This window comes from Corylus avellana, chromosome 3, assembly GCF_965113065.1.
Source record: "Corylus avellana chromosome 3, dhCorAvel1.hap1.2, whole genome shotgun sequence".
In the NCBI taxonomy this organism is placed as follows: Eukaryota; Viridiplantae; Streptophyta; class Magnoliopsida; order Fagales; family Betulaceae; genus Corylus; species Corylus avellana.
Genome location: NC_142492.1, coordinates 18,495,154 through 18,613,343, shown reverse-complemented (window position 1 = coordinate 18,613,343; position 118,190 = coordinate 18,495,154). Strand labels below are relative to the sequence as shown.

At 40.2% G+C, this 118,190-nt stretch overlaps 2 protein-coding genes across 2 annotated transcripts; one reads left to right on the top strand and one right to left on the bottom strand.

Annotated features, from left to right (window-relative positions):
• Window positions 1-2,836: 2,836 nt before the first annotated feature.
• On the bottom strand, window positions 2,837-70,912 carry LOC132176669 (GTP-binding protein-like protein). Its single transcript, XM_059588938.2, has 11 exons — window positions 70,576-70,912; window positions 56,897-57,085; window positions 56,500-56,553; window positions 46,959-47,069; window positions 25,011-25,073; window positions 18,694-18,948; window positions 18,341-18,487; window positions 18,227-18,254; window positions 17,802-17,872; window positions 7,363-7,422; window positions 2,837-3,255 (listed from the first exon to the last, which is right to left on the bottom strand). The coding sequence occupies exons 1-11, from the start codon at window positions 70,795-70,797 to the stop codon at window positions 3,187-3,189; spliced, it is 1,269 nt and encodes a 422-aa protein (XP_059444921.2). The 5' UTR covers window positions 70,798-70,912; the 3' UTR covers window positions 2,837-3,186.
• On the top strand, window positions 63,995-68,242 carry LOC148586875 (plasma membrane ATPase 4-like). The gene is made up of 6 exons (XM_088514095.1): window positions 63,995-64,066; window positions 66,424-66,543; window positions 66,637-66,735; window positions 66,851-66,988; window positions 67,097-67,328; window positions 68,148-68,242. The coding sequence occupies exons 1-6, from the start codon at window positions 63,995-63,997 to the stop codon at window positions 68,240-68,242; spliced, it is 756 nt and encodes a 251-aa protein (XP_088370221.1).
• Window positions 70,913-118,190: the final 47,278 nt, after the last annotated feature.

The following is a 118,190-nucleotide window of genomic DNA, read 5'->3' as shown; positions in this document are numbered from 1 at the left end:
ACCCCCAACCAGCCAAGCCACCCCTTTCCAATTTGTTTTTTTTTTTTTTTTTTTTTAATTTAATTTTTTAATGTTTTAATCATTTTAGTTTTTAATTTTTCATTTTTTGGACAGATGTCAATTTTTTAGGAGTGTTGACGTGGATTTCTGTCAATTTTTCAACGGAATTTAGATGAAGGTACCCATCTTTATTTTTAACCATTATTGAGGTACCGTTTGTGATACAAAATAAAACCGAATGGGAAAAAAAATAAAGTTTAACTACAGGGGCCAAAAAAGTATTTAACCCAAAATAAAAAGATAACAACAAAACTAAAAAAATACACATAAATAGCAACATGGGTGGACGGTGGGGCAGGGAAAAGCAACAGGGGCGTAGGAGAAGACCGGCGCATGTAAGCCACGTGCCGCAGTGAATGCTGGGAGCCATAAGGTGGCATTAGGAGACCTGCTACAAGGGTGGAAGATTGCAGAGCGAAAGAGATCTGCCCTCATGCATTGAGAGTAGCTACACATGCGTTGGCGCGCGTGGGCTATGCGCCCTCGAGTAAGATCTACTTGTAAGCGCGTGTTGTACACACTTCGGCGCGTGGTGGTAGGATAATGACGTTGGCGGCAACAGGTAGCAGAGAAGTCCAGGAGTGTGGTGGGGTGGCGCATGTAAGCCTATGGCTTCTTGAAATGAGTAGATCTAATTTTGAAAAAATTAAATCTAAGAATTTCAAGAAGGTAACGAAAGCAAGGTTTCAAAAGGCTGGAGGAGGCAGTGACCAGATCATTTGTTGAAGAGGAGGAGACGACGGAGCTGTTGATGCAGGGTAGGGCCTCCAATGAGGCAAGTAATGCCTCCAAAAAGGCAATTTTGACCTCAAAAGCGGCAGGAAAGGGAGGGAGGAGAAGGAAGTAGGGATCCGAGGGGAAGGGGAGGGAGGAGGAATCAAAACTCCCTCCTCCCATGGTTGCCGAAGAGAAAGGGAAGGAGTTACTTGAGGAGAGAGAAGAGATCTTTATCTAAGCTACTGAGGAAGAATGCGATCATTGACAAGCTATGATAATACCAAGACCCCATGGTGAAAACCTTTGTCTAACCCCTATCGACAAAGATCCCTGAAAACCTAAGTCTTAGGGGATAACGTATCTTGGAAAGACCACAAGGTGAAACCTTTGGGGTTAACCTCATACTGATGAAGGTCCGTAATAATGAAAGTCTTCAGATAACCTATCTCAGGAAGACCCAAAGTTAAAACCTTCGAGGCCAACCACGATGATAGTTTCTGAAAACGAAAGTCTTAGGGGATAATCTTATCGACAAAAAGGTCTTTAAATTGTAAGCGTTAGGGGACAACCTTATATCGAGAGGACCCGAGGGTGAAAACCTTCAGACTAACCTCATACCAACGAAGGCTCTTAAGACGAAAGTCTTAGGAGATAACTTTATATTGGAAGGAACCTCAAGGTGAAAACTTTTGTGGCTAACCTCATACCAACAAAGACCCCCTAAGACAAAAATCTTAGTAGATAACCTTGTCGACAAAGACCCTCAAGTCCAAAAGTCTTTAGGGACAACCTTATCTCAAGAGGACCCCAAGGTGAAAACTTTCAGGGGCAAACCTTATACCAACGAAGGCCCCTAAGATGAAAGTCTTAGCGGATAAGATTATACTGGGAGGACCTCAAGGTGAAAACCTCCAGGGCTAACCTCATATCAACCAAGGCCCTTAAGGCTTCGTCTTCATGGAAAACCTTATATTTGAAGCACTAAGGTGAAAACCTTCAGGGCTAAACTCATATCAACAAAGACACTTAAGACTTCGTCTTAAGGGACAACCTTATATTGAGAGAACCCTAGTGTAAAAACCTTTAGGGCTAACCTTACTAACAAAGACACTTAAGACTTCATCTTAAGGGACAACCTTATATTGAGAGAACCCTAGTGTAAAAACCTTTAGGGCTAACCTTATACTGACGAAGGCCTTTGAAATGGGGATAACCTCATATCAAAAGAGGGTCCCGGGGTGAAAACCTTAAGGGCTAACCTCATATCGACAAAGGCCTTGAAGAAGAGACTCTTAAGGGAGAGCTTTATATCAGAAGATTCAGAAGGACCCAGGGTGAAAACATTTGAGCCTAACATCATACCGACAAAGGTCCCTAAGACGAAAGTCATAGGAGATAACTTTATTTCTAAGGTCCGTAAGACAAAAGTCTTAGGGGCTAACCCCATGTCAACGAAGGTCCTTAAAACAAAAGTCTTGAGGCATAACCTCATCTCAAAAAGACTCCAGGGTGAAAACCTTGAGAGGTGAAGTTAGATCAACGAGGGACATTGTTGAAGAACAATGGGAAAGAAAAGCATCAACAGCCAAGGATTGAGTGAAGTTTGAGTCCAGCTTCGCTTCCAAATGAAAATAGCCAGGGATTTTCACTTGCTTAGAAGCAACAGCTAACATCTATCACATCAATTAAGATTAAAGCAGAGCCAATGGAAAGATGCCACCGAATAAGGACTATCCTATCATCATAGAAAATGACATCCGATCTTCAACACGATCCAAATCACAATCCTTTCCTTTTAAAATCACCATTTTTTTTTTGGCAATTTACACTCACCAATCATTGATTGGCTACAATCATTTGTTTTTGGAAACTTTTCACGTTTCTGACACCCTTTCCCACCACCAAAGAGCTACATAACTGTATTACTGGTAGCGTCCGAATGGAACTTGTGTAATTATAGGGGGGCAAATAATACACCATAAATCAAAGGACAATCTTGTGAAAAGCATATAGTAATTTCCAATTTATTCTTAAAAAAAAAAAAAAAAAGGGTCAGAAATAATAAATAATAATACCCTTAAAGGATGATCAAACTAGAAGATGCACTTAAATTCACTTTTTCTTTATTCTTTTTCTAATTTTCATCCTTTGCCTCTCTAATGTGATCAGTTTCCTAAGAGTGTAACCATGGAATAAAATCAATTCAACTATTTACTCTACAAGAAATAGTTATGAGTTTCTTGGATACAAATGAAGGAATAATACTTCACCATATCACCCAGCACTTCTATCATCGCATAAATTCTCAGGCCACTAAAATTTGAAGGGAGCTATAATCCGAATGGCTTTCCAGCTTGATTGGGTTGAGGAATTATGAAATAATTTCAGCCACATGAAAATTAGCCATTATTATACATTGAAACGAAACAGCATTACATCTCCTTCTTGTACAAGGTAATCTTTACCCTCAGATCGCAACTGCAAATATCACATCAAAATAGTTGATCAGTTCAACAATGCCAAGAAACTTTATTGGCTAAGCTAGCTAGCTCCTTGTAAAATATTGAGGTTTTACAATAGCGTGCTTCATGACAGGGAGAGCTAATAGACAACACAAATACATAGAGGTAAATAATCAAGAAAATCTACAAAAGAAGAAAATAGATGCATAAATCTCAAAGAGCCTTCAATATGGTTGAGTCTCCCCATCTTTTGTTATGCTCTCAAGTCCCTAAACCTATGAAGTATCCTTTTCGTAGCATATCAACTCATTAACATACCACACACAGACCCGTTAAACCTAACGACAACAAGCCCTAGTTGCTGCCCATGGTACTGAATCAGCTGCTTAAGTTCTGGGGGCAACGATTCCGAATTGTTTTCCACTAGTTGCTACATCAAAAAATAAATCACAAGCTTCTGATAAAAAACAGTTCTAATAAGATTTAGGGGTAATTACCTTTTCCATATTAGGGTTTGAGTCATTAGGGTTTCAATGATAGTTTGGTCTTTGTGTCAGTAGGGTTTAGCCTATATATTTGGTTGTTTGTATTAAGTTTAATAAACCGAATAATATAATGGCCTCCACCTTTTGTGTGTAAACTGTTCATACAAATTTTAACATGGTAGCAGAGCCTCAGGGTTTGAATCCTTCGTAGTAGTGCTTTTCCGCTATATTTGTATTGTATTGTTTTTTTTTTTTGGTTGGCAGCACCGCCCGTGTGCATTAACTTTGTCGAGCTCTATAGAGCACTTTTTTTTTTTTTTTTTTGGTGATTGGAACTCTTTAGGTGAGAAAAAAAAAAAAAAAATGTATTTAGTTTGTTTTTGGTGTTTTGTAATGTTGACCGGCCTGTTTTGTGGTTGCCAGCGTCATCTGTAGTGGTTGGTGTAAGGTGGCTGGCGTCTTCTATAGTTGCTGCTGAGGTGCGAGTTCTTGTTCCTGGGTATGATGGCGGGCATGTTCTGTAGTGGCTAGAGTTTTCTGTCTTCTTCGACGATACTCCGACAAAGGTCCGGTTTGCTTCTAGTGACTGCTTCTGTTCTGTTTTCAGTGTTTTTCTTCTGTTTTTAGGTACTGCCGGCCTGTCTTGTGTGTTTCCGGCCAGTTTTGAAGCTCCGACGAAGTTCCAGCATGTTTCCAGCGAAACTCCAGTGAGCCTCCGGCAAAGTTTTTTTTGTTTTTCTAGTATCTGTTTTTCGGCGAAACTTGTTGGTTAATCATATGAAATATAATTGTTGTTAGTTGTTGGTGGTTGTTTGTGATCGATGTATCCGACCGGCCTTCGTGTTTTGCGGCGAGAACCGATCCATTGTTGTGATAGATGTATCCGACCGGCCTTAGTGTTTTGCGGCGAGAACTAATCCCAAGTTGTTATTGATCTATGTATCCGACCGGCCTTGGTGTTTTGCGGTGAGAACTGATCCCAAGTTGTTACTGATTGATGTATCCGACCGACTTTGGTGTTTTGCGGCGAGATCCGATCAAATCATGGTTGTTCAAGTTTCCGATGTGTTTTCAACCAGTGTGGAAGTTTTATTTAATTATCTTATTTGTATTGTGTACTCCGAGCTGTTCCAGCTTGAGGGGGAGTGTTAGAATATGTTTTTCTAGTCGTTTTTTCATTTGCTTGTTTCTTCCAAGCTAGATTCATGTGATATATATGCTCCAGCTTGAGGGGGAGTGTTAGAAGAGATATTAAGATTTGAGTCATTAGGGTTTCAAAGGTAGCTTGATCTTTGTGTCAGTAAGGTTTAGCCTATACATTTGGTTGTTTGTATTAAGTTTAATAAGCCGAATAATATAATAGGCTCCCCCTTTTATGTCTAAACCGTTCATACAAACTATAACATCCCCCATAAACTATAACGCATTGTCAATTTCTCTACATAAATTGCCAACCTTATTGCCCGACCCTATCAGACTACCATTTTCTTCCAAAACCCCCTCTTTCGTAAGTCAACCATGTTAAATTGGACGGAATACCTTTTAGACATTAAATCTCCTTAAAAGACAAAAATACCCTAAAATAAAAAATTAAAACAAAAAATCTAAATATATAAATTAATTTTGAAAAAAAAAAAAAAAAGAATATGGGGCAGCCACTCCCCTTGGGGGAGGGGGTGGCCAACGAGCCACCGCCAAAGGGGTGGCCCAACGGCCACCCCTAGGCGATGGGGGTGGCGCGCGGCCAATCCCCAACCAGGTCAAAGGTGGCCCGAAGGCCAACCCCTCCTTAGGGGTGGCCCGCGAGCCACCCCAGAGGCAGCTGGGGTTGCCGCGTGCCATCCCATTGGGCCGGGGTTGGCAGCGAGCCACTCCTAGCCACCTTCCAGGGTGGCTTGCTGGCCACACCCTCCCCCAAGGGCAGCCGGCAGCCAATCCTCAAAAATTCTTTTTACACTATTGGAATCCGTCAAGTATTTTGACAGAATTTGATTACAGAGACTAAATTGTTATTTTGACATATCTCCGATAATCTTTGAATTATTATTATTATTATTATTTTATATCACACAGATGGATTTTTCACTATTGGAATCCGTCAAGTATTAGGACAACCACATGGTCTGATTTTTCATTTATATTTTTTTAATTCAAGTGTTTTTTAATATATTTATATTTTTTGAAACTAATACTCATATATATATATATATATATATATATATATATATATATTTGTTTAATTTTAAGGGTATTATATATAATTTTTGTATATAAAATTAGGGTATTTGAGTCATTTTAAGTTTTTTAATGTGGTTGACTGACGGAAGAGGGGTTTTTTTGAAGAAAATGGTAGTTTGATAGGGTCGGGCAATAAGGTTGGCAATTTATGGAAGAAATTGACAATGCGTTATAGTTAATGTGGAAAAAAGGTAATTACCCCTAGGATTTATTAAATGAATACTTCCATATTATGCTTGAAGAGATATAAAAAGTCATTCTACCATTCCATTTACAAGTACAGTGAACAAAACAAACTCCTGTTTCCATCATCTATTCCAAATTGATGTTCCAATATCTTCTTATCATTTCTCTTCATACTTCTCCTTTTTCAGAAATATAAGAACGGGAGGGAAGAAAAACAAAAGAAGGGAAATGAGGTACCCTGAAATAGAAATAAATAATAGTTCCATTGGCAACTTGCTTTCTACCTCTATCAGATATTGGTCATTAATACATGATTCAAGCATCTTCAAGTCAGGAAGGTGCATTTTTCTCCTTTCAAGTTCTACCACCTAATTCTCGGGCTTTCCATTTCAACTATGACTTCTTTTTCATCTATTAATGTGCACATCTAGTACTAGCAATGGGTTGATGACACATAAAAAGAATCAATTCATCAAGAACTCAATCAATTAAAGTGAACTACATAGCCTAGAGCAAACCAGATGACTCTCACGGGAAAAAGTTCACCGTTAGGTTGGTACTGAGAAGTCACAGAAACAACTCTGGAGAAATTAATCACCCCCCTCCCCAATGTTTTTCACATTTTAAAGATGTGTTTAACATGTTTGACTCTAGGGGACATAAAATTCACATGGCTATTTGTTTCATCACAAAAATTTAGCTTCAGCTTACTGCAATTAGTCAAATGTATAAAAATGTCAATACAAAATGTTTTCAACAACCTGCTCGAATTTAGCTTATCCCATATGTTGGAAAATTATAAAACATTCTCTCAAACTCAATCAAACAGAGCATATATCTATCCCTAAGTATACTCTCAGCCAACAAAATATACAGATCCTTAATTGGCCTCATTCTCACATGTGAGCATCCGGAAGTATATCAAGGGAATAGACTTGTGATTTTGTATGCCTCACTTAAGCTACTGCAGTATTTTCAAGTGACTTTGGGATCTTGTCAATCAACGGCAAGGGGCAGCTTCATCAGCTAGTTGTTTAGTTTGAATTGGTGAATTGACAATTTTTCAGACTCCAAAAACCCATCATTGACATATAAACATCTAGTCTTTTCAATGGTAGGCACAATGAGTATTAGAACCTCAGAAAGAAGTTTTCTTTTCATCCTATCTATGAATTTCAAGAAAATAAATGCTAATAGTAAAGCAAACAACTCACAAGTCCTTTCTCCCTTGCAGCAGCAAGTGAACCAGCAGCAACAAAATCATCATAAGCCACCTGATAAATAAATCAGGTCGTCATTATACATCTTACCGGGTATTTGGCAGAAATAAAAGGGCAGAAACGGATAATGGTTTTTGTACCTAGAACATTCTTAGATACTCCATAAAAACTATTGAATCCGATATTATTCCTTATAGAGGATAAAAAAAATTAGAGTGCCTACCAATTATCTGAAAATTTTCTCATACTAACCAACATTTGTTTATCATAGCTATTGTACGATAAGTAAGGAATGAGGATACCTGCAGTTAGAAGCATACTTTTTTTCCTTTTTGATTAGTTAGTTACAGATGCACAAAACAAGTCTTGGACACATGACCTCACCCTCCACCCTTTTCTTATGGGGGCTGAGAGTTCCATTAGCCATTGGAAGCATACTTTTCAGACATCTATAAATCAATTAATTGTTCAGTTACATTGAATAGCTATTAGAATCAGTATGAAAGAGAGAATTTTTTCCCAAGCTGATTATCAATTGATGACCAAGAAGTCCCATGGCCCAGGCTAGTGACTTCTATTGCACTTGGGAGAGGTGCTTGCCTACAGTCTTCCAGAGTGGCAGACCCTCAGCCCACGTTGGAATTTATGGTAGGGAGGGCCTGTGCTTGTGCAGCCTCTAAAAAAATATTCTACTTGCAAAAGAAGAAAAGAAAAGGGTTATCAAACTACACCATCGCCAAAGACCTAGTATTCATAATTTCATTTCAGGAAGATATTTTCATGGATTGGGACAACTGAGTCTGAGGGAAAAAAATGATGCAGATCTTTAAACCAGCAACAAAACATAAAGAAAATAAGTATCTCTGAGACTGGTGTAAAGAACAAGGTTCAGATTCTATGACAAATGAGAAAAGGCTAAGGTTTTTATCTTGAATTTGGGCCTCATCGCATGAAAATAAAAAAAGTTTTCCTTTTTTTAAGACACAGCAAGTATTAAGTAACTAACTCAAACGACAACAAGAAGAAGATAGAAAGAAACTAAAATCATTCATGATAGGATCTTGGCATCCCACCTCATTAAAGCACTACGAGAAACCACAATAATTTTTGTTCATTCCGCTTAAATACAGGAATGTACTGTAAGTAAAGAAAATGAACTTAGGCAGCATGGAAATCTGCAAGCAAGCAAAGCTAAGACTAGGACCAGTCAAGACCCACCGAATTTAACTAAGACTAGTAAGCACACCCCCTAAACAAATGACCAAAGCTAGCAACCAAGCCGTTGGGCCAAAAGGGAAAAGATAAATGTCCTTTACAGCAAATTACAAAAATACCCCTTTTGGCTAGAAACCTGCAGTTTTACCATCTTCTAAGTACACTCAGAATCTTGATACTGTGGGGTAGAAAATCCAGCCTGAAATTAAACCAGTAGTCATCTGCAAGCCTGCATTGGTTAAACTCACTAGAGCAGTGGCAACCAAGCAACTAACAGCGAGTCCCATACAAAGGACTCGTCGACGAGAGCCAAGAAGAAGGCTCTGAAACCCAATGTGAATGGTGTCATTTTCCCATAGGACTTGAAGAAGTCAACCGGTGACAAAAAGAAGCTCTTCCAAAGGCTGTGGAATGAGGCTGAACTGTAAGTTTTAGGTGCTTGTATGTAGTGGCCAATTTCCAATGCCAGTTCTATGGATAGGGATGTAGGTTTTTGTGGTCCTTTTAGGCGGATGGGTAGTGGTGGTAGTGTAATGAGGCTGAAACAATTGTTGTGGTTCAGAGGGCGAGGGTGAACAGCTATGTGGAGGTGACCCTCTTAGCGGTGGTGCTTTTAGAGGCTATAATGTGAAAATGATTTTTGGTACAACCAAATAACAGAAAGAAAATAATAATAATAATAATAATAATTATCATTTTTTCTGGGTCTTACCCAAACAATTGAAAACCAATGATTTTCCCTTGAAAAGCATTTTACATCAAAACAAATGCAACTTAAATTCCAATCCTTTCCAAGTATATTCTTTTCACAGCCCTCTACAATCTGTCACTATGAACCAAAAGTTCTGCAGCTTATTGTAATTGACCTAAAAAGATAATTCTACAACCCTAGTGACGTAGTAGAACACTAAGGTAACTAATCAAAGAGCAGCGTCTTTGATTCTGTAAGGAGAAGCGTCTTCGTCTTTTGCCTAAAAAGACAAAAACAAGCCCGCAAGCTAAAAGAAAGATAAAACTCCGCAAAATATTTGAGAGAGAATTCTCTGATTTTATAATAATTCAATGAGTTAGTTTTACATAATAAACTAACATATTTAAATAAGAAAAATACTTGTAGAGAAAGTAAACCTAATCCTAGTAGTAATAGTAAACCTAATCTTAATAAGGAAATGAAAATAATTAAAACAAATCTAACCCTATTAACGAAATGAATTAAAGTTCTAATAAAATAAAATCCTAATATAAAATGGACAATTAGTAAGAATCGTGACAATCTTTCATTTTGTACTTCTATTGTCTGAGAACGGATAAAATTCTGATCAAGCGGCGCTCTTCCAATATTGTTATTCATATTTTCCTTATTTTTGTTTTCATCGAAAATATAGGTAAATATCGTCCTAAATCAGACACCCCCACTTATAAAAACTCGTCCTCAAGTTTTCTTTGGGACATGACATGCGCAGCTCCTCCGAAGAAAGGTATTTGAAGAAATCTACATAGATAACACCAAGACACGATTTTTCCTTTTCGTCTACTTCCAAAAAAATTCCTTCAACGATTTCTTTATGGATCTCATCTTCAACTTTACCGTTTGCTTCAAAAGAATCGTCAGTTTTTGTGGTGATCGTGGTGAGTTGTACTTGCGATGGAAGAGGCGATAGCTGTTCTTCCATTGATGTAGTCGTTGGAACCAATGATTGTGGTTGCACATATTTTTTCTCTGATGACAACTCCACTTTTTTAACCAAATTAAAAGCTTCCACATCGCTTCCACCATAATTAATATATATTCTCTTCATAGGCAGAGTGCCTATTTGGAGAATTATGAATATGGTTACGAACATGTCGAATGTGGCTTACGTCATCATCATGGAATCTATCGACATAAGGATAGTGAACAGGTTTCCTTCGGATCCCATAGTCATTTTGGGCATCCCTGTGATTCCAATGGGCACGCATCTGCATGCGTTCAAACGTCTCCCTCCTGTTGCATCATCTGCGCCGTCTATCGGAGCTCTTGGAATTCGGCTCTCAAAGGAGCCTCTGATCGCTTGATGTATCGCTGGTAGTTGGATCTCGAAACAACATCTCTCTCACGAACGGCGTCATTATAGAAGTTGTTGTTGTAGTATAAGTTGGCCATCGAATCTAGATAATGCCGGCTCGGATACCCCATGAATTTGGCTCTTTAAAGAGCCCCTCCCCTACAAGGGGAGTTGTTGGAGAAGTTTGTCACCATTGCGCTAATTGGCCATGATCAGGATAAAACTTGCTCTGATACCAACTGATGTAGCGGAACACTAAGGTAACTAATCAAAGAGTAGCATCTTTGATTCTGTAAGGAGAAACGTCTTCGTCTTCTACCCAAAAAGATAAAAATATGCCCGCAGGCTAAAAGAAAGATAAAATTCCGCAGAGTAATTGAGAGAGAATTCTTTGATTTAATAATAATTTAATAAGCTAGTTTTACATAATAAACTAGCATACTTATATAAGAGAAATACTTGTAGAAAAAGTAAACTTAATCCTAGTAGTAATAGTAAACCTAATCCTAGTAACAATAATAAACCTAATCTTAATAAGGAAAGGAGAATAATTAAAACAAATCTAACCCTATTAAGGAAAGGAATTAAAGTCCTAATAAAATAAAATCCTAATATAGTATTGACAATCAGCGAGAATCGTGACTATCTTTTCTTTTGTACTTCCATTGTCTGAGAACGGATAAAATTCTGATCAAGCGGCGCTCTTCCAATATTATTATTGATATTTTCCTTATTTTCGTTTTTACCAAAAATATAGGTAAATATCGTCCTAAATCACCTAGAACATAAATGATCTGATTTCTGTCAGAATCAAGATTCCATGTCCACTAACTCTCCATTTCACTTTTTCACTGGACAATTACCTGATATACTTTAACAAACATTTTTTAAGTTCTAAAAAGTTAAAAAAGACACCAAAGAATGTTGGGGTTTATTTGAGTTGCATCACATAAGAACATACATTCTTATTCCATACATAAAAAAAAGTCTCTCGTCTCTCTCTCACCCTCATCCACCTCCGCCTAAGTGCAGGCGAGTGGGTGGCGCATGAGAATTGATTTAGTGTCTAGTATTTAGATTGATTTGTTCATGGCTGGTCCGAGAAGGTGGTCTGTGGAGTCCAAAGTGTTTGAGGTGCTGATTAAGGGAGGAGCATCAGGGGTAAGGATCTTGGAAAAAAGCAAAAGGAGGCATAAATCCATTTTCTTGCAAAAGGCCGAGCTGCTGTGGCTGGTGCATATAGTGGAGGACTTAGTGGTAGTGGAAACTTCGGAGGTCTTTTGAGATCAATCCAGAGCAGGGTATCCACGGATCATTGCACAAAAATGCTCCAATAGACATGGGCGTTTTCTGACAGTAGAAGAATTCGATGGAAGGCATAGGAGTGGCTCGATCATCATTCCAGAAGGAAGATATGGTCAAGGCTGGGAACGATTCACCAGGGAGGTGTGTTTCGCAAAATCATCTCTCTGTGCGGGTACGGAGGATAGGGAGGGGAAGAAAGAGGAGGGGGCGAGAAGAAGGAGATTCACGGAGGTGTGGAGGCAGTCGATGCAACCGGCAGAGGAGTGTTTTAACTCATTTCCTGGACCAATAGCTAGGGTGCCTAGTTGGTTGAAAGAGGCTTCTGCCGAGAGGGACAAGCAAGAACGAGTTTCTGTCAACCAAGGGACGGATTTGCATCAGTTCAAAGCCCCGGTGAGGGCTGTCGGTGGCGGAGGGGAGGGCTCAAAGAGGTCCTTTTCTGCTTTTGTGGCGGGAACGATTAACCCAAAGGAAGGGGAGATTTCGGGGAAGGCCAATAGGGCTTCGGCGAGTTGCATACCACCTTCGTTGAGCGATTTGTGTCCCGTGGAGAGGAAGACAGCTTCGAAATCTGGAGCAGATCACGTGAAGGGAGGGGAGGGGGATGGCTGCCACGATGCACAGTCCCTCTTTCGTGTGAAAATGGAACTAATAAATGTGAGGGAGTCATTGAACAGGCTACAAGGAGAGGTAGTGCTGGGTTTGGAAAAGCTAGATATTGTTTTTAAATATCTAGAAAGTCAGATCTCTCCTTCCAAGGCGGGAGGAGTTGGTGAATGTGGACTGGTATTAGGGGTCAAACTCACCCAAGGCATGGCCCAATACAAGATTAAGGAGCGGCCCAATTTGATTCAAGGAGAGTCCAAGCAAGTGTTTAAGACCTACTATAGGAGGAAGAAGTCTTGGCCCAAATTGGGTTTCGGTCTCGACAAGGGCCCGGTATTTGCAAGATAGGGTGGACAAGGAGTCTAGGGCGAGGACTTTGGAGAGAGGGGAGGGGTCGCGAACAGGGAAGGAGCCGGTAAGTACGCCGGACTCCACACCGGACTCCATGGTGGGCGGTTCCATAGCTCCGGCGGGCGTCACCGGCATTGCTGAATTGCCCGTTTTCAGGCTGCTTCACACTGATAAGGAGATCTATGCTGCTTCCCGCACGTCGATCGTCCCCGCGGCAACAGCAGAGGTGCCAACGAGAGCGGATTTGCCTAAAAAGGGGTTGGCGAGGATGAATCAGGAGAGGGGGGAAGGTTTGGGTGATGGTGCGATGGTGGGTACTTCTGTTCAAGCTAAGCTGACAATGGGTTCCGCCTCGGGTCCTCGGGGTAAGTCGCAGGTTGTCTTACTTTCTGACGATTCTTCTCCGATTCTCGGCCTCGATGATCAATGCTTTTCAAAGGGTGGATCGAGTGTCTCTGGCTGGGGGATTTTGGAGGAGAAGCCTGAAAATGGGAAGCCATCGGAGCGCTCTGGGGTTGCTGTCGGATCAATCTCAGGTGTGGAACTATTGGGGTATGGCTTTGTGGAACAGTCTTCGGGTGGTTCTGAGATGGGCATTCTGGGCACAGCGTCGGGGGTAAATTTGGGCGGAGATTCCCTTGCAGTTGAGGTATCCTCGTCCCAGGTGTCCTGTGTTCCAAATTCTTTGGATGAGGATCTGTTGGCGGGTCAGGAGAAGGTTTTCACTATCCAGGTTTGTAAAGAGGTTGGCTTATCGTGTGATGGAGACGAAAGGAAGCTCGAAGCCACCATTGGGATGCTTATGGCTGACAACAAGGATAATGAAATGGAAAGGGAGGAGGCTACATCTGCAGTCAAAAAAGGTAAGAGAGAGCTTACTAATTTGCAGTCTTCGGTTAATTTCTTGGAATCTGCTGGGAAGGAGAGGAGTAAGGGGAGGGTCAATCGAGTTAACTCATGAAACTCAAGATTATTTCATGGAATGTGAGAGGCCTGAATGAGAGGGTGAAGAAGTTGAGGGTTAGAAATCTGCTTAGAAGCTGTAAGGCAAATTTAATTTGTTTTCAAGAGACGAAGTTGGATTGTATTTCATTCAGCTTAGTGAGAAGTGTTTGGGGCTGCCCGTATGTGGAGTGGTGCTATGTTCCTTCTCGCGGGGCGTCGGGTGGCATTTTGCTCATGTGGGATAAGAGGGTAGTAGAGAAGATAGATGCTGTTTTGGGTAGTTATGTGGCGGCCTGTTCTTTCAAAAATGTTGCGGATGGTCTTGTTTGGGCGTTCGCGGGGGTGTATGTGCCTAATAGAGTCAACTCCAGACGTCTTCTTTGGGAGGAGCTGGTAGGGGTAATGAGCTGCTGGGATATGCCGTGGTGTATTGGTGGGGACTTCAATGTTACTCTTTACCCAAGTGAAAGATCGAGGGGAGTTTCTTCTCTGGCTGCCATGAGGGATTTTGGTGAATTCATATCGGAGCAGGGCCTCATGGACCTTCCCTTAGTTGGGGGGATCTCCACTTGGTCCAATAGTCGCTCTTGGTCTAGGCTTGATCGATTTCTAGTTTCTACGGATTGGGAAGTTCGTCATCCAGATTTGCGACAAAAGAGGATGCTTCGGGTTTGCTCTGACCATGCTCCTATTATGCTGGATTGCAATCCGTTCTAAGGAGGTAAAAGACCCTTCAAATTTGAGAATATGTGGCTAAAAGCGGAGGGTTTTGTGAAAGAAGTCCGTAGCTGGTGGGCCTCGTATAATTTTCATGGCACCCCGAGTTACATCCTTTCCAAGAAGCTGCAAGCTCTCAAATGGGACATTAAGAGATGGAATGACCAAGATTTTGGCAACGTGGGGGTGAGTATTAAGGCTCGCATGGCTGATCTTAAAGCACTTGAAAGGGCGGAAGAAGAGAGGGGCTTATCTACCGAGGAGATCGAGAAGAAAAGGGTGCTTGCCAGAGAGCTAGAATCCTCCCTCCTTCAAGAAGAAATCAGTTCGAGGCAAAAATCTAGGATCCGTTGGTTGAAAGAGGGTGACAAGTGCACGAAATTCTTCCATCGGATTGCTAACGCCAACCGCAGACAGAATTATATTGAGTCATTGAATATTAATGGCACTATATCTACGGATCAAGAGGCTATTAGTAATCATATCATCCACTATTATGAGTCGCTTTTCACGGAGACTCTCAGTTGGAGACCGAGGTTGGATAATCTACACTTCGACAGATTGGATGTTGATGAATCCTCTAGTTTGGAAGTTCCTTTTGAGGAAAGGGAGGTGTAGGAGGTGGTAAAAAAAATAGATAGGGACAAGGCTCCAGGCCCGGATGGTTTTTCTATGGCTTTCTTCCAGAATTGTTGGGATGTGATCAAAAGGGACATTAAGGCTGTTTTTGCGGAGTTCCATGATAGAGGCAAATTTGAAAAAAGCTTTGATGCTACTTTTCTGGCTCTTATTCCGAAGTCACATGGGGCCTCCGATCTGAAGAACTTCCATCCAATTAGCCTTGTGGGGGGGATCTACAAGATTATAGCTAAGGTCTTAGCCAATAGAATGAGGAGTGTTATGGATCGAGTCATCTCCAATTCACAGAATGCTTTCGTCAAAGGTAGACATATTTTGGATTCGGTTCTTATAGCCAATGAATGCCTTGATAGCCGAATCAGAGCAAGGGATCCCGGCCTCTTGTGTAAGTTGGATATGGAAAAGGCTTATGACCATATGAACTGGAAGTTTTTACTCTACGTGTTAAGAAGGTGCGGCTTTGGCAAGAAATGGTGCTTATGGATTGAACATTGTATATCGTCTGTGCGGTTTTCAGTTTTGATCAATGGCTCTCCTTTCGACTTCTTTGAGAGTTCGCGTGGGGTGAGACAAGGCGATCCCCTCTCGCCGTTTTTGTTCATCTTGGTTATGGAGGCGTTCAGCAGGATGATTAATGCTTCCATCAACAGGGGTTTCATCAATGGCTTTTATGTGGGTGCTGGAGAGTCGGAACAGGTTGTTGTTTCTCACCTTCTTTTTGCAGATGATACGTTGGTTTTTTGTGGGGCTGCTCCTGACCAAATCAGATTCATTTTTTTGATAAGTAAACTTCATCATAAACCAAATCAGATTCATTAAAGCCCTTCTCATTGGCTTTGAGGCTGTTTCTGGGTTAAAAGTAAATCAGGCCAAATCGGTTTTGGCCCTTGTCGGAGGTGCAGGTGAGGTTTTTTGTGGGGCTGCTCCTGACCAAATCAGATTCATTAAAGCCCTTCTCATTGGCTTTGAGGCTGTTTCTGGGTTAAAAGTAAATCGGGCCAAATCGGTTTTGGCCCCTGTTGGAGGTGTGGGTGAGGCGGGTGAGTTGGCTGGCATTTTGGGTTGTGCCACCAGTTATTTGCCTTTGAAGTATCAGGGTCTTCCTCTAGGGGCTTCGTTCAAGCTTCTGGCTATTTGGGAAGACATGATAGAGAAGATTGCTAGAAGGTTGGCCCCCTGGAAACGTTCGCATCACTTTATCCAACCTTCCTACTTACTTTTTGTCCCTCTTTCCTATTCCTATCTCTGTGGCGAATCGCATTGAGAAGATTCAACGGGATTTTTTATGGGGGAGGCTCAATGATGAGCTCAAGATCCACTTGGTCAGCTAGCACGAGGTTTGTAGTCCAATTTTGGAGGGCGGTTTAGGGATCCGGAGTCTGCGGTTTTTTAATCAAGCTCTTTTGGGGAAATGGTTGTGGAGATTTGCTATCGAAGAAGATGCTTGGTGGAGAAGGATTTTAGTGGCAAAGTATGGGGTGTTTCGGGGTGGTTGGCGCTCTAAAGTTCCTCGTGGTTCACATGGGGTGGGGCTATGGAAACACATTTGCAGGGGGTGGAGTTCGTTTCAATGTCATTTCAGATTAGATCCTGGCTTAGGGCTGAAAGTCAATTTTTGGGAGGATATTTGGTGCGGCGATACGTCCCTCAAGGAAGCTTTTCCCGGCCTTTTCAATATAGCTAGCAACAAGGCTGCCTGCATTGCGGACATCAGGGCGAGTATAAATGGTATGGTTCATTGGAATGTTACCGTTATTCGAAGAATTCATGATTGGGAGGAGGCGGCCTTAGCCTCCCTTCTCTCACTCTTGTATGCGCTCTCATTGTGGGGGGAAGGGGAGGATCGAATGTGGTGGATTCCCTCTAGTAAAGGGAAGTTTGAGGTTCGCTCTTTTATAGGAAGCTCGTCCTTGAAGAGCCCAACCATTTCCCCTGGAAAAGTATTTGGCGCACTAAGGTTCCTTCGAGAGTGGCTTTTTTTGCTTGGTCAGCCACCATTGGGAAATCCCTTACCTTGGATAATGTTAGAAAGAGGGGCATCGTTGTGATTAATCGATATTGTATGTGTGAATCGGAAGGGGAGTCTGTGGATCATCTCTTTCTTCACTGTGGGGTTGCACGTTTTTTGTAGGATGCTATCTTCTCTCGGTTCAACATGTGTTGGGTTATGCCTAGAAGCGTCAAGGAGATGTTAGCTAGTTGGTGGCCGGGTGGTAAATCCCGAAGCGCGGTGGTGTGGAAGATGGCTCCCCTGTATCTCATGTGGTGCTTATGGAAGGAAAGGAATGCTAGATGCTTTGAGGATTTGTCGAGAAACCTTGAGGACATTCTTCATTTCTTTATGTATACACTCTTTATGTGGACTGCAGGATGGCTTGCTCCCATAGAGATCAATTTCCCTGATTTTCTTTTTATGTTCTCTTCTTCTTTCTCCTCTACTTAGTCGCTCTCTTGTATACTCCCTGTGTACTTGGGTTGTACCCCTCTACGCTCTTTAATGCATTATTACTTATCAAAAAATAAATAAATAAATAAATTAAAAAAAAAAAGAAGCAACATTCAGAACTTTATTCAAAATAGGAAGTTGAATCTTATACTCTTGATGCTTACTGTCTCAGCTCGAATGAAACCTTTCTCAAAGTCTGAGTGGATAACTCCAGCAGCTTGAGGCGCAGTCATTCCTAAAAAAATAAAGAATGACAGTCAGACAGCCATCTGATCACAACAGTGTTAATATCGAATAAGTAGTCAATGATGAATAGACATGTTTTAAACTAGCCAGGTTTATTCAGCGGCAATAGAGGACATTGTATCCCATCTGAAGACAGAAAGAGCTCACCAAAAAGTAAAAACTAAAATCTTTTTCTCCCATACAATGATCAGTCATACTAATGCTTTTTTGATAAGTTGTCCATTCTATCTGACAAACTCAGAGCACAAGAGGTTGTTACTGGCTTGGAACAAGTCAAGGCCCACGAAATAGAATTTATCATGATGGTATGAAATCTTTGACATCCAGCAGAACAGAATCTAACCTGCAAGTATGGTCCATGCTTTTGTTTCCTGCACAAAACAATGGACAACAATCTTTTTAATAAATGAAATGAATATAACATTCAAAAATCTCATTTCAAACTTATCTTCACCACCTTCTCGCCAGAGGTGAAGTATGTACGCAGCCCTAAGAGGCTATATGTTGCTCTAATTAGGTTTCCAAGACCACTTTCACTGACACCAAGAGATTTTAAGTACTCCATCCTTTCTTCATATGGAAGTTCAGTAAGCTCGGACTCAACCTGCAAGTAGAAAGGTCGCTCTTTTACTTGCCTGATGTAATAGTAACATCTGGAAGACCAATATCACCAAAAGATTTATCAAAACAAATAAAATGCATCCCCAGCTCACACTCATACTCGAGCACACGCATGCTTAGAGGCACAAGCTGAAAGAAGTTTTACGAGTTAAAACTGTAAGTGTTTCTGTTCAGAAGTGGTCACCAAACCTGAGCTGAGATCGTCACCAGTCCAGATTGCAACTCAGATGCAAGTTTCATCACTTCGTTGACATAAGGATTATTTTCAGGCTCAGCTAGATCTGTCTCTGCAACATTGGCAACATAGGTGACTGGTTTCATTGTTAGCAAGCAAAGATGCTTTATAGCATCTTTTTCAAACTCCGTCAAAGTTACAGATCGTGCCGGTTTCCCATCCAAAAGTGCCTGCAGAATTTTGTCCAAGGCAGACTTCTCTGCTTCCTCCTGGAACAAGGAAGATTGCATCAATGAGATCATAGCCACCTTAAATACCTTAAATACTTCACAGTAACATGTATCAAACTGAAAAAGAAGAGACAAAAAAAAACAAAAAAAAAAAAAAAATGAAAAAAAAAAGAGAGAGAATTTGGTAGGGGAGAGATGCAGGCAGCAAGAAGCTGGTTTTGTTTTAGTTCAGTTATATTCAATTTTAGGAGTCGGATATTTCTGTAATGTTAATATTTTTACAACAGGTTGGATATGGCTACTATGTTTCCACATCATTGGAGATCCTACACGCCTATAATAATGCATTTGAAAGAGTTGCATATGCATCTTACAGAAAAAGTGCTTCAAGATAGATTTCAACAGACTTTATATGGTAAGATTAAGGAAAATTTATGCTAGAAAGTTTTATGAGCTAACTATCAGGTGCAGAATAGATGTAAACATATGACAATTGCTCGATTGAATGGCAAGCCGAGATCTAAAATTCGAAAGGAAATGTCTATTGTGCAATTTTCTATTCTGCAAGAAGCAGTTGACATGGCAATCAATAGCAAAAAAATCATAAGTCCCTGACACTGGACAATAAACAAAAAGAAGCCACAATTGGAAAGCCTAAACAGAGAGATGAAATTCCAAAGCAATAAGCCAAAAAGGCATAACAGCCTTTTTAAGATTCAAGTGAATTTATCTAATTAACTTAAATAATAAAATCTTGATAATAATTAATTAACTAATAATTAGTATGGATTTACGAACAAAAAATTAAACAATCACGACATTTATTATATATATACAATAAATAAGTTTTTTTTTTTTTTTTTGATAAGTAATGTATATACAATAAATAAGTTAACTGAAAAGCTCATGAATAAGCTCAAGTTCATTCAAAAAATAAATGAACATAATTTGAACAAATTATCTAACTTGGTGAAAAGCTCGAGCTTGGCTCGTATTCGAAAAAAAATTAAACGAATTCAGCTTGAACATTCAATACTCAACTTGATTACAGCCCAAATTGTACTGCTTCATATTCTTACAAGAACTTAAATGGAAAAAACCTACACGCTATTATGGAAATACAGTCATTACATATAGGTAATAATAGGAAATAAACCTTATCATAAGTTTCCTTTTTTAACACTGCCCCTCGAGTTGCTTCTTGCATGCAATTTTCTTTGATAAAATGTCTATTAATTTCAATGTGTTTATTTCGATCATGTTGAATGGGATTATAAGCAATAGAAAAATGCTAGGCTTACAAACAAATTTTACAAAAGAACTTTTACAACATAATGTGGCACAATATGATTGGGTTTCTCAAAAGTTGAATTTATCTCATTTCCAATCATATTGTAAAAGCTTTTTTGTAAAATTTGTTTGTTGGCCTAGCATTCCTCTAAGCAATATTAAAGGTAGCCTTATTGTCGCAATATAACCTCATCGAATCCTTATAATCATGTCCGAGTTCTTTCAGTGAAATCTTTAACAACAATAATTCACATGGTCCTTTGGCCCATGGCTCAAAATTCAGCTTTGCATTAGATTTAGCAAAAACTGATTGTTTCTTACTATGCTAGATAACTAGATTTTCCTCCCACAAAAGTGCAATATCCCGAAGATTTCAATCTGTGACTGACCCAGCCCAATTAGCATATATATAAACTTCTATTTTTTGGTGATCATGTTTGAAAAACAACTCTTTACCAAATGAAGATTTCAAATATCGAAGTATTTTGTAAACCACTTCCATATGAGACTCCTAAGTTAAGTGAATAAACTGGCTCACAACACTAACCACAAAGGCAATATCTGGACGAGTTTGCGACAAATAAATTAATTTTCCAACTAATCATTGACACATGCCCTTACCTACAAGAGAACTCTAATCACTCTCCCATAACACTTGTTTTGCTCTATTGGGTTGTCAACTGCCTTGCATCCAAGCATTCCTCTTTCCTTGAGCAAATCAAGAACATATTTTCGTAGAGACGAATATCACCATGTCTCGATCTGGCTACCTCAATGCCAAGAAAATATTTCAAACTCATTGGTGAGATATGTTAGAAAGGTGTAGTAGGGTTAATAGGTTATGGGTATTTGTATTCTATGTTGGACTTCGATATATATATATATATATGTTGTTTGAGAGGAGAGTAGGGATCGGGATCCTCAGCAGTAGCTGGGGAATTTCCCATGAATTTTTTTGTTAATCTCAACCGTCCAATGTTATGCAACGGCTACCAACATGCCACATGTCCCACTAAAAAGAAAATAATAAAATATTATTTAAATTTAAAAAATAAATATAAACTAAAATAATAAACAAATAAAAAAAGAAAATAAACTATTACAAAAAATGGGGTGGCCGGCCACCCCGAACCACCCCATCTTTTTTAAAAATTTATTTTCTTTTTTTATTTGTTTATTAATTTAGTTTATATTTATTTTTTAAATTTAAATAATATTTTATTATTTTCTTTTTAGTGGGACACGTGGCATGTTGGTAGCCGTTGCATAACATTGGACGATTGAGATTAACAAAAAAATTCATGGAAAATTCCCCAGCTATTGCTGGGGATCCCAATCCGGAGAGTAGCTGCAGGGAGAATACGCAGCCTCCCTTATTCTTCTTCTACTCTTCTTCTATTCTTTTGCTCTCATACAAACTAACAAGATATTTCCTCAACTTTTGTAATGTTTCATCATCATTCCCAATTAGTATTATGTCATCCACATAAACAATTAAACTAGTTACCCTCCTTTGTAAAGATTGTTTGATTAACAATGTGTGATCAACCTGGCTCTACTTATAGTTACACTTTACATAGCTTGAGCAAATCTCTCAAACCACGCCATAGGAGATTGTTCTAACTCATATGGTGCCTTCTTTAGCTTACACAGTTTACCATTGACCAAAGAATCTTCAAGTCTAGGAGGAGTCTCCATGCATACCTATTCCTCTAGGTCTCCATGAAGAAATGTCTTTTTTACATCAATCTGCTGAAGTTGCCAATCTAAGTTTGTTGGCAAAGAAAGTAAGACCCTAATAAAGTTCATCTTCTCAACTGGAACAAATGTCTCCTCGTAGTCTATCATATAAGTTTGTGTGAAGCCTTTCGCAACCAATCTAGACTTATATCTCTTTATCAAACCATCAGTTTTATGTTTCACTGTAAACACCCATTTGCATCCTACTGCCTTTGTTTATTCAGGTAATTCAACTAGGTCCCGTGTGCTATTTTTTTAAAAGGCTTTCATCTCTTCTTGGATTGCTTCCCTCCACTTTGGATTCCCAAGTGCCTTATGGACACTTTGGGGAATAGACACAAAGGACAATTTGGAGAGAAAAGTACAATAGGATGAAAGATTGTTATAAATAACAAAATTAGATATGGAATGCTGAGTACAAGATTTGATTACTTTACATTGGGTAATTGGAAGACCAATATCATTAACTGTAGGTATTGATGTGTCTAAAGTGGCCATAGGGATTACCTGAGTTGGGAGTCGATGTTTGTCTAAGAGGCTCAAGAATAGTCTTATTGTTTGGACATCTGGAATAAACTCGTAACCCCTCTACTAGTAGCTCAACTTGCTCACCTTGGTTGCGGTTGCTGACTATCACATTCTGGAACATCATGTTTTAGCGAGTAGGTACATATAAGGAATCTGTCATTATAGGTAAAGGATCTATTAAGGATTTCTCTTCTCCACCTGTCTCTCATACATCAGAACGAACAATAGCAAATGGTTCAGTACTTTTATTACCATGAGTACGAAAAGACACACAGTGGTGTTTAGCCAGTTCACAAGTATCACATTGAAATTGGAAAACATTATTGTGTGAAAACAAAGAGGGAAAAAAATGTTGCGACAAAGTTAAAGTATGATGCCCCAGTAACATTTTCCCAGCCTGAACAAAGATGATAAGAACAGAAAAGAGATAATAAACCAATCATATGGTCAGATGCCCCTGAATCAATTATCCAAATATCATCAGATTTGTCTACATTCCCAGTGGAAGTTACATTCAGAGATGAAGCTAAATTACTTAAATGTGCGAAGGAGAATGCAGTAGTAGACGGTTCCCATCGTGACATCAACTGATAGAGGGTATCCAATTTTTGCTTGCTACGAGTCACACTTTCAAGAGTAGAAGAACTTGGAGCAGGATTTTGATCAATGGTTGAAGAGTGATTAGCCCAAAGCCGAGTAACACCACTATAATGACCTCCTCTACCCAGAGTAGGGCAACCACGAAGGCGTCAACAAGTCTCTCCAGTATGTCGTGATTTATGATAGTGATCACAAAACAATTTATCCTTCTCATCCATTGCTTTCCCGCTATCATGACTCTAAGAATCCCCCTTTCCATTGTGATGAGATGCAGTAACCAAGGTTGACCAATCTTGGGAAGAAGAGTGGAGCACGGCACCTCTGCAACTCTCCTCATTCTTAATATAGGCAAATGCCTCTAGAAGAGATGAAAAAGGCTCCTTTCCAAAATCTTAACTCTAATCTTATCATATTCAGCATTCAATCCAGCTAGGAATTCATAGATACGACCTTCTTCAACTATTTTCTGAATTTTCATAGCATCAATAGCACACACAATCTAGAAGTTATGGTAGTGATCCAGTTCTTGCCACAATGCATGAAGCCGATGAAATGTTTTTCCAATGGACCACTTTCCTTGAGTCGTTCCATGAATCCAACTCTGTTAAATTCCCCATTTTGGAATAGGTTTGAATCACTGCATCCCAAATTTCTTCAGTCGTACGAACAAACAAATATCCCTGACTAATCTCTGGTTGCATTGAATGCAATAACCAAGACATAATGGTAAAATTTTATGCTTCCCATTTGTCTTAAGCAAGGTCGTCTAATCATGGTACTTGAATATGACCATCCAGGTATTCAATTTTTCCTCCTACTTTTTAATATACAAAAGAGTATAGTGTAACCAAGCAAAATAGTTGAGCCAGCCCTGTGAATTCATGAGGTCTAATTTATCTCCGACATTTTTAAATCAAACATCCAAAAAAAATTGCTCCACTACGCAACTGGGCTCAACAAAATATTTAAAATAAACTACACAACACGCATCATATAGTATGTAATCAACAAAAAATTAGAGCAGCATTTTTTTTTTGCCTACTCTAAACGGCCTATCGTTTAGGGAGACTTACTTGTCGTTTGCCTTTGCCTCCATCTAAACAATCTGTTGTTTGTGTCTGAACTAGACAAAATGTCATTTTCTCGATGCCTATACAACTTATTTGGTCTTCTTATAAAACAACTTGTTGTTTTGTCTTTCTCCACCACCGTCGCATAGAGTCGCCAGAAAACTCAATGCTACATCAGAACTTCACAATTTCTTCAGAAATTAACTCACATTAGGCCATTGAGCTTCCTCACCCACATACAATCCTCCTTCACGCAACCATCGCCAGTCGATAATGAGAAGTTTTGATCGGCATAGGTGCACCAGTTACTCCGATGGCACAGACTACCCAAAACATTTCAGGCTTTCCCAAAAAATCTCGAACGTGGGTCTTCAACGGCAATCAGTTGAGACTGAATGTGATTCTACCAATATGACACAAGCACGAAACCAAAAACAAACCACACCCGCTATAATACCAAGTTGAAACAAGAAGAAGAAAAGTTTGGAGTTAGAAGGAAAAGAGAATATTGTCTTATTCCCCTGCACTGCTTCGTAGGCTTACAAGAATTTAAATAGAAACAACCTACACCATAATATGGAAATACACGGATTGCATATTACAATAATGGGAATGAGATCAAGTGTAATCAAATCAGGTAATAATGGGAAATAAAGCATATCATAAGTTTCCTCCTTCAACAAAGTCAACCCACAATACATAGGAACCAAAACCACCCAAAAACAGCCTGCTACTATAATGGAAGTACTGTTCAAGATGCTATAAAAAAATCCCCGTGTTGTTGTCCTACGCCAAGGGGAGGATGAGTCGAAGATGATAATGAGTTACTTTCTACTTGTATGGGGGACTTTGAAGCATGGGGAATGATATTACCTTAAGTTTAGATTGTGAATCCTTTGGCTTGCCCTTCTTGAGCTTCTCCATTCTTTTTTGAATCTGCAGTTATTGTAAAAGGTACAATTTAGTTCTATCACTTCATCTCACCCTACTGAGCTATTAACATAAGTTTCATGACAAATTAGAGCCTGTAAAGATTATCATTAGTACTTTAAGCACACAAATCTTATGAGTTGTTGCACCAAGCAATGCAGTAGAAAATGGAGCTTCTTTATATCAGACAATAGTCGTGTGTGTGAGGTACATATGTCTACAAATATCTAAGCAGAACACCCATCCAAATGGGAGTATATATGGTTACTGAAAGTGGTAATAGCCACTAAAAATGAACTATTTAAGTAGACAGAAATTTCTCCGACTATTTCATCCATGATTTGCAACAAAGTGGTAAAAGAGGATTTGTGGGATGAGCCCCAAGCACTTACTAAAAAACTTTCTTCAGTAATTTTAGTTGAACTGCAAAAGATAACGTTCTAAATAAACAGCACAACAATTTAGTATGCATACAAATAGGCACTGATCCAACTAGAACACCAGGTGGTAACAAATGGCAACCTAAAGGCCTAGTAGGGAATTTCTACAATTTGGGAAAGTCCAATTCAAAACCATTTTGTAACATTTATTACAATGAATCCACAGAATGTTACATCCTCTAAAGAGATTAATCAAAAATTCAGAAGGGAAACAAACCCTAAGAAATATTCAGAAGCATACTGATTTTTTTTATAAGTAATAATGATATATATTAAAAGCGCAGAGGGGCGCAACCCAAATACACGGGAAGTATAAATAGAGAGCGCCTAAGAGGGAGAGAAATGAAAGAGGAAGTCAGAAAAAGTAATTACTAAAGGAGCTAGCCTAGTAGCCGTCCAAGAGTAAAGAGTAAAGAAGAAAAGATGAGTCAATTCCTCCATAGTCCTAGTAGAGTCCTCAAAACATCTAGCATTTCTTTCAATCCATATACACCACATAAGACATAGAGGGATCATCTTCCATACTACCGCGCTTCGAGCACGTCCTCCCGACCACCAGCAATTGAACAAATCCCTCACTCTGCAAGGCATAACCCAATGCAATCCAAACCGACTAAAAATAGTATGCCAAAGAGTTCTTGCGGTTTCGCAGTGGAGAAGATGATGATCTACTGACTCTCCTGTCTTCTTGCACATACAACACCACTCTACCACCACAAGGTTTCCTCTTACACAGATTATCATGAGTCAAAATTTTGCCTAGGGCCACGGTCCACCCGAAAAAAGCCACTCGCAAAGGCACCTTTGTGCGCCAAATACTCTTCCAAGGAAACACCTCATGGTCAAAATTAGACAAGGCCTTGAAGAGCGACTTAACCTCGAACTTGCCTTTCTTAGACGAGGCCCAGCAAATACGATCCACTGTACCTATAGAGATCTTGCAAGAGTACAGCCGATCAAAAAAAGGAGCAACCAAATCCATCTCCCAGTCCTGAACGGGCCGCACAAAAATAACATTCCATTCCACAACCCCATTCCTCCAAGTAAAATTATCCTTCACCCAAGCTTCTTTGTGTCTAGCGATGCTGAACAAAGACGGGAAATCCTGCTTCAAAGAATTTTCCCCACACCAAATATCATGCCAGAAACGAACTTTCGAACCCACCCCCACCTCAAACCGAATACCTTTGGCAAAGGAACTCAAACCTATGCTTCCATAAGCCCATACCATGAGAACCCGAAACCTTCTTCGTGCACCACCCACCTTCCTGGTCTTCATACTTAGCTTTGATAACCATGCACCAAAGAGCCTCACTCTCATTCGCATATCCTATCCCCAAAGCCATTTCCCCAAGAGAGCTTGATTAAACTGATGCAACTTTCGAATGCCAAGACCACCGTAGTGCAGGGGACGACAAACTTGGTTCCAATTTACAAGATGCAACTTAGGCTCATCTCCCATCCCTTCCCACAAGAAATCTCTTTGGACTTTCTCAAGCCTTTTAGCTACACTTATAGGAATCGGAAACAGAGACAAAAAGTAAGTCGGGAGATTCGTCAACGTACTCTTGATGAGAGTTAAACGGCCGCCTTTAGCGAGGTACATCCTCTTCCAACCTGCTATTTGACGCTCCATCTTCTCAATCACATCATTCCACATAACCGTATCCTTATACAGCACCCTAAGAGGGAGACCCAAATACGTCATAGGCAAATCGGCAACACTACATCCAAGGATATTAGCTAATACCCCAATGTTCTCCACCTCTCCAATAGCCACAATTTTAGACTTTCCAAGATTAACTCTCAAACCCAAAACAGCTTCAAAACATAAAAGAATGAGATGCACATACCAGATTTGCTCGAGAGAAGCTTCACAAAAAATCAAAGTATCTTCAGCAAATAAAGAGTAAGAAACCACTCCGAGAAGAGCCTATCTCTCACCGAGAAACCTGTCAAAAATCCTTGGTCAACCGTCACATTCACCATCTTACTCAAGGCCTCCATAACAAGCACAAAAAGTAACGGAGAGAGGGGATCCCCTTGCCGAATTCCCCTCGAACTGTTAAATAACCCTTCCGGAGAGCCATTCACTAGAATGGAAAATCTTACCGACGTAATACACCACTCTATCCAAGCCTTCCACCTCTCCCCAAAACCACACCTATGTAGCAAATACAAAACAAAGTCCCAATTTACATGGTCATACACCCTTTCTAGGTCCAACTTACAAATAACACCTGGCACCCCTGACTTCATGCGACTATCCACACATTCGTTTGCATTTAGAACCAAATCTAGGATTTGGCGGCCCCCGATGAAAGCATTTTGAGAGTAGGAAATAACCTTACCCAAAACAATTCTCATCCAATTGGCGAGAACCTTAGAAACAATTTTGTACACCCCTCCCACCAAGCTTATGGGCCGAAAGTCCTCCATCTCCACCGCATCCGCCCTTTTCGGAATCAAGGAAATGAAAGTTGCATTCAAGCTCTTCACCAACTGACGTCTACGATGGAACTCATCAAAAACCGCCATAACGTCTTGTTTAACTACACCCCAACAAGCTTGAAAAAAAGCCATGGAAAAACCGTCTGGACCCGGTGCCTTATCACCATCCATACCTTTTATCACCTCCCAAACCTCCTTTTCCTCAAAATCTCTTTCTAACCGCCTACAATCCTCCTCATCAATAGACAAAAAAGGCTGGTTATCCATTCTAGGCCGCCATGAACTTTGCAACGAGTATAAGTTTTGATAATACTGCACAATGTGATCTTTTACCTCAACTGGATCATCGGATAAGACACCATTAATACAAAGCACTTCCACATGATTGTACCTGCGATAAGAATTCGCCATCTTGTGAAAGAAATGAGTATTTCGGTCCCCCTCCTTGAGCCACAAAGTTCTCGATTTCTAGGGCCAGTGAATTTCTTCACACAACAAGGTATTCTCCAAAACTTTCAACATATCCGCCTTTCGAATCTTTTCCTCCTGATCTAACCCTCTCGACTCTGCCAACTCATCCAGCTCCTGAATACCTCCCATCAACTCCTTTTTCCTCCCAATATCGCCAAACACCTCTTCATTCCATTTTTTGAAATCCATTTTGAGGGATTTCAATTTATTAGCCAACACAAAACTAGGTAAGCCCTCGAACGAATAAGATCCCCACCAAGAGCTAACCTTGTCGATAAAACCTTCGGCTCTGAGCCACATGTTTTCAAATTTAAAATACTTATTACCTCCGCAAAGAGCCCCATAGTCCAGAAAAATAGGGAAATGATCGGAGAACATGCGTTGAAGTCTTCTTTGTGACACTGCTGGGAAATGATCTTCCCAATCCGAGGATAGCAAGAACCGGTCAATTGTAGACCAGGTCGCATTTTCTTGATTATTGGACCAAGTAAATTGTCCCCGCATCATCGGAATGTCCACCAAATTGTTCTCCGAAATGAAGTCCGAGAAATCCATCATGCCCGAGGAGTAATAAGAAGCACTAGAGCACTCACTAGGGAAACAGACAATATTAAAATCCCCACCAAGAGACCACGGGACCTCCCACACATTCATCAAACCAGCCAGCTCTTCCCAAAGGACCCTCCTCTCCACATCCTCATTCGGGCCATATACCCCCCCAAACGCCCAAACCCAGTTATCCTCCACATTTTGAAAAGAGCACGCCAGGGTGAACTGCCCCACACACTCCTCCTTACTCTCCACCACCCTCCTATCCCACATCATTAACATCCCCCCCGACAAACCATTAGACCCTTTATACTTCCACCCCACATGCTGACCACCCCAAAGACTGTGAACCACCTCATGGGAAATAATCTCCATTTTAGTCTCAATCAAACATACTATATCTGCTTTCCACTCCTTCAATAGACCCCTAATACGCAGCCTTTTTTTGAGGGCATTCAAACCTCTCATATTCCATGCTACGATGTTAAGCTTCATGATCCACCAATTCGACCCCTCCCACGCCCCTACCTTGCACAGATATCGTCTGGCACCTGTCAAAAAGAAGAGCACTATCTGACTCCTTAAATCTTGTGGGGGCAAGACCATAGGTAGAAAAGTCCCCCAGATCAGAGTCAAACTGCCTCCTGGAAGTTTCCATAGAATTGAACAAAGCTGCCAACTCCTCCTTCTTCCCCTCATCAGAAACACCAATTTTTGGGCAAAAATTGTGGCAGCTTTCAACTACCCAGCTGGAAGAAATCTTTTTTGATCCTAATTCCTCCAACCCGATTGATGCTGAGACATTGTCCTCGTCCCTACGTGACCCAGGCCCAATTCCAATTTCTTTCTGTCCACTTTGAAACGACTGAACCAGGTCCATTGCCTCCCCCCTACAGACCCCTGCAACCGTCCCAGAATTCCGACGAGATGAAAAGACCACCGGAACCTAATCTGAGGCAGAGCCCGTGTCCTCGCTAGCATCGCCCATCTCCACAGAGCACTCCGGCGAACCTCACCAACATCTCCAGTCTCCATTCGGCGCTCCGGCAAGCTCTGTGTGTTCTCCGGCAAAGAAAGCGTCTCCAGCACCCTATAGTTAGTTTCCGGCAACGACCCTAGTATCCCTTTCACCTGCCCAGAAGCCGAAGAAGAGACTTCTAACAAGCCCACCATTGCGGCGTTCCACCTCTGCGGCCCAAACTTCCTCCTCCTATAAGTCACCATAACTTTGCCCTTTTCGGTGGGCTGTGCCTCGATCGCCAGACTTAGAGGATCCTTGCCATCAGTGCTGACAGCCGCCTTGGAAGCTTCTTCAGCCGATGACCCAACCCCCCTGTCCACTGATAAGACCTTTGCGACCACCAGCGATGGACTTGCCGACCTAGCCAAGTCAGATCGCAAGCCATACGTGACGTTCTCATGCTTCTTCGACGAAACCACCTCTTCTGAACATATTGCTTCTAAAGGTCCAGCATGCCCTAGGCTATTAAAACTCAGGCCCGAGCCCATCGTTCCTTTAGGCTTAAAACCCGATCTCTTCTTCACCCTCAACCATTTATTGGGCTTAGTAACTTTCCTTTTCAGCCCAGACCCCTTTATCCCCTTCGATGTTGACTTCCTCTGACCAGCTGAATTTTTATCTCCCTGCCCAAGCCCAAGCCCGCTACCCTCCATAATCTTAAACGCCATGTCAATCTGCGACAGCCCCACGTCACACTCCCGTTGCAGACGCTTCAACATCTCCCTAACTTTGAGGAGATCGAGACTTACCTTAGAGTAGGTCTGCCCAGCATGGTGCCCCTTCCCCCCCTGTCCCGTCATGCGATCAAAAGCAGTCATCGAGTCTTGTGACATCGCCGGTGTTTGGGAGCTACTCGTCGGAGCTCTAAACGAACACCATCCTTCGAGCCTTGTCTTCCAACCTCTATAGATGCTTGGACATGCCTCGCCGGACATAAAATCTTCGTCGGAACCACCCCGGGATCGCCGTGAGCCCTCTCTGATGCGTGGGTCTTTGTTGAAACCAATGCTTTCCTGTCAAACTCATGGGTTTGCTGTTCCATATGACCAGAAGCAGTTTTTGGCCACCTTCGCACCCTTGCGAACTGTTCTTGGCCGGAGTTACAACCCTCCACGGTTTGCTTCGACGGCAGTCTCACCGCCTCCGCGTAACTCCTATGTCCCTAGACCTCCTTATCACTCTTTTCTTCCCTGAACACGCGATGCTCACTAACCACTCGATGCTCACGTAGGGAAGAGTTTGCCACTCACATTTCCTCACTGAAACGATCCCACCCTATCCCCCACCGACCTTCTGGAATGATGATCGAGCCACACCTTCCATCAAATTCCTCCACCGTCAGAAAACAACCATGCCTAATAGCACACTTCTGAGCTATTATTCTAGGATACCCAGCTCTAGACTGATCCCAAAAGACTTATGAGTTATCCACTGCTGCCAAATCCTCCACAATTCGCACCATCCAAGCTAGCTCATCCTTCTTCATGAAAATGGACCTATTAAGTCTTTTGCTCCTCTCAAAAATCCTCACCCCTGATGTCCCTACCTTAATCAGCACCTCAAACTCCTTGGATTCCACCGACCATCTTCTCGAACCAACCATGACACAGCCTAAAACTAACACCAAACAGCTCTCACGCGCCACCCACGCGCCGACACAAGCCGAGGCTAGGCCAAAGCAATAAATGGTCGGTGTTAATATTAGCCTAAAACTAACACCAAACAACATACTGTTGGAGAAATGTATCCTAAACTCCAATCGAATTGCATAGCACTTTAGTTGTGTGGAAGAAAATTGTTTATTCACTGTATTATTAATGAAGCAATAGGCATAGATAAATGTTCACATGTTACTTATCAAAAAAAAAAAAATGTTTACATGTATACTTCTAATTGCTTTTATTCTATCACGTAAATGTAAGGTCCTTAAGTTACATTGAATAAAAGAAGAAGCAGCAGGAGAGGATAGGGAGGAAGAGGAGAGTAGGTGATAGAGATGGGGAATATGCAATGATAGAGAGGGTCGGGACAGTAGATGAGATGGGGGGGGGGGGGGAGGGGGGGGGAGAGACAGATGCTGGATATTCAACTGTTGGCCATTATGGGAGCAAATGGAGGAGCTCAATCAGTGTCTCCAGATTGGGTGCTAGAGAGGGTATTAGAATTATGTCATGCATTGGGCTTAACATGTGACATAAGGAGGATTTGCTGGCTCTGTTTACTGCCATCGAGGCAGTAGATCTAACAGGGGAGTGGGCAATGGTCAACAGGTGAGTGACAAATTGGGGAATTGAGGAAATCACGAATTAAAGCAGTTGGAATGCACGATGAAATATGACTTTTTTTTTTTTTTTTGATAGGTAATATCAATTCAAAAAAAGCGCAAAGGGGCACAACCTATGTAAGGAAAGGAATAATTATTTGACAATGGAAAATATAGGGTTCTTAACATTCCCCCACCCTTAAAGACAACCTAGCCCTCAAGGTTGATGATTAATAAATTCGGGAAAACGGGCCTTCAGAGCCTCATATGGCTCCCAGGTAGCATCTTCTTTGGGTAAATGGGCCCATTGGACAAGAACTTCGCGTCGCAGCCGTATTATTCCACTTGACCATCCTTCGATCCAAAATCACAGCAGGCTGAATACGAACCCCCTGTAGAAGTAATATCAAGTAATTGTTGATGACAAAAGACTCGCTCTCCTAACTTCTTCTTGAGGCAAGAAACATGAAAAACAGGATGAATGTTGAATTTTGGAGGCAGATCAAGGTGGTAGGCAACATAACCGATTCGTTCCAACACCTTGTAAGGCCCATAGAATCGAGGCGAAAGCTTCTTGGAGGGATGTACATTAACAGAGATTTGTCGATAGGGTTGCAATCTAAGAAACACCCTATCCCCTACCTCAAATTCACGCTCACTTCGATGCTTGTCAGCTTGTTGCTTCATTCGAGCTTGGGCAGCATGGAGATTGTCCTTGAGGATTCGCAAGACTTTAGTGCAATCTTGAAGGGTGTGGTCCAATTCATCAATCGATGAAGATCTTGTATTATAAGTAGGGATGATCGGTGGGGCTCGTCCATATAGAGCTTCAAACGGAGTCATCTTAATTGATGAATGATAAGTAGTATTATACCACCATTCGGCCCATCAAAGCCAACGAGTCCACTCCTTAGGTTTATCTCCCACAAAACATCGCAAGTAATTCTCTAAGCATCGATTCACTACTTCAGTTTGTCCGTCTGTCTATGGATGATAGGCCGTACTCATCCTTAGTTGAGTTCCTTGTAATCGAAATAGCTCCTTCCAAAAATTTAAAGTAAACACCTTGTCACGATCACTTACAATAGAATGGGGAATCTCGTGCAACTTTACAATATTATCCACAAATACTTGGGCAACAATGATTGCTGTATAAGGGTGTGCTAATGGGCAGAAATGAGCATATTTTGTGAGCCGGTCGACAACCACAAGACTAGTAGGCTTACCTTGTGATGGTGGTAATCCATCTATGAAATCCATGGATATGTCTGTCCATACCTCCTCCGGTATTGCGAGTGGCTGTAATAGTCCAGGACTTGCTACTGTTTCTCCTTTTTGACGCTGACATGTCTCACATTTGGCGACAAATTGCTTGATGTCCGCTTTCATACCCTTCCAATAAAAAACACGAGTAATTCGTCTATAAGTACGAAGGAATCCGGAATGCCCAGCACTAGGTGAGTCATGACATTCTTGTAAAACAATTGATTTGTGGGAAGAATGAGAAGCCAAAACTATTCGTCCCTTATACCGCAAGTGATCTGTGTTCCATGAGAAATGGGGAACAGTGGAAGGATCTTGCTCTAGCTTCTGAATAACTTTCTGTAATTCAGGGTCTTCTTGTTGTTCTTTTTTAATCTGATCAAGAGTAGCACATGCTGGAATGGAAATGGCAAAAACCTCTGAATGCTCCGGAATCCGTGACAAGGCATTTGCTACTAAGTTCTCCGCTCCCTTTTTCTAAACAATCTCATAATCATACCCCAATAATTTAGTAACCCATTTATGTTGTTCCACGGATGAAATTCGTTGCTCAAGAATGTACTTCAAGCTTCGATGATCAGTACGTATCTGGAAATGCCGCCCGATCAAATAAGGCCTCCATTTAGTTACTGCATGGATGATAGCCAACATCTCTTTGTCGTACACAGTCAAGCTTAAGTGCTGAGGAGACAATGCCTTACTGGTAAAACAAGTAGGTCGACCTTCTTGCATTAACACTACCCCAATACCTAATCCCGACGCATCACATTCAAGAACGAACATTTTGTTGAAATATGGTAATGCAAGAACAGGAGTGGTTGTCATGGCTTGTTTGAGTCTTGCAAAAGCCTCACCTGCAACATCATGCCATCGAAATGCATCATTCTTCAATAAGGCCATTAAAGGTGCACTAATCTTACCATAGTCCTTTACAAACTTACGATAGTACCCAGTCAACCCTAAAAACCCTCGTAAGGCTCTGATTGTTTTTGGTACCGGCCAATTGACAATTGCCTGAATTTTGGATCGATCTGCTGCCACACCATTGCGTGATACAATATGACCTAAATACTCCACTTCCGCTCTCGCAAAGCTACACTTGGACTTCTTAACAAATAATGAGTGCTCTCATAAAAGTAAAAACAAGTCGCAAGTGGTCCAAATGATCTTCCATAGTTGAGCTGTAAATAAGGATGTCATCAAAAAAGATTAATACAAACTTACGGAGATATGGTCGAAAAATGTCATTCATCAAACTCTGGAAAGTAGACGGCGCATTGGTTAATCCAAAAGGCATCACCAAAAACTCATAATGGCCGTCATGAGTTCTAAAAGCTGTCTTGGGAATGTCATCCTCATGAACTCTAATCTCATGGTATCCAGAAAGCAAATCCAGCTTAGAAAAATGTTGGGCACCTCCTAACTCATCAAGCAGCTCATCAATGACAGGAATCGGATATTTATCTTTGACAGTGATGTGATTCAATGCTCTATAGTCAACACACATTCTCCACGACCCATCCTTTTTCTTGACCAACAAAACAGGAGAAGAGTAAGGACTAACACTGTGTTGGATAATACCTGAATCTCGCATTTCCTTCACAATCTTCTCAATCTCAGATTTTTGAACATATGGATAACGATATGGTTGAACATTGGCTGGTGCACTTCCAGGAAAGAGAGGAATATGATGATCATGGGCTCGCTTTGGAGGCAACGTCTTGGGCTCTAAAAATATATCTCCGAACTCCTTCAAAAGTGATTCTATCTCTGGCTTCTCTTGTTCACTGACCTTTGCCTCCTCGTGCCTTAATTGAAATAAATACCTCTGACGTTCCTTTTTGAGAATTCGCTCCATTCGGTGGCTACCAATAGTAGTAACATTTCCTCCTCGCTTGCCACGGAAAGTCACATTCAGCCCATTTAACATGAACATCATAATTAACTTTGAGAAATTCCAGAGTACATCTCCCAGAGTTCGTAGCCACTCAATTCCCAACACTACTTCATAATCACCCAGTGGTAACAGATAAAAATCGTCTCGCAACTCTTGATTTCGCACTAAAAGTTTTACTCTCGAGCATTTTCCCTCACAAGTCAAGGTTCTTCCGTCTGCCAACTTTACCTCAAACTTATGACAGGTCTCCACCGGAAGTGAAAGTCTTTTGGCAACATCCTCATCCAAAAAATTGTTGGTGCTTCCTGTGTCAATTAAAATTGTGACAGGTTGGCGTTTGATATATCCGCTAACCCTCATTGTTTGAGGGTTGGAGTAGCCGGCTAATGCATGAACGGTAACTGCTAGGAGATCATCATTAGTTTCAGATTCTTCATTGTCGGACTCAAACTCCCCACTATTAATGTCCAAGTGTGTCGGTACTTCCACGAGTTCAATCATTAACAATTTTCCTTGCTTGCATTGGTGTCCTCTGTGACACTTCTCATCACAATGCCAACAAAGCCCCTTAGCTGACCGTTGCTTCAGCTCTTCTTGTGTCAATCGAGTAACGGAAGGTTTTTGAGATAAATTTGGAGCACCAGTACTTCCACCAGCCATCCTGCTCACTGCTCTGGTTGTTTTGCGATTTTCCTCGCTCAGCCTTTCCTCTTGTACTCTTGCAATTGAAAATGCAGCTGTGATTGTCCTTGGTCGTTGGGCCTTGACTTCTCGTCGTATCTCTGACCGAAGTCCCTCAATGAAAGTCCCTACCAACTGCTTTTCGGACCATCCTCGAGTTCAGTTGTAGAGGCGCTCGAAGCGACTTTGATATTCGCTCACAGTAAACGTTTGTTGAATCTTTGCCAGCTCCATCTACATTATCATATGCTGAAGGACCGAATCGAAGACGAAGTCCACCCACAAATTCATCCCATGTTGGTTCTCCACGACAAGCCACGCTTTCTTGGGCGATTTTGCTGTGCCGTGTGGGTGCTGATTGTGCTGTAGTGGGCTATTGCTCTATCGTACTGAGTGTGTGAGGATCGCCGTCAACGTGGGTGGTAGACGTTCATCTCTGTTCGGTGGTACGGTGGTTGTTGATTCCTGGGTGTTCTGGTGAGCGGCTGTGGGAGTTACAAAATTTTCTGCAACTTTTGTTCTGAAATTTTGCTTCCTACGTGTTTATCTGGGGAAGAAGGTGGCTGTTTGGTTGTGGCAATTGGTGGAAATCCCTATTCCAGTGGACGGGTAAGCTTATTTCAGTGTGAGGATTATCTTATTTTGGTTTAGTGTTGGTAGTTTTGACTATTTGGTAATAGAGTTAAGTTAGCACTTTCTAGCTTATTGTATTCTGAGGATATCTTATCTAGCCTAAGGGTAAAAAATGAAAGTTCTTACCATTTAAAATCAAAGAAAAAACCAAAGAAAAACAAAGAAAGATATGACCTCTTCGAGGGGGTCTAGCCTCCACAATTTGCTTATAGCAATTGATTGAAATTGTTATTGGATGGTTGGCCTAAAGGCACTTGCATTGCTTTTTATAGAGTAGAAAATAATCCTAATCTCAATAGGAATAGGATTAATAACCCTAATCCTAGTAGGAGAAGAAATCCTAACCTAGTAAGGAAAGGAATAATTATTTAACAATGGAAAATATACGGTTCTTAACAACATCATTATTCTGTGCCCCATTTTGTTTATCGGCTGCATCTGTATCACCCAAGAGTTGCTCCATTGATTCGGTCAGAACCTCCTCTCCGGCATGTTTTGTGCATATCGCATCACTACTGGTCATCTCCACAATTGCCAGCCTGGTCAGAACCACCTCTCCGGCCTGTGTGACTTCTTCTGGCTCTATTTCGACCCTTTCTGTGCCGAACCCACCCAAATTTGTTGCCAAAGCCACCTTCAGTTTGCCTACTGGAATCTCTATGCTCATCGGAACTTCACTGTCTTCTTTTCCCATGGCATGTGCATCATCGTCTGGCTCAGTCGCTCTATCTGCGCCTAGGATTAGCTCCTATGCACTACTTCGACTGGTCTCCGGTGACTTCTCACTCACCAACAGGAAGAGACGCACCCGTTGCTTTACCCGCCAGCTTACCCCTGTCCTGGGCTTCCTTCGGTAGTATGTTTCCATGTCATATTTGATGGGCTGCCTGTAAGAAGGCCCATTGTCACTAGACCCCTCCTGGACCCGAAATTTATCAAGCGTTTTTTCTAGGTCCACTTGATTTGTAGCCCCACCCTTCCTAGTTATAAAATCCACATGAGTTGTTCCCTCCTCCACGTAACCCATTTCACATTTCTGCACATATCTTTCAATTGTGCACTCGAAATATTCCAAAAGATCTCTCATAAATCTCATATTAACTACCCTTTCGTCCATGAGATCCACCAGCTCATTCCATTTTGAAACTGCATGATTCTCAGCCTCCTTGATCTTCTCCTTGCCTTTCTTGACATTTTCATCAATTTCCTTTATGAGCACATCTTCTGAATTTCCCACATTGCCCTCACCCCTAACCTCTGTTTCCGAATCTATCTTCCCCTCCACCACATACGCAAAAGTCCACCCAGGATCCACCGCTCGTGCCTGTATTGGCGTAACAATCTTCTTCACATATGCATCCCTCAATTGATCCAAATGCTTCACGAGCCTCCCCATTTGAGAGATACAATGCCTCCAACCCTGACCTTCACACTTCTCTGGTGTTACAACGAAACTGCGTCTCCCTCCACAACCATATTCAATTATCTCCATGAATTTCCCATACTTGTTCATCCTTTTCTACAGAAAGATGACCGAGTCGCCCATTCAATGATCTCTGCATGCACCCATCTCCATCAATTTCGACACCAACTCATTCATCATCTTGAGTAACCATACCAATCTCGTGACTCCCATGACAATCGTTCTTATATTTCCCCTTCCCATTCCGTCAACTTGACATTTTGACTCCCATCGCCTGAATGTAACTCATACGATTTTGATTCCACGTAAAAATAACCCACGTAACCCATCGTAAAATAAAGAATCAGAGGAGAGGCCTCCGATTACCTCATGCGCCACCCACTCCCTCAGGCGCTGCCCATGCGAGAGAGAAAGAGAGAGAGAGTACTTTGGTTGTGAAGGGATCATCTAAATCGACAGGAAAGGGGAGGCTGGTAAATATTTTTAATGAAGCCAAAACTAATTTCATGGATGTGCAAGGTATGAATGAGCTTGAGAAAAGAATGACGACTACGAGGAGGTTACGAGAGTGGAAGGCTGATATTGTGTTTGCACGAGACTGTTAAGATTTGAAGGAGGAGTTTAGAGGGAGAAGAGGAGGAGGCTGTTGTAATCTCCTGTCATTCAACTTATGTTAACCTAATACAAGCATCATATTATATAGGATTAGAGGAAATACCATAAAGACTAAACTACCCTCAAAACTCTAATGACTCAAACCCTAACACTTCTAACACTCCCCTTCAAGCTGGAGCATATACATCATATGAATCCTGCTTGGAAGATACAAGCAAATGAAAAACATACTCTAACACTCCCCCTCAAGCTAGAACAGCTTGGAGCACACAATACAAAGACGTATACAAATAACAAGTTAATTTAATAAAACTTTTAACGCAGGTCAAAAACTCGTCAAAAATTGCAACAACCAAGATTTGATTGGATCTCGCCGCAAAACACCAAGGCCAATCGGATATAACGATCACTAACACCAGATGTGATCGGGTCTCGCCGCAAAACCCCAAGACCGGTCAAATACATCAATCACTAACAACAACAATCACATTTCACGTGATCAACCAACGAGTTTCACCTCAAAACAACTACTGAAAAAATCAAATTGAACAGTCGTTGGAGCTTCGCCGGAGCTTCAAAACTGGCCGAAGACAAGCAGAACACACCGACAGTACCAAAAACAGAAGCAAAACAATGAGAACATAACAAAAACCTTCGCCGGAGGCTCATCGAACCTTCGCCAGAGATCGCCGGAACTTGCCGGATAAGGCATAACATTCTGGCCACTCAAAAACCAGGTTGTCTCTTTACATAACGAATAATCCGAGTAACAACTTCCCAATGTTAAACCCGAGGAGCCTCCAAGAACTGACTGACAACACTAACGGCATATGAAATATCTGGCCTGGTGATAGTAAGATAGTTCAACTTCCCAACTAGACGACGGTATCTGCCGGGATCTTCAAATAATTCACCTTCATCCTTTAGTAATTTCTTATTTGGATCCATTGGAACATCAACTGGTCGAGAACCCAAAAGACCTGCCTCTTCTAATAAGTCAAGTGCATACTTTCTCTGGGACAAGTTGATACCTGTTCGAGATCTAGCAACTTCAATGCCTAGAAAATATCGAAGTTTGCCCAAATCCTTTGTATGAAATTGATCCTGTAGGAATTGTTTTAATCGGGCAATGCCTCCTGAATCATCTCCAGTAATGACAATGTCATCTACATATACCACAAGGAGAATATAACCAGCACTAGTATGTAAGTGGAATACTGAATGATCTGTCTGACATCTTTGAAGACCAAACTTCAGTACCGCTTTAGAGAACTTTCCAAACCATGCCCGCGGTGATTGCTTGAGACCATACAATGCCTTTCTTAATTTACAGACATAGCCCTGAGACTCCCCCTGAGCGACAAACCCAGGTGGTTGCTCCATATAAACTTCCTCACTCAAATCCCCATGTAGAAAGGCATTTTTGACATCCAATTGGAACAATGGCCAATCAAGATTAGTAGCCATGGAAATAAGAACACGAATAGATGAAATTTTGGCTACAGGAGAAAAAGTGTCATCATAATCAATACCATACGTTTGCGTATAGCCCTTAGCAACCAACCGAGCTTTCAATCTTTCAACCAAACCATCAGGATGAAACTTAACTGTGTAGACCCATTTGCAACCCACAGTTTTCTTATTAGGTGGTAAGGGAACAAGCTCCCATGTCCCATTGTGATGCAAGGCCTTCATTTCCAATTCCATAGCTTGCCTCCAACCAGAGTCAGATATTGCAGCCTGCACTGTCTTAGGAATAGAAACACTAGAGAGATGGGAAATAAAGCAAGAAAGTGTAGGAGAGAAAGAACTAGTGGAGACAAACTGACTAAAAGGATGCTGGGTACTGCAAGAACGTGTACCTTTCCGTAGGGCAATAGGCAAGTGGTCGGATGGATGTGGAGGCAGCGGATCTGGAGACGATAAGGATGATGATGGCGGTGCAGGAGCTGATGGTCGAAGTCGGCGTTGATAAACTTGGAGTGGAGCAGGTTGGCGGCGAGGCAGCGAGACCGGAGGAGAAGGAGAGACCGGCACAGAGAGAAGAGGAACAGGCAGCGAAAGAGACTCGACATCAGGCTCAAGGGAAGAGTCACCCAAAGAGGTAGTAGCAGGAAAATAGGGGAGAGACTCAACAAATGTGACATCGGCACTAGTGAAGTAGCGTCGAAGAACCGGACTATAGCAACGGTATCCCTTTTGGGTTGTGGAATACCCAAGGAAGACACATTTAGTAGCACGAGGGTCAAGCTTATCAAATCCGGGACCCAAATTATGAACATAGCAAACACACCCAAAAACCTTCAATGGCAAGGAGAACGGGGATGAAGAAGGATATAATGAGGAGAGGTACCATCTAAGACCGAGGAGGACATCCTATTAATTAAATAACAAGCAGTGAGGACAGCATCACTCCAAAATTGTTTGGGAACATGCATATGAATTAAGAGACAACGTGCGATATCTAATAAATGACGATTTTTGCGTTCAGCCACACCATTTTGTTGTGGAGAGTGAGCACAGGATGTTTGATGGATAATGCATTTATCAGACAAATAAGAGGCAAACGAATGAGATGTATAATCTTTAGCATTATCCGAACGCAAAATACTGATTTTCTGACCAAATTGAGTCTTAATCATATTGCGGAAAAGTTGGAAAATAGAAAATAACTCTGAACGATTTTTCATTAAAAATAACCATGTCATACGGGAAAAATCATCCACAAAGGTCACAAAATTGTGGAATTTCTTGGCTGCAATATTAATTGGACCCCATACATCAGAATGAACTAACTCAAAAGCACTAGAAACCCTACTAACAACACGGGATGGAAACGAGACACGATGATGCTTACTAAGCTGACAAGCTTCGCAAGGCACAGACTCCTCATGACGAAGACTGGGGACTTGATGCTTCAATGTAGAAAGGGAAGGATAACCAAGACGACAATGCCACTGAAGAGCGGAGGCCGACGACTGCAACGCATGAGAGGAAATTGTAGGTGCTAGATCGAGATAATCTAGGCCATCAACTTCATGCCCCATACCAATCATCCTCCTCGTCTTGAGATCCTGAAAAATGCACAGAGAAGGATAAAAACTAACTGAACAATTAAGGGATTTTGTGATTTGACTAATAGATAACAAATTAAAAGGAAAGCCAGGAACATGTAAAACAGATAACAACTCAATGTCAGGACTCAGATGGGTAGTGCCTGAGCCGACCACTTTGGATAGGGAACCATTAGCTAGGGTGACACTTCTAGGTGATGCGACAGGATGATAATTAGAGAGGAAAGTAGACGAACCAGTCATATGTTCATTGGCGCCAGAATCGATAACCCACGGGTTGCTAGTGGAAGATAAAGGACAGTGAGATGCAGTACCTGACTGAGCAAGAGTAGCAGTGGAAGAGGAAGAAGCCTACTTATGGGCTAAGAACTGAGCATACTCATCTTTCGGAATGGAGATGAGATCATTCTCAAGAGGTGAGCTTGAAGTACCAAGTGGTCCAGTCGGGGCTAGAGAACCCTCATGAGAAGTAACCTGATTGGCAAACCCAGATGGTGTGCCATGTAAGTCCCAACAAAACTCCACATAATGATTGGTACGGCCACAATGAGTGCATTTGCGAGGCCCACGACCTCTAATGCGACCACCTGCCCGGAAATCACGTCCACCACGACCACCTCGACTGCCACGTCCTCCACGGGAACCACCATAACTACCACGGGCAGCAATAAATGCAGCATGATCACCAGTACGTTCCATGCTCAACAAAGAACCATGATCAGAAATAGTAGCACGCTGAACCCGAGAAAAAACCTCAGAAAGCAATGGGAGATCAGAACCACCCAAAATCTGCGCACGAACAGACTCATACTCAGGTTTCAAGCCGAGAAGAAATCGAACCACATCCACATCTTGACGTTGCTTCTCCATTTTCTTCAAGTCAGTGGAGAGCGGCTGATACATGTCTCTTTCCCGACAGACGGCCACAACCTAATTGTAGTACTCATCTAAAGATTGAGTACCTTGCTCAAGTCCAAAATATCGTTGACACACCTCATAAACTCGAGTGATATTCCCAGTGCCAGAATACATATGCCGGAGATGATCCCAAATTGCTTTAGCAGTAGGAAGATAGAGACATGAGGATCCAATGTGAGGTTCAATACTATTCAACATAAGAGATATAATCTGATTGTCGGCCTGGTCCCAAAGGCTTTTGGAGTCATCTTCCAGAGATTGCTCAGATTCCAAGTGAGAATACAGACCTTTCCCTCTCAAGTATACTTCTACAGATCGTGACCAATAACCATAATTTTTGCCATTAAGTTTCACAAGTGTCATAGTAGCCGGAACCATAGAAGCAGAATCGAAAGGAGGAGCCATTATAATGCACTAACCAGATGCAAACAACTACACAAGTCCACCAACCAACGAACTACCAAGGAGAATAAAAAAAAAAACTCACACAAAACAGCCCCAACTCGAAGCAAAGCTTGCTGACAATGATGAATGCCAACTAAAAACAACTCAAACCATGGTAGAATCGATAAAATTCGTCAAAAACTGACCTGAACTGGACTGAAGTTGAGCAAAAACAGGTCTAAACCATAGTGAACCGGAAGAAACCGAGAGAAATTGTCAAAAAACTGACCTGAACTGGCTTGAACCTGGCCTGAACTGATGGAAAATGGCCTGAACCGGACTGAACTGGCCGGAAAATGGACTGAACCGGCCGGAAAATGGGCTGGACCGGTCTGGACAGGGGAAAACCAGAAACCGGATAGCCTTATCCCGGTTTAAGGTTGGGATATCCTTATCCCGAATACGCGACAGCAAGCACCCGGAGCCAAACACCCAATCTTCGTCTGTGAAAACCGCTGGAACCGCGCCGGAGACTGCCAGACCTCGCCGGAACCGCGCCGGAGACAGCCAGACCTCGCCGACGACAACCAACCCGTGCCGGTGACACCCAGATCGTGCCAAAAAAAACCAACGACAACAAACAAACCTCCGGAGACTGCCAAACGCCGGCGACAACCAACCCCTGCCCAAATCGTGCCGGAAAACAACCAACTACAATCTCCGGCCACCGCAGAGTGTTAATCACCACAGACAGCACCGACCGACGACTCCAACCAATCATTGACGACTTAAGACCCATGGAGATGACGGCGGTTCATACCATCGGCGATGGGGAACCTGGCGCCATCTTCCACCACGAGCTTGAAGCCCAGCACTTCAACTGCCTTCGATCAGTAGCAATATAAATGAGAGAGGAGAAAAGAATAGAACCGGGGGAAAAAAAAAAACGATTAAAATAAAAGAAAGAAAAAGATTTGGGAGAGAAAAACAAGATATCAGGAAAAGGTATAAACCCTAGGCTCTGATACCATGTTGAGAGGTTTGCATGAAGAAAGTTTAGAGAAAAGAGGAGGCTGTTCAAAGATACGTAGCCTACCTCAAACATATTATTATATAAGCTTAGAGAATACATAAATGACCAAATTGCCCTCAAACCCTAATACATTCTTCTAACAAGCTCCATTGATGAAGGGGAGAGACTTTGGATGGAGTGAGAATTTGAGGAAGATGAAGTATGGGAGGTGGTGAGGAAGTTGAATGGCAACAAAGCACCTGGCCCTGATGAATTTACTATGGTTTTCTTTCAGAAATGTTGGGGGTTGGTAAAGGAGGACCTAATGGCGGTTTTCAAGGAATTTCATGAGAGTGGAAAATTTGGGAAGAGCATCAACACTACATTTGTTGCGCTAATTCCAAAAAAAGCTAGAGCGGTGGAGATTAAGGATTTTGCCCTATAAGTCTTGTAAGTGGAGTGTATAAAATAATCTCGAAGGTACTGGTTAGTCGGTTGAACTCAGTGTTGGGGAATCTTGTGTCACATACACAAAATGCGTTTCTTCCAGGTAGGCAAATACTGGACTCTATTTTAATGGCAAATGTATGTGTGGATAGTCGGATTCGATCTAAGGAACCAGGTCTCATTTGCAAGCTGGATTTGGAGAAGGCTTATGATCATGTAAGCTGAGACTTTCTACTATATATGTTAAAGAGGTGTGGTTTTGGGGAAAGATGGGGAGGTTGGATTCATCATTGTGCCTCTACGGTATATTTTCCGTTCTCATTAATGTAACGCTTGCAAGTTTTTTCAGTAGCTCTCAAAGAGTGAGACAAGGGGACCCTTTGTCTCCTCTATTATTTGTGTTGGTGATGGAGGCGTTTAGCAAGATGATGAATGCAACAATGGAGAGAGATCTTATGTTTGGATTTTCGGTAGGTTCGCGACATTCGAGGTAATGGTAGTATCACGCTTATTATTCGCCGATGACACACTTATCTTCTGCAAGCCAAAGGTGGAACAACTTCGTAATTTGAGATGCTCGCTACTATGTTTTGAAGCGGTTTTGGGGTTGAAAATAAATCTGTCAAAGTTTGATATTGTCCCTATAGGTGAGGTGAGAGATGTGGAAGGTTTGTCAAGAATACTTGGGTGTGGAGTGGATTCGATGTCGTTTACGTACTTGGGTTTACCATTGGTTGCTCATTATAAGGATCCATCAATATGCAATAATGTCATTGGGAAGATGGAGACTAAGTTGGCAGGGTGGAAGCGGATGTATTTATCCAAGGGTGGTAAGCTAACGATGATTAAAAGCATTCTTTCTAACCTACCCACGTATTATTTATCTCTGTTCCAGATTCCAATGGGAGTGGCAAAGTGTATAGAAAAAATACAAAGAGACTTCTTGTGGGCAGGTGTAGTTGACGAATTCAAATTTCATTTGGTAAACTAGTCCAAGATTTGCATGCCAATGGAGGTGGGGGGATTAGGGGTAAGGAATTTGATTCAGTTCAATCGAGCTTTGTTAGGTAAATGGTTGTGGAGGTTTGCCAATGATGGAGATGCTTGGTGGAGGAAATTAGTGGAGGATAAATATATATGATGAGGGGTGGTTGGTGCTCCAAGGAAGTAGGGGGACCCTATGGGGTGGGAGTGTGGAAATGTATTCGGAAGGGGTGGGATAATTTTAAGCAGAATGTTCAATTTGAGATAGGAGATGATTCTAGAGTGTTGTTTTGGCAAGATGTGTGATGTGGGGAGTTACCATTGAAGATTCTTTTTCCAGCATTGTTCAATATAGCATGTGCAAAGGAGGCATGGGTGGAGGAGAATATGGATAGAGCACATGGTGTTATTCATTGGAATGTTATGTTTATTTGACATGTTCATGATTGGGGAATGAAAGTGGTTTCGCGATTTTTCGAGTTATTGTATTCCCAACAGATTAGGCATGGTGGTGTGGATAAAATTTGTTGGATCCCCTCGAAGAGGAAGAATTTTGAAGTGAAGTCATACTATCAAGTAATGGTTAATCTGGCACCGGTGGTTGGTCCTTGGAAGAGTATCTGGAAGAATAAATCTCCTCCGAGAGTAGCTTTTTTTGTGTGGACGGCGATGCTGGGGAAAGTATTAATATTGGACAATTTACGTAAGAAGAGCATTATAGTGACGGAGTGGTGTTGTATGTGTAAGCATAAGTGGAGAATCAATTGATCATTTATTATTGCATTGTGAGGTTGCTATAGAGGTATGGAGCATGGTTCTTCAGATGTTTGGTGTTACATGGGTGATGCCGGGTAGCATGAAGGAATGTTTGGGAAGTTGGAGGGGACAAAGAGGTAATCGTACAGTTCTGCAAATTTGGAGAATGGTTCATTTGTGTGTAATGTGGTGTCTATGGAGAGAAAGGAATGCACAAAGTTTTGAGGACCGCTAGTAAGAGATACAAAATGAAGGCAGGAGCCCTCATAGATGAGTTCGAGCTCCACAAATAATAAGGAACTAGGTCTCCTGTAGAAAATTGTACAACAATAACAGTAAAGTCATTCAAACTAGTCCTATATATAAGGAAAAAAGATGAGAAGAATCCAAAACCAATTATACGTAACGAAAGGAAATCAAATCATACAATCAAGTCATATATGCCAAAGATACATTTTAGGTGAAATCAGTCAAATTGTCATAATACCAGGAAACAAGAAATTGTAACCAAATTCAACATGATGCCGCGCTCATTATTTAAATTTTGACGAGGTAGCGCCTATTTTAAGTTAATAAGGTGTGTATAGAGCAGGTTATAATTAGAAATACCTGGTCCAAATCTGAGAAAACAAGTTCAAGATTGATAACATCAATATCCGATGTTGGGTTGACTTTACCATTCACATGAACAATGTCATTATCTTCAAAACAGCGTACGACCTGGGAAAAAAATATTAGGCCTCTTATAACATTAAAATAAATAAATAATTGATAAGTAATGGAAATTTTATTAAAAAGTGTAAGCCGCTCCTAAATACACGGGCAATATACACCAAAGTGTATAAACCAATAGCACCACCTTACTCTTAACATTAGACACGTGGTACTCTCCAAAAATATAAGTTTAATGTCATAGAAGAAAATAAAAAACATGAAATGCATTGAACCTATCAAGCAATAGATTTAATAGAATTCAAATTGCAAAAGGACTAAGCACCTCTACAATAAAGCATTTTTTTCTTCTAGTAGTCTCACTTTGCACAATTTGATGCAAGTAACATGCATAAATAAAATTTCATCAAAATTGAAAAGAAACAGCACTTGGGAGGAAGTATAGCAGTTGAACAAACTAACATTGTTTGTTGCCAAGAATCCAAGCTTGATGTCATGTCTAGTAGTATAGTTCATAATTTGTGGGGTTGTCATCATGTCAATCGGTGTTGTTTGGAGTCCAAAGGGCCTTAGGTGGCGTCTTGATTATGTGGGATAGGAGGGTGGTGGAGAAAATTGACCGAGTGTGTCGGGGAATTCTCCTTGACTTTCACCTTTAGAATTGTTGAGGATCACTTCACTAGGGCTTTTGTGGGCGCCTATGGCCCTAATTTAGATAGGGATAGAACACTCCTTTGGGATGAGTTGGCAAGTTTACTTAGCTAGTGGAACTTGCCTTGGTGCATTGGGGGTGATTTCAATGTTACCAGATTCCTAGTGAGAGATCAAGTAAAGCCCGTTTATGCCCAGCTATGGCGGAATTTTCCAATTTCATTTTTGATCAAGGCTTGATGGACCTCCCTTTTGTGAGTGGAACTTTTACCTAGTCAAATGATCGAGAATCTCCTTCTTCGTCAAAAATTAATAGATTCCTCGTTTCTCTGGAGTGGGAAGCCAAGCTCCTAACCTATCACAGAGAAGTCTTCCTAAAATTTATTCAGATCACTTCCCGATCCTCCTCAACTATGGTGATTTTCATGGGGGTAGTAGGCCCTGCAAATTTGAAAATATGAGGCTAAAGTTTGAGGGTTTTGTGGACAGGGTGAAACAGTGGTGGGACTCTTATCTTTTCCGAGGCTCTCCTAGCTTCATTTTAGCTAGCAAGTTCATGGCTTTGAAAGTTGACCTAACGAGATGGAATGAGACGGTGTTTGGCAATGTAGAAAGGAAGAAGGTCCTTTTGGAGGATCTTTGTGTTCTCAGCATCATTGAAGAGGGGAGGGTTTAAGAGAGGGTGGGGAGTTTTCTCAAGATCTTTTAGATTTGATGTAGGGGATAGTTCTCAAATAAGATTCAGACATAATATTTAGTGTGGGGATCAATCTCTGAAGGAAGTCTTCTCAGAGTTATTTCGTAAGGAGGCGTGGGTCAAGGATAACATGAAGATTTCTAATGGTGTTATTCAATGGAATGTACCTTTTTTACAAGCGGCCCAGGACTAGGAGGTAGAGGTGGTGATGGCTTTTTTTGGGATGTTGTTTGCTCTCAAACGACAGATAGAGGGGGAGGATTGTATTTGGTGGACTCCTCCAAAGCAAAAGAAATTTGAAGTGCGGTCATTTTTTAACGTGCTTTCTACTTCAGGGGCGTCTACATTGGGGGTTTCTTCCATTCCTTAGAGGAGTATATGGAAAGCTAAAGTACCATTGAGGGTGAGCTGAGCTTCTTTGTGTGGACAGCAATTCTCAGCAAGATTCTAACTTTGGATAATTTGCGCACGAGAAGAATTATTATAGTAGAATGGTCTTGCATGCATAAGCGAAGCAGCAAATAAATTGATCATCTCCTTCTTTATTGCGAAGTAGCATGAGCCTTATGGAGTGTGATATTTACTCTCTTTGATGTCCCATGGGTTATGCCTGGAAGGGTATTAGTGTTGGTGAGATCAGAGAGGTAATCGTTCAATTATGGATAGTGGAGAATAGCCCCATTGTGTTTAATGTGGACTGTTTGGAGAGAGCGGAATGCACGATGTTTTGAAGATCATGAGAAGACACATGACAAGCTCAAAAACATGTTGGTCAAGACCCTACTCAATTGGGCGGGGGCTTTTAATGTTTTCCAATTTCCTACTTTGTCTCAATTTGTGGATTTTTGTTCTTTTTTTGGCCTTTAGTGAGACCTTTCTTTATATATATCCTGTGTACTAAGGCTTTTCAATGAATTAATTGTTTATCAAAAATAAAAGGCGCAACTTTTGGATTTTTTGGATCCAATCATCTAGCTACATGTCGCTCTCTTCTCTCTCTTCCAACCTCGCCTGAGAATAGGCGCGTGGGTGGCGCGTGGTTACTGGTTGGGGGTCTAGTTTTTTGCTGGTGATCTAGGGAGCGGTATGGCTACTTCGAGAAAGTGGATTGTGGAGTCCAAAACTTTCGAGTTTCTGATTAAGAGTGGGGTTTCAGGGGTAAGAATTTTCGAAAGAGGCAATAGGAAACAAAAAACCATCTTCTTGCACAAGGATGAGGTGGTGTGGTTGGCACGCATTATAGAAGACCTGGTGGCAGTGGATTCTTCAGAGGTTTTTTGGGACCAATCCAGAGCAAGGTATCCACGGATAATTGCACAGAAATGTGCTAACAGACATGGGAGGTTCCTGACAATTGAAGAATTTGATGGTAGGCATAGGAGTGGCTCGGTCATTATACCAGAAGGACGTCATGGTCAAGGATGGAAACGTCTCATTACGGAGGTGCACTTCGCCAAGCTTTCCCTGTGTGAGCCTAGGGAGGTTAGGGAAGTTATTAAGAAAAATGATGAAGGGGGGAGAAGAAATAGCTACGTGGAAGTTATGGGGTCATCGCTGCAGACGACAGAGGACTGTTTCGATACTTTCACTGAGCCAATTGCCAGGGTCCCAAGGTGGTTGAAGGAGGTTTCTGTAGTGAAGAATAAGCAAGACCAGCTTTCGGATACACAGGAGGAGGGTCTACATGAGTCCCTAGCCGCAGTGAGGTCGGACAGGGGCGGTATAGAGGGTCCGAAGAAGAATCAGCGTTTTGATGGGGAGGGAACGAGCAACCCAAAGGTAGGGGAGTTACTGGGTCTTCACGGCGGAGCTTCGGCGAGCAGGTTTCCAGTTCAGGCGAGCAGGTTGATCACCACGACGAGTCTGCCAGTCTCAGTAAGCGGAGCTGATCATGTGAAGGGACGGGAGGGGGCAGGTAGTCCTGTCGTGCAAGCCTGGTTTCGTGTTAAAGAGGACTTAATTAATGCAAAGGAGACGCTGGTAAGATTGAGAGGCGAGGTGGACGTGGGGCTCGACAGAATTGCGAGGGCTATCAGTTTTGTGGAAGGCCTGAGTGCTCTACCTAGGCCTGGGGGATCGTGTGATTATGGGCTAGTAGGAGGGGAAAATCATATGAAGGAAGTAGCCCAGCCCAGGAAGGTTTATTGGGGTAGGCCCAAGCATGGTAAGAGATACCATCCGGTCAAGACTTATTTTAGGAGGAAAGCTGTTCGGCCCGTCGAGAAAGGGGAGGCATCGGATGGAGGTTCGAAGCTGGTGGATGTGCCGGAGAGCTCGTCAGGAGGCCCTGTCGCTCCGGTGGGCCTCGCCGGTAGTCCCGAGGTTAGGCCGATGTCCTGCGACAGGGTGTCCCATGCCGGGTCTGTCTCGCAAACTGTCCCTTCGTCTCCGGCAGAGGTGCCGACAGAGGTCGTCCAGTCCAGTGAGGGGGAGGAGAGAAATAATCCGGCAAGTGAGGGTGGTCTGGGAGATGTTCCGACGGTGGGTCCTAGTTTCAAGGCTACGGTGGTGGCGAATTTAAGTGATCAAGCATCGGCTCCTCCGGTCGGTGAGCTGGACTGCTTGAAGGGAGGCCCAAAGTCTCTGGTGGGAGTCGCCGGTATCTATTCCAGTTCCGAGGAGAGGTTGTTGTCTTGGGACAGGGAGGTCGTTTCGGCCCTGGAGTTAGCAACCACATCTCCGTCAGAGGTGCCGACTAAGGAAGACATGCTCAGTGAGGGGGCGGCGAGTCCGGCAAGGGTTGACACTTTGGGAGATATATTGACGGCGGACTCCTTGGTCGAGGTTACGGAGACGATGGGTTCCTCGATGAAGACGCAGGGGCCTCTACCCAGTCTGGTGAAGGGGCTGGTCGACCAAGGTGATCTCAAGGGGGTCTTGGGTGTCTCTGTTTCTGGGATTCTGGGTAAGCAGCCTGGCAGTGGGGTGTCTCCGGAATTCTCTGGGTCTGCTACCAGCGTCGGTGAGGAGGTCAAGATGGGAGGTTCTCAGGGTGCTTCTGTGAAGGGTTTTCTGGGTAAGGAGACGGGCGTTGCATATCACAGACTGATAACCTGTATGGAGCTTCTACAGAAGTGGTGGGTTCTAGCTACCAGGATTCTTTTGTCCCAGATTCTGTTCAGGAGACACAGTTGGAGGTGCAGGAGAGAAATTTTATCATTCAGGCTTGCAAGGAAGTTGGCCTAACTTGTGATGGTGAGGAAGGTAAGCTTGAGGAGACCATTGGGGGGCTTCTGGCCGACAACAGAGGCAAAGAAGTGGAGAGGGCAGTGTGCACTCCTATTATCAAAAAAGGTAAGAGGGAGCTTATTAATTTGCAGTCCTCTGTTAATTTTCTGGAGCATTCATCAAGGGAAAGAAATAAGGGGAGGGTCAGTCGAGTTAAATCATGAAGCTGAAAATTCTTTCATGGAATGTGAGAGGTTTGAATGAGAGGGATAAAAGGTTGAGGGTTAGAAATTTGCTTAGAAATTGGAAGGCTGATGTTGTTTGTTTCCAAGAGACTAAGATGGATTTCATTTCGTACAATTTGGTGAGGAGCTTATGGGGATGTCCGTATGTGGAGTGGTGCTTTGTTCCTTCCATTGGGGCTTCGGGGGGTATATTGCTCATGTGGGACAAGAGGGCTGTGGAGAAGGTAGATATAGCGTTGGGAAGTTATGTGGAGGCTTGTTCCTTCAAGAATATTGAGCATGGTTTCGAGTGGGCGTTTGCGGGGGTATATGGTCCTAACAGAGCTATTACTAGGCGTTTACTTTGGGAGGAATTGGCAGGGATCATGAGTTGCTGGGACGTCCCGTGGTGTACTGGTGGGGACTTCAATGTCACTCTTTATTCTAGTGAAAGGTCAAGGGGAGCTCATTCTCGGTCGGCAATGAGGAATTTTGGTGAGTTCATTTCGGAACAGGGCCTCATGGACCTTCCCTTAGTGGGGGGAATTTCTACTTGGTCAAACAATAATTCTTGGTCTAGGCTTGATCGGTTTCTTGTTACCCCGGATTGGGAAGCCCGCCACCCGGACTTGCGCCAAAAGAGGTTGCTTCGGGTTTGTTCTGATCATGCTCCTATTATTTTGGATTGTAGCTCTCATGAGGGAGGTAAAAGGCCTTTCAAGTTTGAGAATATGTGGCTTAAAGTGGAGGGTTTTGTGGACAAAGTGCGCAGCTGGTGGGACTCGTATCATTTTCAGGGTACTCCGAGTTTCATCCTTTCCAAGAAGTTGCAAGCTCTAAAGTGGGATTTAAGGAGATGGAATGCTCAAGATTTTGGCAACGTGGGGGTTCGGATTAAGGATCGTATGGAAGATCTCAAAGCTCTGGATAGGGTGGAGGAAGAAAGAGGGTTATCCGCGGAAGAGATCGAGAAGAAAAAGGTGCTCGCTAGGGAGTTAGAAACCTCTCTCCTTCAAGAAGAAATTAGTTGGAGGCAAAAATCAAGAATCCGTTGGTTGAAAGAGGGTGACAAGTGTACTAAATTCTTCCATCGGATCGCTAATGCCAACCGTAGACAGAACTATATTGAGTCTTTGAACATTCATGGAACTACTACCTCTGATCAAGAGGCTATTAGTAATCATATTACTCGCTTTTATGAGACTCTATTCACAGAGCCCCTTAGTTGGAGACCGAGGTTGGACAATCTTCAATTCGATATGTTGGAGGATGAAGAGTCTTCTAGCCTAGAAGTTTCTTTTGAGGAAAGGGAGGTGTGGGAGGTGGTCAAAAAAATGGATAGGGACAAGGCTCCAGGCCCGGATGGTTTTTCTATGGCTTTCTTTCAGGATTGTTGGGAGGCGATCAAAAAGGATGTCATGGCTGTTTTTGTGGAGTTCTATGATCGAGGTAAATTCGAAAAAAGTCTCAATGCTACATTCATTGCTCTCATTCCGAAGTCGCATGGGGCTTCCGATCTGAAGGACTTCCGTCCTATTAGTCTTGTGGGAGGGATTTATAAGATCATTGCGAAGGTCTTAGCCAACAGAATGAGGGGAGTCATGAACCGGGTCATATCCAATCCGCAAAACGCTTTTGTCAAAGGTAGACATATTTTGGATTCGGTGCTTATTGCCAATGAATGCCTGGACAGCCGTCTCAGATCCGGGGATCCCGGCCTCTTGTGTAAGTTGGATATGGAGAAGGCTTATGATCACATGAACTGGAAGTTTCTACTCTATTTATTAAGAAGGTGCGGATTCGGCGACAAATGGTGCTCTTGGATTGAGCATTGTATCTCGTCCGTGCGGTTCTCGGTGTTGATCAATGGTTCGCCCTCCGGTTTCTTTGTGAGCTCGCGTGGGGTTAGACAAGGTGATCCTCTATCGCCTTTTTTGTTCATTTTGGTCATGGAGGCTTTTAGCAGGATGATTAATGCCTCCATTAGTAGGGGCTTCATCAACGGGTTCTATGTGGGTGCCAGGGAGCATAAGCGGGTTTCGATCTCCCATCTTCTTTTTGCTGATGATACTTTGGTGTTTTGTGAGGCAGAACCGAAACATGTTAGATTTATTAAAGCCCTCAGTATAGGCTTCGAGGCGGTTTCCGGGCTAAAAATTAATCGGGCCAAGTCTGTTTTGGTCCCAGTCGGAGATTCAGTTGAGACAGATGAGTTGGCCGGCGTTTTGGGTTGTAGCACTAGCTCTCTTCCCTTGAAGTATCTGGGTCTTCCGCTAGGGGCTTCCTTCAAGCAGTTGGCTGTTTGGGATGATATGGTGGAGAAAATTGCTAGAAGGTTGGCCTCTTGGAAGCGTTCTTATTTGTCCAAGGGGGCGAGGCTCACCCTCATCAAGAGCACCTTATCCAATCTTCCCACCTATCTTCTATCTCTGTTTCCCATCCCTATCTCCGTGGCGAATCGTATTGAGAAGATTCAACGGGATTTTTTATGGGGAGGTTTTAAGGATGAGCCCAAGTTCCATTTGGTCAGTTGGCACGAGGTTTGTTCTCCGATTGCTGAGGGAGGTCTAGGGATTCGGAGCTTGCGCCTTTTCAATCAAGCCCTCTTGGGGAAATGGTTATGGAGATTTGCAAATGAAGAAGAAGCTTGGTGGAGAAGTATCTTGGTGGCTAAGTATGGGGTGGTTTGGGGTGGTTGGCGTTCAAATGTTCCTCATGGAACGCATGGGGTAGGGTTATGGAAACACATTTGTGGGGTTTGGAGGTCGTTTCGGTGCCACTTCAGATTAGTTCCCGGTTTGGGGGGGAAGGTCAAATTTTGGGAGGATTGTTGGTGCGGCGAGACGCCTCTCAAAGATGTTTTTCCGGGCCTTTTTAATATAGCCCGCAACAAGGATGCCTCCATTGCGGATATCCGGGAGTGTGTAAATGGGATGGTGCACTGGAACGTTATTTTTACCCGTAGTATCCATGATTGGGAGGAGATGGCCTTAGCCTCTTTCTTCTCTCTCTTGTATTCGTCTCCGATCCGGGGGGAAGGGGATGACCGAATGTGGTGGATTCCTTCAAGTAAAGGGAAGTTCGAGGTCCGCACTTTCCACAGGAGGCTTGCCCTTAAGGAGCCTAACCATTTCCCGTGAAGAAGGATTTGGCGTACTAAGGCTCCTTTGCGAGTGGCGTTTTTTGCATGGTCGGCCGCTCTTGGGAAATCTCTCACACTGGATAATGTTCAGAAGAGAGGTATTGTTGTGATTAATCGTTGTTGTATGTGTGAGGCGGATGGGGAGTCTGTGGATCATCTCTTCCTTCATTGTGGGGTCGCGCGCAAGTTGTGGGAGGTCATCTTCTCTCGCTTTAACTTGAGTTGGGTTATGCCTAGAAGCGTCATGGAGATGTTTGCCAGTTGGTGGGCGGGAGGTAGAACTAGTAGTGCTGTGGTTTGGAAGATGGCTCCCTTGTGTCTCCTATGGTGTCTTTGGAAGGAAAGGAATGCGAGATGTTTCGAGGATTTGTCGAGGAACCTAGAGGATCTTATTCACTTCTTTTTGTACACCTTATTCACATGGACAGCAGGATGGCTTGCTCCTTTAGTGATCGATTTTTCTGATTTTCTCTTTATGTTCTCTTCTTCTTTCTCCCCTACTTAGTCGCTCTCTTGTATACTTCCTGTGTACTAGGGTTGCGCCCCTCTGCGCTCTTAATGCATTATTACTTATAAAAATAAATAAATTGTTTATCAAAAAAAATAAATCAAATGAGAATCAAGGTCTAAAGCATATATGGCCTAAGCATTCAGCCCAGCATGCACCAATATGATAATACTAGTAAAGAAACTTTTCATTTTTTTATTGAGTACATATAATTTCCAAGTCCAGCATGCATCAATATTATTAGTAATGGAATTTTGCATCCCAACCCAAGAAGGATAACTTGAGGAAGAAGAGACGTCATAATGACGAATTGATATTGTATGTGTAAGAAGAGTGGGGAAACCATTGATCATATTTTGCTCCATTGCGAAGTGGCCAGAGACTTATGAGTGATTCAATCTTCCGTATTTTTGGGATAGAGTGGGTCATGCCCTAACAGCCGGTGGAGTTATTGACTTGTTGGAGAGGTCAATTTCGAAGTCATTGCAATATTGAAATTTGGAAGATGATTCTTATGTACTTAATGTGGTGTATTTAGAGATAACACAATGCTAGAATTTCTTTATCTGTGTTCTCCTCCTCCATCTTAATTGGGTTCTTCTCTTGTATTCTTCACGTGTACTTAGGTTACACCCTTATGGACTTTTTATGAGATTTAATTACTTATAAAAAAAAGTCAAGGCTTAGATTAAGAGGGGCTTGTCATACTCCCTTCTTGGCTCTGATGCCTCCTTTAAGCTTCATTGGAGATTTTATGGTCCCCAATTTAAGAAAAAATTAAGTAAAATGACTTCATCAGCAAAGATGAATGAGGATAGACTTTCTAGTATCCATGGAGCAATAAAATGACTTTAAAAACAAAACAAAAAGAAGAAGCATGAGCATAGGAAAAAGATTATGTGGTAAATTATGCTAAAAAGTTTTACAGAAGAATTGATGTTATCCTGTACTTTTTAAACCTTCTTGCATCCAGTCATTGCAAATACTAAGCAACATGACAAATTCACGAATATACAAACAATTTGTTGAGGAAAACAAAGATAAAAAAGGCCATACAAGAACATGAATTTGATATAATAGGCAAAAACCTGAAGTATGGAGTCCACCTCGCGAATGTGTGATAAAAATTTATTACCCAACCCCTGCAATAAGAGAATTAAAAAAAAATTGAGTTGATGCCTACCAACCTATTTGCAGTCTAATCTATAAGACAGGCATGGTGAAACAAAACAAAACAAATAAATATATATCAATGAGAAATGTTATACACACTCCCATTCTCGCACTCCAAAGTGCACACTCCCTAACGTGACAATCAAAATCATCATTGAATTTTAGATGAATCACTATTGGATCTAATGGTAATTTTGACTACCACGTTAGGGAATGTGGGAGTGAGAGTGTATATAGCATTTCTCTATATCAATATAGAGATTCAATGATAGCAAAAGCAAACTAGAACTAGTGAAAGACAAAGAATGTCACCTCCCCTTGACTGGCACCCTTGACAAGCCCAGCAATATCTACAAGCTCTATGGATGCTGGGACCGCTCTTTGAGATTTGCTGAGATCAGAAAGTACTTGGAGACGAGGATCTGGTACTGCAACAATCCCTATGTTTGGCTCTATCGTGCAAAAAGGAAAATTAGCAGCTTGAGCCTTTCCATTCTCAACCTACACATATAAACTTACCATACATCAATATTATGTATACCTAAAAAACACTTCATAGAACATAAAAACATAAATCCGGAACTACGAAGTAAGAATCATCAAGCAACATGATCAATAAAGTGGCAAAAAGAAGAAAAAACAAGTAGCTACATTGCACAATGTCAAAGTAAGAAACCGTATATGTGACCATAATAACTAACTCATTAGTATGACAGTTGCCAAAGCCAAGCTCTACTTTCTTGCATCAAAACATAATTTTAGTACCCGCATTAAAATATCTCTAGTGTTACTCCATCTCAATCTAAGATTCCTTCAATAAATCAAAAATATGCACAAATTGAAATGTACACAAGTAAGCGTATATCCATGAGGTATATTCAACACAACGTAACATACCAAATGGTCAATGGATGGAGTAGCATTTTACTATATTAAGTTATGCATCTTATGAATAGTCACCGGAAGTAGGTCGTCATCGGAATTATTCGAGGTTTTTCCGTTTTTATGATTTTGAATTAGCGATGGGTTATTTGGGTTTCTTTTGCATGGAATCTAAATTGTTTGAGATTCATTCTGATGTGAAAGGGGGTTTTCACATCAGAATGAATCTGGAAGGGCTGTCTAGAATTCTTGGTGGGTGGCTTTGTTGCTGTTAGAAGAGTTAGGGTTTGAGTCATTAGGGTTTTGGGGGCAATTTAGTCTTCAAGGTATTTCCCTAATCCTATATAATAGGATGCTTGTATTAGGTTAACATAAGTTGAATAATACAATAGCTTCCACCTTTGGTGTCTAAACCGTTCATACAAACTTTAACATGGTATCAGAGCCTTAGGGTTTGAATCCTTGGGCGCCCTTTGTTTGTAGTAGTATTTTTCCGCTATATTTGTGTTGTTTTGTTTAGTGCTTTTCTGGTGGCAGCACCGCCCATGTGGGCATAATGCCCACACGGGCAGTGCCTTGGTAGCAGAATTTTTTTTGTTTTACAGTGATCGGAGGAACACCTCCGGTGAAAAAAAAAAAAAAAAAACATTATTGTCATTGCTGCTGGGGTGCGAGTTCTTGTTGCTCGGTGTGATGGCTAGCATGTTCTGTGGTGGCCAAAGTCTTTTGTGGTGGCCGGTGAAGTTGCGGCGACCATCGGAAAAAAAATAATAATAATCGGTTGTTTGATGTTTTTGTTGTTGAAACGTTGATATGTGGTCATCGTTTGATATTGTAGTTGCTGTTTTTGAACTAGCCGGAATATTCTATCTTCTCCGGCGAGTCCCAGGGATACTTCGGTGAAGGTCCGGCAAAGCTCTGGTGACTGTTCAGTTTGACTTTTCTGCTGTTTTTTCTTCTATTTTTGGTTTTGCCGATGTGGTCTGCCCATCTCTGGCCAGTTTTGAAGCTCCAGAGAAGTTTTTTTTCCTAGTAGCTGTTTTCCGGCGTAACTTGTTGGTTAATCACGCAAAAAAAAAAAAAAAAAATTTGTTGTTGGTTGTTGGTGATCGATGTATCCGACCAGCCTTGGTGTTTTGTGGCAAGAACCGATCCCAAGTTGTTATTAATCGATGTATCCGACCGGCCGTGGTGTTTTACGGCTAGAACCGATCCCAAGATCGTTGTATCCGACCAGGCTTGGATTCTCCAGCGAGAATCGATCCAATGTTGTTAGTGATCGATATATCCGACCGGCCTTGGTGTTTTGTGGCGAGATCCGATCAAATCTTGGTTGTTCAAGTTTCTGATGAGTTTTCGACCGGCGTTGAAGTTTTATTTAATTATCTTGTTATTTGTATTATGTGCTCCAAGCTGTTCCAGCTTGAGGGGGAGTGTTAGAGTATGCTTTTCTAGTTGTTTTTCGTTTGCTTGTATCTTCCAAGCTGGAGTTATATGATGTATATGCTCTAGCTTGAGGGGGAGTGTTAGAAGAGTTAGGGTTTGAGTCATTAGGGTTTGAGTCATTAGGGTTTTGGGGGTAGTTTAGTCTTTATGGTATTTCCCTAATCCTATATAATAGGATGCTTGTATTAGGTTAACATAAGTTGCATAAGTTGAATAATACAATAGCCTCCACCTTTTGTGTATAAACCGTTCATACAAGCTTTAACAATTGCCAATTAAGTACTTGGGTTTTCCTTTGGGTGAACTGTATAAGGCTTCCAACATTTGGTGTAACATTATAGAGAAAACGGATAATAAATTGGTAGGGTGGAAGAGGTTGTATTTATCTAAGGGAGGCAGGTTAACATTGATTAAAAGCACTCACTCAAACTTACCCACATATGTTCTCTCACTCTTCCCTATTTAGTGGGAGTGGCAAATCGAATAGAAAAAATCCAAAGAGATTTCCTGTGGGGAGGAATTGGTGATGAATTGAAGTTTCATTTGGTGAATTGGTCGAAGGTTTGGACTCTGATGAAGTTAGGGGGGTTAGGGGTGCAAAACTTGATTCAGTTTAATAGTGCATAGTCGGGCAAGTGGTTGTGGAGGTATGCGACGGAACGGGATGCTTTGTGGAGGAAATTAGTGGAAGTTAAATATGAGAATCAAATGGGTGATTGGTGTTCTAAGGAGGTAGGGGGAACTTATGGAGTGGGAGTGTGGAAATGTATTCAAAGGAGGCGGGAAGGTTTTGCGCGTCATGTGCAGTATGATATATGAGATGGTTCTAAAGTGTTATTTTGGCATGATGTGTGGTGTAGGGAACTTCCATTGAAGATAGTATTTCCAGAATTGTACAATATTGCATGTAACAAGGATGCGTGGTGGAGGAGAATATGGAGATCCTGAATGGTCTCATTCATTGGAATGTTCTGTTTATTCGCCCTGTGCATGATTGGGAACTTGATGTGGTCTCGGGATTTTTCGAATGGTTCTATTCCCAAAAAATTAGAGATGGAGGTGAGGATAAAATTTGTTGGATTCCTTCAAAAATGAATGTATTTGAAGTAAAGTCTTACTATCAGGCTTTATCTACTCCGGCACAGGCGTTTGGTCCTTGGAAGAGTATTTGGAAGGTGATGGCACCCCCAAGAGTGGCGTTTTTTGTGTGGACAGCGGCTCAAGGAAAAATCCTAACTTTAGACAATCTACGAAAGACAAATATTATGGCGATGAAGTGGTGCTATATGTGTAAACAATGTGGAGAGTCCATTGACCATTCATTTCTGCATTGTGAGGTTGCAACTAAGATGTGGAACGTGTTTCTTCAACTCTTAGGTGTTGTTTGGGTTATGCCGCGAAAGGTGATTGATTGCTTGCGGAGTAGGAGGGGACAGTTAGGTAATCGGCTTGCTTTGCGCATATGGAGGATAACTCTATTGTGTGTGATGTGTCTAAGGCGAGAATGGAATGCATGAAGCTTTGAGGATCGTGAGAGTGGCTTGCTTGAGTTGAAGAAGTTGGCACTACATACTATGCTTTCATGGACAGTGAATTGGTCTCATTCGCATGTGTATACGTAATCTGATTTTTTTTTTTTTTTTTGTGATAAATAAGTAATTTATTGAAAAGTGCAGAGAAGCGCAACCCTAGTATACAGGATGTATAGAAACAAAGGCCCCACTAAAGGCAAAAAGAGGAACATAAAGACAAAATTTGAGGCATAGTAGAAAATTGAGACACATTCAAAGTGTCAGCCCAATGAAATAGAGTTTGGATAAACAACTTTTTGAGCTCTTCTAGCGACCTTTCTTGATCTTCAAAACATCTTGCATTCTGCTCTCTCCAAATAGTCCACATTAGACACAGTGGGGCTATCCACCACACCTCCTTTGCTGAACTATTACCTCTTACCGTGCCAACAAGCTAACAAATCTACCACCCCTCCAAACATGACCCATGTGACATCAAAAAGAGTAAATAACACACTCCATAGAGCTCGTGCCACTTCACGATGAAGGAGAAGATGGTTGACAAACTCACCACTCTGCTTACACATACAAACACCATTCCACCACAATGATACCTCTCTTACGCAAATTACCCAAAGTCAAAATCTTTCCACGAGTCGCCGTCCACACAAAGAAACTGACTCTCAATGGAACTTTTGCTTTTCATATACTCCTCCGCGGGAAAGAGGAAGCTACCACATCTGTCCCCGAAGAAGAAGAAAGCATGCGAAAAAAAGAACTCATCTCAAAAATATTTCGTTTGGAAGGAGTCCACCGCATGCAGTCCATCCCCCCTATTCGACTATGGAAGGCATATAACTTTCCAAAAAAAGCCATCACCACCTCTACCTCCCAATCCTGGACCGCTTGTAAGAAAGCAACATTCCACTGTATAACACCATTGGACAGTTGCATATGATCCCTAACCCATGCCTCCTTATTACTCGCAATTCAAAATAATTCAGGAAAAACTTCCTTCAAAGACTGATCCCCGCACCAAGTATCATGCCAAAACCTAATGTGGGAACCATCTCCTGTTCCAAATGTAATAAATCTCGAGAAAACTCTCCACCCTCTCCGAATATGTTTCCACACGCCAACTCCATAAGGGCCCTCTACCACCATGGTACACCAACCGCCATTCATGCACCAATACAACAACCAATCTCCAATACGCTTTTCTTTCCGTAGCATATCGCCATAACCATTTACCCAATAAAGCGAGATTGAAATTGCGCAAGTTCTAAAGTCCCAAACCACCATCTTGCATGGGAAAGCAAATTTGAGAGCATTTCACTAAGTGGAACTTAGGCTCCTCATTCAGACCACCCCATAGGAAATCTCATTGTAGCTTCTCCAATCTATTCACCACACTCACAGGAATAGGGAATAGAGACAAAATACGTAGGAAGGTTGGACAAAGTGATTTTGATCAGTGTGATCCTCCCACCTTTTGATAGATACAGTCTCTTCCAACCCGCCAACTTCCTTCCCATCGTCTCGACAATACCATTCCAAATGGTGGTAGACTTGTAAGGCGCCCCCAAAGGAAGACCCAAATATTTCATAAGTAATCCTGCCACCCTGCAACCAAAAATACTCACCAGCCTATCAACATCCTCCACCTCACCAATTGGAACAATCTCAGACTTTGGCAAATTAATTTTTAACCCCGAAACAACTTCAAAGCATAGAAAAAGACAGCGCAGATTTTGGAGTTGGGTCCTCGTTGGCCCCACAAAATATCAATGCATTATCAGCAAACAACAAATGTGAGACAATGAGTCCAGGATTGTTTCTTGTTCCCACTGAAAAACCAACCACAAGACCACTATCTTTTGTAGCCGCCATCATTCTACTTAGCGCCTCCATAATAATAACAAATAGAAAAGGAAATAGCAGATACCCTTGTCTTATACCCCGAGTACTACTAAAAAAACCTAACGGTTCTCCATTAATCAAAACTGAATATCAAACTGTAAAAATACAGAAAGCTATCCATTTTCTCCATTTCTCCCAAAACCCACTTCGATGCAATATGAATAGTAAAAAATCCCAATTCACATGATCATACGCCTTTTCTAGGTCCAACTTACATAACAAACCGGGTTCCCCAGATCTAAGACATCTATCAATGCATTCATTAGCTATTAGAACCAAATCTAGAATCTGTCTCCCCTTAATGTACGCATTTTTGTGACTTTGCTATTATATTCTCTAACACATTTTTCAATTGATTCACTAACACTTTAGAAATCAATTTGTACACAACCCCCACCAAACTTATAGGTCGAAAGTCCTTTAGCTCCTCCGCCTCTACTTTCTTAGGAATTAGCGCTATAAATGTTGCATTCAGACTTTTCTGAAACGTCCCCTTGCAATGGAAATCTCCAAAAACAGCCATTAAATCTGTTTTAATCACTTCCCAACATGTCTGCACAAAACCCAAGGAAAAGCCATCAGGGTCCAGTGACATGTCTCCTTGTAACTCCTTAACCACTTGAACATCTCACTCTCTTCAAAATCCCTTTCTAACCACAAGCCCTCCACTCTTCCAATAGACTGAAAGGATAAATCATTAGGTATAGGCCTCTAACTACAACTCTCAATGAACAAGTGTGTATAGAACTGAACAATATGCGCCTTGATATCTGTGGCTTCTAAGGACAAGGAGCCATTGACAATTAAAGACCCAATGGCATTGTTCCTTCCATTTGAGTTTGCCACCCTGTGAAAAAAATTTGTGTTCTTATCCCCCTCCCAAACCCATAGAGCCCGAGATTTTTGAAGCTAGCTAGCTTCCTCACACAACAGTAGTCTCTCCAACTCCGAAGACAACTCATCTTTGCTCCTCCTATCCTCCTCGTTCAACCCTCGACCTTCCCCAAGGATATCAAGCTCCCTAATACCATCCAATAACACCTTCTTCCTTTTCCCGACATTCCCAAAAACTTCATCATTCCAACGTTGCAGGTCACCTTTCAAAGCTTTCAATTTGGGTGCTAGCACACGGCTGGGATTCCCATGAAACTGATATGATTGCCACCAAATTTTCACCTGATCCACAAACCCCTTAGATTTCAACCACATATTCTCAAACTTGGAGTATCCTCCACTTCTGTTCCTCACTCCACAGTCAAGTAAAATAGGAAAGTGATCAAACAATTGACAAGGAAGTCTCCTCTGAACCACATCAGGAAACTTCTCCTCCCATCTAGGAGAGAACAGAAATCGGTCAATTCTAGACCAACAATGGTTATTTGACCAAGTGTATTGCTTAGAGTTATGTGCTTCATTTTCTACTTAGTGGGGGTTTCGTTTACATACTTCCTATATACTTGAGTTGCGCCCCTCTACGCATTTTCAATGTAAATTACTTATCAAAAAAAAAATATACCAAATTTTTTTTTTTTTTATTTGGCACTAGGAATCCGGAGCTTCGCTCTAATTAATCCCGAGAGTGCACTAGCCCTCGGCAAGGAGTTTCCCGAAAGTGCACCTCGATTAATTCAAGGGGCGAACCCCCAGTCCGATGGCCCCAGGAAGCAGTTTGCATTCAATGGGTTTTGAACATAAGACCTTGAGGAGCATACTCAAAGTCTCAGTCTGTCCAACCACTGAGCCAACCCCTTGGGGTTTCCCAAATATAATAACATTGAAAAAAAAAAAAAAAAAAAAAGGAAAGGGAACCCAAAAATAGAACGCATAAGCATCTTCTTGTAAAAGATATGCATAAAACAAGTTGGAATAAATTATTTCTCTTTAATTTTTAACAGGTTCATGAACAAGATGGATTTAGATATAAATTTTTTATTTTCTACAAAGACACCAATCTATGTAGGTATAAATCTATGAATTGATCTAGACTCTCCTCTATTTGGATAAAAATGTCCCTAGAATACATATCTAGAAAACATGAAAACTGTGTATAAGATTGTCCTTTGGAGAGAAAATCATTGGTTCAAAAATGTAGGATAATTTCACTACTCTCAGTCTCCTCGATTGGACCACTAGGATGTGCTCAAAATGAAAGAGAAATAGCTAGTTTTCTTGCTCCATCTTGCAACTTAATGAAAATAAACCTCAACCTCATATACAATTTTCTTTATTCTGCCTTTAGGAGAAGCGCTAGGAGCACAAATTCTGCGAAGAACCAAAGTTACTAGTTTGATCTAGGGCAACTTAGTGAAGGAAAAGGAATTTCATTATTTTCTGGCCAAGACCTGAAGGCACTTCCTTTGTCGATGTCAGTGTCCAGCTTCCCTCAGCTCCACCCTATTCTCCTTCCAAAATGAACAACATTAGGGTGGGGCTGCCTCTTTAATCATCCATGATCAGGGCAGTCCTGTAATTTAATACCTCATTTGGTGGATAGGACTCTCTAATTTGGCTAAATTATTTAATTTAAACCAACCAAATATAACCACAAGAGAGGTAAGTGTCACTGAAGAGGGAGGGGGGGAGAGCCAAAAGTGGATATCTTTTTACACCCAACGACAAGACTATGGAACTAAGTTTTCCTTAGTTTATTCTTACATTCAGAATTGAAGGACAATCATTTCACACTCAAATAGATTTCAAGAACTGTTACTAAGACACAGCCTGAACCCTAAAATTGGATTCCAATGAATTTTATGTTCATTGAGCCTTCTACGACCCTACATTCAAAACAGTTATACAACGCAATTCAAAGACATTATGAATGATATGAGTAACAAATTCCTAAGTTGCACTAGTAATATAAAAGACTTGAAGAGGTCTCCCTACAAAAAAAAAAAAAACTATGTTTACTAACGCTTGAAATAGAGGCATTTTAATAAAACGTCCCCATATGGGGACGTTTTACTGTGCAAAATGACCCCAAAACAAATTAGAAACGCTTGTACAGTGGAGAAGGGGGCGTTCCAATGGGGCATGCCCCAGTTAAGTACATTAGGGCGCCTACCCGAAAGGTGCCCTTAATTCGGGGCGCCTTCCCGGAAGGCGCCCTTAATTCGGGGCGCCTACCCGGAAGGCGCCCTTAACTCGGGGCGCCTGGCTGGCAAGCGCCCCTAATACCCTCGGCACACGAGCGAGACATTGAACCCAGTGCCCCCCTGATCTCCCCCGGCCAGTCCCCACCCCCCCCCCCCCCCCCTCCCTTCTCCATCTCCCCCATTCTGGCTACAAAATCCCAATCTCTCTCTAGCGCCCAGTGCCCACTCCCCTCTCCCTCTCCCCCAATATTCCGGCAAAACCAGCCAGTTACACCCCCCCCCCCCAATTCTCCCTCTCCGGCGCCATCTCTCCCCCAGCCTTCTCCCTCTCCGACTATTCCTGTCTCTCTCTCTCTACATTCCGTAGGCGAAATCCCCTTCCCCTCTCTCACCTTCCCCTCTCCCTTTCTGCTCTCTCACTCTCTCCAACCGGCGACCTGTAACGCAACCAGTGGAGCTCCTCCGCCAGCCTCCTCCTCCTCCTCCATCTGCCAGCAATCCGGTAAGCCTCCTCCCCTGGTTTTTTTTTTTTTTTTTTCCATTTGGGTTTTGGTTATGCTCTATTTTTGTTTGGTTGGTGGAAAACTGGAGGAAAACACAGGAAAGTTGGGATTTTAAAATTCTAGTGGATAGATTGTTGATGAGAAAAATGCAGGAAAAGACAGAGAAATTAAGATTTTGAGTTTGTAGTGATATGGAAAATCCAAATATTCGAAGTCAACCAAGTCGAGATTTTTAAGTTTCTAGAATTAGACCAAATACTTCTATTAGGTTTTAGCTTATATTTGTAGTGTAGACTCTGTAGTTCTTCTTTCTATCTGCTGTGAAGTTGATTATTCTTTTATTTGGGTTCTTAGATAGTGGAATTTATGTTTGTATGTTTAGGGTTTAGCACTCTTTTAGGGTGATAAGTTTATGCTAAGTTGTTGAATTATTATTGAGATATATTTCTTAAAAACTTTGCAATGATGTATCACGTATATAGGAGCGCATACCAGTAGAGGAAGTATTTGAACAATTGCAATGCTTAAGAGAAGGTTTGTCAACTGAGGCGGGGCAGAAGAGGCTCCATATCTTTGGCCCAAACAAGCTAGAAGAAAACGAGGCAATATTCACATTACTTTTGTCTCTATTTTCTTCTATTTATTATTGGTTTTAAAATAAATAAACTGATCAATTAAAAGCAATCCTGAAACAGGAAAATAAGTTTCTGAAATTCCTGGGTTTTATGTGGAATCCTCTATCTTGGGTGAGGGAAGCTGCAGCTATCATGGCCATAGCTTTGGCCAATGGAGGGGTAAAATCTCTCTCTCTCTCTCTCTCTACACACACCCACATAACTTGATAATTTGATGAAGAATTCTTCATCTCACACTGGCATGAATTTTTTTTTTTTCAATGAACAAATGCAGGGCAAGCCACCAGACTGGCACGATTTTGTGGGAATAGTGGCATTGCTTGTAATTAACTCCACCATAAGCTTTGTAGAAGAAAACAATGCAGGCAATGCTGCAGCAGCACTTATGGCAGGTCTTGCACCAAAAACCAAGGTAATTCTGCATGATAACATGGCTACAACAACGTTGGTAAGTTATACACTTTCCATGAATAGAGTAGTCAATTCACTGAATTCAGTATGCTTGCTTGGTTGATTGTAGGTTCTAAGAGATGGAAGATGGACAGAGCAAGAAGCTGAAATCTTGGTACCAGGAGATGTTATTAGTGACAAGTTAGGGGATATTGTCCCAGTTGATGCTCGTCTCTTAGAGGGAGACCCACTCAAGATTGACCAGTCTGCTCTAACTGGTGAGTCTTTGCCTGTTACAAGGAGCTCGGGTGATGAAGTCTTCTCTGGATCCACTGTCAAACAAGAGGATTTGTATTTTGAATGTAATTATAAGAGGATTTGTATTTTGAATGTAATTATAAGAGGATTTGTATTTTGTAAGGAATTGTAATTTATTGGGAGCAATTGAGATTGTATGTGAGATTGTATTATGAGATTTTATTGAATAAAATTTTGATTCAAATATATATTATGAGATTGAATGGGGTTGTATAGTATTGAATTTGGATTTGTTATTCGGTTTTTCAAACAAGAAAAAAAAAAATTAAAACACAATTAAAAGATATATGGGGGAAACAGGCGCTTGCAACTGTGCAGGCGCCATCATTTGGAAAAGGGGGCACCCACATGGGCAAGCGCCCTCTTTTCCAAAAGGGGGTGCTTGCACAGTGCCAAGTGCCCCCTTCTCAATTTAGAAACGCTTTGCTTAAAATGCCCCCTTTTGGAGATGTTTTACACTGAAAAAGCGTATCTAAATTGAATTCCAGTCAATATCATTTGAGACACGCGCCAAGTGCCCCTATTCAAGCGTTTTTAACTCAATTGGGCCTTTTTTTGGCCAAAAACGCTCCAAATAACCATGTCATTAAACCTTTTTTTTTTTGTAGCGTCTCTATTTATCTCTATGCTCCTATATCCAGTCACATGGAATTCTCTTCCAAATTCTTTTGCTAGTCAGTTTCACTTCATCTGGAGCAGATAATCAGCTTTATCCAACCCTAGTCTAAAGACCTAAATTGTGAATCAGACCTTCAGTCGCAACCCCATTCCATTATACCTATCTATTGATCTCTAGGTAGTAATCTCCAGACCGTACTCCACAGCCACTCCCATAACTTCCGTTTGTTTTGCCTAAATTACAGCTTTGACAATTCCCATACATATACTTACTGGTAACACACCCATGATACCTATGGACAAAACCAGCAAGGAAGTGGGAATGGAGATAACAAAGTGAAGGGATAGTGGTAATCCTTCAGTTGGGAGATGAACAATGAAGGAAAGGAGGGGAGGGGATGAATCCACCCATCTTGGCTCACTCTTTTTTCCACCCAAGATAAAGCAGATTTGGGCAGAGTTGAAAGGTTTCAATTCAAATTATCTGTAACTCTTGCAGTACCCCAAGAAAATACCATTAGCCAGTAAAAAAAAATGGATATGATGGTAAAACAGATCAGTTTTGTTGCTTTACCCTTCTCAACATCCATTCAAGAAAAGAGAAACTTCCTATTCTATTTCCTCCCTAAGAATAGATCTGATCATTTCTTCTCATTTTCCCCTATAAACCCCAAAGATAGAGTTGTTCACTTTATGCCCACTCAGTAGTAACTCTTTTCACTCTCTCAACACTTAAAAATTTTAGTGCGTTTAAGAGCACATTCTAAGTCAACTCTCAAATGCAAAAGGAAAATTTAAAAGATTTAGCCATTAACAAGTTATTTAATGCTAAATTTGAACCGCTGAATATGTCAGCTAAAGATTTTCTCTATGAAATGATTCTCATTCCCATGAATATTATTTTTTAACTCTAATAAAAAATTCAGCCCAGCATTTTCAGCACTAATAGTTTCAGATAAAGTTCAACCCTTAAAGTTTTAGTTCCAAAATTTCACTTTAATGAAATAGCACCTAAGTGAATAAATATATCACTTCTATTTAGTTCAAAAACAGTAATAGACAATGCTCTCAGATTTAAAATACAAACAATCAATTTATGAGCCATGTCAGACATTCTAAACCAAGCATAAATAACTCATTGAAACTATTAGAGTATCCAGAATATGTTAAAAGTAATTTTCTCTCTAATTCCCTTATACTTAATTTTTCGTCAAAATCTTTACCAAAATAACTTTCATTTATACAGCCCTAAACACCTGTGCACAACAAAAAACTGAAAAAGATGGTAGCAAATATCAAGATAATTCTTCCCTCAGTAATCAATCACGGCAACATATATTTTAATTATTCCTAAAACTCTCGGCATTATCCAAAAGAATCACTGGATGAACTGAACTAATGCTTACTCTGGATTTTCGTTAAATTGACAAACTTTCCCCAAATAATGGTTGCACATCATTCCTAGGAATACCTATTCCCATGGGAATAGTGATTCCCCTACGAAGAGGATACTTATTCCTCTAAAAAATTAGAGGAATAGCAATTCCTTGAGGAATTGAATGAGTTTTCCAAAAATCCCATTAACTTTTTTTTTTCTACAAACTAAGAAAGAAAACACAAAAACTACATCTGCAAACTCTCTCCGTCTCATCAGCCAAATCCCCAACCATAGCTGCCTCCTCAGCCAACCTCATCTTCTGCATCACATTTGTCATCTCCTACTCAACCCTACTCCTAAGCGTCTCCTTTAACCTATCTGCACATTTCTAACACCATTGGAAATCATATTTCTGATTTTCCCATAACAATTCTAGAAGCATTGGCTTCACTCCCAAAAGACTTCGGTATAAGGCTCACAATAATTCGAATAACATGGAAAGGCCACATCATATGAGGAACCCTAATTATCACAACCGAGGAAAAATTAAACCAAAACATTCATAGATGTACACAAAAACGCTTAAAGATGAAAGGGGAAAAGAAATTTAAATAAAATAAATAAAATAAAATAAAAAGGAATTAGCCGTATCCCTAAAAATCTATCACATGAAAGAAAGCACAAACGCTTGAACAATTCCAGGTTTTTTTTTTAAATATTATTTTATTTGTTTATATATATATATATATATATATATATATATATATATCATGGCTATATTAGTAATTTTGGTGTAATTACAGTGAAAGCATATGTGTTGCCACCAAAATAGAATAACTATTCTATTCCACCTACTTTTATTCCCAATAATAACTATTCCTTTTTCTAACAGAATAGTCCTTCCGCGTATCAAACGAAGCCTCGTTTCCTTTTGCTTTTGCCACTAATAATGAAAACTCAAAAACCAAAACCCTACCCCTTCTCAGGGAAAAAGAGAGAGCACTACACGTTTTCTATTGTTCTAATATCCAATGTTAAAGGCAGTCAACAATCGAATCCAATTTTTCCCATTATTATCGAAGTTGAGAAAAAATAAATGAAAATATATAATAACTCAAATACCCCCACTTCTCTTCAACGTTCCAAATTCTGCTAAACCAAATATTCGAATCAGAACTTCATTGTTTTCCTAAAATGTCCCAGCAACCGAATAGATACATACAGATAAAAATATACATTCATACATGCATCCTTCTATATGAAGAGCGAGAGAGAGACAAAGGGAGATGGCTTACGACGGCGTTGAAGAGAGTGGACTTGCCGACATTAGGGAGGCCAACGATGCCGGCTCTAAGGCTCATGCTTACTTTGGAGGATGAGGAAGAGAAGCGCTGCGTGAATCCCAAAAAGCCTATGAAGTGAGACTTCTCTGTGAGAAGAAGAGACTGATTTCTGGAGAGCGATGACTTCAATGGATGAACCAATGTCGGGATTAGGTGACCGCACGCCATTCTCATTGTTGCAAACACGCACAAGCAGAGCGAGAGACACAGAGCGCTTTAACTTTGTTTTCTCTCTTGAAAAATAGAGGGAAAGCAGGGCCACGCGTTTAGGGATTGAAATTCTTTTATGAAGTGCTCCATTGTTGAAAATTAAAGTTTTTTTTGTAAGGATCATATTTAAGAAAAAAAGAATAATGCTACACTTATGCTGATTGTTTCGCCTTAAAATGTTTTTTTTTTTTGTATTTTCTGATGTTTGGTGCTACATAAAATAATAATTAACAAAAAATATTTTTCTTTCGACCGAAATTTTTTTTTTAATTTTCATAAAATGGATTACATTTTTCAAAACCATAAACCATTTTTTGAATTTTAACATCTCATTCTAAAACCGATGAACCCCGCTAAGACCCGCCCAGGACCTACCGAGACCCGCCCCCGACTTGATTGGGACCCGACCGGACCTACCCAAGACCTGTCCAAGACCCTGCCGAGTCTTGATCAAGACCCCGTCAGGACCCGACATCGGAAAATATTTTCGGCAAAAAACATTTTTCTGAAAAATGATTTCTTAGAAAATATTTTCAGTATTTGGCATTTACGGAAAATCAAGCAAGTCCCGGTTGAGTCCTCGATGTCAAAAAATGAAAAAAATTTCCTGTAAAACATTTTCCGGTATTTGGTATGTACAAAAAATCATATTAAACTCTAAATTACAAAAATATCCATGTCGAGTCCTAGGTGTATCTTGGCGGGTCCCGGGCTGATCTCAGCGGGTGTTGTGTCAAATACTATCTAAATTAATAGATAATATTTAGTATGTTTTAACTCGCAAGTGTATAAGATTAAAACAATAGTATAGTGCAGCAAGTACAAGGTCAATCCCACGAGGATTGTGATTTTATTTAGATTTAATTAAAAATATCAATTTGTCACTGAATTGATATTATGAAAAAGAAATAAAAAGATAAATGAAAAAGGTAAAGGCAGGGCTTTGATATCCACCATTAATCATACTTAGATAATATAACAATATGCTAATGCTTTGATCATGTTATATCCATCTAATGTTTGTCAACCTAAGGGGATTGGTGTATACTCCTTAAGCTATAGATTTCCCTAAGCAACAAGTTAGGCATGGGTGTATACTCTTAACTTTTTTCTTTCCTAAAGGATTTAGTATGGGTGTATACTAAGTTGTTTTTTAGGAAAGCATATATTATATGGAAATCGACAAACACATGAGGCCTAAGGCATGGATGTATACTCCCGGTTCCTCATGTTGATTAACCCAAGAATCCAGTGTGGATTACTTTTGTTACTTATGTTAAACCCAGGACTCGGTCATCCAAATTGATTTAACTAACTAGTTCATACCACATGCATATAATGGTCAGTCACATACATATGAGGAATTCATGAAAACATGAATTAATCAAGTTAAATATCACAACATGATCATCACAAATGCGCCAATATTGAAATATTAAATAAGCATAATTAGGGCTTCAATCTAGTTCTCTTAAAGAGTTAGTCACACATATTAAAATAAAAGACAAAAGAAAAGGTAAAGAAAGAACCAAAAACTGCTCCTAGAAGTAGCCACCAAGTTCCTCTCCTTACTAGCCTCTTCCAAGGATGATTATTCTTGAGGTTTAGAGGTCTATTTATAGGCTTTAGAAGTCCTTGACAAACTAGTAAACTTAGGAATTTCGTAGGGTTTTAATCTTATTACAATTGGGAGTTGAAAAACCCTAATATGGAAGCAAAGGGAGTCTGTCTGCAGCTTTTAGAATTCTCCAGCGCACAGGTGCGATCGATCGCACACCAGAAACTTCAACTTTTCCAAAATTCTCTCTTTGAGCCCAGATCTTCCAGATTTACTTCATTTTCTTCCAAAAGCCTACAAAAGTATGGAAAACACATAAAAGAACTAAAATAGTATAAATTAACCAAAACTAAATGATTAAAACATGTAAGTTAAGGGCAAAAAATATGAATATTTTGGCACTTAACAGCGGGGCCCGGGCGAGTCACAGTGGGGTCCTTAAGGGACTCAATTAAGACACCTCTAAGACTTGGTCGGGACATTTTCGTAATTTAGAATTTAATATGATTTAATGAATATATATATATATATTGTGATTTTCCGTACGCATCAAACAATGTAAAATGTTTTCCACAAAATTATTTTTCAAGAAAATATTTTCCGGCGGAATGCATTTTACATCGAAACAAACTGAGCCTTACTCTCATTTCAGGGTAAAAAAAACTGTTATAGTTAGTGATTATTTGCTAAAATCACTAAACACAATAGCCTAGCGGTTAGTAAAATCGGCTAATCGAGTCCGCTAAGCGGTTAACGATTATTTAATAACCACTTTTTAAAAGAAAAAAATAAAAATTTTTAAAACCAAAACAACGTCATTTCTATGGTAATAGCCTACTAAATATGACGTCATTTCTAAAGTTTTATACATTTTTTTTATATTTGTAAACATCAAAACAATGTTCTATCCTGGGTGTTTGCCCAAATGTGATTCTTTGTATAGCGTCCTCTCGGACGTCGAGTACCAGATCGAGTTCGGATGTAATGCTTTTGATGTAGTTGGGTTTGTATGTGATGATTGCAGCTGACTGTTCTTGTAATGGTTGTGGCTAGATCTTTTGTAACTGTTGTAGCTGAATCTTCTTGTAATGAAAAACCTTTAAGGAAATGTTTACCTTTGATTCCATTGATGTGTTGCATGCTGCTTTTTTTGTGCGATTTTTACTATAGTTGTGTGGGGTATTCCCTTCTTAACTTTTCAACGTTGTTTATTCGCTTTGCTGTGCTTGATATAGAGTTTCCTCAGATTGCCTAGTTGTGTTTAGGTCTTGAGGGATTTTTTTTAGTCCTTTTCTTTTAAGGGCGAGGTATTTTTTTTGTTTAAGGGTTTACTCCCTTGTTTCTGAGGACGAGGGATTTTTTTTTGTTTAAGGGTTTACTCCCTTGTTTCCAATGAAGAGGGATTTTTTTTGTTAAGGGTTTACTCCATTGTTTCCGATGAAGATGGATTTTTTTTTGTTAAGGGTTTATTCCCTTGTTTCCGATGAAGTGAGATTTTTTTTGTTAAAGGTTTACTCCCTTGCGCCCTGCAAGACAAGGAACTTGTCGGGCCCAATGGTCGTTTTGACCAAGGGTCCTCCGACGCTCAAGTAAGTTTTTATTCATGAATAAATACTATACTGAAATGTTCAAGAATTACAAGAATCAAAAATGAAAATTCAACAATTACTGATAGTATTTCTTTAGATGATCGGCATTCTAAGGTTTCGGTAGTGGCTTTCCTTCCACATCTTGTATGTAGTATGCTCCTTGTCGATGGCTCTGAACAACTTTGTATGGTCCTTCCCATGTAGGCCTGAGCTTGCCTTCTGTTGGGTCCTGGGTGGCTATGCTAACCTTTCGAAGAACTTAGTCTCGTATCTTGAACTTAGTCTCGTATCTTGAACTATCTTGGCTTGACCCTCTTGTTGAAATATCTAGTTGTTCTTTGCTAGTAAGCTGCCATTGTCACTTGAGCATCGTTCCTCTTTTCTTGGAGTAGGTCCAGGCTTAACTTCATTCATTCTTCGTTCATCTTAGGATTGTAATGTTTTATTCGAAAACTACCCGAACCGACTTCTACTGGAATGACCACCTCAGATCCGAATGCGGAGAGAATGGGGTTTCCCCTGTTGGTGTTCAGATTATGGTTCTGTATGACCATAATACTTCCCGAAGGAATTCTACCCATGCTCCCTTCTTATCCTTGAGCTTTTTCTTCAATGTCTTCATCAAGGTTTTGTTTGTTGCTTCTACCTGACCATTTGCTTGAGGTTGTTTGGGAGATGTGAAGTAGTTTATGATACGCAGCTTCTGACACCAACTTCAAAATGGTTCATAGTCAAACTCCTTACCGTTGTCGGTTATGAAAGCGTGAGGGATACCGTATCGACAAACAATTGCCTTCCAAAGGAAATTCCTTATGTTCTCGATAGTAATTGTGGCCAATGCTTCAGCTTCCGCCCATTTTGTGAAGTAGTCGATTTGCGACTACAACGAATCGACATCCTCCTTTTCCTGTTGGAAATGGCCCTACTAGGTCGACCCCCCATTGTGCAAAAGGCCATGGTGCCAAAACCGAGCTTAATTCTTCGAGGGGTTTGGTCACTACTTTGTCAAATCGTTGGCATTTGTCACAGTGTTTGACCATTTCAAGGGAATCTCGGTTCATCCCTAGCCAGTAATATCCTGCTCGGACGGCCTTGTGGGCTAGCATTCTTCCTCCTGAGTGGCTGCCACATATACCTTCATGGATTTCTTTGAGTATGTAGGTAGCCTCCTCCTTTGACTAACAGTTGAGTAGAGGGAGAGTGCAACCACTTCAATACAAAACCCCGTCGACCAGCGTGTAGCGGGCAGCCTAGATGCGGATTTTCTAAGCTAACTTGTTGTTGGATGGCAATTTTTAAGAATTGTAGTATATCATGACCCCATTCCGGTCATTTTTGTTCTCCCTCAATGCACACTACTTGATCTGTTCGGATGATTGAAGGTTCGGTCAACTCTTGAACTAGTAGGCCAATCACTGTAATCTCTTCCTCAGTGGTAGAGCCTATGCAAGCTAGGGCATCTACCTATGAGTTTTCTTCTCTTAGCACCTTCGTGAAATCTATTTTGTCAAAGAATTCCATGGCTTCCTTTACTTTTGCCAGGTACCTTTTCATTTTGTCTCCCTGGGCTTCGTATTCCCCTTTGATGTGTCTGACCACAACCGGGGAATCACTTTTGACCTCCAGGTGGTACTTTACTCCCATCTCTCGGGCCATATTCATTCTGGGAAAGGATATTCGGTCAACACTTTGATGGTATGCGCTTGGAAATATGGACTCAATCTCCGAGTGGAGGTGACCAAAGCGAAGGCTTGCTTTTCGATCTAAGGCTATCGCTCCTCTGCTACGTGCAAAGCTTTGCTGGTGAAGTAAACAGGCCTTTGCACCCCCTATTCTTCCTGGATTAAAGTTGAGCTTCTGGCTGACGGGGACACAACCAAGTACAGATACAGTGCTTCTCCTTCCACCGGTTGGCTTAATAGTGGTGGGCTTATCAAATATTTCTTCACTTCATTGAAGGCTTTGTCACATTCTAGGCCCCAAGAGAAAGCCTTCTTCAATATTTTGAAGAAAGAAAGGCATTTGTCAATTGAACGGGAGATGAACCGATTTAGTGTTGCTATTCTTCCAGTTAGTTGTTGAAGCTGCTTCGTACTTTGGGGGCTTGCATGTCTAGAATCACCTTGATCTTTTAGAGATTGGCCTCGATTCCTCTCTGTGAGACAATGAATCCGAGGAACTTCCCCGAAGATATTCCGAATGTGCATTTGGAAGGATTGAGCTTCATTTCGTCGCGCCTTAGCATGTCGAAAGCCTTTGCCAGATCTGTAATGTGGACGGCTGCCTGTCTGCTCTTCACCAGCATATCATCCACATACACCTCCATATTCCACCCAATCTGCTCTCGAAACATTTTGTTGACCAATCACTTATACGTGGGCCCCGCATTCTTCAAGCTGAATCGCATCACTCAATAGCAGTACAGACCTTTGTCTGTCATGAAGGCTATCTTCTCCTGGCCGAATTCGTGCACGAATATCTGGTTATATCCCAAAAATGCATCCGTGAAACTCAAAAGTTCAATCCTTAAAGTTGAATCTACCAATAAATCTATTCGTGGCAGTGGATAGTTATCTTTTAGACATGCTTTTTTGAGATCGGTGAAGTTGACACACATCCTTCATTTCCTGTAAGATTTCTTCACCAATACTATGTTTGCCAACTAGGTAGTGTATTGTACTTCTTTGATGAATCCCGCCTCTGATAATTTCTGGATTTTCTCTGCAGTGGCCTTGCTTTTCTCGGCCGAGTATCCCCTACTTCTCTGTTGTACTAATTTGAAACTGGGATCAAGGTTCAACTTGTGCACTATTCTCGAGGGTGATATACCCGACATATCCTCATGAGTCCAAGCGAACACGTCGCGATTCTCGTAAAGGAAAGATATAAGTTTTTTCCTTACAACCGGGTCCAGTTGGGATCCTATTCTAACAACCCTGCTCAGCTCGCCAACCGAGAATTCTTCCAAATTCTTGACCGGTTCGCAACCTTTTAATTGCTATCTGTCCCCCTTAAAGCCGCCTTCTTGGGTAGAGGTCTTAGGGCACTCCTTCATGGAGATGTTGTAACATTGTCGGGCAGCTCGTTGATCGCCCCTTACCTCTTCGACTCCGTGGTCCATTGGGAACTTCATCTTGAGATGCGGGGTTGATGTAATGGCCCTTAGTACATTGAGAGCCATTCTTCCAATAATGGCGTTGAAAGCTGATAGTCAGTCGACCAACAGAAAATGTACCATTACTATCGCCTGCCTTGGATATGATCCAGCCGTGACTGGTAGTTCGATAGATCCAATTGGTTGTACTTGTTCCCCTGTGAATCCCATCAAGGGACAGCTGGTTGGGACGACCTTCTCCTGCCCCAAGTTCAATTTCTTAAACACAGACCAATACAAGATGTATGCTGAGCTTCCGTTATCCACTAGGATGCGATGGACATTATGGTTCGCCATTGTCAATGTGACAATCATGGCATCCATGTGCGGAGATGATATGCCTACATAGTCATCGTCAAAGAAATTGATGACCATTACGTTCCTCCGGGATTGCTTCGTTGGCCTCTCTATCGTATAAACTTCATGGGAGTTCCCCAACTATCAGGTATACGCCTTTCTCGCCCTTCATAACTCACCTTCTCTAGAAAATCCACCTATTATTGTATGGATTTCTAGAATATTTGCTTGATTCTGAAGGTCTCAAGTTGGGCGAACATGCTCTCCTCTAGGCTCCCCTCGTCTTCTTCTATTCTCCTGAAAATATTTGCCCCTATTTCGGCGATTGAGACTTCTACTTTGATAATGTTCCAGCTGTCAGTGATCCTGTGGGTCACGGTAATTCACTTCTCAGATGTAGTTTTCCCTGAGAGGATCTACTCTTCTCTATTCTCCTAAGAATCAGACAAGCTTACCATTCTTAATGAACTTTTTGATGAGGTGCCTCAAAGCTATGCACCCTTCTGTGTAGTGGCCATTGACTTCATGGAACTCGTAGTAGCAATCCAAGTTCTGATTCTGTGGAACCCCTGGCATTCTTGGGGGTTTTCGATATTCTGGGTCCTTCTTGACTTCCATCAAAACCTCATAAATGTTGGCATTGAGCGGAGTAAAGTTGTAATCACCGAACTTCTTCTTGAAGGGCTACGGAGCATCCGACCCTTGATGATCCTTCTTCTTTTTCTTTTTTAACCTTTTGGGCAACTTCAGAGCTGACCTTATTGCCTTCAAGGTTTCTTCTTTGTTGATGAATTCCTACACCTTATCTAATAGCTCCTGGAGGTTGCTCGGTTGTGTCCGTGCAATTTTCCCCGCCACTGGCTCCTCAGCTTCAAACTCTCCCCCTCTCACTGATGGAGCGTTAAGAGATATCCGGAAAGCTTATTCCTTTCTCTGGATCCTAAGAAGTGGGTGAGGAAAATTCAAGCAAGATCTTCTAAGGTGCCCATAGAGTTTGGCACCAAACTTCGGAACCACTCCCGAGAGTGTGCTAGGGAAGGCTCTGCACATAATTTCATCTGGTATGGCATGCACCGCCAGGTGCATCGGGTAATTTTCTAAGTGCTCAGTTGGGTCCCCAATTCCGGTATAACTCAGAATCTGAGGCACTTTGAACTTGTTAGGGAGTGGATGGTCGATCACCTGCTTAGTGAAGGGTGTCTCCGTCCCTAAGAAGAGTTTGCTTACCACCGCAGCTTTGTATTTTTCCTTTTTCTCCATCACCTCGAATTTCATTTTTAACTCAGCTAAGGCTTTGTCCACCTCACTTCGCGAGGCGACTATTGATTGATTATGGTCTCCGGTTGCAGGTTGATTTCTTCCAGATTCTGTCATTTTTCAGGAGTTTTCGCCTCTACGAGCGTTTTCCTGAGCATTGCATTCCATGTGACCATTTTCACCTTGGTCGTTGTTACACTAGTGGTGACGATTCTGACCTTGGCGACTGTGACCAACAAAATAGTGGCTATAGTTTCTTTGGTCTTCCGAATGTCCATTCCGATTGATTTTGGACTGTGATTGCGTGCGGAAGTGGAGGCACAACTCCTCAGTTTGCCGGACTAGGAGCTCTACTTGGGCTTCGAGGGATGAGATACGCTCCCTGTCTCTTGCATTTGGAGGTGCTAGCAGTGGCCATTGATTAACCTGGGCTGCTAGTTCCTCCTAACGAGCTTGGCTTCTACATCTTGTGTTCACCATAACTACGGATTTTTACTTTCGCAAGAATGAATTGTCGTTCCTACAGATGGGGCCAAACTGTTGGTACAGTTTTCGGTATGGGGGACCCAAAGGTAGATTGGTAATATTGAGCTGGTATTTTCCTGATAAGTGCCAAATATTACATATTTGGACCCCTTTATTTACATTAATTAATTCTTTAGCTGTGTTGTTATTTAATATTTTGTGTTAGTTTTGTGCTTTTAGTATTTTGTAGGTCATTGAAGAAAAACTACAGCTTTAAAGGGAAAAATGCAAAGTTTGGAAGAAAGCATACTTTGAGAAGACCTAGATGAAGTGGTTAAGTCTAACCAAATCCAAGAAAAATGTTAAATCATATTAAATTGGATAAAAGATTAGATTGGATAAGATTTCGGATCGGATTCAAATTCAGATTCTGCACATGTCTTAGTATTTTGACCGTAACTTTCTTCTCAAATATCGGATTGAAGTGATTCAAACGGCATTGGAAAGCTAACTCAAAATACTACAATTTCTTATGAAATAGGATTTTCCTTGGACTGTTTCTATGCCAAAATCACCCCACAATTAAAGGACACAAATCTGGATGAATCCTATTCCGATTTCAGACTTCTATTTTGACTGGGAGGCAGACCTTCAAATTATCTAGGTTTACTTGGGCTTCTAGGACTTCCCTAAGCTTATAAATAGACTTCTCTGCATTCAAGAAAAGAGACAATCCCAGAGAGCAAAATTCTTTTGTTTAGTTTTTCTTTAGGTTTAGGTTTAGGTTTAGATTTTATTTTTATGTGGAGCTAAATTCCCAACTAAGGTTGGGGATAAAGTCTCACCGATGAAGAACAACATCACTTTTATGTAAGTTTTTAGTATTATGATTTTATTGGGTTTTATATTTCAATTGTTTTACTTCTAATCAATTGTATGGAGTGATTCTTGGATATTTCTTGTGATTCAAGGATACATGTGATGATTTGAGATAATTTCATATGATTGATTGCTTGGCTTTTAACTCATAAAAATTGGATATCCCTTGTGATTTGTTCTACGGATACATCTGGTGTTTCAATTGAATTTGGATTCCTTTTGTGATTTGGTCAATGAATGGATATATGTGATGGTTTTGATTAATTCTTTGAAGCATAGTAAAACATATCTATGATTTAATTTGTGAGAACTTCGGATTAATATTGATGAACATAAAGTATGTTGTTATGATTTGGCGAGTGTGAATTCCCAAACCTTAGTACCTTTATCCTTAGATTTACTTATTTTATTTAGTTTATGTTTATCCTTTAATTTTCAAAACTCAAAAATAAAAACCCTTTGGAACTAGATTAGGATTTAATTAGTTTAAATATAAATTGCTCTTTCAAAAATACAATTCTCTGTGGGATCGACCTCGCACTTGTAATCCATTAAACTACAATTGATTCGTGCACTTGCGAGTTAAATAAATTTGCACAACATTTCCCTCTTTCCTGCGAAACACCAATGCTTGTTAAGAGGTGGCCAGGGCATTCCTCCTCTAATGCCTAAGTCAGTGTCTATTTGAGCTCAGCGTATAGCTTAGTTGAGTATGAATCATGGGCATACCTATTTCTGTGACCTATGAGCCTTTTATAGTTAGGTCTCATGAGGATGGTGATGATGACAGGGCGGAGGATCCGTGATCTAGGCGTAACTGATGGAGGAGTTAATGTTCTGGTTTCTGTGGTTGGCGCAATCTAGAGAGTGGCGAGTAACCATCGATGGTATTTAAGTATGTATCGTAGTTGACCCGATGAGTGAGCCATAATCGAGCTGTTAGCATAATCGGCACGTATCTTGCCTATAACTGTGGTATCCGTGTATTAAGTATATTGTTGATTCAGTGAATGATGCGAACCGAGTGGTCATGGTCTTTCGAGAGTGCGAGTTCGGCAAAGCGACATCGTTTCCATGCCTTCGAAGCTGGGTTACCTCTTAGTAGGCCCACATGAAGGCGCTGGGCTTTTACTTGGACAAATGGGTTATGGGCTTGATCATCGCATAACAGGCCCAATGTCTCTAATGCAAATTATGGTATAACAGTTTAAAAATGTTATAAACTTGCCTTCACAATTGTTTTTTTTTTTTTTTTTTTTTTCATTTATATAATTACTTACCTTAGTAAACATAAATAAATAAATAAAAAATGCATGCCTCTCTATAGTTGGATGAGAGAGATGGTCTCCCCCCTTCGTTCGCAACAGTTCAAGTAGAAAGGGGTGGTGGGGGTAGAGACCCACTCTCTTTGCGCCTCTCGTCTATGTGGAGATGGGCATGGGAGGTGGGACTTGGGAACGAGAGAATCCTGTGTTTTTCTTTTTTCTTTTATTTATTTAAATTATTAAATTTTAATTTTTTTTATAAGTAACCTTGTCTCTCTTTACATGGAAAAAAGAGCAGGCGTTTACAAAACATTCTTTTTCCAACATTAAGGTATGAAAGTTTTTTAAAATTTATTTTATGACTTTGTTTTCAAAATTGTGTTAGTGGTAATGTGATGCTCCAAAACGTTAAAATCCAATCACGACCATTAAGGAAAAACAAATATTTTTATAAAACAACCATTTCTTGCAATTATGTTAAAGACCATTTTTATTTTACGAAAACAACCAAAAACCATATTTTTTACCAAACGTTCGATCTAAAACCCTAGAACCACTGTGCAATAGTACACCAAACGTTCAAGCATAGTATTGAACGTTCCATGACAATTTGAAAAGCAATTTTAACTCATTCTCCACCTTGTCTAGCATGCAAGCCTAGGGCTATTAAATGAACAGAGCTACTTGTGAACGTATATACTCCAGCTCAACTCGATAAAGCTTGATTATTGAACAATCTGTTTGTGAACATAAAATTATGTTCGATTATTAAATGATACAAACTCGTATAAACTTAACTCGACTCAATTAATGTTCGTGAACAAGCTTGTATAAGTCTCTATGCTAATATGGTAGGCCAACCCATTGCATTTTTGTTGTCACAAATATCTACCTAAATTAATAGGCAAATAATTCGATGTTTTACCCGCAGGTGCACGAGGTCAACATAGTAATATAGTATGCAAGTATGGGGTCATTCCCACAAGGATTGATAAATTTTGTCTAAAATTAAATTCCAAAAGTAAAAGAAAACAAAGATTGATTGTTGATTTGATGATAATAAAAATGTAGGGCTTTGATATCCACCACTAGTTATTTTTAGATAATATGTCAACATGCCAATGCTTTGATCATGTTATGAATATCTAATGTTTGTCAACCTAAGGGCATAGATGTCTACTCCTTAAGCTATTGATTTCCCTAAGCAACAAATTAGGCATAGGTGTCTACTTTAATTCTTTTCTTTCTTAAAGGATTTAGCATGGGTGTCTACTAAGTTGTTCTTTAAGAAAGCATAAAACTGTGAAAATCGACAAATACATGAGGCCTAGGGCATGTGTGTTTACTTTCAGTTCCCCATGTTGATTAACCCAAGAACCTGGTGTAGATTTCTTTTGTTACTCTTATTAAACCCAGGACTCGGTCATCCAAATTGATTTAACTAAGTAATCCATACCACATGCATATGTTGATCAGGCTCACACATATGAGGAATTCAAGAAAGCAGAAATTAATCAAGTTAAATACTACAACATGATCATCACAAAGGCACCAATATTGAATATTAACTAAACATAACTAGGGCTTCAATCTAACCCTACTAAATAAATTAAGTACACATAAGTTTGATGTTAAACATCTTCATAAAATAAAAGAAAGAAATGAAAAGAATAAACCCGGAATTTGAACTTGAAGAGCTCCAATTCTTCTCCTTGGAAAGTGTATCTATTCTAGAGGCTTAAGGGTTTATTTATCGGTGTTTAGGAATACTCTTGAAACCCTAAAAACGTTAGGGTTTGAGCCCTAGTTCGCACTAAGCTACAAAACCCTAAAAGTTGCTCTTTCCTTATTAAGGCTGGTGGCTGACTTGGCCATCACACACGGGTGCGCTCGATCGCGGTTGCTTTGCGTGTTGTGTCCTCACCTGTAGTGTGCTCAATCGCAGCTCCACTGCGATTGATCGCACTACCAGAGCCTTCCAATTTCCCAAAATAGCTCTTTTAAGTCCAAAACTTCTGAGATTGCTTCTTCTTTTTTTCTTCCAATGACCTACAAAATCAAAGAAAATACATAAAAGAACTAAAATGGCCTAAATTAGCCAAAACTAAAGGATTAACACATGCAAGTTAAGGGCTAAAAATATGAATATTTTAGTACTTAACAATTTTACCCACATATATGAATAGAATGTGAATGATAAAACCCAACTTTAACAATTGCCCAACCCACTTGGCTGCCACTAGCCCAACCTATTGCATTTCTCCACACTACTTAGGTGCATTAGATCACCAGTTATGGAATAACTGTTGATCTTCTGCCATTTAGCCCTACTAATTGCAACATCTCAAAAGCAACTATTGCACCTCTTTAGTTAATGCAAGCCAGCTTCGATGTGACCTCACACTGCTCAATACGCATGCCTCCACTCTCCCAAGTGCCTCTGAAATCAAGCATTGCAACATCTCCTTCAACAAATCTATTTGCTTTACTTTGGTTCTTTCTTTTGTAACTTTGTCGACATAACCCTCCTCATGTTTTTTCTCCTTCATTCATCTTACATCTTAGACCCATGTCAACTTTTTCTTCAAGATTCAACACTCCAAAATCAAAGTCGTAGAGTTTCAAACCCAGCAACTCTTACACCTCCATGACTCTTTCCTTCGTCAAAGACTCTAAAACTCTACCCCAAGTTTTCTCCCTCTAGTCAACCTTCGATCTATCTACTTCTTCTGAATATTCCACTATGCTAAGTCTAAGGTCAACCTAAAATGTCACAATCTTGCCCGGAATGGCCCACCTGCTCTTTGAATCTGAGAGGTTCGACTCGAGTCAAGCTCGAGCTCACATAGAGATCCCATCTTGACGAGTTGAGCTCGAATAGAAAAATTAGGCTCGTGTCAAACTTGAGCTCGAGGAAAAAAAAAAGACTAACGAAGCTCGAGCAAGCACTACTCGCTCAAGTTTGACTCGTTAACATCCATGTGCAAGCCACTCCACCCCTATAAATACCTCCTATCTCTACCCTTCAACTCTCATCCTTCATCTCCGCACCCCACTAACCCTAAACCTAGAGGAAAGAGAGGGATCCTAGAGAAAGAAGAGGAAGTTTTGAGGCATTTTGCCCTTACTAAGGTAAGCCCTCTTTATCAGGTTGATTTTCAAATTGTTTACATGATTTTCATACTTCTTGCAAAGTTTTACAGTAACATGATTAAGCATGTGTTATGAATTTTCCTTAAAAACCAAAAGGGTTTTTAGAATGCTTTAAAACGCCCCTGGGTTTTGTAAACTTGCATGTTGTTATGCCTTAGTATGTTTGTGTGAATCCATTAAAGGCCTAGGATGAGATTTGTTACATGAAGGTTTGAAAATAGGGGGCCTTGGTTAAACCTTGGCCATCTTACTGAACGTACCATGCTCTCTGTCAGAACGTTCGACCAATGTCCAAAATGAGTGAAATAAGAGTTTTTGTGACCTTCTAGCTAGATGCTACTCAATTAAGGTTCTACGTGTTTATAGTAGGTTCTCTAGCACTGCGCATAACGATAAACTATGTTATTTGTAGTAGGAACTCGATGTCGAAGAATTAAAGTGAGCGTACGAGGTAAGTGAATACTTACGACTACTTTCCGTAAAAAACGTTTGATGTGTCGCTGACCGAGCACGTGTATATTATAAGCATAATTACTTTTCATACAACTTGGTAAATGCTTTAATAATTTATTAATAAGATGCATCGTATGGCATGGTATACCGGTATGTGCGGTATAATGGCCAAGGGCTTACTATATAAACTTTATTATATTGTCAAATATGTTATGTATTATATGGGCCTTAGATCTGATGGTTGTTTCGTAACTGGCGTAACCTTGTTTGATTGTTGCTAGAATTACACCTATACATCTCATAAACCAAAACTATACTTTTGTTGATAGAGGCAACACCTCATTTGTTTACCAAAACAAAATACATGTCTATAACAAGAGCTCATCTCATACTCGACAATGAAGTTTACTTACTAAGTCTTAGACTTGCTCAGTGTTTGCAGCTTGTTAGGTTATTTGTTTTAAGATGATTCATTAAGGAAAGAAGCCTGGAGTCTATTGTACTTATATCAGGTTTGTATTTTGATTAGTAGCTTCCTGTCTATGATTAATGATAGTATCTTCTGATTTATTTTAGATATCTTAGATGTGTCATTTTTACCTTTCGTTACAATTAATCTAACTACGCTTGATAGGCAATCCCTTCAGTTAGTTACTCGTTAACTGAATTTGAGGAATTGCCAGTAACCCTACTAAAATGATCAATGCCAGTTTTGGGGGCATTACAAATTTACAGATAAGGATCATATAAAAAATAAATAAAAAATAATAATAAAAAAAAAACTATTTAGAAAACTGTTGTTTGACAAGTGCTATTCAATGTTTGAAAATTTATAAGAGGTTTTCAAAACTTTGAAAAACAAACCTAATATTCTCTACAGTTATTGTAACACCCAAGAAAATAGCTAAAAAAAATTATTACAACTAAATTAAATGCATGAAATAATTGAAATTAATAAAAGTGCCAAATATTGCATACTTGGACCCCTTTATTTACATTAGTTAATCCTTTAGCTGTATTGTTATTTAATATTTTGTGTTAGTTTTGTGTTTTTAGTATTTTGTAGGTCGTTGAAGAAAAACTACAGCTTTAAAGGGAAAAATGCGAAGTTTGGAAGAAAACATACTTTGACAAGACCTAGATGATGTGGTAAAGTTCAACCAAATCCAAGGAAAAGGTTAAATCGGATTAAAGATCAAATTGGATTAAATATCAGCATAAGATTTCCGATCGGATTCAAATTTGGATTCTGTAAACGTCTCAGTATTTTGATCATAACTTTCTTCTCAAATATCGGATTGAAGTGATTCAAATGGAATTGGAAAGCTAATGCAAAATAATACAATTCGTTGTGAAATAGGATTTTCCAAATTCGGAAGGTTACTATGCCAAAATTGCCCTGCAATTAAAGGACACAAATTTGGACGAATCCTATTCCGATTTTAGACTTCTATTTTGACTGGGAGACAGACCTCCGAATTATCCAGGTTTAATAAGGCTTCTAGGACTTCCCTAAGCCTATAAATAGACTTCTTTGCATTCAAGAAAAGATGAATAATTTCAGAGAGCAAAATTCTACAGTTTTTCTCTTTTTAATTTAGGTTTTCTTTAGGTTTAGGTTTTATTTTTATGTGGAGCTAAATTCCCAACTAAGGTTGGGGATGAAGCCTCACCGATGAAGAACATCAATACTTTCATGTAAGTCTTTATTTATCTGATTTTATTGGGTTTAATATCTCAATTGTTTTACTTCTTTTCAATGTGTGGAGTGATTCTTAGATAGCTTTTGTGATTCAAGGATACACTTGATTTAAGATAATTTCACATAATTGATTGCTTGATTTTATTTGCCTAAATAATTGGATATCCCTTGTGATTTGTTTTACAAATTCATTTGGTATTTCAATTAAGATTGGATATCTTTTGTGATTTACGCAATGAATGGATACATGAGATGGTTTTGATTAATTGTTTGAAGCATAGTAAAACATATCTAAGATTTTAATTGTGAGAACTTCAGATTAATATTGATAAATATGGAAGTATGTTGTTATGATTCGATGAGTGTGAATTCTCAAACCTTAGTCTTTTATCTCTTAGTTTATTTTAATTAGTTTATGTTTGTCTTTTAATTTCAAAACCAAATTCAAAATAAAAAACCTTTTGGAACTAGATTAGGATTTAATTAGTTTAGATATAAATTGCTCTTTCAAAAACACAATTCCCTATGGGTTCGACCTCGCACTTGCACTACATTAAACTACAATCGATTCGTACACTTGCGAGTTAAATAAATTTGCACAACAATAAACAAAAAGAACAATTAGAAAAAAGTTAAATAAAAAGTTAATTATCAAATCTGCAATTCGAGCTATAAAGGTTACAGTTTGAATACGAGTGTTCCAGTGAGCTCTATATCAACTGCGTTCCAAGTTTGTTCGAACTAAATGTGTTTTTTGTCGAACTAATAAATTCATTCCAAGCGCGTTCCATTTTGATTTGAATTGTGACTTTCAATGAAGTTAGTTCTAAGCTCGTTCCAAATTTGTTTGAAATTAAGAGTTTTTCAAGAGGTGCATTCCAATTCAATTCGAGCGAGGGCTTGTCCGCATATGTTGTTCGAACTTGGATTGTACCAGTGCAAATTGGCATGTAGCCGAGAGGGCAGTTCGAATGTCAATTTTTTGGGTTTGCGCTGTGTGAGATTTCAAAGGATTTTCTACAAGTTCTATGTGTAACACCCAGCGAGAATCAGTTAATTAGTAATTGACTCCATGGTATGCCTCCCAACCATATTCCTCTCAGAACAAGACTTAGGGATCTCATCCTCTCTGAAGAGAGACTGTAGCAGAAGACTTTAACTAAAGGACAGAGATAATAATTTAAAGGGGAAACTCACTTACCGCCCACAAACTTTCGCGCTTTTTGCAAACACCACCTATTGTTCAAAAACTCTCACTTTGATGTATCCAACTTTCGTTTCCTTCCACTTTGCCCCTTCCGTTTGGATTTTCTGTGAAATCCTAACGGAGGGGTGTGAAATTCCAATCTTGACCTTTTTTTTTTTTTTTTTTTAATATAATAATTATAATATTTGAAGAAACTTTACTTACCCCTCCTGAACTTACGCACCTTTTGCAAACACCCCGAATCTTCAAAGTCTCTCAGTTTGGTGTATTGAACTTTGTTTCGTTTCAGTTACCACATTCCGTTAGGATTTTCTATTAAATCCTAACGGAGGGGTGTGAAATTCCAAAAATGCCCTTATTTTTATTAAAAAAAAAAAAAAAACTCTTGACCCGTGGGTTCATTTGTGTTCTATCCGCTCCTTATACTTTCACGAATTAGAGCAGCACTGCATTCTAACAGATTGAACAACTTATGACCCGTCGTGGGTCACCAAGTGACCCATCGGAGGGTCACTTTTTTTTTAATATAATTATTATAATAATAATTTTTTATTTATAAATAAGGGTAAATTTGAAATTTTTAAAAATTTTAGGGGTATAAAGGTCTTTTACTCATTCTACCGTTTGATTTAACTCCAATATCTAATGGTAGGGGGTATTTGAAATGAAATGAAAGTTTGATACACCAAAGTGAGAGACTTTGAAGATTATGGGGGTGTTTGCAAAAGACGCGTAAGTTCAGGGGGGATAAGTGAAGTTTTCCCTAATTTTTTATTTATAAATAAGGGTAAATTTGGAATTTTAAAAATTTTTAAGCATATAAAGGTCTTTTACTCATTTGACCGTTTGATTTAACTGCAAAATCCTAACGGAAGGGAGAAAGTGAAAGGAAATCGAAATTAGATACATCAAAGTGAGAGTTTTTGAACAATTGGGGGGGGGGGGGGGGGGTGTATGCAAAAAGTTTGAAAGTTTGAAAGGGGTAAGTGAAGTTTCATTTAATTTAAAACAACAATTATAATAACTAGAGTAAACTCAAAGCATCATAACATAGTTGAATCTCCAAATGCATCGGTCAGAGACCAGTCATCAAAATAATAATACATATTATGAAAAGCTGTTATGAAAATACTAAGTCCTACGTTTAACTAAATAAAGCATAAAGATGATCTCAAGAAACTTCAGACAAACAGACCCATTGGCATCCCACATTGACTTGAGTCATACAAGGTCCAAGTCCTCAAAAAGGATAATGAGCAAATACGTCATAATGATTAGGTGTCTCCTTGAATCCATCCTTAGCTAAGCTAGCTAAACAATGTAGTTATACATAATGGATGGAAAAGAATACAAGCGTAAGTCCAACGACTTTGTGAGTAAAAATGTATACGATGTACATGCGATTTGAATGATGAACTCAGTTGTTAATAAATCGTATGTAGCATTGTGATATCAAAGTTATTCATTGATGCAATATATATATATATATAATATATGTTGTAAATGTTAGGATCATGCCTTGAATCCCAATGATTTGATATATGTGTTGACATTCAAATGTTTGTAATGAATATATATGTTATATTCACTGATTAAATGAATTGAGCATATAGCATATAAAATATTTTTTACATGCTTATTACCAAAGTTCATCATATTTATTATGCATGTGAAAGATCCTAGGATTACATTGAATATGACTCTGGGTGTGAGTAGCGTGGTTATCACACAAGGTGGAATGAAGATTTCAGGAAGATATCAATAGAACATAGAATATGTAAAGAAGAAGTGGACCGACTATTGTTGTGCCTGTGGCATTACTGTGGAAGAAACCTCTGGCTGGGATGATTAAAATCAATTGGGACGCCGCGATTGATAAGCAGGGAGCACGAATGGGGGTGGGCGTAGTTGCACGGCACCAAAATGGAGACGTGATTGGGGCAATGTGCATGACGAAACCATATATAATTGATCTAGCTACTCCAAAGGCCGTAGGAGTATGGCAAACTGTGGAATTCAGTCAACGGATGGGGTTTTCCAACATCATCATCGAAAGGGATTCGCTGGAAGTGATCCAAGCATTGAGGAGGGATGATAGCTGTTGGACCAGTTACAGGATGGTGATCAATGATGCTAAGAAGAGTCTCCTTGGTGTTCCTCAATGGAAGGTTAGTCATGTTAAACGTGGCTCTAATGTAGTTGCCCATACGTTGGCAAAACAAGCTATTGTGTTAGGTGAGAACACAGTCTGGAGAGGGACATCCCCTGCTTGTATCTAGGATTATGTGTTTCTTGAGAAATTTATTTCAAATGAATGAGAGAAGGAAGTGCCATTTCAAAAAAAAGAAAAAAGAAAAAAAGAATATGTAAAGAATAAGGATATTTTTCCTATTAATAGATTGGATATTGTTAGATATGCCAAATGCAATAAAATGCTTGAAGTTCTTTCTCGATAAGTTATTACTTATAATATGATGATTGTATGTTTTAGAATTATATTACTTGTTTATCCTTAAGGCTAACAACTCATATACATTGCCATCACTACAAAAAAAAATGAGATAAAGCCGGCGTTTCCAATTCCAGCGTTTTAATAAAATGCTATGTAAAACATCATATGCCAATGTGTTGTGCGGCCGCCGGGAATAGGCCAACAATGGCAACATGTTTAGATGAAACGCCATCCCTAGGTCAGTGTTTGTGAAAAAAAGGCTGTCCATTTTGGGGTAAGGCATTGTTTCTTTCCATCATTTATTAAATGATGTCCTTTCTTTTGGCGAAAACCCAATCCATTCAACTTCCTTTTGAATATCTCTGCAACCTATAGTCTCTTGCGAAGAGATTTCTGATCTACTCCCCCTTTTTGAAAGTTCGCTCTAAGAGCCTGTTTGGTATTGCGATGGGATATAGAGCTTTTGGATGTAGAGCTTTTATCTGTGAGCTTTTGTCAAAAGCACTTCTACTGAAAAGTTGTTACATGTTTGGTAACTACATGTCTGAAGTGCTTTTTGAGAAGTTGTTGATGTTTGGTAACAAAAACTAAGAAAGTGCTTTTGGTTGTAAAAATGACCATAAAGGACATTTAATGTTATTGAGAATAATAAACATGCTTACATCATTAAAATAAGAATATATGATCCCTCAAAACATCATTTTTATTTTCCTCTTCATCAAAAAAGAAGTAAATTAATAAATACAAAATAAATATGTAAACCGAATGAAAATTAATAACTTCTAGAATGTTAAGTGATTAAAAGTAATTCCTTTATTTTTCATGAAACTATAACCCTTTTGTTGGTATGTAACGAGAGAGAGAGAGAGAAATGACGTGTTGAAATTTTTGGGATCAGTGTTCCGTTGGGAGGAGAGATTGTGGGTATTTGTTCTTGTTATAGGGTGTGAGCTTTGGCAGAACCCACGTGATGCTCCTTGATATAAACATAAAAAATAAACACAAAAAAAAGAAGTAAATAAATAAAAAAATAATTAAATAAATCTCTGCATGCCTGCTGCACATTGTACATGGCATGCGCAGGCCTAAACATGCCCATGACAGTAAACCCCTTGGATTCCCCCCACAACATGCCTGCAGCAATGGGGAAACACCCCTTTATATGCCATCTTCATCTATATTTTTCCCCCTCACATGCCATCTGTAGATCTTTCTCACATGCCATTTTTGGATGTATTTTTCTCTCTATTTTTTCTTAAGTCTCTTTTCGGCAGGTCTCCCTAACATGCCATCTTCGGCTATATTTTTTACTCTAATTTTTCTAATTCTCTTTTATAAGGTCTCTCTCTTACATCTTGAAAACTTCAAATCTCTATATGAAAGGCCCTTAAACCCAGATTTTACATACCAAGCAAGAACTTCAACTTGGATCTCCCTCGCTCTGGAGCAGATCCAACCGTAGCAACGGGAAGGACAAATCGAAAGGTTGTGATGAGATGTTTATGTATGGCTATGGTTGTCATTTGTTGAAATTGGTGTGTGTATTTCTGTCTGTTCATATATTTAATTAAACGAAAACTGCGGTGTGCCTTTCTTCCAAAAGTCCATTTGAGGGGAAGCCTCATCTTCCAACTTTGGCTCAAACGTGGTTTTGAGCGTTTGAAACCTCAAAAAGCGCTTTGACAATATTTGACCCAAACGACTCTATTTCTTCTCAAACGGGCTTTTCTGGCCTTAGAAGCACCTTGCAGACCCAAACATGCTCTAAGTTTCAAACTCATACCCAAGTGTTGAAGACATGGGCAGAGGGAGGGGGTCGAAAGGGGGCAAATATTTCCCTTACTCCGGTAAAAATCTTCCAAATATCCTAGTTTTCCACCATTCATTAGGGGCCAGAAATTACACCGAAAAAGCTTTTATGGGAGTAGAAGGACTGAGTTTCAAAATGAAAAATTTTCACTATTTCAGATTTACAGACTTTCAAATTTAGGTTAATGAAGATTCAAAGGAGGAAGACGATAGACCTGTTTCCAAAACGCTGCATTGTGTTGATAGTAATAAATGACAAAACACACCATTTAAAATGCAAGGTTGAGTTGACTTAAAGCTTTAGTTGATTGCGTTTGTTGGAAATTGTGACTTACGTGTTGCGAATCTTATGATTTCCATGACTTGCGTGTTGCGAATCTTATGATTTTCAAGTTTATGCAAAAGGCTTAAGCGAGCATTTTGTATTTAGATGCATTTGAAAGGAATTTCATCTTGGATCAAACAACTTGCCTATATTGTTGACCCTTTTTTATACTTCTTAGAGTCTTTTAGTCTCTTAGAACTCAATCCTACCTTTCATATATTATTAATTTTTAACTAATAAATACAAAGTATTCTTTATTCTTTCAATGATCAAACAATGTGCTCCCCCCCTTTTTTTTGGTCTATGTCTTTGCCTTTTCATCAAGTGTTCTCAACATGCTTCTAATTAGTATTATTAGCATGAGTTTTTTTTCTTTATATATATATATATATATATACATAAACACTGAGAGAAGAACTGTGACAACTACCTTTCAATATTTGTAAATTAGTTAAAGGTTGTGATTTTCTCTTTAAATTTCAATCAATTATTGATAAGTGCCAAATATTTCATATTTGGACTCCTTTATTTACATTAGTTAATCCTTTAGTTGTGTCGTTATTTAATATTTTGTGTTAGTTTTGTGTTTTTAGTGTTTTGTAGGTCATTAAAGAAAAACTACAGCTTTAAAGGGAAAAATGCAAAGTTTGGAAGAAAGCATACTTTGAGAAGACCTAAATGATGTGGTTAAGATCAACCGAATCCAAGAAAAATGTTAAATCGGATTAGAGATCAGATTTGATTAAAGATAGATTGGATAAGATTTCGGATCGGATTCAAATTTAGATTTTGTATACGTCTCAGTATTTTAACTATAACTTTCCGTTAAAATATTGGATTGAAGTGATTCAAGCAGTGTTGGAAAGCTAACTAAAAATACTACAATTCATTGTGAAATATAATTTTCCTAATTCAGACGATTACTATGACAAAATTGCCCCGCAATAAAAGGTCACAAATCTAGACGAATTTTATTCCGATTTCAGACTTCTATTTTGACTAGGAGACAGTCCTCCGAATTATCTAGGTTTAATAAGGTTTTTAGGACTTTCCTAAGCCTATAAATAGACTTCTTTGCATTGAAGAAAAGATACACAATCCCAGAGAGCAAAATTTTTTTGTTTAGTTTTTCTTTAGGTTTAGGTTTAGATTTTATTTTTATGTGGAACTAAATTCCCAACTAAGGTTGGGGATGAAGCCTCACCGATGAAGAACATCAATACTTTCATGTAAGTCTTTATTTATCTAATTTTATTGGGTTTAATATTTCAATTGTTTTACTTCTTTTCAATGTATGGAGTGATTCTTGGATATCTTTTGTGATTCAAGGATACACTTGATGATTTATGATAATTTCACATAATTGATTGCTTGATTTTATTTGCCTAAATAATTGGATATTCATTGTGATTTGTTCTACAGATACATTTGGTATTTCAATTAAGATTGGATATCTTTTGTGATTTACGGATACATCTGATGATTTAATTGATATTAGATTCCTTTTGTGATTTGTGAAATGAATGGATACATGGGATGGTTTTGATTAACTGTTGAAGCATAGTGAAACATATCTAAGATTTTAATTGTGAGAACTTCAGATTAATATTGATAAACATGGAAGTATGTTGTTATGATTCGATGAGTGAGAATTCTCAAACCTTAGTATTTTATCTCTTAGTTTATTTTAATTAGTTTATGTTTGTCTTTTAATTTCAAAATCAAAAATCTTTTGGAACTAGATTAGGATTTAATTAGTTTAGATTTAAATTGCTCTTTCAAAAATACAATTTCATGTTGGTTCGTCCTCGCACTTGCAATCTATTAACTACAATTGATTCGTGCACTTGCGAGTTAAATAAATTTGCACAACAAGTTTTTGGCTCCGTTGCCGGGGAATTGTTCAATTTTTGAAATGAATTTATTTATAAATTAGTTTTATTCTTCTACTAGTTATAATTAGGATTTTATTTTTTAGCAATTTGTTTTGTTTTATTCTTGTTACTAATAAAAATATATATATATAAAAAAAAGGAGATTTTTCTTGTTATTTTGATTTTTTTTTTTTTGCTTGTTTTACAGTTCTACCACAACACCTTCCATATGCCCCTGTTAGTGCGATCGATCGCAGTCACAGCAAAGGCAGCAGTTCCGTAGATCTTTGCCAAAAATTTATTTTTTGGTCATTTTTGTGAGTTTTTAAATTTTAGTATTATTTTATTTTTTTATTAGTTAGTCGTTTTTTTTTTTTTTTTAAAAAAAAAAAAAATTTATTGTATTTAAAATAAAAAAGATAGTTAATGTTTTATGTGGGAAATCTGCATGCTAAAAAGTGAGGGGGAAACAAGAATTTTCATTTTAATGATTTTAATGTCTCTCCTAGTTATAGGACACCAGCTTCTACTAACTACCCTCAAAATTTTTACTCACATGAGCCATGTTCATACTACACCAATCCTTATCATCATTATAGTGATTGTCCATCCTGGGGACAAGTTTCTAATTTTTCATATGAGCAAATGAACACCAGTTTCTCCAGTCTAGGGTTTGATTCAAATTCCAATTTTTATAACCCGGACTGGAGCAACCAATCTGATTTCTCAGGATCAGCTCAGACTACAGGAAATTATGCTCACCAATTTGATGAATTGCACCATTCAAAATATTCGAAGTTCAATCATCAAGCTCAACCTCCTGTTTAGCAGTCTACCACTCAAGTGCCACAGCTTGCACCACAATCATCACTGGAAGACATGATCAAAACATTAATAGAAAAAGTCGACCAGTCCAACTCCCGAGCTAATTCCAATTCACAAGCTATACAAGAGCTCAAGAATTCCAACTCCCAAGCTATACAAGAGCTAAAAGGTTTTAACAATCAAGCTGTACAGGAGCTGAGGAATTCCAACATGGCTAATGGCAGAGACATACAAGAACTTAAGCAGGCCATGACCAAGATAGAAGGACAGATCGGTCATCTAGTTGCTGACTTCAACAGAATAGAGGAAGAAGAGCTTCAAAGTCAGCTGATGGCTGAAAGGCACTACATGATTGATGAGGATGATTCCAAAAATTCTTATCATGAGCATGCCCAACTCACCATCACACAAGAGAGTGAGGAAATTGTGGATAACAACGAGGAGGAAAAGAAAGAGGAGCAAGTTGAACACCCTGAGCAAGTTGAGCACTATGAGAACAGTGAGCCACCAACGGATCCTAATTTGCCCAGTGACATGGAAGTGAGTACTGAAGCTCCTGCCTGCATCACTGTCCCTCTTGAGACATATCAAGAGCCCAAAGCTTCATCGCTTGAATGTCTCAAAGAGCCATCTTATGTCAAGATACTCAAAGACTTGTGCACACAAGAACACAAATCTAGGAACCACTTTCCTAAGAAGATCCTTCGAAGTAAGAGATTCTACAAAAGATGGCGAAATATCCTTCTAGAGGGATATGTAGTTTTGAAGAAGAAAGGGTGGAAGAGATTGGTTGGACATCCGCATGATAGGAGGAAGCGCTGTAAAGTTTTCTCCTCTAGTTTATTTTATGCACTTCACTCCACAAATTCTTTCTTTCCTTTTTCATTACATGTTATTTTTATTTGTTTTTGTTTCTAACAGCAATTAATCTTTTGATTTTTGTTTCTATAAAAAAAAAAATAAGAAATAAAATAAATAAATAAATTGCTATTAGTTTTTGTTGACAGGTGTTTTGGTGTTTGAGTTTGGAGGATGCCTTGCCCCTTTTTCACACCTTAAGATTTCCTTACTTCCGGTAATGTATTTCTATACTACACATTGAGGGAAATGTGTAATTCAAGTTTGGGGGTATGGAAAAACACTTTGTCTGTTTATTTTTGTTCTTATTTGTTTATTTTTATTTGTCATTTTGTGTTAATTTTTTAATTTTTTTTTTTAAAAAATAAAAATAAAAAATAAATTGTGCTATGTTGTTGTCAAGTTTGAGTTAAACTGTAACTGTGATTTACATTTCATTAGCTTGCTTAAAGGGTTGAACAAATTATTATGTCATTAGGAGTCTAAGTCCATTGACTTATTTTTGGGTAAAAGAGATTTCACTTGTTTTGGGTAAAAATAAACAAATAAGAACAAAAATAAACAGACAAAGTGTTTTTCCATATTTATTGCGGGGCGATTTTGGCATAGTAACCGTCCGAATTAGGAAAATCCTATTTCACAATGAACTGTAGTATTTTGAGTCAGCTTTCCAACGCCACTTCAATCCGATATTTGAACAAAAAATTATAGTCAAAATACCCAGACATGTACAAAATCTAAATTTGAATCCGATCCGAAATCTTATCCAATCTGTCTTTAATCCAATCTGATCTCTAATCCGATTTAACCTTTTTCTTGGATTCATTTGATCTTAATCACATCATCTAGGTCTTCTCAAAGCATGCTTTCTTCCAAACTTTGCATTTTTCCATTTAAAGCCGTAGTTTTTCTTTAATGACCTACAAAACACTAAAAATACAAAATTAACACAAAATATTAAATAACGACACAACTAAAGGATTAACTAATGTAAATAAAGGGGTCCAAATATGAAATATTTGGCACTTATCAATTATCATACATGATTTAATTAATTATATGACTAACATATTATATTTGTAAGTTCCTACAGTTGTGATTAACAATTTAACATAATATTAATTCTCACTTAGGCTTCGTTCGTTTTGCCCTAAAATGATTTCCATCGAAAATATTTTCCTGGAAAACATTTTATGTTGTTTAGCGTGTATGAAAAATCACAATTGTTTATATATATATATATATTTCCATTAAATCATATTAAACTCTAAATTTACAGGCAGGTCCCGAAACCCTGCCAGGACCTGCCCGAGACTTGACTGAGACCCGACCGAGCCTACTAGGAACCAACCTAGGACTTGACATGGACCTGCTTGGCACCCACCCGAGACTTGAGCGGGACCCGCCTGGGACTTGAGAGGGAGCCGCCTGGGCAGGTCTCGGCTGGGTCCTCGGCGAGTCCTAGGTGAGTCCTTGTCAAGTCCGGGGCAGCTCTTGGGCAGGTCCGGTCAGGTCCCGTACAGGTCCCGATAGGGTCCCAGGCGGGTCCAGGGCGAGTCCCGGTCAAGTCCCGAATGAGTCTCGGGCAGGTTTGATCGGGTCCCGGGCAAGTCTCGGAGGAATCTTGGGCGGGTCTTGGCCTAGTGCCGATGAAGTCCCGAGTAGGTCCAGTCGGGTCCCGGTGAGGTCCCAAGCGGGTCCCAATCAAGTTCTGGGCGGCTTTCAAGTAGGTCCTGGTCAAGTCTCGGGCGGGTCCCAAGCGAGTCCCAGTAAAGTCTCCGGCAGGTCATGGGCAGGTCTGATAGGGTCCTGGGTGAGTCGCAGTCAAGTCCCGGGCAGGTCCAAGGCTGGTCCTGGTCAAGTTGCAGTTAAGTCTGGTCGGGTATCGAGCGGGTCCCAGTAAGGTCTCAGCAGTCGAAGGCAAACGATGGTATTTATAAGGCCAAATCCTCGGGAAGATGACAGGTCGTCTTCAATGCATGGAGAAGACGCATGCTGACATTCCTTGGAAAGTCAATCGAGGCAAACCTGGGACCAAATGAACATATTCCATGTGTTGCGCCACAGACAAGCGTGCAAAGCAATAATTACCGTCGATACTTGAAACGACAATGTACAAGTGGCAATAGGAACAATTAAATGACCAAGGATAGAAATGATTTTTTATCCTCGGTCAGGGGGGTAGTACAACCACAGAAAACAAAAGATTCTAGAAAATTAAAATAAGGGTTAAATACCTCATACCCCCTAGGGTTTGCCAACTTTATTTTTTCCCCCTTGGGGTTTTATTTTTATCACAGGACCCCCTTGGGGTTTTGATAAAGGACCAATTTAGTCCATCTGTTAGTTGACCGTTAGTTGACTGTTAAGACTGACACGTGGACCAATTAGATGTTGACACGTGGCACCTATTTTATTTATTTTTTTTTAAATTAAAAAAAATGTATTTAAAAAAAAAAGAAAAAAAAAAGAAAAGGAAAAAACTGGGGTGGCCGAGCCACCCCCTTGGCCATTTCGGGGTGGCTCGGCCACCCCCCTTGGCCATGGGGGTGGCCTGGCCAGGCCACCCCCATCTGGCCAGATGGGGGTGGCCGAAACCACCCCCAGTACCCACTGGGGGTGGCTCGGCCACCCCCATGGAGCCTTGAGGGTGGCCAAAACCACCCCCAACGGTCCAAGGGGGTGGCCAAGCCACCCCCTGGTGCCTAGGGGGTGGCTCGGCCACCCCCATGAAATGGCCAAAGGGGTGGCTCGGCCACCCCCAGTTTTTTCCTTTTTTTTTTTAATTAAAAAAATAAATAAATAGGTGCCACGTGTCAACATCTGATTGGTCCACGTGTCAGTCTTAACGGTAAACTAACGGTCAACTAACGGATGGACTAAATTGGTCCTTTATTAAAACCCCAGGGGGGTCCTGTGATAAAAATGAAACCCCAGGGGGAAAAAAAATCAAGTTGGTAAACCCTAGGGGGGTTTGAGGTATTTAACCCTTAAAATAAATGGAGTAGTTCAAAGTTACAAAAATCAGAACAAAAGGGGAATGTTCTTTATACAGACAACCAAAGTCTTATTAAAAAAAAAAAAAGAGAGAGAGAGAGAAGAACAAGTTAAGTATCGGGGGCAAGTTTGGCAGCAGGGGCATCATAATCATCATCCCCAAATCATCCCCATCATCATCAATATCGATCTTGGGGCCGAGCGGCTTGGGAGGTAGATTGGCCTCCGTTCGGAACCCATAAACATTAGCCTCCAAAGCATTTGGAATCAAATCCCTGCTAGTATCAACCAATTCATCAATAGCGCAAGCAGGAATCTTCAGGAAGTTAGAATTCACTGTGGTTGGGTCAATGTTGAACCGCTCTCGATTGATGGTCAGATATAAGCAATTCTCGAAGCCCTAATGAAAGCCTCGAGAGTCGAGCCCAAAGCAAATCCTGGAGCCAAAGAATAAAAGACAACTCTTTGAAGTATCTAGTGGCTTTAGCTCTCCAATAACGATACCCTCGACGGAATTGGCTACATCTAACCAGGGAACCCTTCAAATTTGCCTCGGCCTTCTCACTAGCATCCTCGGATTGAGACTGCTGAACCTCCAAAGTCTCAGAAAGCTTCCGGTAACCTTCCTAGGAGGTTCGAGTTTGATGAAGCTCCTCGACCACTCTGAAATTTTCTGCGGTTGACATCCACAACATTGACAACCACCTCATTGGCATGCTCCACAAGCTCCCAGCTTTTCTGGGTTGCAGCATCTAGAAGTTCTTGAAGTTGAACATTAGCCACCTGCAACCACAGAAAACAAAAGATTCTAGAAAATTAAAATAAGGGTTAAATACCTCATACCCCCTAGGGTTTGCCAACTTTATTTTTTCCCCCTTGGGGTTTTATTTTTATCACAGGACCCCCTTGGGGTTTTGATAAAGGACCAATTTAGTCCATCTGTTAGTTGACCGTTAGTTGACTGTTAAGACTGACACGTGGACCAATTAGATGTTGACACGTGGCACCTATTTTATTTATTTTTTTAAAATTAAAAAAAATGTATTTACAAAAAAAAAGAAAAAAAAAAAAGAAAAGGAAAAAACTGGGGTGGCCGAGCCACCCCCTTGGCCATTTCGGGGTGGCTCGGCCACCCCCCTTGGCCATGGGGGTGGCCTGGCTAGGCCACCCCCATCTGGCCAGATGGGGGTGGCCGAGCCACCCCCTGGGCACCAGGGGGTGGCCGAAACCACCCCCAGTACCCACTGGGGGTGGCTCGGCCACCCCCATGGAGCCTTGGGGGTGGCCAAAACCACCCCCAACGGTCCAAGGGGGTGGCCAAGCCACCCCCTGGTGCCTAGGGGGTGGCTCGGCCACCCCCATCCAGCCAAATGGGGGTGGCCAGGCCACCCCCATCCAGCCAAATGGGGGTGGCCAGGCCACCCCCAGGAAATGGCCAAAGGGGTGGCTCGGCCACCCCCAGTTTTTTCCTTTTTTTTTTTAATTAAAAAAATAAATAAATAGGTGCCACGTGTCAACATCTGATTGGTCCACGTGTCAGTCTTAACGGTAAACTAACGGTCAACTAACGGATGGACTAAATTGGTCCTTTATTAAAACCCAAGGGGGGTCCTGTGATAAAAATGAAACCCCAGGGGGAAAAAAAATCAAGTTGGTAAACCCTAGAGGGGTTTGAGGTATTTAACCCTTAAAATAAATGGAGTAGTTCAAAGTTACAAAAATCAGAACAAAAGGGGAATGTTCTTTATACAGACAACCAAAGTCTTATTAAAAAAAAAAAGAGAGAGAGAGAGAGAAGAACAAGTTAAGTATCGGGGGCAAGTTTGGCAGCAGGGGCATCATAATCATCATCCCCAAATCATCTCCATCATCATCAATATCGATCTTGGGGCCGAGCGGCTTGGGAGGTAGATTGGCCTCCGTTCGGAACCCATAAACATTAGCCTCCAAAGCATCTGGAATCAAATCCCTGCTAGTATCAACCAATTCATCAATAGCGCAAGCAGGAATCTTCAGGAAGTTAGAATTCACTATGGTTGGGTCAATGTTGAACCGCTCTCGATTGATGGTCAGATATAAGCAATTCTCGAAGCCCTAATGAAAGCCTCGAGAGTCGGGCCCAAAGCAAATCCTGGAGCCAAAGAATAAAAGACAACTCTTTGAAGTATCTAGTGGCTTTAGCTCTCCAATAACGATACCCTCGACGGAATTGGCTACATCTAACCAGGGAACCCTTCAAATTTGCCTCGGCCTTCTCACTAGCATCCTCGGATTGAGACTGCTGAACCTCCAAAGTCTCAGAAAGCTTCCGATAACCTTCCTAGGAGGTTCGAGTTTGATGAAGCTCCTCGACCACTCTGAAATTTTGTGCGGTTGACATCCACAACATTGACATCCACCTCATTGGCATGCTCCACAAGCTCCCAGCTTTTCTGGGTTGCAGCATCTAGAAGTTCTTGAAGTTGAACATTAGCCACCTGCAACCACAAAAAACAAAAGATTCTAGAAAATTAAAATAAGGGTTAAATACCTCATACCCCCTAGGGTTTGCCAACTTTATTTTTTCCCCCTTGGGGTTTTATTTTTATCACAGGACCCCCTTGGGGTTTTGATAAAGGACCAATTTAGTCCATCTGTTAGTTGACCGTTAGTTGACTGTTAAGACTGACACGTGGACCAATTAGATGTTGACACGTGGCACCTATTTTATTTATTTTTTTAAAATTAAAAAAAATGTATTTACAAAAAAAAAGAAAAAAAAAAAAGAAAAGGAAAAAACTGGGGTGGCCGAGCCACCCCCTTGGCCATTTCGGGGTGGCTCGGCCACCCCCCTTGGCCATGGGGGTGGCCTGGCTAGGCCACCCCCATCTGGCCAGATGGGGGTGGCCGAGCCACCCCCTGGGCACCAGGGGGTGGCCGAAACCACCCCCAGTACCCACTGGGGGTGGCTCGGCCACCCCCATGGAGCCTTGGGGGTGGCCAAAACCACCCCCAACGGTCCAAGGGGGTGGCCAAGCCACCCCCTGGTGCCTAGGGGGTGGCTCGGCCACCCCCATCCAGCCAAATGGGGGTGGCCAGGCCACCCCCATCCAGCCAAATGGGGGTGGCCAGGCCACCCCCAGGAAATGGCCAAAGGGGTGGCTCGGCCACCCCCAGTTTTTTCCTTTTTTTTTTTAATTAAAAAAATAAATAAATAGGTGCCACGTGTCAACATCTGATTGGTCCACGTGTCAGTCTTAACGGTAAACTAACGGTCAACTAACGGATGGACTAAATTGGTCCTTTATTAAAACCCAAGGGGGGTCTGTGATAAAAATGAAACCCCAGGGGGAAAAAAAATCAAGTTGGTAAACCCTAGGGGGGTTTGAGGTATTTAACCCTTAAAATAAATGGAGTAGTTCAAAGTTACAAAAATCAGAACAAAAGGGGAATGTTCTTTATACAGACAACCAAAGTCTTATTAAAAAAAAAAAGAGAGAGAGAGAGAGAAGAACAAGTTAAGTATCGGGGGCAAGTTTGGCAGCAGGGGCATCATAATCATCATCCCCAAATCATCTCCATCATCATCAATATCGATCTTGGGGCCGAGCGGCTTGGGAGGTAGATTGGCCTCCGTTCGGAACCCATAAACATTAGCCTCCAAAGCATCTGGAATCAAATCCCTGCTAGTATCAACCAATTCATCAATAGCGCAAGCAGGAATCTTCAGGAAGTTAGAATTCACTATGGTTGGGTCAATGTTGAACCGCTCTCGATTGATGGTCAGATATAAGCAATTCTCGAAGCCCTAATGAAAGCCTCGAGAGTCGAGCCCAAAGCAAATCCTGGAGCCAAAGAATAAAAGACAACTCTTTGAAGTATCTAGTGGCTTTAGCTCTCCAATAACGATACCCTCGACGGAATTGGCTACATCTAACCAGGGAACCCTTCAAATTTGCCTCGGCCTTCTCACTAGCATCCTCGGATTGAGACTGCTGAACCTCCAAAGTCTCAGAAAGCTTCCGATAACCTTCCTAGGAGGTTCGAGTTTGATGAAGCTCCTCGACCACTCTGAAATTTTGTGCGGTTGACATCCACAACATTGACATCCACCTCATTGGCATGCTCCACAAGCTCCCAGCTTTTCTGGGTTGCAGCATCTAGAAGTTCTTGAAGTTGAACATTAGCCACCTCCAACTCGAAGCACCTCTGCTTGCTCTCGAGAAGCTCTTCGTCCTTTGTGGCCAACAAAAGGCGAAGGTTCTCCACTTCGGAAGTAGGGACTTCCTGTGAGCTCGACGCTTCTTTTTGATTGCTCAATTTCTGGACCAACTCTCGGAGTTCAACCCTTACTTCGGAATAGTCCCGCATACCTTCTAGGAATTCTTCATACCAACTGGTAACAGCACCAAAGACTGTAGATAAGAAAACATATGAGAAAAATGAAGAGAAGAAAAGCAAAAAAAAGTTTCGTACAACATACCGAGTAATGATGATGAATTATCTTATCTACAAACATCTCGGGAGTAAGTCTACACTCCCTCGGGTATGATCTATAGGCAGCAGCTTGGTAATCACAGTAAAAGGATGTCCTTTCAAACCCTTAGCTAACGATCTGATCAAGGGTGAGTTCCTCCCAAAATGGCCTCTGCACGGTTGCCCGCTATACGAAGGTTCCTGATCCTCAGGCTCGGTAGGAGGAAGGGAAGGAACAGTCTCAGAAGTAGGAAGCTCAAAAGATCCAGAACCCTCATTATGAATGGCGATTGGCTCTCCTTGTTCCCGAGGCTGGATATCTAAAGGAGTAACCTGCAAAGGATCTGTATCCGTTGAAGGAAATGGATTGGGAACAGCAGTTGAAATGCGAGGTTCTCCAAAAGTCACAAAAGTAGAATCAAACTTGGTAGATGACACTAAGCTCAAGAGTTCTAGGGATTTATCAACCTGCGCTTTCTTTGGAGGCTCTTCCAACGGAGCCTTACCCTTATCCGCCTTCTTCTTTGGCATAGAGGGGTTGGTCTTGGCAACCAAAGCAGGTGAAGTAGTGCCCCAAACTTGGGGACGTTTAGAAGATTTAGAAGCGGAACCAGAACCCCTCGGAATAGAACCCTTAACCACAGCCAGCTTATCCGAAGGATTGACAGCTTTGTGTGCTCGGGTCTTCTTACCTTGAAACCGTGCCTGTGATTTTTGGATCACCTTATTAGATTGGAGAACCAATTTCTTAGGATTCCCCCGATGATCCCAAAAAACCTTGTCAGTTGGATCTAATAGCCCAAATGCTCTCGGAAACCAGAATAGGTAACGATAGCACTGAAAGTCATTCAAGCCTCATTCTAGGGAAGTTGAGAGAATGCCAGAATATGATCAACTCAGCTTTGTTGTTCCGAGCTCAGTTTGGGACATCCCCCCCTACCAAAAGAAAGGGATTAAAAAAAGTAACCGAAAATAATAAATTGAAGAAGAGGGAAAATCAGAAACACTCACAACTTTCCCTAAAAGGCCCCCACTCTCGGGGGATGGCGTGCTCCAATGGCACGTAAAAAAATTGCTCTGCCTAGTGCTTAGTATTGGAATAAGCAGTACCTATCTCAATAAATTGGTTCTTCCCAAGAACCATGAAGGTCACCGTCTCGGTGTTGGGGTATATGTGGGGACCAAATATGTTGAAGAATTTTGGGACTAACATTTTCTTCCCCGGAAAAAGGTAGGCAACAACAAACACATGGCTAGAAAATATTGCCATCCATTAGGCATCAACCCCGAGGCTACTATTGTGCAAATTTTAATACTCGCAAGTGCACGAATCGTTTGCAATATAATGGATTGCAAGTGCGAGGTTGAACCCACAGAGAATTGTATTTTTGAAAGAGCAATTTAAATCTAAACTAATTAAATCCTAACCTAGTTCCAAAAGGGTTTTGAATTTTGGTTTTAAAAATTAAAAGACAACATAAACTAATTAAAATAAATTAAGAGATAAAATACTAAGGCTTGTGAATTCACACTCACCGAATCATAATAACATACTTCCATGTTTATCAATATTACTCTGAAGTTCTCACAATTAAAATCTTATATTTGCTTTACTATGCTTCAAACAATTAATCAAAACCATCACATGTATCCATTCCTTGCACAAATCACAAGAGGAATCCAATATCAATTAAATCATCAAATGTATCCGTAAATCACAAAAGATATCCAATCTTAATTGAAACACCAAATGTATCCATAGAACAAATCACAAGGGATATCCAATTATTTAGGCAAAGAAAATCAAGCAATCAATTATGTGAAATTATCTTAAATCATCAAGTGTATCCTTGAATCACAAAAGATATCAAAGAATCACTCCACACATTGAAAAGAAGTAAAACAATTGAAATATTAAACCCAATAAAATTAGATAATTAAAGACTTACATGAAAGTATTGATGTTCTTCATCGGTGAGGCTTCATCCCCAACCTTAGTTGGATATTTAGCTCCACATAAAAATGAAACCTAAATCTAAAGAAAACCTAAACTAAAAAGAGAAAAACTGTATAATTTTGCTCTCTGAAATTCTATCTCTTTTCTTGAATACAAAGAAGTCTATTTATAGGCTTAGGGAAGTCTTAGAAACCCTAATAAACCTAGATAATTCGGAGGTCTGTCTCCCAATCAAAATAGAAGTCTGAAATCGGAATAGGATTCGTCCAGATTTGTGTTCTTTTATTGCGGGATGATTTTGGCATAGTAACCGTTCGAATTAGGAAAATCTTATTTCACAATTAACTGTAGTATTTTGAGTTAGCTTTCCAATGCTGCTTGAATCACTTCAATCCGATATTTGAATGGGAAGTTATGGTCAAAATACTGAGATGTATATTGAATCTGAATTTGAATCCAATCCAAACTTTAATCCAATTTGATCTTTAGTCAGATTTAACATTTTCTTGGATTTGGTTAGACTTAACCACATCATCTAGGTCTTCTCAAAGTATGCTTTCTTCCAAACTTTGCATTTTTCCCTTTAAAGCTGTAGTTTTTCTTTAATGACTTACAAAACATTAAAAACACAAAACTAACACAAAATATTAAATAACGACACAGTTAAAGGATTAACTAATGTAAATAAAGGGGTCCAAATATGCAATATTTTGCACTTATCAGCTACTCCCAAAAGAGATAACATTTTCCTAATAATTGGGGAGAAAGGCAAACAAATTCCTCCCTGAAACATATGTTCATAAACGCATATATCTCCGGGACCACCGATCATTCCAGTGGAGTCATTGGGAAAATGTAATGAAATTGAAGGAGGAATCTTGTAGTTGTGTCGAAGTACCTTTCCATCAGACGACGAAAAGCAGGACCTTTGTTGACAGGGAAAGTCCAAATGTAAAGATGGCTTCGCATCAGAGGAAGACGCTCCACTAAATGGACTAACCCTAGTAGGCGAGTCCTCTTTTTGTCGAACAAAAGGGACCCCCGGAGAGTAATCACCTTATATCTCACCATCGGAAAGCTGAGGTCGATTAGAAGAAGACATGATCACAGGAAATGGAGTTCTTGGGAATTTTTGAAAGCAAGAAATACAGAAGTTCGAAGCGGTGAAACAGGAAGAAGAAGGGGAAATTATTTATAAGAGAAAAAACCTCGGACAAAACGATGACGCATTTAATGCAAAGCCATCATGAACCTGCAGCTATGCCTAAACCAAGGGAGCCCATGATATCTTTCCCATTAAAAGACACAACAAAAGGTGCCATTCAGCATGCGACACCTATTTTGGAAGCCCACGCGCTCGAACACTGCTCACTCAGAAAAAAAAAAAAAAAAAAAAAAAAAACACATGGAGGAGGCAGCGGTTCATTTATGAGTATATGGACAAAGGATTTGAAAGGACAAAGATCAAACCTAATTGCCTAGTATCCCAGATGTGTAGTTGTCAGGTTCCGAAAACGGATTAAACACCAAGAATAATGGCTCCGATGAGTTGAGCAAGGAAAATCGTCTAAAGAATTTGCCATTATGAAGAAAAAGGAAGAAACCGAGTATTAGAATTCCATTCTCTTGGATTCGCGACAGAAGGAATTCGGGGGGTAATTGTTACACATATTCTAGGAGGTATGGCCCATGGGCCCCAGGCATAGTGATCTAAGGGAAAAAAGCCCGAAGTATCGCAATAGGTCCACCATGATAAAGCCCAATGCCCTAGTAAAAGACCAATTGATCTACTGTTTCAGCCGTGCCAAGAATGCTTGTTTGGACCAGCACTGCACGTTTAAGATACAAGTTACAAATTACTTGTAATGGCCAGGGAACATAAATATTAAGTCCTCCATCCGTTACGCCCGGATCCCAGATACTCCGCCTGGTCATCATCACTATATCTTACAATTCTACCTATAAAAGGGTACAAAACATGTGGAACATAGGTACATGATTCATTCTCGCTAGATACTAGACAAAACTCAGAAAGAAGCTAACTTTAGCATCGGAGGAGGATTCACCGAAAACACCCCGGTGTATTCTCTTAACCCTATTTTTATCTCGCAGGTTGAAGAAGGAGCAGCATCCAAAATTACAATCCTACCCCTTGAGTTCACCAAGTCAGAAACTGTGTTAACAATTTAGCGCCGTTTGTGGGAACAACTTCTCGTTCTTACGAAATTAAACTCTGCAGTGGTGAACACAAGGTCCAGAAGTCAAGATCGCCATGAAGAGTCAGCAATTGAAAACAACCAACGACCGCCACCTATTCCCCAAACTAGAGGAGACAGGGAGCGTATCGCGTCCTTTTAGGCTCAAGTAACTTGGTTACTCCAGTGAAACGAAGAGTTACATTGTCATTTTCTGACACAATCCCAGTCTTAAGTAAATCAGAATGAACATTTAGAAGAACAGGGAGATCACAGTCACCACTCTGATGGTCGTAGCCATCATGAGAGTAATCGCCATCGCAATCACGGAAGTAGCCGCCGGTAAGATGAACACAGGGAGAACAATCAAAGTGGAAGAAGCCGCTTGGAGCATAGCAATCGAGAAAACGCTCGCAGAATCTGATGGTCCAAGAAGGTAAAGGACCATAAGAAAGATCAACCATCCACCGACTAGTAGAATCTGCTGGTAACCACTGATAAGTGCTGAATGTTGCATATTCAAGCCCCTTAATTTACATATGTTAATACCTTAGCATTGTTATTTGTTTGATTTTGTTTTGTTTTGTTTTTGTGTTTCAGGTCTTAATTGACAAACCATTGAAAATTGGGTTTAAAAGGGCAAAAAGATGGACATTCTGGATCTAGGATCGAGCGCAACTACTCCTGAGCTCGAGCGCACCTGCGCTCGAGCGTATGCGGCTAGCGATCGAGCGAATGCCTGTGGTCGTGCGCATAATAGCTAGGCTCGAGCGCACTACGTTCGAGAGCACAAAACGTCGGATCGAGCACACTCGGGCATGTATTGCACAGCAACAATCCTTTTCCAGCGTGGATTTGGTTTTCAGTCTCCCAATTGGACTGGGAGATTGACCTCTGGTTTTCTGAGGGTTTCTAGGATTTTTAAGGTTTTCCTAATCCCTATAAATTGGGCTCTAAACATTGTAAACAGACACACCGCTTTCTAGAGTTTAAATTTTAGTAAATTGTTTGTGAAGCTTAGAAGATCATGAGCGGCTGATAAGTGCCAAATATTGCATATTTGGACCCCTTTATTTACATTAGTTAATCCTTTAGCTGTGTCGTTATTTAATATTTTGTGTTAGTTTTGTGTTTTTAGTGTTTTGTAGGTCATTGAAGAAAAATTGCAGCTTTAAAGGGAAAAATGCGAAGTTTGAAAGAAAGCATACTTTGAGAAGACCTAGATTGTGTGGTTAAGTCTAACCAAATCTAAGGAAAGGTTAAATCAGATTAAAGTTCAGATTGGATAAGATTTTGGATCGGATTCAAATTCAGATTCTACACACGTCTTAGTATTTTGACCATAACTCTCTACTCAGATATTGGATTGAAGTGATTCAAACGGCATTGGCAAGCTAGATCAAAATACTACAATTTGTTGTGAAATAGGATTTTCGTAATTCTGACAGTTTCTATGCCAAAATCGCCCCGCAATTAAAGGACACAAATCTGGACGAATCTTATTCCGATTTCAGACTTCTATTTTAACTGGGAGACAGACCTCCGAATTATCTAGGTTTACTTGGGCTTCTAGGACTTCCCTAAGCCTATAAAAAGACTTCTTTGCATTAAAGAAAACGGACACAATCCTAGAGAGCAAAATTCTTTTGTTTAGTTTTTCTTTTGGTTTAGGTTTAGGTTTAGATTTTATTTTTTATGTGGAGCTAAATTCCCAACTAAGGTTGGGGATGAAGCCTCACTGATGAAGAACAACATCACTTTTATGTAAGTTTTTATTATTCTGATTTTATTGGGTTTTATATTTCAATTGTTTTACTTCTAATCAATTGTGTGGAGTAATTCTTGGATATCTCTTGTGATTCAAGGATACATGTGATGATTTGAGATAATTTCATATGATTGATTGCTTGGCTTTTAACTCATAAAAATTGGATATCCCTTGTGATTTGTTCTACGGATACATCTGGTGTTTCAATTGAATTTGGATTCCTTTTGTGATTTGGTCAATAAATGGATATATGGGATGGTTTTGATTAATTCTTTGATGAACATAAAGTATGTTGTTATGATTTGGTGAGTGTGAATTCCCAAACCTTAGTACCTTTATCCTTAGATTTACTTATTTTATTTAGTTTATGTTTATCCTTTAATTTTCAAAACTCAAAAATCAAAACCCTTTTGGAACTAGATTAGGATTTAATTAGTTTAGATATAAATTGCTCTTTCAAAAATACAATTCTCTGTGGGATCGACCTCGCACTTGCAATCCATTAAATTACAATTGATTTGTGCACTTGCGAGTTAAATAAATTTGCACAACAAGTTTTTGGCGCCGTTGCCGGGGAATTGTTTATTTTTTTAAACCAATTTATTTCTAAATTAGTTTTATTCTTCTACTAGTTATAATTAGGATTTTATTTTTCTGCAATTTGTTTTGTTTTATTTATGTTACTAATAAAAAAAAAAGAAAAAAAAAAAGATTTTTCTTGTTGTTTTTTGTTTTGTTTGGCTTGTTTTACAGTTCTGCCGCAGCACCTTCCGCACATTGGCGCGATCGAGCGCACTCATAGCAAAAGCAGCAGTTCCGTAGATCTTTGCCAAAAATTTACTTTTGGTCCATTTTGTGAGTTTTTAAATTTTAGTTTTCTTTTTTTTTTTTTTTTTTTTTGTTGTGTTAGTTGTTATTTTAGTTTATTTTATTTTTTAAAAAAAAAAATTAAAATTAAAAAAAAATATATATATTGGTTAATGTTTTATGTGGGATATCTGCATGCTAAAAAGTGAGGGGAAGCATGAATTTTCATTTTAATAATTTTAATGCATCTCCTAGTTATAGGACACCAGCTCCTACCAACTTCCCTCAAAATTTTTACCCACATAAACCATGTTCATTTTGTTTCAATCCTTATCATGAGGAGAACAATTGTCCAGATCTGCGAACTGAGCTCAACGACTTATGGGACAAATTAGATCAAATCAGAGCAGCTAGATCTAACTTTTTATATGAACAGATGAACACCAGTTTCTCTAGCCCGGGGTTTGATTCAAATTTCAATTGTTATAATCCGGACTGGAGCAACCAATATGATTTCTCAGGATCAGCTCAGGCTATAGGAAATTATGCTCACCAATTTGATGAATTGCATCATTCAGAATATCCACAGTTCGATCATCAAGCTCAACCTCCTATTTATCAGTCTACCACTCAAGTGCCTGCTCCACAGTCATCACTGGAAGACATGATGAAAGCATTCATGCAATCAATGGATAAGAACATACAAGAGATAAAGCAAGATATGAAGAATACTACCCTGAGCAATTCCCAAGATACACAAGAGCTAAAAGGTTTCACCAATCAAGCCGTACAGGAGATGAAGAATTCCAACATGGCTAATGGTAGAGACATACAAGAACTTAAGCAGGCCATGACCAAGATAGAAGGACAGATCGGTCATCTAGTTGCTGACTTCAACAGAATAGAGGAAGAAGAGCTTCAAAGTCAGCTGATGGCTGAAAGGCACTACATGATGGACGAGGATGATTCTGAAAATTCTTATCATGAGCATGCCCAAGTCACCATCACACTTGAGAGTGAGAAAATTGTAGATAACAAAGAGGAGGAAGAGAAGGATGAGCAAGTTGAGCACTCTGAGCAAGTTGAGCACCATGAAAATAGTGAACTCCCAATGGATCCTAATCTGCCCAGTGACATGGAAGTGAGTACTGAAGCTCCTGCCTGCATCACTGTCCCTCTTGAGATACATCAAGAGCCCAAAGCTTCAGCGCCTAAATATCTCAAAGAGCCATCTTATGTCAAGATACTCAAGGACTTGTGCACACAAGCACACAAATCTAGGAACCACTTTCCTAAGACGATCCTTCAAAGCAAGAAATTCTACATAAGATGGCGAAACATCCTTCTAGAGGGATATGAAGTTTTGAAGAAGAAGGGGTGGAAGGGATTGGTTGGACATCCGCATGATAGGGGGAAGCACTGTAAAGTTTTCTCCTCCAGTTTATTTTCTGCACTTCACTCCAAAAATTCTTTCTTTCCTTTTTCATTACATGTTAATTTTATTTGTTTTTATTTCTAACAGCAATTAATCTTTTGATATTGTTTCTATGAAAAAAATATTGCTGTTAGTTTTTATTGACAGGTGTTTTGGTGTTTAAGTTTGGGGGACGCCCTAGCCTTGTTCACACTCAGATTTCTTTATTTCCGGTAATGTATTTCTATACTACACAATGAGGGCAATGTGTAATTCAAGTTTGGGGGTATGGAAAAAAACTTTGTCTATTTATTTTTGTTTTTATTTGTTTATTTTTATTTGTCATTTTGTGTTAAAAAATTTGAAAAAAAAAAAAAAAAATTTGTGCTATGTTGTTGTCAAGTTTGAGTTAAACTATAACTGTGATTTGCATTTCATTAGCTTGCTTAAAGGGTTGAACATCATCATTATGTCATTAGAAGTTTGAGTCCTTTGACTTATTTTTGGGTAAAAGAGATTTCACTTGTTTTGAAATAAATTTTTATGAGCACATTAGCATGTTTTCTGTGAGGTATGATGTTTGAGCTTAAGCTTGTTCTCTTTGAGATTTGTTGGATGACCTATTGATGAATAACCATTGGCTTGCAAGATATATATATATAAAAAAAAAAAGAAGAAAAATAAATAAAAAAGAGAAGGAAAAAGAAAATAAAGATCATGTTGAGTTTTTCACTGAGTAACCGGACCTCTTGCCTCGTTAAGCATTGAGTGTTCGCGTCAAAAGGTGTGAAGTTCAGTGTTGATTTATGATATGGCTAATCTGACTTCGTAGCCTTTTTGACTTAAGTTAATAAGCCCTTAGAGATGTTCTACATCTAGTGCCCTAAAGCCACCTGGCTTGGGAGTCATTGGCCTAACACTTGTTACATGAGTCAATTAGAAAGCTTAAGGGAGTTAGACATTGCAAAGCCTATTAAAAAAAAAAAATGCATATCTTGCCTCGGTTGTTTCATTTGTTAGGGATTCTTTCAAATTTTATGGAACTTGTCTTAAGTTTAAGCAGAAAGCTTCATGATTGTATGCTAATTACACTTTACACTTTTTAGAACATATGAGGTCTCAATTGTCCATTTATGAGTAATTTGATTTTGGATTTCCTTTTGACTATTATGATGGTGTTTGTCTTTTTAAGTTTGCTCATGAATAAGAACCATGGTTCATGTGAAACTTCTTTGTTGTTAACAACATAGTACACAATGTTTGTGGGTATCATTCCTGTTAAGCCCTCACGAGACTTCACTCGTCCACTAGGGATGCCTAGGGGTTTACAAGGCTTGTTGCATATGCTAAATGCAATCGTCTCTCCCACGAAAGAGGATTTATGTTTCTTGCTTTCATTTTATTTTTTGTTTTGTTTTGCTAAGGGACTAGCAAAATGTAAGTTTGGGGGTGTTTGATAAGTGCCAAATATTGCATATTTGGACCCCTTTATTTACATTAGTTAATCCTTTAGCTGTGTCGTTATTTAATATTTTGTGTTAGTTTTGTGTTTTTAGTGTTTTGTAGGTCATTGAAGAAAAATTGCAGCTTTAAAGGGAAAAATGCGAAGTTTGGAAGAAAGCATACTTTGAGAAGACCTAGATTGTGTGGTTAAGTCTAACCAAATCTAAGGAAATGTTAAATCAGATTAAAGTTCAGATTGGATAAGATTTTGGATCGGATTCAAATTCAGATTTTGCACATGTCTTAGTATTTTGACCATAACTCTCTACTCAGATATCGGATTGAAGTGATTCAAATGGCATTGGAAAGCTAGATCAAAATACTACAATTTGTTGTGAAATAGGATTTTCGTAATTCTGACAGTTTCTATGCCAAAATCGCCCCACAATTAAAGGACACAAATCTGGACGAATCTTATTCCGATTTCAGACTTCTATTTTAACTGGGAGACAGACCTCCGAATTATCTAGGTTTACTTGGGCTTCTAGGACTTCCCTAAGCCTATAAAAAGACTTTTTTGCATTAAAGAAAACGGACACAATCCTAGAGAGCAAAATTCTTTTGTTTAGTTTTTCTTTTGGTTTAGGTTTAGGTTTAGATTTTATTTTTTATGTGGAGCTAAATTCCCAACTAAGGTTGGGGATGAAGCCTCACCGATGAAGAACAACATCACTTTTATGTAAGTTTTTATTATTCTGATTTTATTGGGTTTTATATTTCAATTGTTTTACTTCTAATCAATTGTGTGGAGTAATTCTTGGATATCTCTTGTGATTCAAGGATACATGTGATGATTTGAGATAATTTCATATGATTGATTGCTTGGCTTTTAACTCATAAAAATTGGATATCCCTTGTGATTTGTTCTACGGATACATCTGGTGTTTCAATTGAATTTGGATTCCTTTTGTGATTTGGTCAATGAATGGATACATGGGATGGTTTTGATTAATTCTTTGAAGTATAGTAAAACATATCTATGATTTAATTTGTGAGAACTTCGGATTCATATTGATGAACATAAAGTATGTTGTTATGATTTGGTGAGTGTGAATTCCCAAACCTTAGTACCTTTATCCTTAGATTTACTTATTTTATTTAGTTTATGTTTATCCTTTAATTTTCAAAACTCAAAAATCAAAACCCTTTTGGAACTAGATTAGGATTTAATTAGTTTAGATATAAATTGTTCTTTCAAAAATACAATTCTCTGTGGGATCGACCTCGCACTTGCAATCCATTAAATTACAATTGATTCGTGCACTTGCGAGTTAAATAAATTTGCACAACAGCGGCTAAACCGAATTGTGGGGTATTGATGTAACCCTTTCCAAGGACAATGGTTTGATTGCATTTAATTTCTAGTTTTTTAATTTATGCATGTTGATTGTATAACTCTGAGGATTGCTACAATTGATTTCTGTTCTTCATATTAAATGCAATTGTTCTTTAACTCCAATTCAATATTAGTAAAATTCTTATCTTGTCTTAGAAATTATTTTACTATTATTGAACTCAAATCATTGTTATTTTCTATGATTATAAGAATGATGGCTATACAATGGTTCTTACTTGGCATGCAATCAATAGGGTTAGATAGACCATACCTAGGAAAGACGGATCGTGCTACATCCTAGTTTAGTGTAATTTAGGTAGACGATCCGTGCCAACCGAAGATAGGTTATGCTATTCCGTTGATTATATGAAATTATTTTCATATGTTTTCTTGTTTAAATTATAACATGCATAGAATGAATTACTAGAATTAAATATGGTTAACCATTGATGTGCGAATCGTGGTGAAATCAACATCCTACTCTCTCTGTTTCTCATATATTTACTCTCTTTATTTTCATGCACTTTGAAATTACACAACAATTCGTTCTCTTTTAAATTAAGTTAACTTTAATCTTTTAAATTTTGATAATTAAACCCCTGCAGTCCTTGAGGTTTGACACCCTCAATATAGCCCTATCCTACAGGATTCGTATTGTTACAAGTGGTTATTTTTATTATTGATATTTTTGGATACAAAAATATCACATCAATTTTTGGCGCCGTTGCCGGGGACTGCTTAATGGTTTCATTATCTAAATTTAAGGATTGATTTTAGCTTAATAATTTATTTTTCTGTTTTAAGTTGCTAATTTTAATTCTGTTGTGTTTGGTTTTTATTTTTTTTTAGAATTTGCAAACAGGTCCGTAGCTGCCTTCTGTCTGACTGCGATCGAGCGCACTAACGCAATTCAGTAGGAATCAAGCCAGCTGTGCTCGAGCCCTCCCCTCCAACGCTCGCACCCACCTGCGGCAGTACGCTCGAGTGCACCCTACCGTGCGATCGAGCGCACTTGCGGCAACCTGCATTCAAAATCCAGCGCATCTAAGGGCCGTTTGTGAACTTTACATTTCTGTTTTAGCTTAGTTTTTCTTTATTTTCTATTTTGTTTATGCTCGGTCACTGTTCTTTGTCTTTTCCACTAATTTCTTGCGACCTTGAAATTGAATGCACTCTTAGACAAATTAGATCCCAAAGGACCCCTAATTTGCTAGAAGAGCGTTCCACTGAGACCATGGGAGACTATAACCATGTAGCTTTGCTAGATCACTATCTTCCTACCACTTACACTACTCCCACATGTCTCCGACTGCCGGAAATTACGGCAACCCATTATGAAATTAAGCCCAGAACTATACGAAGTTTACCTTCTTTCCTAGGTCTTAGCACTGAAAATCCTTATGACTTCCTCAGTGATTTCGAAGCAATTTGTGATACCACTAAAATGAATGGATTCATTGAGGATGCCCTAAGGATGCGTCTTTTTCCTTTCTCCCTCAAGGAAAAAGCCAAACATTGGTTCCAGTCCTTAACACCCAACTCTATCACTTCTTGGGCTCAATTGCAACAAGAATTTCTTCAGAAGTATTACCCCATAGGAATGACCAATGACACTAGGAGAGCTATCACTACCTTCTCCCAATATGAGGGAGAAGATTTCCATTTGACTTGGGATAGGCTGCAGAGCTTGCTTAGATCATGTCCACACCACGCTGTCCCGAAATGGTAGCTAGTGCAGTGTTTTTATGATGGCTTGACCGAGTCCAATAGAAAAATGGTGGATGCATCATGTGGGGGAACTTTCATGTTAAAAAGCGAAGATGAAGCATGGGCTATGTTTGAAAATTTGAGTAACAATTCTCTTCAACAGGTTTCCACCAGACGAAGGGTACCAGCACCTAAAGCACTCAAGACAGAGAGTTTGTATGAAGCAGGCCATTCCCCAAACATGGCCAACCAAGTAGTTGAGGCTACCACCAAGAAGCTAGACCAATGGATGACTGCTTGTTTTGCTCCTAATGCTGCTCACACGCACACACCACCTGAACCCTGCTCATTCTGTTCTAGTCCTATGCATCATGTAAATAACTGCTCTGTTATTGGAAATTATACTGATATTGTTAATGAGCAGATTAATGCAGCTGTCTCAAGACCAGGTAATGATCCGTACTCCAATACCTACAACCCCGAGTGGAGAAATCATCCAAATTTCTCATGGAAGAATGCACATTCGGGCAATTCAGCCCCAAGGCCACACAATCAAGGTCAATCCAACAGGCAGCCCTATCAACCTCATTCCACTTACCGGCCTCCACAGCAGCAATACCAGGCCGGACCACCTCCCTCATATTCTAATTTTAAGGATCAAGTGCTAAAAATGATGAGTGAGCTGGCGGGCGAGATAAAGCAGACGGTCAAATCTCAGGAGGAAATAGTAAACTCAAATTCCCAATCCATTGCCAAGCTAGAAGCTCAAGTCGGACAACTTGCCAACACCCTCAATAGAAGAGACAAAGGAAAGCTTTTGAGTCAGCCGGTGGTAAATCCTAAGGGGCACTACATGGTAGATGAGGGCACTTCATACCATCAGCAAGTTCAAGCCATCACCACCTTGAGAAGCAGATGAATAGTTGACAATCATGTGGAGGAGAAGAAGGATGAGCACACGAAGGTTGCACAGAATCTGCAGAATGAAAAATATAAGCACGTAAGCAATGAGGCTTCGTCATCAGCAGCTCCCACTCTAGAGATTCCATATGAGCAACGGGCCCCCTTCCCAGAACGTCTCAAGGCACCGTCCCATTTTGGGAAACAGGGAGAGAAAATACAAGGAATGATGGAGATGTTCAAACAGGTAAAAATCAACCTACCCCTTCTTGATGCCATCGCACAAGTGCCTGTCTATGCCAAGTTCCTTAAAGACTTGTGTACTCAAAAGGGGAAGACCAGAAATAACATCCCCAAGAAAGTCCTTTAGACTGAGCAAGTGATTTCGCTGATTAAGCACAACACTCCTCCGAAGTTCAAGGACCCCGGGGCCCCTACAATTTCATGCATCATCGAAAAAAGGGAGATTGATAAGGCACTCTTAGATCTGGGAGCTGGTGTGAATTTACTTCCCTATTCAGTATATCAACAGCTCGGCCTAGGGGAGCTGAAGCCCACCACAGTGATTTTGCAACTAGCTGATCGGTCGATTAAGAAGCCTAGAGGGATTGTAGAAGATATGATCATCCAGGTGGATAAATTTTTCTTCCCAGTCGACTTTATAGTGCTTGACACCGAGCCTGTGCCCAATCCTGATAAGCTGGTTCCTCTCATCCTTAGGCGCCCTTTCTTAGCCACAGCAAATGCATGTATCAATTGTCGAACTGGAGTCATGGAGATATCATTTGGCAATATGAAGGTTTGGTTGAATATCTTTACTACATTTCAGCATGCTCCTGATCAGAATGAGTGTTTCTTTTTGGACAGCATCGAAGAATATGTAGAAGATTCACTACCTAGTCTCCTAACAAAGGATCCAGTGGAAGCCTGCTTGAATTACTTCGACTTTGAAGAGTTCAATACCGACCAGTACATCAAAGAGGTCCATGATTTGCTAGAAACAGCCGCAAGTGCAGATTTCCATCCATGGAGAGTAGTAAAGGAACCCCTACCTGTGATATCAAGCACTCCTCCTGTTCCTTCTCTACTGTCTCCATTGAAACTTGAGTTGAAGCCCCTGCCAACAAAGCTCAAGTATGCATTTCTTGGATCTAACAACACTTTGCCAGTCATCATTGCTTCCGACCTTCAAAAGG

What these genes read in the sequence shown, in the direction of transcription:
- LOC132176669 (XM_059588938.2), bottom strand. Translation starts at nt 70,797, where the DNA reads ATGAGAATGGCGTGCGGTCACCTAATCCCGACATTGGTTCATCCATTG. An exon ending in ATTCACAATCTAAACTTAAG is followed by an intron (nt 18,949 to 25,010) that starts GTAATATCATTC and finishes TCCTTGTTCCAG; the next exon opens with GAGGAAGCAGAGAAGTCTGC. An exon ending in GTTTCATTCGAGCTGAGACA is followed by an intron (nt 7,423 to 17,801) that starts GTAAGCATCAAG and finishes TTTATTTATCAG; the next exon opens with GTGGCTTATGATGATTTTGT.
- LOC148586875 (XM_088514095.1), top strand. Translation starts at nt 63,995, where the DNA reads ATGGCCCCAGGAAGCAGTTTGCATTCAATGGGTTTTGAACATAAGACC. An exon ending in GGAGCATACTCAAAGTCTCA is followed by an intron (nt 64,067 to 66,423) that starts GTCTGTCCAACC and finishes TCACGTATATAG; the next exon opens with GAGCGCATACCAGTAGAGGA. An exon ending in AGAGGATTTGTATTTTGAAT is followed by an intron (nt 67,329 to 68,147) that starts GTAATTATAAGA and finishes CCTAAATTACAG; the next exon opens with CTTTGACAATTCCCATACAT.